Source organism: Melanotaenia boesemani, chromosome 13, assembly GCF_017639745.1.
Source record: "Melanotaenia boesemani isolate fMelBoe1 chromosome 13, fMelBoe1.pri, whole genome shotgun sequence".
Classification (NCBI taxonomy): domain Eukaryota; kingdom Metazoa; phylum Chordata; class Actinopteri; order Atheriniformes; family Melanotaeniidae; genus Melanotaenia; species Melanotaenia boesemani.
Genome location: NC_055694.1, coordinates 6928009 through 7053950, shown reverse-complemented (window position 1 = coordinate 7053950; position 125942 = coordinate 6928009). Strand labels below are relative to the sequence as shown.

The 125942-nt window shown below is 38.9% G+C and overlaps 7 protein-coding genes across 16 annotated transcripts; 3 read left to right on the top strand and 4 right to left on the bottom strand.

Moving 5' to 3' along the window:
- Positions 1–8539: 8539 nt before the first annotated feature.
- Positions 8540–26294, bottom strand: kdm5bb (lysine (K)-specific demethylase 5Bb). 4 transcript variants are annotated; one of them, XM_042003518.1, is made up of 28 exons: positions 25915–26294; positions 24421–24498; positions 23938–24060; positions 23658–23828; positions 23225–23281; positions 22230–22367; positions 22044–22137; positions 21589–21707; positions 21137–21313; positions 19909–20028; positions 19662–19820; positions 19318–19499; positions 19021–19183; positions 18803–18922; positions 18207–18401; positions 17837–18018; positions 17537–17661; positions 15980–16130; positions 15763–15877; positions 15265–15620; positions 14389–14527; positions 14105–14284; positions 13528–13689; positions 11535–12020; positions 11356–11440; positions 11076–11284; positions 10736–11002; positions 8540–9501 (listed from the first exon to the last, which is right to left on the bottom strand). In XM_042003518.1, the coding sequence occupies exons 1-28, from the start codon at positions 26098–26100 to the stop codon at positions 9364–9366; spliced, it is 4677 nt and encodes a 1558-aa protein (XP_041859452.1). In that variant the 5' UTR covers positions 26101–26294; the 3' UTR covers positions 8540–9363. The 4 variants fall into 4 exon arrangements, with proteins under 4 accessions (XP_041859452.1, XP_041859453.1, XP_041859454.1 ...); XM_042003519.1 differs by having other exon boundaries at positions 21155–21313; XM_042003520.1 differs by lacking the exon at positions 23225–23281.
- Positions 26295–28018: 1724 nt separating this feature from the next.
- tuba5 (tubulin alpha 5) lies at positions 28019–34633 on the bottom strand. Its single transcript, XM_042005003.1, has 5 exons — positions 34429–34633; positions 33215–33440; positions 30837–30985; positions 29659–30339; positions 28019–29585 (listed from the first exon to the last, which is right to left on the bottom strand). The coding sequence occupies exons 1-5, from the start codon at positions 34429–34431 to the stop codon at positions 29292–29294; spliced, it is 1353 nt and encodes a 450-aa protein (XP_041860937.1). The 5' UTR covers positions 34432–34633; the 3' UTR covers positions 28019–29291.
- A 2766-nt stretch (positions 34634–37399) lies between these two features.
- LOC121651335 (kelch-like protein 12) lies at positions 37400–53049 on the bottom strand. Of its 3 annotated transcripts, XM_042003445.1 has the most exons (13): positions 52770–53049; positions 52556–52670; positions 51385–51611; positions 49886–50039; positions 48910–49127; positions 46258–46407; positions 46032–46146; positions 45833–45939; positions 45551–45746; positions 45300–45458; positions 41874–41972; positions 41613–41799; positions 37400–38254 (listed from the first exon to the last, which is right to left on the bottom strand). In XM_042003445.1, exons 2-13 carry the CDS (start codon positions 52611–52613, stop codon positions 38128–38130), a joined length of 1797 nt encoding a protein of 598 aa, XP_041859379.1. In that variant the 5' UTR covers positions 52614–52670; positions 52770–53049; the 3' UTR covers positions 37400–38127. The 3 variants fall into 3 exon arrangements, with proteins under 3 accessions (XP_041859379.1, XP_041859380.1, XP_041859381.1); XM_042003446.1 differs by lacking the exon at positions 52556–52670 and having other exon boundaries at positions 52770–53048; XM_042003447.1 differs by lacking the exons at positions 51385–51611; positions 52556–52670.
- Positions 53050–53058: 9 nt separating this feature from the next.
- ptpn1 (protein tyrosine phosphatase non-receptor type 1) lies at positions 53059–61693 on the top strand. The gene is made up of 10 exons (XM_042003451.1): positions 53059–53209; positions 53339–53620; positions 54244–54334; positions 55113–55213; positions 56497–56595; positions 56734–56871; positions 57424–57633; positions 57763–57924; positions 58076–58236; positions 59887–61693. The coding sequence occupies exons 2-10, from the start codon at positions 53564–53566 to the stop codon at positions 60176–60178; spliced, it is 1311 nt and encodes a 436-aa protein (XP_041859385.1). The 5' UTR covers positions 53059–53209; positions 53339–53563; the 3' UTR covers positions 60179–61693.
- Positions 61694–76385: 14692 nt separating this feature from the next.
- Positions 76386–77915, bottom strand: cebpb (CCAAT enhancer binding protein beta). Its single transcript, XM_042003454.1, has one exon. It carries the CDS (start codon positions 77723–77725, stop codon positions 76835–76837), a length of 891 nt encoding a protein of 296 aa, XP_041859388.1. The 5' UTR covers positions 77726–77915; the 3' UTR covers positions 76386–76834.
- Positions 77916–83293: 5378 nt separating this feature from the next.
- peds1 (plasmanylethanolamine desaturase 1) lies at positions 83294–94693 on the top strand. 3 transcript variants are annotated; one of them, XM_042003457.1, is made up of 8 exons: positions 83391–83568; positions 85879–85998; positions 86075–86166; positions 86247–86391; positions 86514–86726; positions 92633–92781; positions 93138–93263; positions 93683–94693. In XM_042003457.1, exons 1-8 carry the CDS (start codon positions 83433–83435, stop codon positions 93827–93829), a joined length of 1128 nt encoding a protein of 375 aa, XP_041859391.1. In that variant the 5' UTR covers positions 83391–83432; the 3' UTR covers positions 93830–94693. The 3 variants fall into 3 exon arrangements, with proteins under 3 accessions (XP_041859389.1, XP_041859391.1, XP_041859390.1); XM_042003455.1 differs by lacking the exons at positions 92633–92781; positions 93138–93263; positions 93683–94693 and adding an exon at positions 86853–90151 and having other exon boundaries at positions 83294–83568; XM_042003456.1 differs by lacking the exons at positions 83391–83568; positions 85879–85998; positions 86075–86166; positions 86247–86391; positions 86514–86726 and adding an exon at positions 91609–91705.
- Positions 94694–98628: 3935 nt separating this feature from the next.
- On the top strand, positions 98629–102615 carry slc52a3 (solute carrier family 52 member 3). Of its 3 annotated transcripts, XM_042003449.1 has the most exons (5): positions 98629–98764; positions 99362–99442; positions 100448–101520; positions 101720–101843; positions 102048–102615. In XM_042003449.1, the coding sequence occupies exons 3-5, from the start codon at positions 100514–100516 to the stop codon at positions 102258–102260; spliced, it is 1344 nt and encodes a 447-aa protein (XP_041859383.1). In that variant the 5' UTR covers positions 98629–98764; positions 99362–99442; positions 100448–100513; the 3' UTR covers positions 102261–102615. The 3 variants fall into 3 exon arrangements, with proteins under 3 accessions (XP_041859383.1, XP_041859382.1, XP_041859384.1); XM_042003448.1 differs by having other exon boundaries at positions 98629–99442; XM_042003450.1 differs by lacking the exons at positions 98629–98764; positions 99362–99442 and having other exon boundaries at positions 99868–101520.
- The last annotated feature ends 23327 nt before the right edge of the window (positions 102616–125942 follow it).

Below are 125942 nucleotides of genomic sequence, written 5' to 3'. Positions count from 1 at the left end.
AAATTTTAAATCAAATCTGGGTCACCACAATGAAAATATAATTATTAGGTTTTGGTTCTGCACTCATAGATAACAATGCATTTAAAAAGATAGTGATTATGGGATAACTTGAACATCTCATGTCAAGAAAAAAAAACACTCATTGAAGTACAAGTACAGACCATAAGCAAAAACTATGAAAATTATTGCTTCAGTAATAAGTCATGATTTTTATGGTGACATTTAGACTTTGTATTTATTTTTTGCAGCATGGGATGATGGTTTGTCTTTACTGCAGAAGGCATGTTTTTTTAATTTCTACCATAGCAGGAAATGATCAGTTAGAAGCTGCTAATGTTTTGTAGAAGACACTTTGACGCCTTCATGCCCCTTGAAGGGCCCTACCATCTCACTCCCCATTATTCCAGGCCAAAACATTACTCCACCACCATCTTGCTGACATCCCAGCCTTGTGGCCATCCACCGACCATCCAGACTACATCTGGACCATCCCTTGTAGCATAGCATTCATCAGTGAATAAAACTGCTTTGGCTGAAATTCAACTTACAGCAGCCTCTGGAGTATCCTGGATGGAGAGGGTGTAGGGATTCCAGAGATACCAGCAGCTTCAAATACCTGCTTTTTAACAGCTGCTCTCTTGATATGATGCATTTTTCTGATGGACACTTTTCTTGATATGCCTTTAACTCTTTGATCAGTTCAATGATCTTAACTGTCTGTGAAAGTTCAATGTTTTCAGTCTTTTTACGAGGCACTGCACTACTTGAACAAAGATCTTGCTTTTTTTCCTGTGCTGCATGGAAACTGTGACTTGCTTAATAATGTGGAAAAACCTCCTTCAGTAGTTTCCCCTTAATTATCAAACCTGTTTGAGATTGTTATCAATGACCTAAACAGACACAAGTTAAATCTTCCGCAGAAAAACTAAAACCCAAATGTTTCATTAACTCAGATCCTACAGGTGTTTGTATTAGTATATTAATTTGGAGCACGGCAGAACGTTGAATCCCGCTTATGGATCATTATGTTTGGATGTCTATGAAACATAATGATGTTATTGTTCGCATGTTTTTCTCATTTCAAGAAGGTTAATTTATTTATTTATTTATAGATTTTTAGTGGCAGAATCTTTTCTCTTATGTCTTTTTTATTTTTGTATGGCAGTCACATGATATTCTTCCCTTTCTCCTGGAAGCATCAGGCTATTTAAAGTGGTATAGTGGTGGTATAATGTGTGATGTAACCTTTTGGTGCCAACTTGCTCCTAAACTGAAATGTGAGCCATTAATCTGATAAGGCAGAACTTTTAGATCACACGGCAGATATTTCTTGCCAATGGGTGAGCGATCACAGCGTCTGATTTTAAAAATCTTTATCATGCTTGTGTTGTCTTTTGCTCCAACAGTTTGATGGATTTTAGAGGAGATTTTCAGATCTTTGTGATTTCAAGAGAATGAAACCTGCTGATTCTGGTGAATACCTTCCTGTAGAGCCATCATCAGGTCAAATTATTTTCCATTTGCTCAGTGAAATACGTCCAGAATTGGGGGACATGACAAAAACCTATGTAAAGAAGCCAGAAAATGCTCATACGGTTGTGATCCAGTGACTAAAGGTGATGAGTTTGTCATGATGATACAGTGACTAAAGTTATATGACTTATTTTTTCTCATTGTACTGGCTAAAAATGGATGTTAAGTTCATGACAGACAGGAGGCTGCTCATCATCAGATGACTTATGACTTTAAATATCATTTGATGTACTGCACACAGAGTGATGTAGCGTTTCCCAAACAGTTTCTGCTTTTATTCAGACTCATTACAAAGTTACTGTAACAGCTTCAGTCACAAAATAGAGATATGGTAGTTAATTTAACTTAATCAAATTTAGATTGTGGGGTAATTTGAAATGAATACCATCATCAGTTTGGTGCTTTGTCGTCCCACGAACAGACCCTGTAAACACAAAAGAATTGTCCTCATAAGTGGACATGAATCACTTCCGTTTTAATGAGGTTTCACTAACAGGAATATTATTTTATCTTCTAGTCATCCCCTTGTTTTTGATGTACTGTTTTATATAGAACTCATTTCATGTCATGGTAACATTTCAGCAGTTTCCTTTGACTACCCTATTACTGAGGTGCAATAACAGTGAAGCATACAAATATATACGCTCACTGGACACTTTTTTAGGTACACCTTGCTAGTACTGAGTTGGACCCCATTTTTCCTTCAGGACTGTCTTAATTCTTGGTGTCACATATTGAACAAGATGTTGGAAACATTCCTCAGAAATTCTGCTCCATTGTGACATGACAGGGAGGTCCAACGAGCCATAAAGACTGCAAAGCTGATACAAAACCAAGGTAGAGCAAAAGTTTACCCAGGGGAACCTCTGCTTAGCTTGGCAGGGCCTAAAAACCATGGCTGCTGTGAACGTCCCTGCCACCAACCACAATATTATCCAAGTGGCAGGCAGCAGCCATGCATCTCTCCCCAATGACCTCAACTCCTTTCATACAAGGTTTGAGAGAGACAAGTCCACCCATTTGGCAGAGACTGTGGCAACACTGAACGCGGGTGACTTCACTCTCACCTTTAAAACAGAGGAGGTGGTGAGAGCCATCAGGAGGACTAGGGAGAACAGTTCTCCTGGTCTGGACAACATCAGTGGAAGAGTCCTGAGGTCCTCTGCTGAACAGCTGGGGGCAGTGTTCCAAGGACTATTTCAGAGATCCATGGATATCAACACAGTCCCGCAGCTGTGGAAACATTCCACAGTCACACCAATACCAAAGAAAAGTGCCATCAATACCCTGAACGACCTCAGGCATGAGGCCCTCACATCCCTTGTGATGAAGGCCATGGAGTGGATCGTTAAACAACACATCCTCACAAAACCCAACACCCTAATGGACCCACTGCAGTACGCTTACCGCAGGCAGAGGTGTGGATGACACAAAAGTATTCATCATCAGCACCATGCATACACATCTGGAGCAGCCTAACACGTCAGCCAGATTATTGTTTGCTGATGTTTCCTCAGCATTCATCACACTGCAGCCTCACATCCTCGCCAACAAACTCACCACCTACTTCCATCTGGATCATCAGCTCACACTGTGGATATTGGACTTCCTAACCAACAGGTCACAAAGAGTTTGGGTCAACAACATCTTCTCCGACCTCCGACACACCTCAACGGGCACGCCTCAAGGCTGTGTGAGCTCACCTCTGCTCTTCATCCTCTACACCGATGACTGCAGATCCACACAGCCTCAGTGTCACCTGGTAAAGTACGCTGACGACACAGTCCTCCTGTCTCTGCTCTCAGTTCCCTCACAACATCACAATGCAGCACTACAGGAGTTTGTGCAGTGGTGCGATAGCGCAGGTCTCGAGCTCAATGTGAGCTAAACCAAAGAGATGGTGGTGACCTTCACTAACAGGCAGAGAGAGCTGGCTGCAGCATCCATTACCACAATCCACGGGAAGCCTGAGGAGCTGGTGGAAAAATACAAATATCTGGACACCATCTTTGACAGCCTGCTGAAATGCTTCTCTAACACAGAGGAGGTTCTTAGGAAATGTCACCAGCAGCAGTATCTCCTAAGAAAACTCAATTCCTTTGCAGTCAATAAAAATATGCTAAATATTTATTACTCTTTCATTGAAAGCATCACCATATTCTCCATTACCTGCTGGTTCCACTCCATCAGCCTCCAAAACAGAAACCGCCTAGAGGGCACAGCCAGAGTCTGCTCTAAGATCATTGGACAGTCGACAAGAACTCTCTCCTGCATCTATAAACAGCAAACTCTCAGGCTGGCCAACAGGATCATGCAGGACTCCTTACACTCTCTCCACCCTGTATTTGAGTGGCTTCCCTCAGGGCGCTGACTGTGCTGCCCTGGCTGCAGGACACAGAGAAGGAAAGCCACCTTTGTCCCAATGGCTGTTCATTCTCTTTAAACTCATCCTAACCCCCCCAACTCTCCACCTTCCCCCTCCACCAATCCTTAGACGGTTACACTATAAACTGTTTTATATATATGAGTATATAACTGCTGTCGACTGCACCTATAGTTAGCACTGCTTCCCTTCATCAACTTTATGTTAATGCAACCACTTACCTTTTTTTATTTATTTAAACGTGTGTGTATGTGTGCTGTTTGTATATATTGTATATGTATCGGAGAGTATATATATATATGTATATATATATACTTACCAAGACCTGCCTTTAGTTGAGGCCCAAAGTGTGTGTCATTACACCAGCAGCAGTCTGAACCGTTTTGGCCCAGACAGCCGCTGCTTACTGGAAATTTCCTCTTTTTAAGACTGTTGTCTATAAACCCCAGAGATGGTTGGGTCAAAACGTGAACGTATTAATTTAGTGTTTAAGTTTTAAAATGTTGCTTAACTTTGCGAGGCTCTCCCTTTTTGATAGTGATCATGACCGACTGCAGCTGGTAGTATTTCTTTGCAAATATGGAAAACAGGTTTGTTTGATCCAAAGGATCTGAGAAAGAGGATTGTAGATTTCAGGGAGTCAGGTATATCCCTTAGTCTTGTCTTCTACATGAATTGTGCTAAAAAAATAAGCCTACCATGTCTTGTAATGTCCATCTTCTTCCATCTTTACATACAAATAGTTTAGCACATTAAAAAATTAAAGCAACATAAGAAAAACAGCATAAAGAGACAGAGTTCACCATTAATACATTCAAAGCTAAGTCAAAGCTCATGTAAATAGAAACATAATTAGTTAAGTACACTGAAAAAAGGAGGTGTTAGGAAATGGTAGTTTGCAATGTGCACATAAAGAAGAAGTGTTACTCAAGTCTGAGCAGACTGTGGTAGCTTGAAAAGAATCAACAACCAAATCACACTGCACAGCACCGCATGTGTGTTTTTCTCTGGTAAAAAGGATTATTTCAGTGGTTTTAATATCTTCATGGCTGTAGTATAGTGGGAATTAATACAACGTAGCTACAAAACTGAACATAAATAAAAATAATAGAACATCATCTCAGGCATAAAGTATCTCCCACAACTCACATCACACCCCGCAAATTTATGGGTTGACAAATGAATTGTTCATATTTCCTCTAAGCTGAGTTTTTTTTAGTATTCTGTAGGTCAGGGTTCACAAGCGGCGTTCTTATCACCCCTCTTCATCCTCTGACAGATACATTCATTTCACAACAGCCGTGAACAGCCAGCAAGCCATTTCAGACTCCTCCTTCTTACTTCTCAGTATATAAGTTAGTTTCACTAAAAATAAAGATATTAACATTTGCCTAATCCACAGTGTTACACTGAGTTTCAGTCCCTTTCCAAAGTAAAGAAATCCCTTTTACAAACATGCAAAACACACATATCCATCATAGCCATCTAAGTCCTTTTAGTGTTTACATAGTTGTGCCCTTTATGGTAAAGCCTCAAAATAAAAAGCAAAACAGAACATGGGGTTCATTGAGATTCCATATAGATAATCTTTTCTACCATTATCTCAGCCTCATCCGAGTAAGTCTGAATTTTACTGCACTGCCAAATACAAAAAAATAAAGAAATGAGTTCAGCTTCAGTTCAGCTCAGTTCCCACTTCTCTGCTGACACACCTGTGTTCAGGTCGTCCCTCCAAGCATTCGGTGTATAATCTGAGTTTTCAGACGACATTATGTTGGGCCCAGCGGTAGACCGACGACCTGTCCAGGGTGTACCTGCCTCTCGCCTGCTAACTGCTGGGATAGGCTCCAGCTTCACTACGACCCTGAATTGGAAAAAGCAGTACAGAAAATGAATGAATGACATTATGTTGTTTGTATTGGGTAAATATAGATCTTGAGGTATTAGTTTCCCCATATAGCACTGCATTAAGACAATAAGTTCTTTCATTAATCATCTTGCTTTGTACCAGATCTTGTTTTTGACAGTAGGATTAAAAGTCTGTTTCAACATGTGTGGTAAGTATAAATATCAGGATAAAGGCAGACTTAGGCACTCTGACTCTTTCCACCCAACATATCCCTTGTTACATCTAAGTTGTACTACCCAGTAGTAAACACAGATGTAGCAGCCAAATTATATGTCTGTTGTTTTTCACTTCATATGGAAATTAATAATTTATTTCAAAGTATTGCACAGATGCCATAACATTAGATTAATCTACTATCATGATGTTTGAACCCTGTATTTTTTTCCTCTGTCTTCATCCAGATGTGCCACAATCAGTGGCAGGTTTGATGTAGAAAGAGGACGAGCATCAGAGAGACGTCATTCAGCTTCTTAAGAGGTCAGAGGACAGAGCAGGTGCTTTATGCTGAGGCCTGAAACATCTGTCACTGTGGGAGTGGAAGGTTTTCTGTTGTAGCATCAGGTTACGTGGCTATCATGACAGTACCAGGAAGAAGGAAAATCATTTACTAATAACTGACACAGAATGAACACTGTATTTCTACAAAGACTACACAGCATGAAGATGGATGATCTGGCAGATTCCTGCATTTTATGAGTCAAACTCTGAATTTCCATCAGAAAGTTGCAGTGTGGAGGCCTCTGCTAGAGGAAAATTACTAAACTTGTCTTTAAATATCAAAGTCACAGGGCTTCTTGTTGACTTTCTTTAATTCTGTACCTTTAAAGCTTGATGTGTTGATTGATTTTCTGTCTGCCTGGTCCCGGTTTGGATCATCTTTAACAAAAACAGAGAAATCTTCAGGCCGAACATGAAGTGACAACCATCCTCAGAACAGGGGAATACTGCTTGTAATTTACTTAAACAAGCCTCCAATGAGTTGATGAAAAATGAAACTTTAAGACTGCCTTGAATTTTGTTTTTTGAAGGGCATCCTTATATTTCACTTCAATAATCTGTCGTTCTCCGTGTTCGTCTTGTTTTGGCTCCCTCTGCTGGTTTTGTCCCCTGTCTGCAGAAGCCAATTAAGAAATGAGCGTCAATCACTTAAAAGAAACCAAACACCTCAGTCTGTACAGTCATATTTCCTCCAGCAGCTTTTGGAGGTGATCACTATGGAAGCCCATTCCCACCACTTGTACATCAAATATATTAATAAAGTATCTAAAATAAATAAGTAAATGAATGAATAAATAAATAAATAAGTCATAATTATGCAATAAAAAGTCATTATTATGAAATAAAGCCATTATTGTGAGATCAAAAGTAATAATTATTAGATTTAAAGTCATAGTTATGCTACAAAGACATTATTATAACAAATTATTATGAAATAAAAAAGTAATTATGCCTCTCTAAAACTTTACACATGGAGAAACTCCGATATACGTCTGGGAAAGCAAAGAGTTTTAAACAGATATGGCAACCCTTTCTAGACTACACTACAGCGCAAGTGGGACCTCAATGACACCTCAGTGACTTTAATTTGCAGCTATATACTTGTTTTGGAGTATCGCTTAAACAATGTATACAATGTAAGAGGATACACACTGATCTTTGTATGGTACGGTACACTTTCTTTGCCTGTTTGCTCATTTGTGTTTGTTTTTGTTTGTTTGGACATTGTTCCTTGGTTTGTTGACCGCCTCAGTGTCTGTTTTCTGTCTAAAAGCTATTTAAAAAAAAGTAATTATGCAAGAGTCATTATTATGAGATTAAAAGTCCCAATTATGCAATTAAAATACATTATTTATAAGATAAATTAATTATTAGATAAGTCATATTATTGAGATAAAATAGTCATAATTATAAGATAAAAAGTCTTATTTTCTAAATAATTAAGAAATAGAAAGTCATTATTATGTGATAGCCATTACTATGAGCTAGTTATACCTTTGAGATAAAAAAATTATAGTAATTATTAGATAAAAGTTATAACAATGAACTTCAAAGTCATTGTTGTTTGATAAAACGTGAAATAAAGTCTGAAGTCTGAGATAGAAAATTATAGTAAAGTAAAAAGGTCATTTATGAAATTCAGTCATCTATCTATCTATCTATCTATCTATCTATCTATCCATCCATCCATCCATCTAAGCCCAGAGGAAATGTTCCCACTTTGCTGTGACATCATCTTATTTCTTCATACTTTGTTTTTTAATTTTGACTTCAAACCTAAACCTAGTTGAGCTACTGGGTGTGTTTGTGTTCATCTTTATAATCTGAGGTTTGAGCCTACATCTAATGAACATGTAGAAGAATCTGTTCTTTTGGCTGGAAATGTTTAAACAATCATTTTGTTAATTTGACTGAAGCCACCTAACAAAGAAAATCTAATTAATCTGAATCATGTTTAGACTAATAAAGGCAACACCGTTTATAGAAAGTTAGCTGAAACGCATTTATATTTTATATGAGAAAATGTTTCCACAGCTTATTCAGGTGGAAAACAAACAGTCGTTAATTTAAAAACACAATAAAAAAAAAAACTCTTAAAAAAGGCATCAGTCATAAAGGATGTGGGTGTTTGTGAAATATAAAAATGCTTTGAAATCCTGTTAAAGAGGACATCATGGGGTTTTCCCTCTACCAAGTGAAAGGACAAGACTTCTACATAGAACAAACAGGCTTTATTCCACAATATAAACTTGTAACATCTTCACCCTTTCCGAGTCTTTCCCTCAGTATTTTATGCTGGGTTCCAGTCTGTGGATCTGCCTGTTAGCAGCATGTTTTTCCTTCAGCCTGCTCAGGTGTGTCTCCACAGCTGTCACCCATCCATCTGTGGAACTTTCTGTACATCACACCACCATCGCTAAAACACAACTCAGCGGAGATCAAGCCATTTAAGTCAATTCAGACAAAAATTATTGCTCAGATAAATAAACCTATTCTACAAAAAAAGAGGAATAATTATATTAAGATGCATGTACTAAACAATGGAATTCAAAGAAAAAAAAAAAACAACAGAAAAAAGAAAAATTGCAATAGTTACTTCTTGAGGGGGTTCAGGGGGTGATTACCTCAACTTCTGTCCCCATAGATCTGGTTAATCATGCAAGGAGGTTCCAAAGAAGATAATTTTAACCTTAACTCTCTTTACTTGGGTATCATGGTGTAAGACTCCTCTGCGCCGATGAAACAGAATCCCATGCAGCACACTTCACATCCTGTTTTTTTTCCCCATTTAAACACCACACAACAATTCATCAGAAGAAAGAAATATATATAATATATATGTAAAAATACAAAAAAATAACTAAACATTATAGTTTCGGACGACAAGTCAAAGAGGAGATAGCACCGTTGTTACAAAAGGGTGGGACAGACGGGCCCGGGGTGGGGTGAGGAAGGGAACGGGATCAGTGACACATCCAGACTCGAGGCTCCAGTAACGGACTGGGGACGCGCAGACTTCCGGGGAAACTCTGGAGTCTCCTCATTTTCTCATGTGTCCATCATTCAGTGTACACGTGACACAAATATAGTCCTCCTTCTCGGCCATCTCCGCCGTAACGCCAACACACACTTGGTGAAACCACTGATTGCAGCTGCCGTCACACTGGACCCAATCCACCTGCACACACACACACACACACACGAAAATGATATAACAAAAAAGCTGCAACGAACAAAGAGACGATTCACAGTAACAGAAGTTTTTCTTTCTGCAATCTTCGCTCTTGTTTTCTTGTCTGCAACCTGAAGGTTGTGCAGCTGGACTGAGCTGGTGGTGGACTGTGGCTTCTCACAGTTTTCAGCACCAAAAATCAGCTGCAGCTGAAAATGAGTCAATGAAGGCAGCGAGATGAAATGAATTAATCTGGTGGCAGCTCAACGTGTGTTGGAATGGGCACCCTGGAGTTTCTGCCTACGAAAACCTAGCTGAGCTGGAACAAGAAACATTTACAAATCAAGTCTGAACAGCTGTAATTAGATTAAACCTTTTCCTGATCAGCAGAAAATAAAACATGTCTACACTCAGTCTTATGGTTTCTGTGGTGTATGTTGCTTCAGCGCATGCATGAACCACATGAGGGGTTCAGTGACGCGAGTTTCAGGCAAGACAGCAAAACAAACTGGACTGTGGCCGAAACAACGTTTCTATTGGAAACGTGAAGAGTAAACAACTATTGGGCAGTTTTAATTATTATTGAGCATTAAAAAATAAACCTTGTTCTTCATCTTCTTCTAAATTAGTGTACATTACGCACCTCAAAAGCATTACGATGGTAAGAAATCTTTTTAAACTCACAACTGATTGGCTCTCTTTATTCAGCATCCATGTAAACATGTCAGCTGGAAACTGATCAGATTTATTTCAATCAGATGGATGAAATATTTGTCCATGTAAACGTAGCTGATCCTGTATGCTTCCTGGCTTAAAATGTGCTTTATGGAAAAAAACATGTTACTATGTGAAAACTATAATTTTTTAAGGTATGTAACAGCTTCACTTCATTGTCCTTGTATAAGGTAAAGAAATGACATGCTTCCTGACAATATCCAGTCAAAACTTATATTTCCTGCTGTCTCCTTCTGCCATCACTTGTTATGACAATATGACATCTTGTTGTGAGAAAACTGACTCTGAGGAATTTTGTTTTATCTTATCAAACATGAATGGAGAGTATCACCTATCACAGTCGAGCCGGAATAAAATGTCTGAGCAGAGAAAATTCCTGCCTTGTATGGGCAGAGTACAAACAGCTCACAGAGCTGAAGGACAGGAAAAAGATTCCTTTTTTTAACATAGTTGCTGTCTGAGCTTTCTTCCACATAATAAATGTTTTTCAGGTTTTTTTTCTCACCTCATCTCCTTCTGGCTGCTGACAGCTCTCTGCTGGACACACGGCCATTTCTTCGTCGGAGTCGTCAGACTGGGAGAAATCAGAGCGAGGTGACGATGAGGTCGAAGCTGCCCGGCGCTGAGCCTTCTTTTTATTGATCTTCTGTCTTTTGTGAGAGTGCTTTTTGTCCTTCCCCTTGCGCTCTGCATCTAAACCTTCCCTCTCCAGATGCCTCTTAGTTTTCCTCTCTGAGCCAGTCATGGTTTCCCTTGTGCTGCTGGTACTATCCTGAAAATAAAATCCTTATCAGAGACAGCTCTGAGGATTTGAACCCGTTCATTCAGATGTGAAGTATTTTTACCTGGTTCAGTGGCATATTTGTTCCCTGAGAGATAAACTGCATGTGTTTGTCAGAGTCGGAGGCCTCCTCCTGCAATGGCGACATGCATCTGTTTGTGTGCTGGCTGCTGGCTCTGTCCAATAAAACGTGGTAAAGGCTCTGGAGCTGTGGCAGAGACACCTGCAGCAGGAGCCCCTCCACTAACAGCTCCTCCAGGTCGTGATTCAACCCTGTGAATCACACAGAATATATAATAAATCATGCCTCATGTTTTATAACAGTGAACGGAGACAACACTGACCCTGCAGTGGGATGCATCTCTGCTCGGTGTAGAAGACAGTCTGAGCATGGCTTGTCCTATTCCACTCTGGAGTCAAACATGGAGCCTGTAAAAACAACATCAAACTCCAAATGAGCATCTGTAAAGCGTTAACTGGTCAACAGAAAACAAAAAAGTTGCACAAAGAGACAAAGACTGACCTGAGCGTTGTTGACCTGAGTGTCGCAGCCTGACACCCAGTGGGTTAGTGTGGGAGGGGTTCCTGGTCTCTCTTCTAGTTCTGGGAAATTGCACGCCTGTGAAATCTGCTGCGCTCGCTGCTGCCAGTTAAGTGTCCTCTCTACCAGATAGTTCAGAGAGTCGCCCTCTGGCAGACGCACCTGGATGTGCTGCAGAGATGCTAGCAGGGAGAGGACTTCATTCAGTGGGGGCTTTTCTGATCGCTGGCAATACGGACAGAGCCACGGCCGGGCCTCGCAGGAGTCTGACAGGTCTCTCACGCACACGCTGTGGAAGGCATCCCTGCAGAGTTCACACTGCAGCATGGCACCCATAGGTGCCTTCTGGCAGAAACACACCTTGAGGTCCATGCAGTCAGCAGTGGGAAGGAGCTTTGACTCGTTTGCTGCCCTGAGATTAGAGAAAGTTTCCATCTCCCTCACACGCAGCTCCTCCAGAGTTGCCGTCTGGTGAATGAAACGAAAACAGAACATTTACTTACTGTCAAAGTTTGGAAGTCACGAAGCATTAGAGAAAGTTAACTGAGGAAGATCTGTTCCTCCATGTTCTACTTTTAGTCCTTATTTAGGATGAAATCAAGCCTCTATTTCTTTTAATATTTGTTTTTCCTATTAAATCAGTTTTATTTTTCTCCCTGAATTGTTAAACTCTGTAGCCTAATTTTTCCAGGGGGGGTATGTCTAATCATGTGGTGGATGTATAAAATTTCAACAGTTCAACAGGAAAATATAATTTTCTTAAAAGGTATTTAGACAAGCTGTCATCTCTGTAGCCTATATGAGCCGTCTGCTTTGCAAGCTGAGCTTAGAGCTACAAACATCTTTTTTTTTTTAATGATTATTTTTATGTTAAATACGCTGCCGTCTCTCCTGCAGACGTTTTGTGGACATGGACTGATAATTTTCCTGCAGCCTTCAGCTGCAGCTTGAACACTTGAGATAAATGAGTTTGATAGAGGCTGCTCTGGTTCTCTGACAAAGCTCTTCCTTGTTTGTAACATCAACAAAAACTGGGGAGAAAGCGAGCCTTAGGGTGGTATTTTTCCATTTCTTGGACAACTTTGGTGTTTCTGTTGGTCTCTTAGCCGATTTTGACTTTCTGGGGGAGATTTGAACTCTTCCAGCGCAGGCGACGCCTTGCAGACAGGAAGCCGCATTGGTTTGAAATCTCATCTTGTCTTCTTGTTCATTTGGCTCAGGCGCGGTGAAAAACATGTAGCAAAAGCAGAAAATTCAGCCTCATATCAGCCAATTCCATGATATGTCGCGTTTTATAACCATTTTTATTGTTAAATTCTGCCATTTTGTCCGCATTTCAGAAATCATAGGGCCCTACTTATGATTGAATATTTGCCATTCCAGCTTCCTCTACTTGTTCTGTCACCTACACATTCCCATGCTACAAAAAATCTCAACATCACCACTCTTTTTGAGCCAGTAACTGTTAACCTTCCAATACGGGACCTTAAAATTCAGGAGACAGTCCACTAAACAAACAGACCAGAAACTAAAAGTGGGACTTAACTTGGAGCCCCTCAGGCATTTTTCAGAGTTTACTATCTTGTGAAAATCAAAGGCGACATTCTCTTCTTTGTTGTGGGAGACTTTTTCAGTGAAAGACTGTGATCTATTTAGTGGAGGATAACCTCAATCTGAACTTCACTGCAGGCACTCACATGCATTAACAGGCATGGTCGAAATGGCTGCCACAACACATGAGCTCAGATTCTGACTACTTCACCCTTTATATCCTCACATAGATAAAGGCTGCTTGCTGTTGCACTGAAGTGAATAAAATATAATCCCGAGCCAACATGCTGCTAAACAAAGTTTCTTATGAGGATCTAATCCTCAAACCTTTTACATTTAGTCATTAAGTAGATAATCGCCCTCTTCTTTCTTATTACTGCAGTAAAAATACCAACACTTCCATTTATTTCTACCAGTTACTCACAGCAGAGGTAGAGTCCTTGCTCTGTGAAAGGACTTTTTCCACATCACAGAGAGTGTTGAGCCGAGCAGTTTTCTTTTTGTTGTTTTTAGGCCATTCTTTCCCTTTCTTGGCCTTCCTCTTTGGAGATGCCACATTTCCAACTTCCAATCTCGGACACAGAACCTGCAATAAAAGAAAAAAGTTGAGATGAGATTTTGGATCTAATGGAGCAGCTCATGGCTGAGACATATAAGGAACGTTTAAATATATGTACTAATAAATGCCTTTATTTACAGACAAATGACTTTAGCTCTCACATCTATTTTTAGTACTGATTAATATAATAACATAATTATATTTTAAATAGTTTATTAATTCAGCTACAATCAAACTTAGATGTCCATTTCACCATAAGATGAAAACATCAAATCCCTACATAATGACTTAAAAACATGAAATATTTGACTTTTTTTTTTTTTTTTTTTAAATCAATAATAGTTTTCTGGTTTATCTTTGTAGATCTACAGTCCAGCAGACATAAATACAAACTTAGCTGAAATAAACTGCTAATGGTCACATTAAATCTGTGAGATTTTACCTCTAGTAAGGTGAGGGTTGAATCTTTTTCAAGGAAAGTTGTTGCTGCAGATTCTTTCCATTTCTGCACATCCAGCAATAAAGACTCGAGCCTCTCTAAAGGCTCCAGGTGGACCTGGATGGCTTGTCCTCGCAACACCATGTCAGAAAGACGGTCCACCATAAGCACACAGCCGCTGGCCTGAAATGAGCAGATTATTTCAGTTATTCTCAAATAAAGTACTTTACAGAGACTCATGTCCAGTCAAAGTTAGTCAGGTTATCAACTATCGTGTTCATCCAAACCTGCAGCTCCTCGTTTTCTTGAAGCCACTCACGAGCTTTTCTGATGGTGTCTTTCAGGAGGAGACAGTTTGGGAGGTAAGCAGGGATCGCAGAGGCCTTCTCAGCAGCCGTGCTGAGAGTTTCTATGGAGTGTGGGGGCCTGGTGGGCAGTAGAGCACACATCGTAAACATAAACTTGGGCCCTGATTTGCATGAATTCTGTGTCATGACAACTCATTCAGAATCTTTCTTAAATATTTATCATATTTGACAAACACAACCAAGACTTTAAGAAAATATAAGATAAAAAAAAAACGAAAAAACTGTAAATCACAGCAAATAATAATGAACATTTTGAGAACAAATCTTTTTTTATGGTACTAATCAAACATTTTAAATTCCCCTTACAATACTTTAAAGTTTTTAAAATCTTAAACTTGAAAAGTCTAATAGTTTGAGTCCTGGCTTGAGATTAATTCATCTGATGATGGAGAGAAGTGAAGCACATTCCTCACAGCCATGCCATTGAAGTATTTACAAAGCACGGATGACCGTTAATACTGAAAAGCACTGAGTACCGATGGAATGAGGGCAGAACTAAATATGATGCTCACTTTTTGTTGATCATGTTGGATATTCTAGCAGCAGCATTTTGTACTAGCTGTAATTAAAATGAAGCAAAATCAAGAGCACTGATGTAATATTACATTATTCAGTTACAATCAGTGCAAATAGTTGGACAGCTTATAAATAACAAGGAGAAAGAAGAAGACATTTCTTTTTTTTTAAATTAAAATCAGAGCGAGACAACATTATGTGCTCTTGTTGACGTTTTTGATTTTTCCCTTACTACGGCTTATATCCAAGCATCATCATGGCTCAGTCCGCTGTCCTCACCTGGCCTTAAGAAGACTGCTCGCCTTGTCCTCCCAGTGCTCGGACAGAGTGAGCTGCTCCTGGAGGCGTGCCATGGCTTTCTCCACAGATGGATGAGGTGCCAGACCAACTCCCTGGTCGATGAGCCTCCTCATGGTCTCCAGAGAGAGGTTGGCGGGCTGGACGCTGGCCTGCTGCACGCCCTCCAGCCACCGCGCTTGTTCCAGCCTCACCCTCAGCCGAGGCAGCTCCGGTAGGTCCACGTCAAAGTCAAAGCTGATATCTAACAGGCTCTGGATCTCAGCCACGCTGGGAGCTTCGTCTGCCAGGACCTTCTCGCTGTGCTGCTGGAAGTCTTCGATGCGATTTAAGAGTTCCTGGAGAAAGACATTCAATGCAAAGCAAATCAAAACTGATGTTTTTGTGGGTCTAGCACTGCAGGTTAAGCTCTTATGGTTGTGGCTGATTTAAAAGTGAGTTTAAACTGAACACAGAACACATCTCTCTTCCTCTGCTTACCTTCAGCATGGGTGCCTGAGGGAGGCTGCAGGAGAGGTTATACAGCTGCCTCACAAACGAGCTGAGCTCCTCTACAGTCAGCTGGCTCCGTGACTTCCCACTACCACACCGATACCTGGTAATGAACACATCCACCCTACTGAGGTGATTCCCTGACACAGTGAAATGTAAGAAAACTTTATTTTAGAAGCTAATGGTTAAACCACGTAAAAGTCACCTGGTCTGCTTCTTGCCGTTCAGCAGCTGCTGCGCCACTGAGGCGCATTTCTCTGCATCTTGTGTGACCAGACGCAGCCGGCGCAGCAGGTCGTTGTCGGGAAACAGCTTGGACTCTGACTCAGCCAGAAGGGAGCGAAAGACCGGCAGGCCTGAGGAGAGCACACCAGTTAGTCACTGACGTGAAATGAAAAGTCACAGTTTAAATAACCTGACACTTTCCTGTGCAGCTGATGACCGACTCCTGTTGAACTTCACTTTGCTTTTACTGATCAATTTAGCTCAACCTTTATCCCTACATGTCATGTAGTAAAGGCCAAATTTAAAAAATCACTAAAAGTATTTGTTTATCTTAAATTACTAGCAATAGAAGAAGACACAACGATGGCACTTTTTGGCACTGCCCACACCTGAAAATATACCACTGAGTTAGCTGTATAGATTTGTAGAACTACCAAATCAGAGTAGAACTGTGCTGAAACATTTCTTTATTTCCACCCAACCTTAAGTTCATGATTAGTTGCTTCTTTAGAAATGGGAAAACTCTTCACAAATAGATACAAGAAACAAGAAAAAATAAAATACAACAACAAAAGCTACCCAAAAGCAAGCTTAAAAAGATGGTTTTTAGCTGCTTTCACTGAGTCCACAGATTTCAGCAGACCCTGATAACATGATCTCATAACCTGATGCTTAACCATCCAATGCTCGATATGTTAAAACCAAAATTTTGACATATACTCTGTAATAGATGGGGAGCCAGTGCAGCTGACATAACACTTTGAATATTTTGTTAGGAGCCTTGCAGCAGCATTCTCTACAACTTTTAGTGATTTTCCTTTTACTCAGACAACTAAATGAATTACAGAAATCTATATGTGATGAAATGAAAGCGTGTGGGATCATTTCCATCTCAGTGTGAGACACAGTAGGACTCAGCTTGGTAATATTTTTTAAATGACAAAAACAAGAACAAACCAGTGATTTAACATGAGCATCCACAGTAGTTGCAAAGTCAAGAGTAACACAGAGGTTTCTAAGTGAGGGTCGAACAGCCAAGAGGCTCTACAATCTTAAGCAGAAATCTATCAGAGGCACAAACATGGACTTCAGTTTTCTCATCATTAAATTAAAGAAAATAGTCAACCAGCCAATTTCTGACTGACTCCAAGCAAGATCTGCACTTTGAAAACTTCATGCTTTCATAGTTCATCTACCAGTAATTTCTCCAATGTTTTACATCCTGGTTTTGTTTTATTTGCTAGAGTGAGAGTATTATCTCTCACAGGATAATAGCATGTTCCTAGAGTTATTCCTCGATGACAAAGAAAAAGCAGAAAAAGGAAAACTGACTGCTATGAAAAGAGCTGTAAACTTAAAGACTGAAAATGGTGCTACTGTACTGTTAACCTATGGTATTTCAAACAAATATATTTCCTTGAGGCCTCAGTAAATTGTAAAAAAATGTAAAAAAAAAAAAAAAAGAAAAAGAAAAAAAAGAGAGAGAAAAGAAAAGTAATAATATGTCTCTTTAGGGTTTGATTTTAATGCTACGCACCTTTTTTCTTTTCCAGTTTAGCCTCTAGAGTCTCTGTCACGCGGCAGGCCCATTGATCGTACAGCTCAGCTCGCTGCTTCACAGCATTCATCATGGGGAGCAGGTCATCCAGTGTGTATCTGTAACTGCAGCAGCAAACAAAACTTAACAAAAACTCAATTTACAGGACAAACATATGATGCTTAAGTCAGGTCCTGCATAACTAGAAGTTTAAATGGTAAAATCTATTTTTAACTAAAATGTTGACCGGCCCCAGCGCTCATGATTAACTGCTTCTGGATCAGTTCTGGCAGGACTTACTTCAGAGTGTAGTTGGTGATGGGGCAGGAGCAGAGGTCGTTGATGTGGTAAAGACAGACCAGGACTCCTGGGCTGCAGGGACAGGTGATAGCAGAAAGGTAGCAGGTGGTCCTGCACTTGGCACACTGCCGCTCATCATCTTGGAGGTGGTCGTATTTTGCCTCCATGCAGTGCAACACACCCTGAGGGCGTGATACAACAACAAACGGTTTAAAAGCAAACTCAAGCAGAGAGCAACAGGTCAAGTTTGTCTGTTTGAGAGAACGGACCTCAATTATCAAAAAGATCCATGACACATCATTAGTTTCTGGTCATCCAGGTCATGTGTAGCATAAAAAAACTGATATAATGAAAACGATGAGTGCTGTACCATTTTCTTCACTTTATCCCTTTGTTCCTTTTCTTCTTGGATCATGAGGACCATGTCCTTGTGGACTGCTGAGGCCAGGACCATGTTGAGTCTGTCTGCTTTTGAGGCCATGTTGCACACCATCTCATCATGGGAGAAGACATTGTACCGGTGCAGCATCCGATAGTGTTCGACACACTGTCTGCCCAGAGGCATCTGGAGGCACAGAGAGGAAATGAAAGGTTCATAAGGACAGTGAAATACAATCCTACAACTTTTTTTCCTGCATTACATTTCATCTGACACCGTTAACAGCTACTGAATCACATGTGATGCATTGTACTCCAATGCATAGATGGTGATGGTGCAGGAGGGAAAGTAATCAACAAAGTCGGGTTATTGAATAAAAATGGTTTAAATAACTCCTTAAACATGTCAGAGGTTTTAGCCTCTCAAATGCGTACACTTTTTAATATGAATAATATTAATTTTAACTTTTATGTGCAAATAAATTTAATATATTTTAACAGAGAGACGACATTCACAAACAAATGATGGGAACCTGTATATGATAAAAAGTCCAATGTTTAGAACAACACATTTTAAGCAACACGTACCCAGTCCACAGTGCAGAAGTTGACTGCCTCGGCAAAGTTAAAGCCCTGATTGAAGCCACTGTGATATGCTCTGGGAAACGTAATGACAAACTCACCAGCACACTGGTTTGTTCTGTAAATCTGAAACAGATGAATTTAGTTAGCATCTGCATAAATTAGCTCCATGCTGCTGTGGATAAGATAGAAGAAATCATGAAAGCAGGCTCTTTAATACGTACTGGGACACCGTAGTCCATCAGGGTGTTGGGGTTCATGATGGTGACCAGCTGGTGTAACAGGTCAGGCTGGGACTCAAACAGCTCTGGAGCCAATTTCTTCATCACCTCCTCCAGCTGCTCTGCAGCAAAACCAGGAGCTCCATACCAGGTTTTGGGTTCTCCCCTTGTAGAGTTTTAAAACACAAAAATCACTTCATGCCAACTGCTTTACATTTCTGATACTATTCATGGTTTCTAGTGGAAGGAAAATTACTTACAAAAAAGACATGTTGGAATTACTTATTTATCAAGTCATACCAGTGTAGGTAGTTGATGGAGTAGCTCCAGTGATCCTCAATGTGCCAGCAGAAGGAGGAGAAGCACATGCCAACATAAAGCCACGGCAGCGTCATCCCACAGATGTCGGCTGTTACGTGAGTCAGCACAGACGGGTTCATCATGGCCAGGTTGTTGAGGTTCCAACCACATTTGAGGTACTTCTGAAGAACGAAAAACATACTCAGATTAATTAAACAAATATTTATTGCACAATAAATCTACCTGCCTGTATTTTGTTTGATTAATCCAAATGCAATTAAACACAAAACAGTCACAACAACATTCCAGTGACAGACAGGGCTTTGACAGTTTTAAGGAGATACCTCATCTGCTGGGGAAACCTTAAACTTTCCATTAGGAATGGGGAATCCACTGCCAAACTCCTTTGAGGCGATATCTGCTCCATATTCTACAGTTACGTCTTCCTCGATGGCGCCAACCAAACGCCAGAATTCCTTCTCTACCAGCTCTGTGGGTACCATCTGTAACAAAGAAAGATATTTACATTTTCATTAAAATACTGAGACAAAGAGGGAGAAAGACATTTAAGGTGAAAGTTATACTACTTACATGAACCGGCATGTTGAAGTAATCTGATTTGAAAGCATCTGCCATTTGGCCAAACGCACGTAGAGAATAATCTCTGTACGCTTGTTCAAACCCGAACGCCTCATGAGGTTTGTTGCATTCCTGTGGGTTACATTAAAAACTGATTTAATGTTATCCCACAACTTGACAGCTTTTGTCAACATTTCAGGTTCAGTATTTTTTTAATTGCATAATTTTGCACAGCTCTTGTAAAGGGGGACATATCATGAGTCGGGTGGGGGTTTGTCATTAAGCTCCCTGGATGTTTAAAGCACAAGCTTTGGTCTGATCAGAGAGCTTTGTTTCAGGGCCACCTTTAGACTATTTGTGGTTTCCCCCTAAGGCTTGTGAAACTTTCACTTATTCTGTCCTGACCAACTTTCTGCGCAGACTTCCTGCCTACATCAGCAGAGCATTAAGGTGTTTATCATGTGGACAGGATTTAACCCTACAAGTCTCGATATAAAGCTCAAACGTGCCTGCATGCACATGTGGAGATGCCTCAAATTTGATAACTTAAACGGCCATTAACGCCAATCAAATGCCAAGCTGAACTTCAGAGCTGTCTTTGCCTGATAACTGCTCATTCCCTTTGTTCTCTTGTGGTGCTGCATGTCTCAAACTGAAACTACCTGCTATGTGTTTTGTTGTCTCACAAAACCTCGTGAGCCTTTCGTTTCTACTTGGAGCAAATTTCTGAATTAATAACTAAAGGTGCCACTAATACAACACTATCAAGAGTTGCAGCTTCATGGCCTCAATGTCATTAGGCTATTTTAAGTCATTTAGCTATTATTTTATATTTTATCTGCACCTACTATCTAACTGACTTGATTTGAATACACCTGCACACATTGATCGTTATCTGATTATGATAATCTCATGAGTGTGACGTGTGAATCAGGTCACACCGAGTAACCTGGCTGACACACATCATTCCTTCAAAGCAGTGCAAGAAAAGAAAAAAGCATTTAAAAAGCTAAAAGCATGTTAGCTCATAAAAAGAGAGAGAGGGTGAACCAAGGAGCTACATTATATTTATGCAACACAAGCCCCCAAGAGAATGAAAAAGTCCTACTGTGTCGCCAGCAACACAAAATATCAATTGCCATTCATACTATGGTATTTACAGCGTTAACCTAGAAATATGTATATGTCCCCTTTAATTCATTGATAATTCAGTAATTAAGTTAAATGGCTTTATTCAGACCTTGCTGTTTATCATCACCTGAGCCAGACACTTAGGACATCTCCAGTCTCCTTTAGGGATGTCGTGCAGAGGAGGGATCAGACAGAAGGTGTGGTAGCTGTCGTCACAGCCATCACACAGCAACAGGCGGTCTTCATCTCCGCCACTGCCACACACCAGACACACAACCAGATCCACCTGGACGACACAGGGACCAGACATTAAATAAATAATATTCATATAAGTATAATAAAACGGTTACCAACAAGAATGTGAAATATATACTCTTCCTGGTATTATTTCATGTCATCTTTTATTTATTATAATAGCTGAAAATATGTTTGGTTTTGTTTATCTGGACACTAATTAAACAATAAATCTAAAATGGACAAAGGACATTGAAGATGTGGGAAAAAGTGTATGTCACACCAGTAATACCAGCCAAGGAGCAGACAGAAGATGTTTCTACTAACCGGACTTGGAGGAAGAGGTGGAATCATCTTTTTGTACCGTGACTTGGGTTTGTCGGCTTCAAATATTGGTTCCTTACTCTCAACTGGTTCCTGTTTCACTGGAATGGGAATCAGCTTTTCTGTAAGAAATCAGGAAACATCACTATTACTAAGAGCAGCACGTATGCTTTAATGCTGTTTAAAAGGTAATTTGGTAAATCTTTATTTCAAATTCCAAATTTACAAGCAGCATATTATAAAATATGTTTGTTCTGGATAGAAGGAAATACTTGTATGTTCATGTATGTGTGGTTCCAGCTGTGTTTTGGCATGAGTTTGATGATTATCTCTCAACTTGTCAGCTCCCATTTCTTCTTACAAGTAGATTATGAAGAGTTATAAACTGTTCGTGTCAGGGCCAGCAGGGTGTTTTACGTTGTAATGCTTTCATTCATGCTGTAGATGAGGAATCTGACCTGGTTCTGGCTTGGCGACAAAAGAGCCCATCCTCCGCCTCAGGTTCGGCCGGTTCTCGCCTGCCTCACCTGGTTCAGTCTTCACGCAAGTGGTCTGATGAAAAATGAGGAGTAAAACTGATGCCAACTTAAATGAAGCTTTAACTGTGTGGTGTGTGTATGGCATCAGGTGTATGTGGCTCCCACCTCACACTTCATGCGCTTGGCTCTGCGAGCACTGGGGCAAGAGTCAGGCGGCGGGGGAGGCTGCCTCTGAGCCTGGTCCTGCAGCTTCTGCTCCTTGTCATCTGCACTCTCCGCCGGCTGGACAGGCTTCTGAACACACTGGAGGAAACAAGGAGCCAGTTACAACCACAAACATAAGCACTGGTGTACCTTACTGGAAATACCTGAAAGCACAGAGGCAGTAATCAGGAAGAACAGACAAGGTCAAATGAAAGTATATAAACAGGAAGTGGGAGAGTAAGGTAGCATTATGCTTTAAAATGGATCCAACAATTACAGTAGCTACAAAATGTGACTAAAAGATGAATATTTACTCAGTTCAACATGTGCACTCAGTACAATATGTGGCATTACAGCCATAAGACGAAAGTTGGCGGGAAGGATGTGGTTAGTTAAAGTTTGTCACCACAAACGAGCAGCTAAGAAACATGCTAAAGGACTTTAACGGAGACAGCATGTATCACCTTTCCTCTCATTTTCTTTACAATTAATAACAATTAATTAAAACTCTAGGGAGGAATGCGCAACTTCATAAGATGTCTAGATTTGTACTAAATTAACAAAAAAGGGCACTTGTAAAGAAGTAGAGTTAGTTTGACAGCTTTACACGCAGACTTTAGTACATAAGTGGATATTTTTGCAACAGATTGACTTTTTATAAAGCAGAACTGAACAGCTTTCATCCCTGCTGTCTGTTAACGTCTCAACTAATTGGTGCTTGACTAAAAATTCAACTTTATTTTTAAATTTTCTTCCAAGATATCTGCTGAATGTAGATGATACAGCTGATAAGAACATTAAAATAAGCCGGTTATGAGATGGGTTAAATTCTCAGTCCCATGTCTGCACCCCATTACCCTGTTAAGCTGGAAATTCAGCCTGATGCCTCGCCACAGATACACATGCATTTAGTTAGTTTAAGGCAGAATGGCTTCATGATCATGACACAAACATACCTTTTCAAGTTCAGGATCAGCCTCCAAACGCATCAGTTTGGAAGCTGGATCTGGTGCCTGAGGCAAGAGAGAGCTTTGGTAATTATTCAATTTAGAGTGACCAATCCAAGAGGCCACACAGAACCAATTCAATAATCTTGGATAAGGTCTCTTGTTAAATGCAAATGCATTTAAATGACACAAGACATCAACTACCCACTCAGTATTTAGACAGACAACAGAACTGACTTAAGAATTAACGCAGAATTCCCACTGATCTCCAGAAAAATAACAGAAAACACATGCAGGAGACTTTCATAGGACTTATTGAAAACACAAATATTTGAGAGGAAATATCCATTTTGCAAACAAGTTAATGAACAGCATTATTAGATTTTTAATTGCAGATAAGCCACACTCATCAAGCACAATATATACTGCCATGCTAACTCACCAGCAAGTTAGTTCCACTCAGAAACAGATTGTAGGGATAGAGGATTCTCTCATAATGCCCTCGCAGGTGCGAGCCGACGGCTTTGCCAGGGGCGAAGCCCATTTGTAGTGCAATCCTGGTCCAACGCCGCTCCTGACAGACAACATCAAATCCACCCTCATCTGCTACCAGCTGAAAAAAAGAGACAGATCTGTTGCATCATATGTTTAAGTGTATTTCTAATCAAGAAAAAAATTAAATAATCTATGTATGAACTAAGCTTCTGTAATTAACAATCAACCTTATTTAGCTTATATAAATCCAAAATCTTCCTCTCCACATGAGGAATCTTCAGGGAACATCCCTGCAAATCCCAGAATTTGGCAATCTGGTCCAAAAAGTTGAGCTTGACTCTGGTCTGAGCCTGAGAAAAGAAACCAACCAAAAGAAGGCATTAGGGGCATTTAGCAGGACTTTCACTAAGAAAAACATAAAAATAAATATTAGATTAAAAGCTTTTTGTTCATTGTTTAAAAAAAGAACATCAGAAGTTCTATTTCACTTTATTTTTATAATAAAAATAAAGAATATTGTATAATCTTGCCCAAATATGCAAATTTTCCATGTTACAAATCATTGTTACAGTGCATTTATAATACTCCTCTTTATTTTGCAATTGAAAAAGGCATAGTGACTACATTTTTTAGATTAAAAACAAAACAGTTTTTAAATACAGATGCATAAATAGATAAAAATCAAGCATGATCTGACTAACAAAACTCACCTCCAGTTCATTGAGCCTCTGAATCCGAGGAACAAAGTGAAGTTTGTCGACATCACACGCAAATGGAGGCTGCCAGTCCTGAAAAGCAACAATAATATACATAATAGAGCAGGAAGATGATCATTTTATGTAGTTTGAGTAGATTTTTATGAAACAAAATAAGTTTTTATGACTTCCATTCTTGCACAGAAATACCCTAGAGCTAACACAGCTATATGTTCCTTTCATGGTATTTCTGCTTGCGGCAATCGAGTTTCAAAACATTTCACCAAAGTAAGAAAGGATTCATTTATCAACCATGATGACTAAACACAGGTGAAAGATTTAAGACGGCAACATGATTGCAGGCTTGTAAACTGATGTTTGACTCAAGTTTGGCTCAAAAGTGAGGCCTGCTGATACTGCAAGAACTCTGTGCTCCTTTCCTGTTTGTAACTTATATCACCAATCAATAAACATGTCATTACAAAACTTGAGCTCACATTCACAGTGAGAGAAAACAAAACATTGAAGGTGCCCAAGATCTTGCTTTAAGTCAGTAGCCAACATCCCCCTTACAGGCACACAAAATGGCCAGATGGAAGTCTCACTCACAAGCCCAGCTTACCACAAAGCCAACATGGAGGACAACACCCTACTCATACATGATCAGTGGGTGATTCTCAAGAAGCTCCCATTGTGATAAAGTGCATTGCAAGTTTAATGTTAGGCTAACGTAATAGATATAACCACAACTTCAACGCCCACATCGACTTATTTCAGATTAGTAATCATTTAATAATTATTTAGTGTAGTTTTTGCTCCATTTATTGGCCAAATTATTTCTCACTCCAATATAATGGAAAAGAAATGTGTAAATTTACTTTGGATCATGAAAAAATTCACTCTGCTTCAAGTGTTCATTTGAAAGTGACCAAAAAGTGATGGTCAACAGACACTGAGTGACCCAATGGCTTCGGGATGTTGTTCAACAACTAGCCTTTAATTTATGTTACTTTCAAGGCTCTCGGGACATTCAGGGACAAACAAGGTAAAAACACCGTTCAGTTAAAGTCAATCATATATTCACTTCGTTGATCATCTTCTACTTGTATGCAGCCGAACGGCTTCCGCATTGCTACTTGTGTCAAAGTGGTGTGCCACATTATGACAGGTTGCTTGGTGAGCTGGTAGCTAGCGTTAGCTTGTTAGCTGAGAGGCTCAATGACCGGACCACCGAGGCTTTGTTGACACACGATGAACGACCACTGTAATCCGTTTGAAACTCACTGACTCGTTTTTTTTGACTGCTTGTGAGCTATAAGTTTACGAAAACTGCGCAATTACATTCGCAGAATTGAGAGGTAGCTAGCGGTGGCAGCACAAAGAATGAACACAACCGTGTATCCGCCATGTTGAACAGTCCCTTTAAATCCAACCGTTCGGTTAATTTACAGCCAAACTAATTCAGCATCCGCGCCTCGGAAACGTTGTAAGACAATTCTTCGCACTCACCGGAGGTGGTCGGACTTTGCAAATTCCCGTTTTCTCCGCGATGGGACGGATTTTATTGATAAAAGCATAAGGATCTCGAAATTCTTCCCAGCTGGGCTCGAAGACCGGGCACTCAGGAGGAGGCTTGAACTCGTCCGGTCGAGGCTGGCTCATCGTTTCGACCCGGTGGAAGCCCGGACTGGTCATGTCAGCGGTCGTGCTGGCGTGTTACAGTTCTACTGGCGTGCGTGTATTTTTTCCCCCCTTTTTTAAAATTTTTTAAAAATTTTTATTTTTATCCTGTCTATTCACCGCCAGAGTCGGTTACTGCAAGTCGACATCAACACGAGTGGAGGCAGATTACACACATATAATCTACACACATACACACACATCCACGCACAGTGAAGAGAATGTTCCAAGGCAGTGAGCACGTCCGCCCGAAAAACTAGACACCGCACGGTCCTTATTAATGATTACGAGATACGTCACTATCCACTGTGTTTGTTGTCAAATTAGCGTATAACACGGTAACTGTTGCTGTATAGGGTTTCCATTTTTTCATGTAATACACCAGCTATTAACGGTTTTTGTTACATAATACTTTTTCTATTTTTAATTTCCATGTATTTATGCTTTGTAACTGTTCTGTATAGTCCTCGTGGAATAGCAAAAAGTCCAATATAGTTAAGCTGTTTAGAAGAGTAGCATCCCTGATGTCTAAGTGTGCAGCCAAAGATTTACCAAGCATTATAGAACAGCCAAACCTGAAATTTTCTGCACCCTAACATATGGTATACAACCATGGATGTCTGATAAATGCAAAAACATTTCCAAAGTTAGGAACCTTTTGTATTAAATTACAGTTCTGTTTTTGCCACATTAAACTTGCTTATGCTCCTCTACTTATCAGAGGTAAGTATTTCCTTACTGTGCAGATATACTAATAACAGAAGTACAAGTTAACTATAAAGACTACAAGGTTTAATTTATAAATAGTAAAACTTTATTAATCCAGTTAAGCTACCAACCCCACCCCTGCATCATTAATCTGGTGCAGGTTGCAGGATGTTAATGTGTCAGTAATGGTAATAAAGTGTATTATCCCTAAAGGCCTGCTAGGTAAAGTGGTAGTAGGCTGTACAATCAATAACTGTGACTGTGATAATAATATAGATCCTTGATTTTTCTTTTATTATAATTGGAAAGTGAGCTTGAAATATGACTTAATTTTTTTGGTTACTGATCAAACCTGATATTGACTACAAATTTAACAACTGTGGAAATTTACATGCCATTGGGTATAATTTTACATCTTACAGGACAAGCTCATGAGGAGAATGGTGATGTTCAAATACGTTTGGGACCTTTCCTAGAATACAATTTATAAAGCTACAGTATTACTTCTATATTACAAGGATCACACAGTCAATAGGAGACAATAATTCCTCCTCAACAGACTGTATTATAAAATCTGTGTAAAATATCACCAACGTTTCTTGACTTTGTCCGGAAGTGGCTCTTGACTGTGTTACGCATCGTGTTACAAAGACTTCGTTTATTATATTTTGTAAATAAATCCCCTTATTATTACTCTTGTTTTATGTTTACACTCGCGCGGATGGATACGTGCAGGTGATTCCTCCATGGCTACCGGATCTTGTTATTTAAATAGCCAGAGTGACAAGTTTGATTGGTTGTTTCTCATAAACGCTTTCTAACATCTGCCACTGAACAACAGTTGATATCTGTGATGTTTGCCACAAATAGATTTTATTATGAAGTTAATTATTATTAGACTCAGAAAACTTGGCCCATTTCTTCAGTGAATTTAGGCCGTCCTGCTCCCAAACCAACACCATGACGTTGAGATCAGAGTTCCATGGGGGCAACGCCATCTGCTACTCATTGTTTTCTTATTATCAGGGGCGGTTCTGGCTTGTTTTACATCATGGGCGAATGCCCTTATTTGGCCCCCTTAAGTCACTTGTTAGATGCCTGGTCAATAGTTTGGTGTGACAAATTAAAATATACATTTACTCAAACTCAAAATTGATGCAGTACCACCACCAGTTTAAGGGAAATTTGATTACATTTTAAAATATTCACCTCAAGCACCACAATGAAATGTATCTAAAGTTTATTATTTCATTCTTGACATGTTGATTCTATCACATAAACAAAACTAAACTAAGATAAAATGTTTTTGTTAAGCCTTACAAAAAGTTTAGTCACAAAATAAGGATGAATGTCAAACAAATTTACATTGAATTTAAGAAAGAAAAGAAAAAAATCTGTTTTCCTTAGTGATCATTCCTCAAACTGTGTTATCTCCTGGCCTCTTCTGAGAGTCTTAACATAGTCTTGATATAACAAAATGTGGTGGTTTTGAAAAGCATACAATCTAAATTTACAGTTCTAGTATATCACCTTCAGAACTTTTCTAAAATTTCTGAATCATCTAATGCAAACTATCCTCCAAAGCCCATTTGTGAAACATGTTAAATAGAATGGATTTTCTTATTTTGTACAACCATTTAATGACAGACTTAACACAATCCCTGTGTTTTAGATAACAACCAAAAATGAGGAATTTCATATGTGGGATGACTGTACATTAAATTTCTGTAAGAGACATAAAAGTAACCGACTCCTACATATCACTACTGAAATTTCTAGTTTAAAAAAAGTGTGTATTTCTTTATACATATAAAACTAACATAAAAAATCCTATAAAACTGCCTCCTTATTTCACATTCATTAAATGTGTAAGACCAGTTTGTGAAGAAGGTTGAGGACAGCGACATATGTACTTGTATATTTATCAGGTTATGAGCTTCAGAGGAAATGCAATGAGGTTTTTTATTATATAAGGCTATGATATTTTCGTGCACATTAAAATGTATGCAAAGGTGGGTTTTGTAATGAGAATGTGGTGTCCACAGCATCACCCTCGAGCAGCAGGTAACTGTGTTTCTATCTAGTTTCACATGCAAAAGATAAAAGTTTATTTCAGAGCACAAATCACATCATGTATAAGTTCTATTTTACAGTCATTAAGCAGACGCTTTTATCCAAATCAACTTACATCTGAGAGTAAGAACAACACAAGCAAGAATTCAAAGATGATTGATCATAATTAAGTGGTAGTCAGACTGCTGTGAGTCCAGTTGGACCCAGGTGCTGTCATGAAGTGCCAGAGGCGGTGCATATAATTTATTTATTTATTTTTTTTTATAGTTTTTTGTAATGTTTTTGTAAGTGTTAGTTTTATAATCTGAAACGGACACTATTTTTAAAAACAAGGCCGTGGCAAAGGCCATCATTTTGGTTAACTCTAGCTTGGAAACAGTGACAAAATAAGTAAACAAAAACTGCTTTGTGATCGCTGCTGAGATTCAGACTTCGTCATCATCGTTTTCTGAATCGGGGCTCATTCGGCCCAGCTCTTCATAATCCCTTTCCAGACAGGCCAGGTCTTCTCTGGCCTCTGCAAACTCGCCTTCCTCCATGCCTTCGCCCACATACCAGTGGACAAATGCACGCTTAGCGTACATGAGATCAAACTTGTGGTCCAGACGAGACCAGGCCTCAGCAATGGCAGTGGTGTTGCTTAACATGCACACGGCCCTCTGGACTTTGGCCAGGTCTCCACCAGGGACTGCAGTCGGAGGCTGGTAATTAATGCCAACCTGTTGAGAAAAAGACAACAATAAGACGGCTAAAGCATCCTAGGCTGCATGTTTTACTTCAGCAGTTACTCACCTTGAAACCAGTGGGGCACCAGTCAACAAACTGGATGGAGCGTCGGGTCTTTATACTCGCTATGGCCGCGTTTACATCCTTAGGGACAACATCTCCTCTGTACAGCATGCAGCACGCCATGTATTTGCCCTGACGAGGGTCACACTTGACCATCTGATTGGTCGGTTCGAAGCAAGCACTGGTGATCTCGGACACAGTCAGCTGCTCATGGTAAGCCTTCTCAGCAGAGATGATGGGTGAGTAGGTAACCAGAGGGAAGTGGATACGTGGAAATGGGACAAGGTTGGTCTGGAACTCCATCAGATCAACATTGAGGGCGCCATCAAAGCGAAGTGAGGCGGTGATTGAGGAGACGATCTGACCGATCAATCTGTTGAGGTTGAGGTAACCCGGCCTCTCGATGTCCATGTTGCGGCGACATATGTCGTAGATGGCCTCGTTATCCACCATGAAGGCACAGTCAGAGTGCTCTAAGGTGGTGTGGGTGGTCAGGATGGCATTGTAGGGCTCCACTACTGCAGTGGACACCTGGGGAGCTGGGTAGATAGCAAACTCCAACTTGGATTTCTTGCCATAGTCTAACGAGAGACGCTCCATCAGAAGAGAGGTGAAGCCAGAGCCAGTGCCTCCTCCAAAGCTGTGGAAGACCAGGAACCCCTGCAGGCCTGTGCATTGATCCGTCTGAGCACAATAACACAAGAGTCCATGAGTTGAAGAAGCTTAAGTCGGTAGTTTTACACTTACTGTGTATCAAATGACAAATTCAGACTGAATAATCTGCATCTTTCTGGTGCTTTACAGCCAATGTCTGCTCATCGTTCATTCCAAGCCAAAAATCTGCATTTTAAAAAGTCCAGCATACACCAGAGCATTTAGCAGAAAAAGATCAAATATTCCTCAGTAGAGACAAATTTTCTGCTGCATTTCACTGATTTCCCCAGTGAACATAGTCGTGAGTTAAACTGAAGGCTGTTTGGGAGTCGTAACTCCGTAAAAGGAGAGAATGCATGCACTAATAATCTTCTAGATGAGGATGATGAGCTGCAGAGTAAAAGTGTGTAATGTCCAGGTCATTAGAGAATTACTTCAACTTCTACAAACATCTATCATAGAGAAGAGTAGCAGAAGTAGTAGTAGTAGTAAAAATGACTTCAAGCAGTGGGCACATGTTTACTGACCATTTTTCGAATCCGCTCCATGACTCCATCAATGATCTCTTTGCCGACAGTGTAATGGCCTCGAGCGTAGTTATTGGCTGCATCCTCCTTTCCAGAGATCAGCTGCTCAGGGTGGAAGAGCTCTTTGTATTTTCCAACTCTCACTTCATCTGGAGGGAAACATTTTTAATTCAGACCAGACCCACCAAATGTAAATCTAAACTTTCTTTTACTCTCTTCTATCAATGTACCAATAAATGTGTGCAGTTTTTCAATCAGGATCGGAAGATTTCCAAAGATAACAAGTACATCACATTTACTTTAAATTTTTTATTTGTAAAAAGATGCTGAAAGAATCAAGGCGTGAAAAAATGTGGAGCCATGACACTGATATAACAGCAAAAAACAAAGAGATTAAAATGAATAAAGCCGCTCATATGACACAAACAATTAATTTCATTCTCATATCAGTAAATAAGAAATGTGCTTAGAAAAATGTGAACTGTGACACAGATTTAATAGTAAACCAAAATCCCCCAAAAAAGGACTAAAAACTTCAGGAACAAAGAAGAGGAGCCCAGTTGTCTTCTCTTCAAGCATTTAGGATTACCATGACCAGGATATCTGATAATATACACCAACATTTTTAATGCAATGCGCCGGAAATTGTTAGAAAAAACCTTTAAATGGGAATCAACTTCTTTTGTTGGTCTAGATCTTATCCAAGATCTAGTAGGTATTAATACAAACTATTTAAGGCTGAAAAAAAGGCAAAGAAAAAAATAAATACCAGTATTTGAAAAATAGTCTGGCTACGTGCCTGTTAGTTGGGTAAATGATATAGTTTAGTGTTGTTAATGCAACCTCTGGTAGAACTGTTCTGTATGTCAGTTTGGTGTGTGACAGTGTGAGTTTTTTAGACTGTATTCACATAATGAACCAGCATAAGAATCCAGAGTCTACAGCTGCGCTCTCTAACCTCTATACGTTTGTGAGGTTTAAATAGTTTTAGATTACAAAAATTATTCTACTGTTCTTTGAGCTACAGCTAGCTTAGCTCCTTCATCATAATTCCTTCTTATTTTTCCAAACTAGGAGCTCTCTGTCTGCTGTCTGCTGCAGGTAAGATACTTTTTACGCATTAGTAACTACTTAAACCAACTCCTCTTCACAAAATGCAGAATACCCTGTTAAGACATGGTTGAGATAAGTGGCAAGGTGCTTTATAGCTGTGTCATATTTTGACCAAAGCAAGTCAAAGACTGGAAATTCTGCAATAAAATAAAATAAAATAAAATAAAATAAAATAGATTTTATTTATGTGTCCTCAAAAATTAGTGTGGCCGAATTGCCGCTAGATGACTACAGGGTAAGCCTACCTAAGCTCAGCTCAAGTCTATATGTACAGCTGAGTGGTGTGAAGTCAGACAGCAAGAAAAAAAACAAACGAAAAAAAAAAAAAAAAAAAAAAAAAGAGAGAGAGAAACTGGCTACTCACTCTAAACTGAGTGTTAAAATCACTGCAACAATAATAAATATACAAAGCCAACCCAGAGAGATAAGTCTGCTAAACCTGACAATATAACAGTGTACAAGCTGTACACCTATACAAAGGCACATACAGAAAAAAAAAGATCAGTTGCTTTCATGAATTACAAAACCGTCATCTTTTAAATCTCATGAGTTACAATGTGATTCCCTTATTCTAAACAATACTCAAGTGGTCCTATAAAACATAATGCAATAATTTAATAATAATTTAACATAGGTATTTTCGTCCAGTTAGGCTTACATATCCAGACAAACAAGCAGAACATCACAGCTGCTGACATGAAAAAATATTAAATGATAAAATATTTTAACAAACATTTAAAGTTAAAAGAAAATTCTAAAAGTTTTTTTTTTAAATTATTTTTTCATCTTATATATTAAAGATTTTATAATATCTTTATAATTTTGAGGGTTAGGTTATACAATTTTGGTATATTATATTATATTATATTATATTATATTATATTATATTATATTATATTATATTATATTATATTAAAATATATTATATTATATTATATTATATTATATTATATTATATTATATTATATTATATTATATTATATTATAGAAAATGTATGTATAGCCCACTTTTTGTCAAATATATGCTTCAGTAATACATGACTCAGCGGTAAAGAATTCACATGTTGTCTAGAGGTGCAGCACAAGTTTCAGTCATAATATTATATTACGCAGAATTATCCATCCATCCACCCATTTATCCACAAATTAAGAAAAAATGATACTTTGTCCTGGTGAAGAGGTGCTTTAGCCAATATATTTGGTACACATTCAAACAAAATGTTTTTTTTTCTGGCTGAAATCCAGTGAAACACAAGACTGCTTACCAATAACCGTGGGCTCCAGGTCTACAAATATTGCCCTGGGAACGTGACGGCCAAAGCTCCCAGTACTGAAAAAAGTGTTGAATGGATCTTCACGGGAATTTGGCTCAGTAGGACCCTCCAGGAAGACGCCATCAGGGCCGACACCATGCTCGAGGCAGAAGAGCTCCCAGCACGCATTTCCAGTCTGGACACCTGCCTGGCCCACATGGATAGAGATGCACTCTCTCTGTGTAGAAAAACATCACGTAGTTGGCATTTCTTTAACAGCCATGCAAGAAATACACTAATAAAATTATTATTATGACTTCACAAAGACCTTCAAGTTTCCAACTACATTTCAAAGAATAACACATGGATAGTAACAGGAAGCTATTGTTTCAAATGATAGATGCACCACACGGAAGCAAGAAAAGCAAGAAATTCAATCTCTTATATAAAGTATTTTCGATTCTGTTTCTTTGGATGTTCTTTTTCCTTTTTAATTGGGTTGCAAAATTAGCTTCATCTGTTGTTTAAAAAATTTAATTATCTAAGTTTCCTAAATTTAGATTTTCAAATTCTATTAAAAAGCTTCAGTCAGATCAAAAAGCTCAAACACAAATGCAAAGAAATACATTTTGGAAATGTGCAATTTACCTGTGTTTGGTAAAAATGAACATATAGATCAATTTAAACTGCAGTTGAAACCAATTCTGCAATAAATTCACTTTAACACTCAGGTTTTATAATTCCTCATACTGCTCTTCAGGGTGAAATTAAATAAAAAATGCTCATAGTTTTTACATTTTTCCTGCTCTTTCTGTTGTTAAATGAACAATGTCAAAACTCAGCTTGCATTTTGCAAGCGGTTCCAGCAGTCAAGTTTCAACATGCTGAGAATTTTATCTTGTTTTCCCAGGGAGGACATCCCCTTAGATGATTTTTCATTGTTGAACGGCATTTGGAAGACATACATGATTACTAAACAGAACATGAATAAATTAAAAAAATAAAAACTTGGAGCTTGGTCACAAGCTGAAGATGCTGGCTTGCTGAGTTTAAGTCACATACAAGTGTACCAAGCACAGTACAGATCATTTCTGTGCAGTCTCGGAGATGTTTTGTAGATGGATAGAAATCTACACATGCAGGCAACACAGGCAAATGATAAAGAAAGTTTAGTCATATCATTAATGGAGATAACGAACAACATTACATTTTCAGAACATTCTTACCATGTTGATCCAGATGCTAAAAGCAGGATGTTTTGTTGCAGACTATTTAAAGTGTATTGTCTGTCAGCAAGGCTCAGGTAGACGTTGTAATTCCCCTGCAGAGTCCTGGGACGCGTCTGCACCAACACCACGGTGCTTTGTGTGCTTCTCTTTATATGTACGTCTATCTGACGATGCTGATTCAGGACTTCAGAAGGAGGGAGCTGATAGATGAAGGGGGAGGAAGGATGGTAACTTTCCCTCTGCATAAAGCCAGTCCTCACTAAAAATGTTGTTTTAAACATGTTTTAGACCTGCTGTCACTTGCATGCATTAGAGGAACGAACATCTGGACAGTTTTCTGTCAGCATTGTCATTTTTCATGCTTTTGTTTATATTTTGTAGGCTGCACAGAGGAGTGTGACTGCACCTTGGATTTTTCTAATCTCTTCTTTTTTCTATAAAAGCACACACAGCTTTTGTTGAGATAAAAACACAGTTTACAAAATACTCTATTACAAAACCTCTCACTTAAGATAAACAGAAGTACAAGGAAATAAAGGTACTTGCAATGCAAGAATAGTCGGAGTTGCTATTTTAAGGATATTATATTAACTAAAGTTTATTTTTGCAGTCCAGAACTTAATGTTTGCTCATTCAAGGCAAATCTGTTGATTTAAAGCCAAAGAAACAAAGTCGGTACTACACATCCCTGCAGGGTTTCATCTCCTAGTGTCTCCTGGTACAGAACAGAAAATGATAACATCTCTTTTTTGCTGAATAAACAAACTTAGAGCAGATTTCCTGTTCTTTAGATAGGATGACATACACTTTTTTTTTCAAATGGTATTTTCTCCACTATTTCACTGTATTTTTCCTATGTAAATTACTTTTTAAAATACTATTAACTGTATACATGTTTTGTATTGTTTTCTGTGCGTAATGCAGTTCTGTGTCTCAGAGGCTGCAGATGGAAAGGAGTTCTGAGAGATACAATCTGGTACAAAACACATTTTCTTCTGTGATTAATGCTGCTGCACATAGTCCCTGTTCAATAAATTAAATAAACTAAACCTCTTTGGATTATTAAAGCATCTTTTTGGTGTTATCTGAAACCCTCCCTCAGCATTCAGCAAGTAAGAGTTGCAGTAAGTAGCTTTTAAGGTGGGTGATGGATCCTCATCTTGTGATTAATACTCATTGATTCCTGTTGCTGCCACCAACTTTGCTAGTTTATTTTTGGTTTAATTTGGCTAAACAAACAAACAAACAAACAAAAAAAGCCAAAATGGTTGAATTTAGTGGAGATAGAAGATATATAATTGGGGAAATGGAAAGAAAATAGACCTCATGGAGATGATTTGAATTGTACTGCCAGAAGAAGAAAGAAAGATTAAAATCGCAAATATGCTATTACACTATTAATATTAGACTACTAATACACTATTAATTGATTCCTGACACCAGCTCACAACCTCAGCTCAAACTCGTGTACATTGTGAACTCTGCTGAGTGGATGTAGTTTGCATTACTCTGAAAGCTACAAATCTAAGAAAGCTCGTAAATAAATTTTCAGCGACTGAGGAATGCTGTCACAGTATGACAAAAACATGACTGTGAAGGTTATTAGTGTATGGAAAAGATGGCCATGGCATGTAAATGAACATAAATAACCCAAAATACAATGTGGTATTATGTCATCTCTACCAACATATTAACATAAAAACAATATTGCCGTTGTCATTTTTTAAGAAGCAATTTAGACAAACAGGTTTTTTCCTCTGGGACGCCCTTCATGCATATACTAAATTGCCATAGACCCCCTGCTCCACCCTGTGCTGAAACCATGCTTGGTTTTAGGCTTACAAAAGTAAGATTCTCACCATAAATAATGTATTCTGGCTGAGTCCTGTCCTTTGATACAGCCTTACTTTTATTCATTAAAATAGGGACAATTTGAGGACAATCACAATGTCTCTAATGTTCAAAGCCTCAGGGACCCCCTGTGCTCTTTGGGGGAACCCCTTTGAGGGTCTTGGACCCCAGGTTGGGAACCACTGGTGTGGAAGATAAAAGTGTTAGCACACTATGGACACTTTAGTATTAGCTGGGCATCATTTAACCAGCACAGCCTACCTGAGTATTGTTGCTGACCATGTCCATCCCTTTATGACCACAGTGTAGCATCTTTTGATGCTACTTCCAGCAGGATAGTGCACCAGGTCACAAAGCTCAGATCATCTCCAACTGCTTTCTAGAACATAACAATGAGTTCTCTGGACTCCAACAGCCTCCACAGTCACCAGATCTCAATCCAGCTGAGCAGCTTTTGGAGATTCTCATCATGGATGTACAACTGTGACGATGTCACATCATTATGGAGGAAAATCGCTGATCAATGTTTCCAACACCTTGTTGAATCTATAACACCAAGACTTAAGGCAGTTCTGGAATAAAAATGGGGATCCAACCTGATACTAGGAAGGTGGACCTAATAATAGTGAGGGATTTTATAAAAGGGATTCAACTTGATCTTGCCTCCTCTAGTGACCAATACTGTAGCCAGTAAGAAAACTAGAATTGCTACATATTTGAAAGAAATGGGGAAATCAGAGGATGTAATTATAATTTTTGCAGGAAACACTGTTTGTACAATTTGACTATTAAAACTTAAGACATCAAGGTGCACTTTACAACAATGACAATGATGAATCATCCGTGTAGTTTGGTGTACGAGACATGAAACTACTGACTGGATGTTTTGTTGTGAATTGTTGTGACTTTACTCACCTGTGATGCCACTGACCCAGCCGATCTTCTGTCTCAGGTATTTGACGCACCACAGATAAAGTCATTTCTCAGTGTTTTTATTTACTTCCCAAGCAACAGTAAATGTTAAGACTTTGTATCCTACATATACATGTCCACATCTATGTGCTGAGGAGGAAAAAAACAAAAACAAAAACAAAAAAACAAAAAAAAAAAAAACAAAACACATGCACCTTTTATTTTATACTTTCATTTCTCAATTTTGCCAAACTGAAGAACAAAAGAATCAAGTGGTACAATTCAGTCATTTTCTAAAACAATATTTATCTTTACATACATATTCTGAGAAAACCAATAAGTATTAAACCGTTTGTGATTTGAATATAAAAACACAGAAAGGTGTCAAATTATTGACACTTTTACAACCTCATAGATGCCAAATGAGTTCACTTGATAATAAGCAAATATCGTTTAACTATCAGTGAAATGGGAGGCAACAAGTTCACTGTTTGATTTAGGCTGACGTGATAAGGCAAATAGCAGCAAGTGGAGTCTCAACCAGCTCCATTCTTTACTTCTGATGAATAAAAATATATTGCACTTTTAAGACAAACTGAAAAAATAATCTCACAGGTAACGACAGACACAAGAACCACCGAAGAGTCATGCAAGAGGTGATGGGCTCCTTGGAGGTGAAGTGAAGTCTACCATGGCAAGGCTGAATCTCTGTAGTACAGTCTGACTGGCGGCGGATGAACCATCCAATAGAGAAGGAAGCCCAACTGCTGAGCCTACTTTTTTTTCATCTTCCCCTATTTCCAGAGTATTTATTTGCATACTGGCAAACAAACATCTCCCTTTATGGTTCTGCTTTAGTGGCATATTAGCATAGTCTAGCTGCCTGTCCTGCTTGCTTTTCCACTTGTGGTTCTTGTTTTTTTTTTTTTAATATCACTTCTCTCGCAGAACACAGACGCCTGCGTCGCACCGTTGGGTCGCCATGGAAGTGACGACCTCCCAGGAGTCGATAACCGGGTCATAACATTCAATACTGCTGAGGAGAGAGTTCCCGTCGTATCTGGAGAAAAAGACAGAGACAGAGATGTTGGACCACAGCAGTGAACACACCTCTGTGCTAACAGAGCTGAACAAAGGCAGGATTTAAAACTACCATCATATTACTCTGCTGGGATTTGCTTGCTGCAGCATGTGGTACCAGTTTAAACAGTCGCTAGATAAAAATGTATTTGTTGTTTCACACTAAAGCTGTGTGTAGGTTTAGTAAGGGTTTGAAAACCTTCTGTATGCACTGGTTCTAACTTAACAGAAACAAAACCTGTAGTTTAAATGATAAACAATGCTTAAAGCTTGTCCTTTGTTAAACCATTTAGAGGTTTTGTGTTGGCAGAGACGAGTTGATTCATGTACAGGTGAGAAATACAATCTAAAAGCTTTAGTAAAGCAATAGTTCAAGGAGCATAAATGCTTATGGGATGCCGTTATACTAATGTTTATATTACCTGACATGATTCTTCTTTGTGGTGCAGCAAAAGCTGAACTGATGTAAAAGAAATCTGAACACAAGCCACAGCTGAACTCCAGCGGCTGTCATTACCTCCACCAAGGCGGAGGTCATGTATTTGGTGGCGTTGGTTTGTCTGTCTATCTGTTAGCAACGTAACGCGAAAAGTTAGGACGGAATCTGATGAAATTTTCGGGAAATCTCAGAAAAGCAATAAGGAACAAGTGATTTGATTTTGGGGGTGATCTGGATCACCACCTGGATCCTGGATTTTATTTAGAAGATTCTTTACTATGGGGAGATATTTATTTATTTTATTGGTTTAAACTAATTTTAAATGAGAATTTCAGATTATTCTCTTGCTAAATTGGATGTGAGGAGAAGCAGAAAGAAACTTCACACAGGGCAGAGGGTGGGCGATGCGTCGTATATATGCTAATGGTTCTGGGTTATATGTCCTGTAACTAAAATCACAAATTGTTTGGCTTTATCTTGATGTTTTGAAACAACATTATCATGCAAAAAATAAGACTGGTAGAATTAATAATGTCAACTCCGTAAAAGGGGAAATTCAGCAAATTTATAAATTTAAACAAGGGAACAACAGTCATAAGCTTTATTTTTATTTATTTATTTATATTTTACCTTTCTGTGCAGCATCATGACAGCAGAATGATGGCTTGAAATTGACGTGCTCTAACAAATAAATTAGCTTTGCCAACAGGAGCTTTATGGGTATAAGGCTCCTCTTGATACCTAAGTATTCATTATTTATTTAGTTTATTGCTGAATTAACATAACGTTGGATCTGATAGGAGGAACAAAAGAAGGGAGAAAGTAAACAGAAGAGAAACGGAGAAAATGAAGAGAAAGTGAAAAGAAGAAACAACTAAAATTGTTGAGTGAAACCCAAAAAGAAAAAAAAAAAAAACCCAGACAAGCTGCTACACCTGTAAAGAAACTGAAAATGTGTATCTGTCTCTGTAGGAATATATAGCAGACAATCATCAGGAGCACCTGCAGGAAGAAAAATGTTAACAAGCTTGTTTTTTTATGCAAAGTAATGATTCACAAGGTTTCACATTTTCTTCACTGTAGCTGGGAAAGTGGCCATCAGAGTTTGAGCCTTTCATGCTGTAGAGGATGGCATTTTGAGGGGTGAAGCAAATTTGTGGTGCTGGCGCCTTTCACGACATTAGTTTTACAGCATATTTTGCAGATGAATGTGTTTCGTTGAATGTTTTCCATATGATACCTGAACCACTGCTAGCTAAGAGATCCAATGCCATTTTTCTTCTAAGAAAAATCACATTCAGCTTCCATCTCTTAATGCTCGATAACTAGCTTGATGCACACATGTCTGCTGGCCACAGGCGGCTTTCCTGATGCAACAACATGCATGCATGCACGCTTTTCTGGATTGTATCTGCTGTGAACTGAGAAAGACTGAGAGAAGTAGAACTATGAAGAAAATCAAATAACTTCAGTCACATCAAAACTTGGATGTGTCAGAATTTTCTTCAGCTAAATAAAAATAAAAGTGATAACACTACGATGAGCGTCCAAAGGTCAGTGCCCAGCTTTAGTCAGCAATGTTAAAATCTGCAGATCAAGCCAGATGGTGTCATTTTGTTGGACCAGCCATATTTAACCATTAACCAAATCAGCCTTTTACCACCTAAAGAATAAATCTAGAATACAGGGAATGATGGTTTAACAGGTTTTAGAAAAACCTCTTCAAGCATTTGCTTTCAGCAGGCTTGAGTAGTGCAATGGAGTTTTTACAGCTCTCTCTAAAAACAAACAAAATCACTCAGAAAACTGCAACTAAGCCAGAATGCTGCTGCTCGTGTCCTCACAGACCAAAGAAAAAAGGGAAAAGATCACTTTTAAACTGGCTTCCTGTGCACAGAGCAACTGATTTTAAAATGTTGCTGCTGGTGTACAAGGCCCTAAATGGTTCTGGTCCAACATATATAACAAATTTGCTGACACCAGATCAGCCACTGAGGCTTCTAAGATTATTGGGGTCGAGTTTGCTTTCCATCCCAAGAGTTAAAACTAAACAAGCAGAATCAGAATTTGGCTTCATGCTCCTGATGTCTAGAACAAACTACCAGAAAATCTGAGGATGCTTCAAACCTTCTAAACTGGGTCTGAAAAGTCTAAAGGCTCAGTTATACTCGCGCGGGCCAGGTCAGTCGTGCCGTTTACCTCTGCAGGCTCTGCGTAGGTCCGCAGAGGCTCGACGCGGAAAAGAAAAGAAACTGCAACATGACGCAGTTACCCTACACTCGAGTATATATACACATTTCATCTGCGTCAGCTATGCGGACCTCCAGCTTTATGTGCAGGTGTTTTTATGCTTTATGTAAAGCCCTTTGAGTTGTCTTATACATGAAATGTGCTACACAAATAAACCTGCTTTGCCTTGTAGAAAACTTAAAACATTGCCATGACAACTTGTATTTGATGGTCAAGTTTTAGCTACTTAATACATCTGGTAGTGGTTCAGAATTCACAAGAAAGACATGGAAAAAAAACAAAAAACATGATTATCTGCAAAATATGCTATAAAACTATTTCCATAAAAAGTGGTAGCACCTCAAATCTTTTTTTAACTCAGCGTGGCCACATGAAAAACCTGGTTGCCAAAAGACAAAACAGAAAAAGATAACAGCTGCTTGGGTTGACATGAATCAATGCTGGTGTTATTTTATGTGTGATAATTTTCAATTTAACATTTATAGTGTTTAAGAGGAGATATCAGAAGGTTAAGAAGTATATAGTGATACCGGGCCCATTGTTCACCTCGAACACAGGCTGGTATAAAAGATGCAGAAGTAATCAGTCCCTGGAACAGCTGTACATAATGTCACTTTTAAACAAAAGATGGAGGAAAACATTCCCTTACCCGGCAATGGCATACAGTCGCCCTCGGAGGACGGTTGCTCCAACGTAACACCGAGGTGTCGTCATGCTGGCTACAGTTGTCCAATAGTCCGTCCTGATGTTGTACACCTCCACAGAGTCGAGGTGTGAAACACCATCAAATCCTCCCACTACATAAATGTGGTCATTGAGTAAAGCCACGCCAGCCCCTGAAGACAGCGTTGAAGGTTTGAGATAAATGACGTCAAACATGTCTGACATCTTGCTTTGTGGTCTTACCCACCTGACCGCTTCGTAGCCATGGGCGTGACACTGGTCCAGTGTCCTGTGTGTGGGTCGTACCGTTCCACTGAATTCAAGATGTTTAGCCCATCGTATCCACCTACAGTGTGAAGTAGAAAAGGTTAAGATGTGGTGGCTTCACTACAAGAAGACTAAAAAGTTTAAATAATTCTTATTTGTCCAAGATGTCCGAGATTTCTTTAAGTCATAATGTCAAAATGTGAAACATTCCCAGGTCTTAACTTCTTGTTTATCATTATTTAATTTGTCTTTCCAGGTCCTATGGAGTAATAAAGTGGACTTCTTTAAAATGTGGAAAATGATAAAATGCTTGTGTCCTCTGAGTTTTTGGGCAATGTGAATAAATTCATGATGAGCAAACACAAGTTCAGTGTTTTCTGACATCATTGTGCAGAACTGAACTGTGGACCGACTCATCTGTCGAGCAAACAGGAATCACCACTGTGACAGATGATAGGAGGTTTAAGGGCCAATAATGTAGACTCAGAATACGTTCACACTGCAGTTTTTAATGCTCAAATCTGATTTTTTATTTCCAGAAATCCAAGTTGTTTTTTTTTTTTTTAGGTGGTTGCTCACATTATCATTTAAACACAATCTCAAAACCAATGACCAACTGATGAGGGGAAAAAAGGAGACTGCGAAATGGGAGGGAACAAAGCTTATGGTCTTTTATGGATCAGCAGTTGCTACCGCTTTACCACTGTGGATACGGAGTTGGAACATGGCGCAGATTTCTAGCATCTGCCTCACTCCATTGACGTACAAGTTAGATGCGACATGACCGTTCAGACTGACATCTCTTTGAAAAAGATTGGATATGTATCAGATTTAGTACCACATAAGAAGATGGCCTGGGTTGTTTTTGAAAAACATGGATTTGAGCGGATCAGACTGTGAATAAAAGACTGTGATAAACAGATCAGATGTGGGTCACATACTGGCAAAAACTTGGATTTGAGACACATTTGCCTGCAGTAAGAACCAAACCAGAGATCTGGTGACTGGGGAGGCCATTGGAGGACAATGAACTCATTGTCATGTTCAATAAACCAGTTGGAGATTATGTGAGCTTTGTGACATGTTGCATTATCCTCCAGTAGTCATCACAAGATGCTACCTGTGGTCATAAAGGGATGGACATAGTCATTCTTTAAAATATGCATATTCAATAACTTTGTCAAATAAAATCATAAAGGCTTGCTGGTTCCTGAAATTATGTGAATAAATAATTAAACCAGTATTTAGTATGAACAGAGGAAATATGATGATTTCTACCCATTAGGGCTACAGGTTGTCTTTTTGACCACACAGGATTTTGCGCTTTTCTATTTTTAGATGCCTGATGTTCTGGATCAGAATGTGACAGTATTCTGTAAAGGGTGGTATGGAGAGATGGATTAATGCTTGGTTTTACATCATACTAGACCTGGCAAGAATAAATGTCCACACAGGGCTGGGCGATATGGCTTAAAAATAAAATCTTTCTAGCTGAATCTGATTTCCAATTTTAAATCGATTTTTTTTTTTACGTTTTAAAAAAAAACATATTAAACTTATTAAAACATTTATTTACTTATATGAATGAATGCCAGCAAACAGAAAGTAAACGTCATAACTTTTCCACCATATAAATGGCTTCATATCTTGCATAGAAATATGCAACACAAGTGCATCCGTCATCTCTTTCCATCTGGATCCTTATCATAAGGGATCCCCTGTGGAAATAATTCCCCTAATGTTGGTCATCTCTTATTGAGAATTTGTGGGCTTAAGTTGTGTTCTGCATCTCGTAGAGAGCAGCATTTCTTGCTGCGGTTACACGTACAGCTAAATCCCAGGCGTGAGTAACGGCTCACTTCACTGTAAATCTGTCAGTGCTTCTGGTGTGAAGGAACGGCTGAGTCTGCTGCTAACTACCTACCAATTTTTAAATTATATTAATTTTAATAAAAATAAATTGCCAAAAATGGAAAATTCGATATATCGATTTTATCGATTAATCGCCCAGCCCTATGTCCACGTTATCAAGAAGTACACTAAAATACCCACAACTTAAAGGGGTTTTTTCAGAGGAACATCTAGCAGAGTTTATGAAGGGAATCCTGTCAACTGCATGAATGCTAACAGTGCGTGAAGCAGCACATTCACTTGGAAAGAAGGCAATAATATTTATACTGTCATGACAATCTACACTATTAATTATGAGGCTAAAACAACTATTTAGAAGTCCCAGCCAGAGCAGATCAGACCTGCTGCATGTCTTTGCCTCACGTGCTGCCAGCGTCAGAGTTTCCTTTCCCAGCTTTGTGCTGCAGCCCACTTCTATACTTCATAGAACAAAACAAAACTTCTCTGCTCTTTGTATTGCGCGTGGCTTGATGCACACACAGAAAACAAGTTGTAATACACCCCACTGATGGTTTCACCACTTCACTCTCAGAATGAATCTAATTAACAATGTGCCTGACTACAGCCTACTAAAGTCTCCATTAAGCACACATACACGTCTGTGGCTACAGGTGAGCTAACGGCTAATTTAAGGAGCTGCTAACAGCCCTTATCATTATTATATCAGACAGATAAAGCAGGAATATTTTCACCACTAGGAGAAACAATCACTTGGTCAGTGATGAACTCTCAGACATCCACAGAAATTATTCCATTAATCTGCCGACTGGACTGAAAAAAAAAATAGTCTGTAACTCAGGTAGACCTCCAGAGAATACTCTAATCCATTCACGTAAGAAACCCGGAGCAAAAAAAAAAAAAAAAAAAAAAAAGAAACCCGGAGCAGAGTAGTGATTAGGCTGCAGACTATGATCTGTTACTATTATTGGCTATTCAAATACAGACATTAGAGCTTGTGCCGTTGTCATGTTTGTCAGTGAAATGTGGCCATGATCTGGGTCCCCTCTTCTGACAAGAAACAGACACGCTTGGCATGTCTGTCTATTTGTAGTCAGTGAGCTGGCCAGCACCTGTCAACATCGGTAGAGGGCACTGATAATCCCTGTGGCACATAATTCCAGCTTTAGAAAAGTTAGAACCAGTTCCTGAGTGATTCACATCCCTAGGTAGGCTGTGGTGGTTAAACTATGCCATGTTGGTACTAAAGTGCCCTAAAGTCTTGTTTCCACCAACAAGTGCAGGTTGGGACAGGATGGTTAGGGTGCAAATATGGCCTCCAAACTGTAATCTCGTTGTGTTCTCACAACAAAATGCAACCTTACCTGAGAGGAGTATCAGCCGGATAGCGATAGATGCCTCAGCTAACTCTGACCCTACCATCTGCATGTGGCAACTTTGCAATTCATACACAAACCAGTTGGTTGAGACAGTCCCCCGTGATGTTGGAGCCCTAAAAATAATAATCACTTTGCCAACATGTCAACATCTTACGTACCTAGACAGTATATCAGGCCACTTGCCACCACCAGACCAGCTCCCTCTCTAGCTGTCTGCATATCTCCCAGCATGCTCCACTGGTCAATATTGGGATCATATCGCTCCATGCTGGTATGACGCCTGCTTCCATCAAAGCCTCCAGCCACATAGATCATGTCTGTCAAAAGCAAAACATAATCACTGTCTAGTAATTGTGTATTTGTTCTGGAAGAGAAGAAAACATTTACAGAAGATTTCACAGAAACACACCTCCAAGTGTTGTGGCACCAGCAAGGCCACGACGCACATTCATGGTGGCGACGGTGTACCAAACCCCGTCCTCGTCCGCTGTGTAGTCCAGGCACTCCACAGAGCTGAGCCTGGAGCGGCCGTCATAGCCTCCGATTACATAAACTCGATCGTGTAGAGACACTGTAGCCACGTAACGCCTTTTCCGTGCAATATTCTGTTCAGGACATACCAATCTGTATCAGCCAGGTCATCTGAGAAGTTAAAAACTACAAGACTTTATTTAAAAAAATCAATACTCACAGGTAGAAAGGTCCATTCTTGAGTTTTGGGATCATACTTCTCAACTATGTCAATAGGAGACTGCTGGCTGCCAAACCCACCTATAACCAGCAGGACTTCTTTGGCACCTTTAAAAAAAAAAAAAAACAGCTTGGATTACAAGGCTGCTATGTCAGACATACATTTAGCTAAACTGTAGTTGCACACAAGAGTTTTCTACCTAATCTGGCTTGTGTGCGTGGGCCCTGCATCTCACTCCTCAGCTCTGGTCTTAAGTGGAATTTTTTGGCTTCATCAACGAGGTCTCGACATGGCAGACTACACCGAATGAGAGGCTAAAACATGTAAAAACTTGCTTAATTATGGTGTGATAAATACTTCAGAAGAAAATCTGTCATGTGAATCTCAGCGCGTGATTACAACTTGTTGCGCGTCGCCTGGCTCACCTCAGCATCAATGACATCTGTAATGTAGCGGGGGGTAAGGAGTGGCATTCGAACAAACTCCAGCATGTCAGGCAGGTAGGGCTCCCTTTCTTTTCGGTTGTGTTTAACCCAATTTAACACAGCTTCAAATACAGGCTCCTCCGAGTCCACCTGCACACACACAACACACGAGAAGAATTACAACATGACAAATTAATTAAATAAATCGATTAATAAAACTGTCCAGGATAATGAGAAGATGGGAGAAAAACCCTGTGGACAAGTGGCCAAAGAGTATAAATAAATAAACAAAAAATAAAAGAAATCACGAAGTCATAAAACATGTACAAGGTTTGTTGTTTTATAAGCAATGTGCAATCTCACTCTCAGCTTTCTTGAGACTAAAATTATATATACAGCCCTTGTAGTTGTAAAGAAATACCCCGTTTTTTGGGGGTATATGTAATTTCAAAGAAAATGAGTCCCTGTGAATGAGACATTAAATACCGTATTTATTGTAATATACACTGTAAATACAGTATTTTATTTATTATCCACCCAACTAGGCTCTTGAAAACCATCATTTCATTACATATCTGTTCTTCCGGTACATATCTGATCATAGTTTGGACAATTTCCATCTATACAGTTAGTGGTTACACCCATTTACATATTGTATTTTATTTCTTATATTCATCTTGCTGTATGTAGGTACTGAGAGCTTTATGTACACACACACAAAAAAAAACTTGCATGTGGAAACACACTTGGCAATAAAGCTTTCTTTCATGCTGAATAAGCAGCGAACAACTGCAGTGAAAAGTACGCACAATATTTATTAGTGACACACCCAAAAATAGCTGAGCTATAAACCTACAATCCTGTAGATAAAGTGTGTAAAATATAAATAAAATCAGAATTATCTAAAAAGTCTGTTGTATTTGTTGGACCTTCAAATAAAAACTGGATTTAAAAATTACGACAACAAAATGATCTATGATTAAAATCCCTGAAAACATAATAAACAGGGAAACTGTGAAGTTTTGTTTTGACTTAAATGTAAGAAACACAGTTAATACAGAGGATGTAAAATTGGAAAAGGTATGCAGAAAAAAAAACAAAAAACGATGAAACATCAATCTGATTAAGTATATTAGCTGCAGCTCAGTAACATGATGGGATTAACAGGTTTGGGCACACATTTTATCAATAATGTTACTCAGTATCTAACTTAAATATTTTTATATACAACAGAAGATTCAGAGAATCTGGGTAAATCTTTTAGGAATTAAAACAAAGCCCCTCGAGTTCTTTGCCTCGTCTGCATTTAAAAAAACAAATAAAGAAAAAAAAGAATGCAAAAAAGTCACAGATTTAGTTGTGAACAGTGCTTCAGTTTAAACAAACAAAAATAAAAAATGCTTGATAACCGACAGCAGGATGCACATGTTCTAACATGTATGTGCAGCCAGATCATTTAGAATCATGTGAAATTCATGAAATCAGTGTGTTTTCCTTCTTTTATTCTGTCTATTAATAATGACATGGCAAATTAATTGCAGATTGTGTGTATTCAATTTCAAGTCAAGCGGTCTTCACTATGATGCAAGTTAAAAATATCCAGGGCATCTTTAGGTGATTTTCCTTAGCTGCTGGTTATTTCCCATCCCAGGTTTTTTAACTATGGATATGTGCAAATTCATAGATTACCAGTCATAATCACATATTACTTATAGGTTGAAAAGAAACACAGCTGCTGCTGCCAAGACCAAGAAATAAAAATCATAGAAAAAAAACTATGTTTTAAATGTGTGAATGAATCTGATCACGCTTAGCCTAGTTTTAACTCTTTCATGCACAGTGTCCACTACTGTTTTCTAGCATCTGAACGGGTGAGGAGGAAAAGAAAATGATACAACTGTGTTTAATAGAATAAATATATTTTAGACAAAGGATTTTTTTTAACATTCTATGACATAAATTTTTGTTTTATTTTTTTAAAGAAACAGGGTTGTATTCCTTTTAACAAAACAATTTAACCGTTTTTCTAACTGCAAAAACACAAAGTCCAAAGGAAACAGGTCTGCTTTGATGAAACAAGCCCCAAATTCGCACCTAAAAATCCTCAAATGACAGAGAATGCTTTAACTGAGGGCAAATTATGCGTGACTGTGTTTCACATGTATAGTCTAGTTTTATTTTAAAAACAACAAAAATGACAGGAAGAACAATTTGACACAATTGATGATCTATAAATCATCATGTGATAATAACTGTGTTTTCAAAAAGCAAGCATGTGGTTGGGAAACAGGAATTTCCTGAGCACAAAAGCAAACTTAAATCAGGTTCACTTCTCTGCAATTTCATTGTCAGGCCAATCCACAAAAACTGGGGGGAGCTTGGGGGTTGGGAGGGGGTGCACTAGCTGAGATTACAGCAGGCTGGTACTTGCTTTTCTCTTTTCAAGTTCAGGTGTCTGACAGACAATAAGAAAACTGTGAAAGTGAAGCTACATTTACGCTATTTAAGTCCAACCACATAAATTATGCATTCATACTTGTCTCGTATCACCAATTCTTGGTATTAATGGAAGTTTTTTTTTGGTGTAACAAATTCTGCTCTAACACAATAAGAAGCATCTACAACACATTTCCACACACACAGTTTTCCTACCTGTATTTCATCACATTTTATAAGCTTTTCAACTTCTGTCTGGCTCAGCAGCATGAACTCCTCGTGCTGAACCACCTCGGAGAAATGCTTCTGGGAAAAGAGCTCGGCGGCCTGCATCAGGTCAAGGCAATTGTGAGTTTCGGCAAAGTCACGAATACCCAGACAGTTGGAAGGATCAAGCTGGCTTTCCAAAAAATCACAGCATGCTCTCTTCACCCCTGAGGAAAACAGAAATATGTTTGTTTAAACCCAAGCATATGCCAATCAAATTCTGGATAAACAGGACTTACAATCAGTTACTCAGAGCTTTCTGTGGAAGTTTATGTAAAAACTGTCAGTTTATGCGTTAAAGACATAACAATTTCAAGACCAAACAGGTTTAAACCATTAAAGTAGAACTAAAAATGGAGAATGGAACCTGTAGCAACAAATAATGTAATAACTGCCAATAACTGATCTGCAAGATCTAAACTAACGTCAAAGGCTCGAGTTGAACTAGTGGGCTCATTATTCATTAAGTATTAATTACTTACTTAATCATTATTTAGTTTATATTTGTCAACAATCATGAAATTAACTTCCAGACAACGGAAGTTTGCAGTAAAAGAATTTGCTAAAATACATCAATTATATTTGTAGTTTTCAATGATCAGCCACAATATTAAAATCACAGACCAATAAATAAATAACTGTTTAATTTTGTTACAGTGCAGTGTTTATGTGGTAAGTCTTGGATCCTGGCTTTCTTACTGGTGTTCCTTTAACATGTGCCACCCACACACTGCAAACCATGCATTCGTCACCACATGGCAATGGCACTAAAATGGAACTAAAACCAGGATACTGGAAGATCTATTGAGAATGAGCAAGACTTTTTGAGCCTTGCAGACATTTTCTGCTAACACTCCTAAGGCCAGTTAGCTTAAGTGAGCAATTTCTAAATGAAGGTATAACCCCCCACCCTCCCAAATCTTACCTTTAAGCTGCAACAAACAGGCCGCAGGGAGAAGTTCTTGTACATTTTCCACTGTGACAAGCACAGTCTCTGTGTAGACAAAGTCCAATAAGATCTCCATAGTTGATGCAGTGAGTCCCTGAATGTCAACAAAAGATTTCCCCTTTTCTGCAAGCTGTGGGGCCACAACAGAAACATATAATTAGGAAGTCACTTAAAAGCTACAAGTATTATCTTGTCCTTTAGTTCAATCTACCAGTAACTTAAGAAATTAAAGACAGACCAAAAAAGGGAAAAACTATAGTGCCTTGAAAAAGTATCCATCCTCCCTTTGGCATTTCTCCTATTGTGCTGCCTTACAACCTGGACTTAACATATATTTTTGAGTGTTTGGAGTTATTGCTCAACGCAGAAAGCTTTCCACTTTGGAGGTCCAAAATACTGTAAACGGTGGAATTAGCAAGACAAAAACATAAAACTTGAACATGTAAGCTGGTTCTGTAGGAGTACATTCATTTTAAATCATCCCAGATTCTCAGCCACATTTAGAGTTTTCCAAGACATCTAAATTCTTCCCCATAAACCAACTGAGTATGCTTCTGAGCACAGTTGTGCTGAATGGTGAACTTCTGACCAATTCTCTGGAAGATTTTTAACAAGAATTTGCCTTTTTTCTTTCTTTTTAATCACCATCCAATTCTGACAGATTATTTAGACTCTGTTGATGTAAATCATCCCCATAGCATGATGCTACCACCACCATGCTTCACTTTTTTAGTCTCAACTGACTAGAGAACCTTTTCCTATATGTTTAAAGAATCTAACAGATCCTTTTCTTGGTTGTTTTTCCCTTCATAATAAGTGTACATATACTGAGATCACGTGGCATTTCTGCACAATTCATGGTAGCACAGTTGATTTGTCTTTGTTGATTTTGATGCTTTAATTCCTTTTAAAAGCCAGCAACACTAATCCTTCAGGGATACTATTAACTAAAGGTGTAATGCTGACTAGATGAAGGTTTGAGAGGGAAAGGGCCAAAAACAATAGATTTGATCGCAAAGACGATGATACGAGAAAAACAAATAAAAAAGACAGAAGTGAAAATCAAATGCAATAGCAACACTGGACAAAAACTACTTTTTACAGTTAGTCTCACTCCATAACAGCAAATCTTTGCTCACTTTGATAATGTTGGTTGCAGGAAAAAGCTAAAGGAGGAACAACCTACACCTAGCTTGCTCCACTTATTTCTGTGACTGCCCCCAAGTGACAGCAACATGTTACAACATGTAGATGTGCATTGGTGTGAAGTGCAAGTGCAAAGTGTGTAGGAAACCATGTCAGAACCCTGTATCTGAATTTCTGCAAGGGTGACTTACATAACATCCAAAAACATATTAAAATAACAGGTTGTCATCCAACACAACAGAAAAAAGACTAAGGGAAAGGCATCATTCATCAAACATGCAAGTATAACACCTATCTTTTCTGGAGAACAGATAGGGCACATTTTTTACCTCACTGGTGAACATGGCACAAAAATAGTCACTGCAGGCAGCCAAGACAATCCGGTGAGCTGGAAAATCTGTGTTCTCCACCCTCAGAGTGATGTCACAGAGTGTGTTACTTTTGCGAAGTGAGTTCATTGCATTGAGGATGGATTTGGCATGGGAATTGGTCATGATGTCTTTGGGGGCCATGCTGCTTTGAGAGCCCCTGAAGGATCTCAAACTACCACAAGAATCTAAAAATAAAGCAAATTCTGTCAGTCAGGTCTTTATTCACACCACAGCATTTCAAAATTTTTACACACCTAAGAAATGCCAGACTGCTAGGTTTATTATGTTGGAGCTTTAGTAGGTTTTATTCAACCTCATTAGTCGGTAATAAATAAGTATGCATGCATATATCTATGTACTATGAGTATTAAGTGTAGAATTTGAACTGCTGCTAATTTATAAACATATGATAATGTTACATTTGACAGTGTGAAATTAAGTACGTTCACACTTTTAAACAATGTACAAAGAAACTGATTTGTTGAGCTAATAACTTACTTGCAATCTAACAGGTGCTCAACAATTACTCTTCAGGCTATGCCTGATGGCCATTGTTGTTTTGGCTGAGACTAAGCACACAGTTCTGCTGCACTGACACTGTTGTTGTTTACCTGTTTCTATTATTGTCAGTGCGGTTTTTAATGGTGGTTTTGTTGTAGTGTGTTACTGAAGATTGTTAAACTGAAGTGAACTCTAGGGATAAGTAAAGCTGCGTGAACTGAACTCATAATATGTGAAAAATTGCAAAGATTTAGTGGTTTATATAGGGAGTTGTGCAGGAAAATGTATATATTTTACTTGGATAATCATTTAGAATTCCCACATTAAAAGAAAAAAACAAAACAAAACTGAATAACCAAAAAACAGAAACCGATATGCTTAAACACATTACTTCAGTGGAGGTTCAAAGTGCAGTACTTTGAGTACCCTCAATTTGTGAGTTTCATCGTGTTGTTTTTAGTATATTTTCTCCCAACTGAGTTTATGTTTATGATGGTTGTGGTGATGAACCAAATAGTTTCCATGTTACAAACGTAATTAAGATATTACGAAAGAAGGAAATCACTTTTTACTTTAACTTATGGATGAAGTTTTTGTTTTACACTGTGATATTGCTAAAGCAACTTACCGTTAAAAGATCTGAATACTTTTTCCACCACTGGGAGGCAATAACTGTAGCTACACATGAGCTAACAGCAGCAGCCACACGACAGCTGACGGCTAACGCCGACGCCAGACAACAACTTAAGAAAACACAGCTATATTACGTGGACTGATGGCCAGAGGAAGACAACACATGAAGCGACACACACAGAAGAACTTGGGAAGAATTTGCATAATACCTGTCGCAGCAGTAAGGTCGACTCAAAACGTTTAGCTAAGTTGTTGTGCTAGCTAACGTTAGAAGCACCAAAGTCCCTCGTACCAGTTCTTGGTGTCAGTCACACACTGTCTGAAGAATATCACTCAGCTAATGCTAATTCATCATAACCTCTGTCAGGTCAGACTTTACTCGGGTTCTGTTAGGACATAAAGGTCTTAAATGTCAAAGAAACGTCATAATATCTCTCGAAACGATCTTTATCCAGCACTAGTATTTCGTTGACTAAACTGCAGCAGGTCAGAGCAGCAGCAGTAGCACCAACTCCTCGGATTGGACGTAAACAAACCGTTACGTGAGTGTACGTGCGCGCTCCCTGACAAGCCGGGCGCGTTTCTTTCCAGAAACAAGATGACTCCCGCGCGCCCTCGCCCGTCTGTATCTGTTTCTGCTCTAGGAGTGGTAAAGTGAATATTTTATACTAACAGAGTTATATTTTCAATCTGACAAGGACTTATAAAAATCAATTTCATACTCAGAAAAACAGCAGCAACGTGTTATCGCTCAAACATACACTCTTCTCTTTTTTAGCCACTCAAGGACGGCACCCACAGCGCGTAGGAGGAGCTAGCGGCGTGTTTCCGCTAAGAGCAGGCCGAGACGGTAACCTATGCAGCCGTACTGAGAATTACAGCAGCCGAGCAGTTGGCAGCTACTACAGGAAATTGTTTAACTACAATTTGTTTAATCACCGGGGAGCTGTGGTTGTCCGTATCGGGTTGGGGAGAAGGAAGAGTAACAGCGGGACTGTAAGCAATGGAAGCCGAGTTTTTGGAAATCGATGAAAACGGGAGTTGGAACGCCATTTATCAGGTAGGAACTCTCGGTAGATCAAGGTGGAAATTAACAGTGGATGAAGCTGTAATCTTTTAAGTAAAAAATAAATAAATAAATAAAAAAAAGATAATATACAATTAGCTGCCAGCAACATAGACAGAAGCGTTAAAAAAAGCATCAGCTTTCTTCTTGATCGATTTGATCTATATTCTTGCTGCTCGGATCTATTCGATGATTCATGTGTCCGGGTCTTAAGCCTGCAGCATGTCCCATCACCGAGCTGTTAAATTTCATTAGTCTGATACAACATAGACTTCTGCACAGTGTGCCCATATTTGCTGCCTGCTTTAAGCTTATTTCCTTACCAACATTTAGTCTAATCTTAGATATAATAATTAATTACTGACCGGCTTATATTTTTATGATTTATTATCATCATTTACAGTTTTATTTGTATAAATGTGTGCTGCTAACATATTTACCCCTCACCCATACCCATCAATAAAAGGAGGAGACAGATGTTTTATTGTTTTTCTGCAGAATTCAGATTAGGAAGTAAGATCTCTTCCTCTCTGGAGTCTTTGCAATCACACAACACACACATAATGTTGCAAATATGATCCCAATATAAAGCATATTTTTCTTTATTTTTGTCACAGGATATTCGCCAGCAGTCATGTGAACTCCCTTGCAAGTTTGCCAAAAGACCCGAAAACAAGACTCGGAACCGTTATCGAGATGTCAGCCCATGTAAGTTACTCTTTGCCCGTAGTCTTAACCCTAAAAGTTACATAAAATTCACAACATTTTGGAGACCTTTCATGCAACTTCACTCACATGATTGTTGGGTCTCTAACCTTGTGTTTATGCATTAACATCATCCAGTTAAAAGTCACAGAAGAATCATGTTCGTTAAACCATAGCTGAATGCACACTTTCTATTTCTAAAGCATTTCATAAGCACTAAGACAAATATAATTGCTTGCAAAAACACTGCATTCAACCACTATCTTATATACCCATGTAGAAGTAATTATACACATTACATCTCAGTCATCAAGCAGACTTATTATTTAATCATAAAAAAAAACCTTCAACAGCTGAACCTTGACGAAGGGGAGGAGGGGGTTTCCTCATTTTACACCAAAAAGGGTATGCAAATCATGCAGCCTGGGTGTGCAAATACTTAGTTTTTCTTATTCACATGTAACAAGATGTGAAAACAAGGAACCTGAAACTTGTTCACACTGAAAGCTTAATGTAATGCATTTCAACTCTTATTGTTCAAGCCAACTCATAACACCTTTAGCTTGTTCAGAAACTCTTGTTCTCAGCAACTGTGTTTGAAAGTCTGAAAGTTGCATTTGTATTCTATCTATTTATTTATCTATTTATTTATTCATTTATGTATTTATTTTGACGGGGGTCACTGCACATTGAAACATACAAACACATCTACCCATTTATTTTGAATGAACAGATGTGTCCAGACTTCTGAGTGTTACTGTCTTGTTTCCTCTCTCCACAGTTGATCACAGCAGAATATGCCTGCAGCTGGGTACGAACGATTACATTAATGCCAGTCTAATAACCGTAGAAGAGGCCCAGAGGAACTATATTCTCACTCAGGTAAGAATGAGAGAAGATCCCTTCAGATGCACTCAGGCAGTGAGAGGCCTTCCTTTAACAAAACAGTTTTTTTTTGTAAGATTTTGGACAATTTTTTTTAATTTTGCACAACCTTGATGGAAGTATGTGGTCAACAAAAATCTAGTTCCTAGGATGGAAATTTTAAAATCATATTCAAAATTATGATAGTGAATGTGGAAACAATTTGTTTCAAAGACTTAAGCAATCTTGCACGTATTAGATGGTAAATAAAGCATTTTTTATACATGACCACCAGGAAATATTTAGAGAATCTGGTCTGGCATCCGGGTAAAGCATAACTCATTTAATATTCATAAATCTGTATTATATATAATTGGATATATTTGGGCTATTGATGAGCAGGTGGAAGGCCACTTACAAGCAAACAGGAGAGAGTATGAAGCAATGATTGTCAACACACATTTACAGTGAACTCTGGAGGATTCCTTGTTGTAATCACACAAGGGCTCACTTTACCATTTTTAGGAATTACAGTAACATAGATGGCAGAGTAAAATTGGCATTATGACCCATGCGTACTTACATGCAGCTCTTCTGGAACATGTTTAGAAAGTTTCAGGGCTGCAGTGCATGAATTAAAGCAGCTCTAGTTTGCATTTGCTGCATGTAGTTGAAATGATGGGAACAGAAACAAAAGGAAGCCTTTTCATGGCTAGTTGACTCGGTCAGAGCATTTCAGAGATGGCAGGACTTGTGGGTTGCTTCATTAACCATGAACTAGAGACAGCGGTGGGGGTTGAGCTGGAGCCAGCCTTGATCCGCGGGATTTAAAGGATCTGCTGCCAGCGTCTTGGTGCCAGATACGACAAAGCACCCTCAGAGGTCTTGTAGTGGACATGCAAGTTTTCTTTAGACAGGGGTGGTCCAACTTTTTGACTCGCTGATGTAGCTATGTCAGCGTTTGCTGCAAGCCATGTACTAATAATGTTAACGTTGTATTTCCTTATTTCTACAAGCAGTGCAGTAATGTGTTTCATATTTGTTTAATGTCCATTTCCAGCTTCTTTTTAGTGGAATCATGTTATGGGAATTGAAATACATTTGGATTCTTTAAACATTTGCAAAAATGTACAACCTGTTAGGACAATATTAGGACTAGAATAAGATTGCACTGCCTCTCTTTATATTTCTAAACATATTGCTTTTGGAGCAGCTCTTAATAAATATACTATTTTTTATTATGCTTTTAATACTAAGAATAAAGTTTTTTTTTAAACAACTAAACTGTCATTCCTTTTAAGGGACCCCTTCCAAGTACATGTGGCCATTTCTGGGAGATGGTGTGGGAGCAGAGAACCCGTGGCGTAGTAATGCTGAACAGAGTCATAGAGAAAGGATCTGTAAGCATTACTCTCCTTCCTGACAGTATAACCTCTTAATGTGTGACCGTGTCATCATGCCTGATTAACCCAGGCATCTAACTGCCCTTTTCTTTTACATTTTGCACTGGAATAACACAAGCCTTCCTTGGGTTTCAGGTCAAATGTGCCCAATACTGGCCACAGAAAGAGGAGAAAGATGCTGTGTTTGAAGATACCAATTTCAAGCTTACGCTTGTCTCAGAGGACATCAAATCCTACTACACAGTCCGTCAGCTGGAGTTGGAAAATCTGTCTGTAAGTTGCTTTGTTTTTCTTTTTTAAAAATATGTAATTGCATTTTTTTTTTTTGTCTTTCTATTTATTTTACCGGGCTGCATGGTTGTGTGGTGGTTGGCACCGCGGTGGTTAGCATCGCTGGTTCGAGCCTTGGCTTGGGGGAGGTTTGAACAGCGGTCTTTCTGTGTGGAGTTTGCATGTTCTCCCCGTGTATGCGTGGGTTCTCTCCGGGTTCTCCGGCTTCCACCCACCGTCCAAAGACATGCACGTTAGGTTAATTGGTCACTCTAAATTCTCCCTGTGTGAACTTTTAAAATGAATAATCTCTACTAGTTTTTATAGTCGTGAATACAGAACTGAGACATCAAATACAACATATTTCATTTCTCATTTCTCCAACCAGGTCATTTCTGTTTCTCAGTTTTTTCCCTTTTAATCTAAAATAAGGACACAAGGAAGTGTTTGCATGTGCACATTTTAATGTTTTTACAAAAATAATTTATTTGTAAAGCTACACAGTTTATGCCTCTTTTATGGCTAATGAATATCTCACTTTCTGTTCTCCTACAGACTCAGGAGACACGTGAAATTTTACATTTCCACTACACCACCTGGCCTGACTTTGGGGTACCGGAGTCTCCTGCCTCTTTCCTTAACTTCCTCTTCAAGGTGCGAGAATCAGGTTGTCTGAATTCAGACCAGGGGCCAGTAGTGGTGCACTGCAGTGCTGGCATCGGACGCTCTGGGACCTTTTGTCTCGTGGACACCTGCCTTTTGCTGGTTTGTACAGAACGCTGCTATCCATGATGTAAATAGAAGAATACTTCCTGTAACATTTACACTGCACAGGAAGCGCAAGTACAAGCAAAAAAATGTGATTATTCAAAGGTAAAACTTTGTCGTATGTAGATGTCACTTCGTAAGGACCCATCTTCTGTATCTATTCGTGATGTTCTGCTGGAGATGAGACGCTATCGAATGGGCTTGATACAGACTGCAGATCAGCTTCGCTTCTCTTACCTGGCTGTCATTGAAGGTGCAAAGTACATCAAGGGAGACACAAGTCTGCAGGTATGTTTTTTTTTTTTTCTCGTTTTTTGATTTGTTTCCTCTTCTCAGATTAAAATGCTACAGACACAGACAAATTTGTGAGATGTTTCATTAAAAAAAAACTATTGCAAAACTGTAGTTCCTTTAATAAAAAGGTGTATATTTTCTTCAGGAGTCATGGAAAGAGCTCTCAAATGAGGAAGATGATCCCCCTGAGTTCACCCCTCCCCCTCCTCTTCCTCCTCCAAGAGACCCTCTCAATGGCAAAGTTGAGCCATCCTTTTTCCCCGATAACGTGGAGCTCATCCAACAGAGGGAGATCTGCAATCTCGGGTAATCCAAATCATGTTTTGTTTGGATGTATTTGGCATCATTAGGCTGCAGAACTATTTGTAAAACCTTTATTAACCGAAGTTGTCAGTTTGCAAAAATAGTTGGAAAATGCACTAATTATAAAGAAGATGACACAAGGCTTCGAATCGATCAGCTGTAAGCTTCTCTCCAGGTTTTCTGGGTTCCTCCTAGAATCCAAAAACAGACAGATTAAGGGTGCATTCACACCAGGATAGTCTGGGGCACTCTGAGTCTGGGGGAAGATTCTGGACATTTTCACGTCATTTTGCTCTCGAGGACGTGAATGGGGAGAGTTCTTGACACATCGGCTGAGCAGAACTTTCTTCTTGTGGGGCTCCAAGAAGTATCGGACATTTGAGGTGGAAAAGTGGAAAAGAATGAAGAGGAAAGCTGCGACTTCTGCATTTCCCCTGATGAGCGGTTTAACGGATAGTTTCAGTGAACAGCTGATTGAGGTGGTGAGAAAGTTCGTAAATGTAAACAATACGTGGGATTTAAAGACACGGACAGCCTACACAACCCCGTCCTGCCATGGACGAAGTTTCTCGTTAAATATGAAATAACCCGGTCAGCAGTTTATTGCACATAAAAACGCAGACATCCCCCCTGCAGTAATCCCGTCCCATCATGGATGAAGCTTCTCTGACCGAAACAATACAAACTTTTTTCTTGTTCTTGTGGCCTCGAGAACAAGAACGAACTTCTCATGGTGTATGTAACAATCTTAAGAAGAACGAAGAAGAAAATCTGGCCCTTTGATTGGCCCGTACCGAAACCGGCTTGTTCACCGCAAGCAAGCAATGGAGCAAAAATAAATGTATTTAGTCTGGTGGTTTCTGTTTTTTACTTTGGGTTGTTAAAACTATATTCGATTTTAACACCAATCTGTCCAGCATGCGCAGCCGAAGAGGCAGCGAGATGTCTGACATGTTTTGGTATGATGCGTCATACGTCACGTCCTGTCTTTGGGCCGCTGGATGGTCCTTTGGCTTTCACACTGAGCCCATTTACACAAAAAATCTGATCACTACCTGATTTCTGAAGGAGTCAGATAATTGCAGTGGTCATGTAGACAGAGTAAAAAAGAAGGTGGCTTGACATTATTATTGTAGATTAAAAGGGGGCGCTGTATACAATATCTGGCTCAGTTAAGACATGCACTTATTACACTCACCTGTAATCAGACTAACGGCGTCTGCTTGGTCTCTTTTCTGTAAAAGTGAGATGCCAGTCGGGCATCCTCACTAATGGCACATAACCAAAGAACAAAAACTCTTTGGTTATGTAAATCTTCAACCCAGAACACTCAGCTGGACTTAATTTCAACACAGCACAAGTCTGAACTAGATTAAACTGTATTGGTAAGCACTAGCTGCAGCTGAATTTGGTATAGATCCATGTATATGGAAGTTTTAAACAGCATCTGAGCTGATTAAACAAAAAACTAAATGTGCTACTGAATGTTTTTAGAAAGCTGTGATCATGTCTCTATGCTGTCGTACAGCAAAGAGACGACTGTGGAGACTGAATTACAACCATTACTCTCATGCTCTGTGAAGCATACCAAACTGCTCCAAAGAGACTTTACAGCTTTACTCTTCTTTATTCTGACATCATTTACTCTTTCAGGTCCTCACAAGATACAGATCTGCGAAAGAGGAACATAGCTGCTCACCAGCCTCCACCTGACAGGCCTGATAAGTTTGATGGGAATGTGGAAATCCAAGATCTTACCTCTGAAGCTCCAAACAAATCCCAGCAGCAGCAAGAGATGGAGGAGCTAGAGCTGCCTGGGGCAGCAGAGCAGCCAAAGGAAAGCTCTCCTGTGCCGGGGACCTGGTCCCCCCTACTAACCAACGTGTGCCTGTGCACAGCGCTGGCTCTCAGTGCTTATGTCTGTTATAGAGCCTGTTTCCACTGATGTTTATCCTTCCTCTTCCTTTCTTTTGTTTCTTGTGTCTCCACTGATGTTGCAAAGTGGACTTGGTGGGCCAATCAGCCTGCTTTTGACTCTGTAGTTGAGTGGATTGTTCGTTGTTCGGCAGATTCAGGTTCACTCATTTTGATTTTATGAATGCAGTGTGAGGGGTAGTCGGTTGCCTCTCATTACCCACCCAAACATTTTTTCCGTACGCCATTTTGGATGCTCAGGGCCTCAGTTTTTCAGGTGCCACATCCCAAATATGTGTGTTGACTTCAACAGACTCAACATAAAACGCACATCAGTCTGTAAAGGATAGGGTTTTTATTGGCCCTGCGGGTCTGTGAACCAGTGTGGAAGTCCTCTTTGCCCATTTTTGATGTTGATCCTGTATTTACCAAAATGACACTCGAATGTGTTTTTTTTTTTCTTTTTCTCCATCTGTATGCTTAACTCTCGTGTCCATCAGAATTTCAGATTATCTTAATTTAAATTGGAAATCATGTAAGCAGATTTTTTAGTTTTTTGGACCAGCAGGTCTGAAAACATGATTTTAAGGGAGAAACTTTATGTTCTTCAGTTATGGGGAAATCTTCAACAGTAGTAAAGAAAAGCAACTTTGTGCCCACTAAATGCATGCAGGGGTGGGGATTGTATTGTTATCTGTCCCCACTCCTGCCTTGTGTTCAGCTAGTTAGGCACATAATGGTATGTGTGTTTCAGTGTGTCTGTACCTTTGCTTATCTGCTTGTACGTGAGTTGAATCTGCTCAGTGAGAAATATTAATTGAACATTTACAATAAGTCACATGCAAGTTGTGGAGTAGGTGGCCTGGTAGCTGACAGGTGAAACAAAACGGTGCAGGGATACAGTGTCACGTCTCTTCCTCAAGTCACTTGCTGTTCTCAGATTAACATTTGAGAAAGGTTAGAATACCCGACTTCAGCTCCTGTCCTCAGCCGCAGTAGATAAAATGTCCAACGTAACCTGAAGGCAGCTGATATCTGTTGTATAGCAAGTGAAAGGTGTTCAGTTTGTGCAGTCATGAAACTGAGTGCCAGCAAAATGATCCGAGACACAAAGTAGCTTACACCAAACTCTTTGAAAGCAATAACAAAAAAAAGGATCCAAGAGAGTCACCCTTTACAAGACTTAGTCTCAGCAGGGAAGCAGGGATTTTGAACAAACCAAAACAAAAAAAAATCAAACACCAGCACAGGGATGAAAACAATACACTGTACTGTTTATCCATTAAATCATGGTATGGCCCTGAGCTGGTAGTATTGTTTTGTATGACTGTTTTTTGTTTGTTTTTGTTTTTAGCATGCTGCAGTTGTGAATCAGCAGGTTTATCCTAAGAGATTAGTTGAGCTGCTACCACTCGTTTACCTTTGGAACATGACAAAGTTCATGACTTTGTCTGACAGCTGTACCTTTTCTTTAGAATGTATAAATGTCCTCTCCAGGGACACAACCCTTATTGAATTTATATATAAATATATATATTTCAAATCAGGTTTAAGTGTGCTGAGTTTGTTTTCTGCTCTAGTAACGGATAAAATCTCAGCATGTGTGCAGCAAGTGCACCGGGTTTTCCTGTTTTTCTATGCTGATGCTGAGCGTGAAAAATGTTTTCTTTTTTTAAATTTACTTTTGTTTTCCTTTTTAAATAAAGAAAAAAAATCAGTTTTCTTCTGGTTTCTAGAATAAGTTGAGTATCTAATTCTTTGGTCTGGGTAATCTTAATATAAAGGTCATATTGTATTTTTATCTCATCAGATTAGCCATCCAAGTCAAAGAGCTCTTTATCTTAGACGACACAGGAGAAACTTTTAATAAACTAATCAAATTAGTCAAACTAGTGGTTTCTAAAACTTCCAGCAACTCAGTGTATCTGGATGTGTGGTTGTTTTACAGATATTAACATCTAATACGGACCATATTAACATCTAGACTTCATTAATAAATCCTGCTTATTATAAGCTGGTTTTAGGAAGCTCATTTCTAACTGTTGAATGTATGATCTATATTGGAAACCTATTTTTTGATGCAAGACACCAGCTAGACAACCAGCAAGCTGCTTCCACCCTGAAGCCTGGAAGCAAGTGTTATCAGTTGGGAGTATGTCTGTTTCCTGAATACTCTATGCATGGCAGAGATTAGATCATTTCCACATCCCAGTAAGTTTTTTTTTTTACATAAATAAATATACACTGGTTTCCAGCTGAAGCGATTCTAAGAGTAAATGCATTTTACATTTTCTTTTTTTGTATTCTTTTTGTGTATTAATTAGGAATGTGTGAGATGAGACGAGTTCAGGCTGGTCCTAAGTTTGCTTTAATGAGTTTCTGAGAATTCCCCATCAGGGTGTAATGTTTGGAAAATACCACAAGGTGGCTCTGTGGATCTTTAAATAATTATTCAGCTTCTACATTCTGTAGCAGCCCACTCTTTCCTGTTTTCTCCATTGTACCTAGGTTTATACATCAGTTGTGTTTTGTTTATAGGAGTTGATAAGTTGATAATATTAGCTTTATTAGCTTAACATGCACTATTTTCAGATTTAAAGCTGATCTTGAGACTGCATACTACATATTTACCTTTTTTTGTTCAAATCCACATTGCTGGAAATGCCCTTTGCTCTCTAAATCTGGACTTTAAGTTCCAATATTTATTCTGGCTACTCTTGAAACGGCTATTACTGACTAACACTTTTTTTCTTCCAAAGTTTGTATAACAAACACATGTAGGTTTGATGTCCAAACTTCTGAGTTTATGCTCATTTCAAAGACTTAGCATTGTGGGTCAGTAAGCTCTAAAAGAAGGATGAACATGTCTAGAGACATGCATTACTTAAAAAAAAAAAAAAAAAAAACTCCACCACAGATGATTTGGCAAGAGTCTTGGCTAGGACTTCCTGTTTGGGAAATAAAAAGGAGGCACTGGTACGTGCTGTACAAGAATGTAGCTTAAGCAGAGTGAGTAATAGCACTCCCAACCAACGTTCTGCTGACGTCAAGCCAAGGAGCAAGACAGAACAAGTTGCTGAAAACTACAATCAAGGTGTAACCAGCAGCCGGAAGTCACTTCAAAGCCACAGTTGTTTCTACTGAAACTCCTCAAGTGACGAATGTGTCATGATTAATGTGGCTTGTGGTTAAAGAAAAAAAGATTGTCATTTTGTAAATATGAGCATTTAGGGATAGTAAATGTGAGATTTGTAAGGTCTGAATCTATATATGCCATCTAGCAGGCCTACACATTTAAATGCTTGTGACACTTGAATTCTGACATTTTGGAAAACAAAAAATAGCTTGCATGAATTTCCTATGTGCACTTTGAGTTACTTTAAACTGGCTCCTGACTCAGACTTCATGTGCAGTGCTGAGTTCACATCCATAGTCAGCCAAAAAAAAAAAAAAAAAGAAATGGGACATCTGCCCTGCCCTGCTTACTCCTTCAGCATGTGTCCTCAGTTTAGTTATTAACCTGGAACTTCCCAATAGCTGGCCCAGTGTCTGAGTGGGTGGGGTCATCATTGCCTGTAAGAGTCTTTAGTAGCCTGCAGATGATTTTCACAGGGAGGCCTTCAGGGATCAGGAAATTCCTAAATACGAGGAGAGTCAGGTCTTTCCAAGTGTGACTCTGCAAAATCTGAGTCAACACACGCCGCAGTACTATACAATGGAAACTCAATGAAATAAAGTTTATTGGCATGTTGTCAGGTGCTCCATGTCTCTTCATGCCCTTTTGTTTCAACTCTAAAATGTCAGCGGATGAGACTTGGCTGTCAGTGTCAACCTGTAATAAAACTTAATAAACAAATTTACTTAAATGTGATGCTTGTTTTTTAGGTGTTTCAGAGGCGAATCTGACTGCAAGTGAGACATACATTTCCAACCAGCTGCTGGAGTTGCCTTCATGTTTAATGTGCAGGTCTGTTCCCTTTAAGATTAAGCCCGTGATCCCTGACTTTTTTTGGTTTATCACTTCCTGATAAGAGGTGACTGATAAGCTCTCCTAGTCCAAACGATTCATCGTTGTGCAGAGGAATGTGCTCACAGTAAAGAATAAAAAACGCTGCATGCATGGTGAATAAAGCTTGACCAATGGACTAAATGATTTAAAGTAGCTCTAAGTGTTAAATGCTACCAAACATTTAACTTATCCACTAATAATGTGATGAGCTTTCAGACACAGAGGACTTCTTTTTTAGTATTTTACTAACTCAAATGGAAAAGCACTGTGTTGTTGCTCTCATTAGGCTACGGCCTCCTTGTCAGGGGCTGATGTCTTTGGTTGTGTTTGTTGAGACATTCACTCTTGAGCACTTCCTGTTCCTACCCCCCCACCCCCTCTGGTTGATTCTGTTGAGGACCAACCGTCACACAAACACACAAGCACGCACGCACATAGCTGCGACTTACACCATCGCCTGTCATAAGCTAAGTTCATGCATGTAGGTCAGGATGTAAATACTCAGAGGTTGGAGACGGTGCTTCCCCCTTTCAGAGCTCTCGCATCCTGGCTGCACACCGCATGGACTGATGATGCTGACGTCGATATATGGTCCACATGTAAACAAAACTGGCCTGCCTGCTTTACCACAGATATCAACACTATGTTCTTTTGGTGTATTGACATTGATCTACTCATGATTGCGTATGAAGTGATGATAATCAGTGAAGAAAGCACACTTATTCTGTGTTTCATCCAACCTATGTTGGTATCTAGGTGAAGGGTAAAATTCGCTAAACGTGAGGATGGCCACATAGTTTAACTCGTGTGGGTGTCAACATTTTCACGGTTGCCACCCGCATCAACACACCCTACTTCCTGTTGAGTAATCTGCCAAAAGCCTCCACATCACTAACTACCATCATTCCAAGCTGCTGTCTGTGATTTCATGAGCGTACAGCTGACATTTTACCGTATGTTTTCCTGCAACAGTAAATCAGAGTCAAAGCTCTGTTATCTTAAAAATATTCTCCCACAGGCTGTTGCATACAGTCACAAGATCGGAAACAATCTTCCCACAGTCTCAACCCTCCATCACTGATGCAATTTCATAACTGTGCCCACTTTAATCTACACAAAGTAATTGCCAGCTGCATATTTTGGCCTCAGTAAATAAAAGATGCCCATAATTCCTTTATTAGCTGAATAAAAGTTATAGCAATTTTCTTGACAGTTTTTTAAAAAACAATTTCTTGAAATTATTGAGCAGCATTAGGGTTTCACTTCCATAATATTGATAATATTTTAATGCCTTGTAGTCAACATAAAACGGGATGTTGGTTTAACTGCACAGCAAATCAGAAGTATAGTAATCTAGGAAAGTTTTGGAGCTGAGCTTTGAGGAACGGTGTAGTGAGCTGAACTTTCAGTATTGATACATCTTTGGCACCTCGAAGGACTTGTAGGAAGTCTTCTCTTTTCATGAAATGGGAGTTATATTAAAGGAAAAAGACCTTTTGGAGAGTAGCTTAGGTCAACCTGTCCCATGACCTATTATTTAAATAATAAAAACTACCATAATGAGAAAGGTCTCTTTGTAGGATGAACTAAATATTTATGTGTCTTAATACTTGTGCTCCATCACAGCTTAGAAGCAGCTTTGCTATTTAGGCAAGGCAAGGCAAGGCAGTTTATTTGTATAGCACATTTCATGTACAGGACAATTCAAAGTGCTTTACATAAAACAAAGACATTACAGATATTTAGAAATAGTAAAAAGCATCAACACATAATCAACACATAATCACAATAAAATAATAAATTACATTAAAATGATTAAAAGCAAGATAAGTTAAAAAAGTTACCGTGCAGATTTCATGCATAGGCGCATGAGAAAAGAAATGTTTTTTTTAAAATAAATAAATAAAAAAATAAAGAAAAATAAAAAAAAAAAAAATTAAAAAAGAAAAAAAGAAAAGAAATGTTTTTAACCTGGATTTAAAAATGTCTACATTTGGGGAAAGTTTAATCTCCACTGGCAATTTGTTCCATTTGTTTGCAGTAAAACAGCTAAATGCTGCTTCTCCATGTTTAGTCTGGACTCTGGTCTGGACTAGCTGACCAGAGTCTTTGGATCTAAGAGCTCTGCTAGGTTTATATTCTCTGAACATATCACAGATGTATTCTGGGCCTAAACCATTCTGGGATTTGTAAACAAGCAGAAGGGTTTTAAAATCTATTCTGTGACTGACTGGAAGCCAGTGTAAAGATTTTATAACTGGTGTGATGTGTTCAGATCTCTTAGTCCTGGTTAAAACTCTAGCAGCAGCATTCTGGATGAGCTGCAGATGTTTAATGCTCTTTTTAGGAAGTCCTGTTAAAAGACCATTACAGTAATCCAGCCTACTGGAGATGAATGCATGGATGAGTTTCTCTTTTAATTCTGTTGATGTTTCTGAGCTGGTAAAAAGCTGTCTCAGTGACAGCTTTGATGTGGCTGCTGAAAGTCAGGTCTGAGTCTATCAACACTCCCAGGTTACGAACTTGGTTGGTGATTTTAAGAGCCCGAGTCTCCAGGTGTTTACCGGTGCTGACCCTCTTCTCTTTGCTACCAAACAGAATAATCTCAGTTTTATCTTCATTTAATTGTAGTAAATTCTCCTTCATCCAGGTGTTTATTTGCTCCAGACACTGACACGTTAAGTCTATTGGGCTGCAGTCATCTGGTGACAGAGACACATAAAGTTGTGTATCATCTGCATAACTTTGATAATTAATGCTATAGTTCTGTAATATTTTACCCAAAGGTAATTGAACAGAAGAGGTCCAAGGACTGACCCCTGGGGGACTCCACAAGTCATGGCCACTCGCTCGGATTCATAGCTGCCGATCGTAACAAAATAACTCCGGCCTTTTAAACAGGACCTGAACCAGTTAAGAACCGCTCCAGAAAGTCCAACCCAGTTTTCCAGCCTGTGCAACAGGATTCTGTGATCTACAGTATCAAATGCAGTTTGACTAGAGCTTGACTTACTTTAAACACAGTGGAAATGATCCTTCAGGAAAACTTTAAAATAATTCATAATAACAATAATTTTTTCTTTATTCATACCAGTTGTTGGTGTGTTATTGTCCTTACTGTGGTTCACTATTTGTTGCCAGCCTTGATGTATAAGTATTTATTACTATTTATTAAGTATTTATCATTAACAAACTATTCATGTATAGATTCTCAGTCTGTCTTTAAGTGCTCCTGATGATTGTTTTTTTTTTTTTTTCACACAGATGATTTAGGATGTTTTCTGTTTCTTTACAGGTAAAGCAGCTGGTTGTCTTGTTTCTTTGTTTCAGTTGTTGCTGTTACTTTCACACTGTTTTATCTTTCTCTCCTCTTTCTTCTCTTGACTCCACCTTCCTTTGTTTCCGCTTGTCAGATTCATCAAACATTTATGTAAGTCAACATTGCAATAACCAAACAAGGAGGGATTTAAATCCATAAACGCTCTGTAAAACAAGTTTTGTTTGGCACAACGCAGCAGCCAGACCATCATTCTGCTTGCTGTGATGCTTGACAGGACAAGTTAAAAAAATATAGATAAATAAATTTAGAAAATAAAAAGAAAGAGAAAGAGATTAAACTACTCAAACATTTTTGGTAGACAGCAACAAAATACATTAACAAAATGACAAATCCTACTCAGATGTACCCTAGCTATAAATTTAATCATCCAACAGACACAGTCTGACACTGTTAACCCTTTAACTGCCTCTTCTACGTTTTGGAAGAGACAATTTTTCACATAGTAAATGGTATTAAAAATTTGTGTAGCAAAACCTGCCTGAGTCAGCTCTTATACTTGGTTTTGGTATTTTATCCCATAACTGTTTCAAGTTTTGGCCATTTAATGGTTGTTAGCATATTATTACTGGTAACTATTATCTCAACCATTTGTTTACCCCTTAACCCTTTAAGGCCCCACCCATGAAAAAATGGTAAGAAAAGTCCATTTTTTTTAATATGAGGTCTTTATTTGGCCCTTTAACAAAATGTAACAAAAAATTTACATTTTTTTGGGAGGGATATCTACCATTTATTACTCTGTCATATATTAAAAATATTATAATGTGGTTTTCTGCTTCTGGGCATCTGTTAGAGGACAGAAGACGAGTATCAGATTATGTTCATCAGGATTTTGAGCAAAGTTTATAACATAAATTGAAGCAAAATGTCTCAGAAACAGTATGTAACAAATATGTCACATCGGGTTCTTACGGGTTAATGTCTGGTGTTGCAAAGTTGCTTCAAACTACTTGTGGCCTTTGTTAATTTTATTTCTTTATATCTAATTATTCAGTTTATTTATATATTTATTTTTACTCACTATTATATATATATATATGTGTGTGTGTGTGTGTGTGTGTGTATTGTATTGTAAATTAATTCTGGCATTAAGGTGTTAAAAACCACTGATTCTTACTATTGTTGCGCCAAGGAAATGAAAATGGTTTAACGTAGACGTTTCTCATATTGTATTTGTAGGTTGTCACCTACCACTCTAAAGTCATTTATGTGATTGATAAATGTCTGTCATAATTTCGTCAAATTAGAACAGAAAGTGGTTGAAAATGTGAATTTATTGTTTTTAATAAAATCAGAGGATCATGAGGAGTAATTTAAAAAAAAAAAAAAAACGAAGAGGATTTTATTTTCTAACTGCGATTAAGTATGTTATTGTTTTAACACAACATGCAGCTACACCAGCATAGGTGTCAATATTGCAATGAACATGTTGGATACAGCTTTCATGAACATTTTTACCTTTAGAAAGTCCCTTCCATCAGACTTCATTTATATATTTGTGCTACATTAAGGTGTTCTGCTGCATCCTCTCACCTTGCGAATGCTCTGAAATGAGCTCCACTCTGACACAAATGATGCTCTGCTAATTAACTCAACATTCGTTGTGCAAGGATGGTTTGCTGTTACACAAGATCTGGGCAGTGATACTTGCTATATAGTGACCGCAAGTCACTTTTGCACGTCAGTTTTGTGTTTTCACAGTCATCTGCAGCAAAATAGCAGAAGTGAACCAAGATGTTGAAATCTTGGTTCACTTCAAGACAGATCATGTTCTAGTTCGTTTACCGTATCTCAGGCGGTCTGGCTTCCCGTTACAACTCATACCCCGGATATCCGGGGTGCCTTTCACTTGGCAAGGGAACTGGAATAAACAAGAACAATCAGAGTGTTAAAATCATCTGTACTTAGATTTTACTTAAACTTCTCTGTTTTGAATGGAGCTAAAAGATGACAAGGGTGTGACTTCCTCCGATCAACCGTTTGAGTAACTGGGGAGCAGCTCGAACTCTGAACTGCAATAAATGTGGGAAATTCACCATTTACAATACAAATTTTCATTTAAATAGAATTTAAAAAGAAAAATGTAGTTAAGGAACAAGACCAGATAAATAAATAAATTGTTATGATATTCAGGCTATCAGGGCCTTAAACTGACCACAGAATCAAGTTAAAAAGTTTTTAGGTAATTATGAAGCCTTTAAGTTAAAGCATCAGGCCTCCTATAAATTCACAATTCAAAAGTCCTCATCTGTGATGGTATGAGGGAACTTTAGTGTGCATGGCATTAGTAACTTACACTACTAATACTAATTATATAAGTTATAGTGCTGCTATCCAGGTGATGTCTTTTAAAGAAAATCTTATTTATTTCAGCCACACACAGTGCCAAACATTCGGCCTGCAGTCCAGACCAGTCATAGATTCTTAAAAAAAGAGTAAAACTTTATAAATTAAAATTCAGCAAAGTGATTAAATCTGAATTTCAGCAGAAATCACATTTCTCTCTCCAGAACTACAACAGTTAGTTTTACCTCACAAACGTCCCCGACGACTAAAGAGGTCATGCAACCCAGAACTTTTAAAACTTTTTTTTATTTTTTAAACTCAAAACCATCAATTTTTGTTGAAAAATTATTAAATATTTCAGTTTCAGTATTTTATGTTTTCCTATTTTCCAATTAAAACATATTCACAGGCCACTTTATTAGGTATATGTGTTGAATTGCTTGTTAACCCAAATATCTAATCAGTCAATCACATGGCAGCAACTCTATGTATTTAGTCATGTGGAGATGGTGAAGACGACTTGATGAAGTTCAATCTGAGCATCAGAAAGAGGAAAAAGAGGATTTAAGTGAATTTGAATGTTGCATGGTTGTTGGTCTGACTAATCCAGAAATTGCTGATCTACTGGGATTTTCACACACCACCATCTCTAGGGTTTACAGAGAAAATTTTCAAGAATATATCCAGTGAGGTGTCAGAGGAGAATGGGCAGACTGGTTGGAGATTATAAAAAGCCAACAGGAAGTCAAATAAGCCCTGGTTCCAACCAAGGAATGCAGAACAGCGTCTCTGAACACACAACACATCCAGCCTTGAAGCAGATGGCCTACAGCAGCAGAAGACCCCACTGGGTGCCTCCTGTCAGAAACTAACTGGGGCTACAAAACTGGACAGTAGAAGATGAAAAAAGGTTACCTGGTCTAATTAGTCTCAATTTCAGCTGCACTATTCAGATGCTAAGATCAGAATTAGGTGGAAACAGCATGAAAACATGGATCAATCCTGCCTTTTATCAAGGGTTCAGGCTACTGGTGGTGTAATGCTGTGGGGGATATTTTCCTGGCCCACTTTGATCCCCTTAGTCCCAACGTGGCCTGGTTTAACCACCACAGCCTACCTGAGTATTGTTGCTGACCATGTCCAGCCCTTTATGACCACAGTGTAGCATCTTCTGATGCTACTTCCAGCAGGATAATGCAACATGTCCCAAAGCTCAGATCATCTCCCTCTGCTTTCTAGAACATGAAAATGAGTTCTCTGGACTCCAACGGCCTCCACAGTCACCAGATCTCAGTACAATAGAGCAGCTTTGGGATGTGGTGGAACGGGAGATTCTCATCATGGATGTGCAGCAACTGTGTGATGCTGTCATGTCAGTATGGAGCAAAATCTCTGAGGAATGTTTCCAACACCTTGTAAACCCTACACCATGAAAAATTTAAACAGTTCTGAGAGGAAAAGGGGGTCCAAACTAGTTTTAGTAAGGTTGAAGTTGTGAGAGTTCAACCCCAATTTCAAATTCAGCATGCTTTTTAAAATGTAATAAAAACAGAAGTAATGGTCTGTAAATCTCATAAACAATATTTTGTTGACAACAGAACACAGAAAACATTAAATATTTGAAAGTGAGACATTTGACTATTTCATGAACACTATTAGCTCAGCTTGAATTTGGCAGAATGTCTCATAAAAACTGAGATGGTGTCATGTTTACTATTGTGCAGCATGTCTTCTTCATTTTACATCAATCTGTCTAGGAATTGAGGAAACTAATGTCTGGATCTTTGCCGGAAGAATTTTGCCCCATTGTTGTGTGATTCTAATTGCTCAATAGTCCACAGTCTTCCTTGCATTTTGCTTCACATGATGGGTCAAATATTTTTGAATGCAGCAGGTCAGTACTGCACCCAGACGTCTCTGCTACAAAGACATGCTGTTGGAATTGATGCAGTAAGCAGCTGAACATTGTCTTGCAGAAATATCCCAAGTCTTGTCTGGAAAAGATGCCATCTAAATGGGAGCATGTGATGTGCAAGTGCATTTCTTTGTATTTTATTATTTTTTTTATCATGTTCGCATGTGGCTTCTTTCGTAGCCCGTACTTATGGTGTTCACCAACAATGATTTATGGATATGTTCCTGAGCCTATGTCGTAGCTTCCATGACAGAATCATGTCTGTTTTTAATGCGGTGCTCTCTGACGGCCCTTAACATCATGAGCATCCCAGTTCTGATTTTAGTCCCTTGCACAAAGGGATGTTTCAAGTTTCTCTGAATCTGTCACAGTGAATGAAGTGAGATAAGAAGTTGGGCTCAAATGGAGGACTGAAAGATGGGAGGCAGGCAGGTGAACTTAACAAAAGGTTTTATTGTAAATCATAAAGCGCTGCACAGCCAGGGTGAATAAGGAAGAAAGCAATGAAAGCAAAACCCTCAGAAGAACTTAAGACTGACTGACTAATAATGACTGAAGCAGCCATGACGCACAAGACAACGCAATACAAGAATAATATGGCACTGAACAAGGAAAACCAGGGTGCATAATAACTGGGGAAAAAACAATGAATAAGAAGAAGCTGTGACAATTAGCAACTGAGAGCTAGGTGCGGTGGGACCAGAAAATGAAAGCTAACTAGAAAATAAAAGGGATAAACTGAGAAAGAGAAACCAAACAAGAACTAAGAATAAAAAAACAGAACTAAAAACTAAAAATCATGAGATATTTGACGATATTATGTACTGTAGAAATTAAAACATTAAAAATCATTGTTCTGAACAGATCAACACAGTTTTTCCAGATTCCTGAAGAGGCTCTGTCTCTTTAAGATGCTCATTGTATTCTTAAGTCATGTCACTAATTTGCTGCTTGCTAGTTTCATTAACTGTAGCATGTTTCTGCTGCTGCTTCTTTATAGCACCCACTTTTCCAGCCTTTTGTAACCCCATCCAGGAGGCTGGGCCCCCACGTTTGGCAACCAAATATTTTTTCATGAAATGTTTTTTTTGTCTCACTTTCAGCATTTATTTTTTATATATTTATTTTTTATGCTTTATTGTGAAAAGAATATGGGTTTGTGACATTTGCAAATCATTGCATTTTTGTCATTCACATCTTACAAAATGTCCCAACTTTTCCAGGGGGGTTAAATATAAGTTATTTGGAAATCCTTGCTCTCTGTTTAAATGAAATGAATAAATGGTTTTCAGAATCATGTTAAACTACAAGCAAGACTGCAGGAAGGAATAATTTAAAAATAAACTACATTTTAGCTCAGTGTCTGACAATCCAGCAGGACATTAAAATGACTCAGTTTCTCAGCTGCAAGTGAAGGAAAGTTAACTAAAGAGGAAGTTATGATCATTAACTTTAGCTAAGTCATTGAAACGAAATTATAATATTTTTTAACAACCCATACTGCTTCAAAGATAAAGTGGAACAAACAACACACTTTAAACTAGATGATTTACCTTAACTTTTCACACTTTATGCCTTTGTGTTGGCGTTTGCTAAAACCTGCAGCACCCTGCTGTGTTAGGACATTAGGTGGGTCTTTAGCATAAAAAAATAAAAAGAAAGAAGAAACGGTGTGTTTGGGAGATCCACGAACGGTAGCAATGTGACCCTGCAGGAGACCGTCGTCGTCAGAAAAATGCCTTCCATCGTAGCAGAGGGATCCTCTAACCCAAACTTTTCATCAACAACCCCATCCCACCACCACTACCTGTTCACCCCAACACTTACAATTAAACGTTCGAAGAAATGTGCCGTAAAATGTTCATTGGCTGCTAACTCATTAATTATAGTTACAACAATATCAGTAGTGAAGGGAATTATCACTTCTACTGCTAGTGTGAGGCTTTTTAGACTCTACTTTATGAGGTAAGTTGAGCATTTGATGAGACAGATGCTGTTTTAGTAGAACAACTAACAAACAAACAAATCAATCAGAGGTCTTTTCTTTGTGTTCAGAGTAAGACCTCCCCAACTTGTTGTAACTTGTTTGGTTTCAAACTGTCAGGTACTAATATTTTGACACATGCAACCGACCGTGGTCTCTCCTCATTACCCATCGTATACTGTTACCATTACCTGGTTTAGACCAGGGGAAGATATGCCTTCTTGTGTCTTTTTCTCTTCGTTTTGAAATTTGGGAACCACTGATCTAGCTGTAGGGGTCAAAGGTTCAGGTTCTTTTGTTAATCTGTCCTCTATTTGTAGTTTTACTGCAGATATTCAAAGTGATAAAAAAAAAAAGTACATGTCATCATTGTTACATGCTGGGATGTGTTTTGTAACTTAATAATAAAGCCGTTCATGGTGGCTGATATGAGGCAACTGCTCTTACCACGTCTGTTAAAACAACAGCTACATATTGCTAAGCACTATCCTACAGCTGCACATAAACACTGTGTTTTTCCAAAGGTTTGGGATAAATAGAGTTTTGCTTGGTTAATCCCAAAGCTTTGAGTTTCTATTCAGTGTAACAGCACTAAATCCTCCTATTAATGAAGTTAGTGTTAGATATTTCTCTTTAAAATGACAAGAAATGCATCTCCAACCAAAGTTTGTTGAAGGTTATTTGGGATTTATTTGGACATTCAGATGCTAAATTACCACAACAGACAACAAAGTATGAAGAATTTTATGAGGAACAGCTCCTAACATTAGCCTGACTCATAGGGGGAAAAGTTTCTTCAGTTTCACAACTGACACAAAGTGGACAATGGGAAGACAGGTATATGTGTGTGTGTGGGTGTGTGTGTGTTTGTACTGCTTTATCAGAGGAGTTTTTAGCAAACCAGTTGGAGGGGCTGTGATGCAACAAGGAGTTTACCGACAGACACTGCCCATTGCCGGTAAAATGAGGAAAAGGGGCCGGGCTAAATTTTGACAAAAAAAAAAAAAAAAAAAAAAAGGAGAAGAAGAAAAAAAAAAGAGAGGTCATCCTGTGTGGGAATTTCCCTCTGGCCTGTCAGCATGTGAGCCAGGAGCAGAGAAGGACCACATGTGGCTCCGACAGGACACCGGGGGTCATCGAAGAAGGAATTTGCAGAATGTTTGAATGAATCTGAGCCAACTCTGACTGCGTCTGGGGGGGAAACTTCAAGAGCTGAACACTAAACAATGAAATGCCTCTCGGACACGCTGTGATTGTGCCAGTTTTAGATATCTATTTCTGAAGACAGATTAATGTTATTTTACCCCACTCATTTTGCTTCAATTAAGCTTAAAGCCAAACCACAACTTCATGCATTTATTGTCATGCACACAGAGGATAACAATGTCTTATTTAAAATGTGGGAGTAGCATTCTTCTGGTGGTGATGTGTTGGAAAGGGAGGATGTTGTGCAACTGTTAAAAGCTAAACAGTTCATCATTGAGTGTGTTGAAACATCCAAAATGTCATTCCTTAGAGCACAAACAGCACAACAGCTTTTATGCCCTATTAAAGGAGCATAACATGACTTTTCACAGGCAGTGTGGCAAACCTGACTTCCACACCCTGGGTTGTAATCATCACCTGCAAATCACACCATGCTCTTTTTGTTTATCTGCTCCGTCTGGGTTTTGCTTGCTTGTGACAGATATGATTCATGCTGCGAACGCAGTGCAATGCAGTCCGAGGGCTTGGTAAATTCCTCTGCTAAACCATTTGTCAACTTATCTAGCCTGTCTGGTGTAACACACTTTTCGTCACTCCTGTTCTTAAGTTGTGAATTTTCTGCTAAATGTTATCCTACTTGAAGGCTAAAGGTTTGCTCAGGATAAACACGTCTCACCTGTGCTCATTGCACTGCCAGGACTCGGCTGTTCAAGGGTGACCTGAGGTGGTGTGACTAGGTTAGTTGCTGATTAATTTCTGTGCAACCTTGAACCCCTCTCTGGGCCAGTGGACCCAGCAGACTATTGACAGAGCTGTGTGCTAAAGATAAAACTAACATTTCTGTGCTGCGTGCAGACTGACCGAGTCTTTTTTTTTTCTGCTGCTCTCAGCAGTATCATTTCAGCATAAATTGGCTTGATTTATTTCAGGACCAGAGTCACATTATTAAGTAAACAGAAATGTTAAACGAGGCTGCGGTTAAGACCTACTTAGCAGTCATGTGAAGAATGTTTTTTTTTGCTTTTATGTACCACAATTTAAACATGATTTAAGAGGAATTCTCCCACTTTTAAGTGACCAAATTGACATGTCACTCCCCAGTTAGTATTCATTTATCTTATAAGACTGCATTGTTCAAATCACTTGACTCTGTTTTCTGTTTCACGGAGACATTAATTACATTATAATAAATAAATCATAATAATCTGTGATTTGAGTCTGGCCTTAGTAGTCATTTAAGGGATTTTAAAACACACCACGAGATTAAATTCCTGCAGTGTTTTTAATTAATTTGATAATAGCCTGAATTTAAAAACCGCACATTTGTCTTATTGCTGTGCTGATTTCATGTCTGCAACATGTTGTAACCAAAGAAGAAAAATATGGAATAACACAGTCAGGGATGAGTGTGAATATTGGGCAAGAATAACGCCCATGTCTGCCTGTCTGTGCTTGCACCTGCTGGAAAAGGACAGAAAAGAAAGAAAAACAAGTGAAATTGTTTAAACAAAGTATAAATCTATTTAATTCAATAAAATATCAAGTACAATTAAAACATTTCACTTTTGAATATTAAATTATTAGACATATTTCATTCATTGCAAACACTATTACAAAGAGTTGCATCATTTCACTGCAGCACAACTCTTCCCTTGACAGCCATTGCTGCAGATACACAAAATGTAGAAATTCACTGGTATGTATGTAAAACCTGCACAGAAATACTGCGTACACCAACATAACATCAGAGAATAAAGCTAAGGTGACATGTGAAAAGTCGTGAATGGTTGCGCAATCCATGCACCCACTTGTTTCAATCTCATTCAGTGTCCTTGTAAACTGGTGGTCGCCGTCTTCACCTGCAGCGTCCCATTTTCAGCACAGTGAAATCACCTCCTGCTCTAAAGTCCATCAGCAGCCCAGAGGGGTCTCCTGGTGGAGGTGTATTTAACATTGTCCGGTGGCAGAGAGCAGGTTGCGCAGGGTGGCCAGCTCTCTGGACAGCTGCTCCACGCGCTTTTGTAAACGATCGTTCTCTGCCGCCAGTTCCAGCACTTTGTGTTGAGTCTCCAAGTTGCGCATTTTGGCTTTGTCCCTGCTCTTCCTCACCGCGAGGTTGTTCCTCTCCCTCCTCTGCCTGTACTCTTCACTGTCCTTGTCTAGGCGCTTCTTTGATTTCCCGCTGGACGTTTTGCCTCCGTGTGACGGTGATCTGCCTTTACCTGACGGAGCAGGTGTGCCAGGCGGACTGGAGCAAGTCGAGGACGCTGTGGAAATGTTCCCCAAACTGCCACTGGTGGACTGATAGTGAAGGTAAGACCTCATGTCAAACCCTGAAGACCCGTTCTCCATCTTTGAGTCTTCCTGGCTGTCGTCTCTGTCGGCTGCGTCGTGGGCGGCGGCGGCGGCGGCTCTGTAGCGGATCCCCACGAGTTCAGGACTGAGCACGCTGTCCACGCGGGTCTCCTGCAGCTCAGCGTAACCCAGCGCGTAGGGCTCCCTGGGGTCCCTCAAGTTGTCGCACTGACTCGACTCCAGCTCGTTCAACAGCCCGTAGTTCCTGTAGTTTTGCAAAGCCGTGACTCTTTTGATCTTGTTTTCCGCCAGGAAATCTGAGAAAACGTCCCCCTGGTGCTGCGTGTGCGCCGCCAGCTGCGGGCAGTGCAAAGCGGAATCCAGGTAAACACTGAAGTCGATCGCTCTCTCCCGCTCTTCGATGCCCAGCTCCGTCATCGAGTCACCGAGCTTCCAGTACGAGCTGCCGACGATGGGACTGATAATGCTGTCTCTACCGTGGATAGCAAAGCTGCCCTCCTCGTACAAGCCGGCCACTTCCATGGATCTTAACACCCGCCGGATTGCAGGAGGATGTAGGGCTGAGGTGAGACGCCCTGAGTGGTGTAGGTCCCGCTGCCTCAGAGGAGAAATGTTCGGAATGTGGTAATTTTAAATCTCCCGTGCCACTGCTGTCAGAAGCTGGCAGCAACTACTTCACTGGGGTTCATAGGTTGGGAGGAATTGACAGATCTTCCTGTCTCGTGGGGTTTTATTCAGATTTCGGGGGCGGGGTTTAGCCAGGTGTGTCACGCGCAGCGCCGTGGCAAACGAACGACCTGTGCTGCTTTAAAACGTTTCCTCATTCAGCTGTTTGTTTTTGAGCAAGAATTTAGTTTTTTTCTCCTTTTTTTTCTTTTCTACATGTTAATAAAGCAGAATTCAGAGTCACGTATAATCACAGTGACTTTTTGTTGACTTATTCTGAAATGAAACGGAACTAAAACACGAATAAAAAGTAAAAATACAAACCAAAAACCGTCATTTCACACATCCAGTCATTAAACATGGGCAGAGAAGTTCTTTTTTCTTCACCAGCTTTTGTTGACAGTACGCCACCTGCTGTTCAGCCAACTCTCATAAACTCCACAGCAACGGAAAAATTCCATCATAACATGTTTACATTTTTCTAAGTTCATACGTAATTACCTTACAACAGCAGCCACGAGCTCATCTCGAGACAGCTGGATCCCCACAGCCTCCATACGCAACGTGAAACTAGAACATTTACGCATTGTGTGAATGAGTGTGTGTGTGTATGTGTGCGCGTGTGTGTGTGCGTGTTTGTGGTGGTCCTATATAAGATGATGCATGTACTCCAATACTGTATAAAGGTCAGAGTGGGTGTTTTTCAGTCTGTCTGGTTTATGTCTGAAATAATTAAATGAGTGTTTATAGATTTTTGTGATTGTCAGTTTCTTCCACAACATGACATTTAAATTAAATAGCTTCACAACAAATGTAGGACACAACGACCTGCATCAAGCAATGCAGGCTTTTGTTTCATATGTATCTGGTCAAAAAGTCTTATGAACAAATCTGCACAGGCTATTAATAAACTGACCACCAGCTTTTCTGTCAAGCAACCAAACAAAAACCTTTAGATCTAATGATGTCCCTTATATTGGTATTTATAACAAATTAGCACTTACAATGTGCTTTACAATTTCTAGATTTATATCTGCCTTAAGTCAGTGGCTCAGATGAACGAGAACGTTCTAGAAATAAAGAAAACAAAAATGCAAATAAAGCAGCGTATCAAATGTTCCGCTATAATGAAAGAAAGAAGCTATACTGCCACCTTGTGGTGAGCTGTAATACTCCATCTAGTCATACTTTTGGACTGCTTCACCTCTGGTCAACACCTTTCTGTTTGATAATCCAGATATTTTCTGCTTTTCCAGTACACACTTATATTCAACCTACACTCTTCTTCTCAATTTTGTGTCTTTATGGGGAAATTTCGATGCATTTGTTTGCATATGTATGTGCTGCAACCAAGACTAGCAACTGTAAGACAACCACACACAAAGGCTTGATATATGGATTTTGCTGACAGACTGCTTCTATAAAATAACTCCAACTGTGCCATTGTTTTTTTTTTCTTCTCAATATTAACCTCTTAAGTCCTATTTTTTCTGCCTTCTGTCTGAAATGACATACCCTAAATAAATTATGAATATCTTTACAACTACATGAGCTAAATGTAAAATCTTGGTTTCAAAAGAAAGCTGAGACATGTGAGATTACTTTAGAAATGTCAGAATCAAGATCTGGAGAAAAGCGTCTGCTAAATGACTGTAGTAGTACAATGACTGTAGTAGTAGAATTAAGATCTGTGTTACTGTGTCAGAGTAAATATACCTGGAACATGTACATATAAATGCTTATATCCTGCTAAAAGTAAACCACATTCTTAAAACTATAAAACCAGTGGATAGTAGCCCAGTTCATCTTTAGTGAAATCATGTTTGATGAGGAACTGTGCAAAAATAGAAGCTACAAAAGTTAACCTAAGCTGTTTAACAGATGTTTTAATAAAGGTGTTACACAGGTAAATATCTCATGAACCCATCAGCCAATGTTAGACACTTTTGTCAATCCTAGTCAGGAGTCAGGAGAATTGAGGGATAGCCCCCAAATTCAGCTTAGAAACACCGTGTGGATCCAGAAAGAAGTGAGAATACTTCATTATAAAACCCCGGATTCATTTCAAAGGTAGAGTCATAGGAGAACACATTAGCATAGTGTCAAGATGTAGTAAAACGTGACCACAAAACAGCAAAAGTAAAACGTTGATTTTTCTGTTTGCTACTCTTTGGCCGCTCGTTCACAGAGTTTTGTCCCACGGTGAGACAGACATCTTTGTAACCAGCAGAGCTTTAACAAGTTTGTGTTGTTTTGGTTGAAGTGGAGAAGTTTGCAGAAGCTTTAAAGTGGACAGTTTCTCATTTTGTTAAATTCCCATATAATTGCTTAGGGGTTGATCTGTGTTTTGTTTGGATGCTGATGCTTGGTAGAGTCTTTTAGCTGGGTTTGTCCCTGTGATTTTGGCATGCTACATGTTAGGATTGGTGTTTTATACTAATGCAAATCTTCTCTACTGCACGTCTCTCATGCTGTATCCTGTACAAGGGCCTCCAGTCAAGATGAGGTTAAATGTTTTTAATCCAGATTGGAAAGTTTCCCTTTAAGACAAGACAAAGTTATCTTAACTGTAACATACTGGTTCAAACTGACAAATAAATATGAAATTAATCCAATTAGCTAAACTTAACAAGCTCATAATGAATGTGGGACTTTGACTGTTAATCCAACCCTGGCCACACAATTTGGTATCTTCAGATGAGAAAAAGTAACTTTATCACACTACTGCAAAAACAAGCAGCCCCTCTCCCACTTTTACAGAAAATTGTTTTTGTAATTTAACTTTTTATTATTTTATGCTTAACAACACAAAACAGACAGTACCGCAACACATTCTTACATGTTCACCGTCCAGTGATTAGTATACATGTGAATCATTACAAACTGAAAATAAGTGAATTGAGTTGAATTTCAAATAAACTCAAATTAAATCAAATTAGCAGCCACAGCAGTACATCAGCAATGGTTCATAACACACCCATTAAGCCTCATGTATTTACAAGGAGGTCATTCCAACACTTTTTAATATATATATATATATATATATATATATATATAAATATATATATATATATATATATATATATATATATATATATATATATATATATGTATATGTGTGTGTGTGTGTGTTGTACAAGTGTTGTACAAGGTGATTCCAAAAAGTCCAAAACTGGTTTCTGGGGCACAGTAAACTGTTGTTTACTAATACAGTCTCTGATTTGTAGGTATTTCCAAAAGATGTCTTTACTCTCTAAAACATATTTAGAAAATTCTCTATTTTTATCATTACTGATACATTAACACTTACATGAGAAAAGTTCTAAAATATTTCATTTGTCGGTTGAGATCAGGGCTAAAAAATTCGGTCCCATGAGAGCTTTAGTCCTGCTGGTTTTCAATGTTTCCCTGCTCCAACACACCTGACTTAAATTAAATGGATCCCACAGCCTACAAAGTTCTAAACAATGACTCATTGATTTGAGTCAGGTGTGTTGGAGCAGGGAAACACTGAAAAGCTGCAGCCGTCGTGGAGTTGACTGGTGTAGATTATTGGCTCATTCATTTGTGAACTGAAGAAGCCTGTCAGATGTGAGGTGAAATGTCTTTAAAAAACTGGACTTCTATCCAGTTACCTTTATTTAAGCTTTTATGATAAGATATGTCATCATGCATTAAATCACATAAGATAGTCACATATCCTGCACATCAAAAAGAAGTTGAGGTTTAGGATGTCACAGAACAGAAATGCTGAATTCATGTCCAGTATAGTATCTGCTCAGCAACAGTTTTATGTGAACTAAAATATGTACTTGATTACAGTCTTGAGGCGTTTGTCCTTCCAATAAATATTTGACATTTTCATCACTTCATTCTGTTTCAAAGGAAACAAATTTTAATAACTGTGATTGTTACTTTCAAATTTGTGTTTTGCATACAACCCTCACTTGAAAAATGCAAACACTTGCCTGTAAAAAGAAAATGGGTTGTTAAAATCTGGGGAGTGCATTTAGTACCAGCCCATGGTTGAATGTTTATACTGTCATATTATGCAAAGTTTCAGTCCTTCTGCAGAGAAAACACTGGACTATATTTTATAAAATGAGATAGTGGTGAGAGTGGACTACCTGTGGCAGCAGTATTTTTATTGTGTAATTTTCATTACAATTTTTAATTAACCAGCCTTTAAAATGAAAGAAATATTTACTTTTATGTCTTATTTTTTATTAGCCTGTTTGTAATTTATATTTAAATACACTTAACATATTGGGTCTAGTACATTCAAGGCTTTTTCACTAGAATATACCCACTTCACAGCTTCATGTAAGTGTAGTTGTATACTTAAAAGCACCATGATTATCTTTTTCAAAATCTTTATTAATTACTCCAATATTTTCTTAATGTCACAGGAAGAGACAAAAAGAGGTAATATGTAAAATAACTGTCCTCCATCCTGAAGGTTGGTGGTAAAATGCTTAGTGATTTCTTTCAGATATATATTCATCAGTGTGTGAAAGAAAATAGAAAAAACTGTATTACTATTATCAGTACACCATTTCTTTACTTTTCCCACAGTAAAATGACAAGAATTCTGAGTTTCCAGTTGCCTTCAAAGGCAGCCCAAAATATGTTGGTGCTTCAGTGTGCCGGGGTGCCCCTTTGTTGCCTCCTGTTACTAAACGTATCAAAGGAGTGATGAAATCTTAAGATAAGCTAGTTCTTTTACAGAGGCAGAATCTGTCAGGCGGCTACAGGAAGCATCTGTAATTCATATTTCACTTTTATACCTTTTTTCTTGCTTAGCAACTATTCAACTCATGATTTTATATATATATATATGTTTTTAAATGGAAAGTACATTTGTTCATTTGCATTTATACACAATACCTATGTGTCTGCTGATAAGAACCTTTAGCCCTCTAGGAGCAATTTCATATTGAGGTTTTTGGTATTTTTGTAGTTAATTCTGTTTACAGCTGCAGAAACAACTTGGGGGTGGGGTTGGGGTGGTTAAAAAATTGATGATAGAAAAAATAGCAGCAAATTGTCCACAGAAATGTTTGTTAAGCTCAGTTATCATTAGCATTAGTCACACTCCACAAGAATTGTTCTTTCTTAAGAAATAAACCTTTACTGTGCTTTGGGAAATATGGAATTTCTTATTTTTAAAAACAAACTTTTTGGTTTTTAGTACTCATCTGTCACAGCTGGGGGGTGTAGCAACACAAAATGTAATGCGTGACAGATGTCGCTATTGCACCTGTTCCTTTGTCTAAGCATTCCACGTCCTTACAGCTTCATCTAGTGTTCAGAAGAAGGTTGAGGGCAGCAAACTGGACGGGTAGGGCCAGGAAATGCAAGCTACCCGCTCACAATCCTCCTTACTATTGGCCACTCCGCTCGACAGGGAGCATTATTCCGCGCGTTGATTGGCTACCGTGCTCAACAACTTGTATTTGATTGGTGGAAAACGCAACGCCTTCTGTGGGCTGAGAAGTTGATGATTTCGTTGGTTCCTGGCTGTGTGTAGAAAGATTGAAGGGGCCGGGCCCACAGAGGAGAAATGGCGAGTGCAGGTAGCGAGAACGGGTGTGGACTGGCAACAGAAACCGCAGAGCCACAGGGACCGGACCGGGGCACAGCCAGATGGGGTCCACAACACGCCGGTGCCCGAGAACTGGCCAGTTTGTACTCGCCAGGTGAGCCGATCGTCTCTGTTGCTCTTCTTTTTGGGTTTGGTCCTACCGGCTCAAGTGGCCACGAGTGGCGTGACATAGCGACTGGTATTAGTTAGTTAAAAGAAAAGAAATGGAACAAGCTGCTGAAAAGGGCCCAAAAATGTCGTCAACTGTGAGGATTTATCGTTATCGAACCGTCGGCAGCTGTTCTGGGCTTGTTACTATGCGGTTGTTACACAATAGGAATCATGTGAGACTGGCTGAATTTGTGTTGGAGTTGCTGCTCTGACATTTCGAGCATCGGGCGGAGGTTAGAAGAATCCACTGTTTGAGCTTCAGGCTCACAAGCCTCTGCTGGTCATTGTACTGGTGTGACCTTTTCTTAGCAGGAACTGTTGTGACCTAACAGGGTTGCTCCTCCGGCTCTGTTTACACGACAACGTTTCCATGCAAACCCCCCAAATCTTTCCCTTTGCGTATTCGAAAAAAGTTGATTCATCTAATAAATTAGTGATTTTGTTTTAGGGCTGTCAAAATAAACGCGTTAATGCAAAGAAATGACTGTTAAATTAACACGTTAATTAAAAGAAAACTTATCAATGCATAAACAACTAAGTTATTACTCGTGCCATAATAAAAATCCCAATTTGGCCCTAAATTGGCGAGAGAAACAGATTTTCAGCATATGAGTGTTTTTGTCACAGCTGATCACATAATCCACCGTTTTATCCTTCACATTTCTGAAGAATCTGACAGTTTTCAAGCTTTACAATCAGAGGATGGTTGCAGGATGACCCACTCTGGACGGGGGTCGCAATCAGCATCAAATGTTATCTTGGGGGTCATGAGTCAAAACGTTTGGGGACCAGGGATAAATTATACAAAAAATCTTTCCTGTCCATACGGTGCCATTAGTTTATGTTAGTTTTTCCACTGATACCAAGACTTTTTGCCCTTTAAAGGAAAATTACGATTGTACAGTGTGCATTAATATCTGTATTGCAAGGGCAGTCTGAAATATAAATAAAACTCAAGAACATAAATACTTGGAAAAATACTTTAACTTATGAGTAAATTAAACAAAACTACGAAAAAAAATTTTTTTTTTAAAAATGACAAAATAATTAAACTACAAATTAATATAAGATTATTCACATTTATTAATTGGAAAATAAAAAATAAAATTTAATAGTAATATGATAACTATAATAAAACTTAAAGCTCAATAACCTGCATTAAACCTGTAAACTATCAAAACAAAACCATATCCATGACAGCAGCAGCATCGTGACATCTGATTGGCTACCATAATCATGTGACACAGAAGGAAAACACCGTGGGGCTTTGCATGCAGTGTTATTACCTAAAACTTTAAGAAATGAAAACAAACGGCATGTTTTGTATCAGCAGAATGGTATCTCATTATTTAAAAAAAAGTACTGAATCCAATATCAATACTGACTGGCTGATATCGAGGTATTGACTCCAGAGTATCAATTTGCCCATCCCTAATGGAAACCGCTGATCTAGCATAATTTTATATATTCATCTTTGCGGATGCCATTATTTTTTACAAAAAAAAAAAAAAAAAGCAGGTTTTGCTTTAAGAGACCAAAATAACTTTAAAAGATTCAGTAGTACAAACAGAACACAGTGGCCACCATTGTTGTTTTGTCGTGCTTTTTGTGGATGTAAACCAACCCCGACGTGCAAGACGTCATCGTCACCAAAAAATTCCTGTTTGTGTTTGCATGGAACGGATTCGCCTTGCCTTTTCAGAACATTTCACTCTGAGCCCATTTTCAAACCTGTGTGGTTTTATCCATCCAAAACTCTGTTATTGTGTAAACAAGAGGTCACAACTTTTGCATTTTACTATCTTAGCGTCTCATTTAATGGGACCTAAATCAGCCCGAAGACTGCAACTACATTATTAATGAACACAGAACTTGCGTTTCCACAGTAAATCATCCCTTTATACAAATTCCTCCTATCAGCTTGCTAGCTAACTGGTTTGACTGCCAGCTAGAGGTGAGAAGTACTTTTCCTTTCACACTTTAAGTGGTAAAAATCGTAGGTTTATTTGAGTATAAAGATGCAGACAGAAATTTCAAGTCCAGCTGCTCTTCACTGTCATGTAACTTGCATGGAGCAGAGGAATGTTAGAGTATGTGTTTTGATAATTAAATGTGATAAGTTGATTAACCTTTGGACTTTTTATTTTTGGATGTTCAAGTGATGGTGACTGAACTGTTGACACGACGCAGCTGATCATCTTATCAGAAATATTTCCAAATCCTCCTTTCCTCCCACCCATTTTTTTCCTTTTAGGCAAAAGATGTCAGGAATGGATCAGTGTCATCTTCTGCTTCTCTCTCATGGCCTTCAACTTCATTCACCTGCTTGCCAATTTCCATTTTGGACATTTGTGGTCCATCCTGTTAGGCATTGGTAAGCACTGAATCTGAAATCTTCTAATGTCTTGATGTTAAATTGTCTTATTGGTGACACTTAAACTCTTTTTCAGTGGCGGGAATACTCACCGCAGATTTTGCGTCAGGACTTGTTCACTGGGGGGCTGATACGTGGGGATCAGTGGATCTACCCATTGTTGGAAAAGTATGTCTTTTATCTAAAGCTATTGTGTTTTTAACAGAGAATATTTTTTACTAATTTGTTATATATTTTCCATCCTGCAGGCCTTTATCCGTCCATTCAGAGAACACCATATTGACCCCACAGCCATCACCCGTCACGACTTCATCGAGACCAACGGTGACAACTGCATGCTGACCATAGTCCCTCTGGCAAACATGGCCTTTAACTTTCTCACCTTCTCTCCTGGTGAGCTTTTTTTCTACAGAAATGCCAAAATCTGATCTAACCTGTTTATTTGATATAATCCTTCAGAGACAAGAAAAAAAACAACAAATGCATAATGTTTTTTTTTCTCTCTTTAATTGCAGTGGAGATTTACCATATTTACTCCTGGTACTGCTACTTGTTTGCACTGGCCATATTTGTGACTCTCACCAACCAGATTCACAAGTGGTCGCACACGTACTTCGGCCTTCCTCGCTGGGTGGTGTTACTGCAAGACTGCCACATCATCCTCCCTCGCAAACACCACCGCATCCATCACGTCTCGCCACATGAAACGTACTTCTGCATCACCACGGGTTTGTTTCTTGATTCCTCAGGGGGATTACAGATAAAAATACAGCCTTTTGACAACGACGTCTAAGCGTTTTTAGTGTGAAAGTGGAGCAAATTTAATACTGAGCTATTTTTTTCTCTCTCTCCAGGTTGGCTGAACTACCCTCTGGAGAAGCTGGGTTTCTGGAGGAACTTGGAGGATCTCATCCAGGGTGTGACGGGAGAGAAGCCGAGGGCGGACGACCTGAAATGGGCTAAAAAAGTGAATTAGCACTGCTAGCTAACTTCACCCTACCTCAGAAAACTCTGCCTGGGCTTCTAATCCCCCTTGTTTTTCTTTTGTTTTTCGCCTCACTTAAACTCTTATCTACAGGATGAAAAACTAAAAGTTTCTGATGCCATAGCTTTAAGTCTTGCACATTTTTCTTTTCTTTTTCTCAAACGGAGGGCTTTGTCGATGGAATTTTTCATTACTCATGGAGATAAGGTTTCCAAATTGCAGTATATCTTTTGTATTGTCAACACAACTCATTACTTTTTAACATTTTTGCTAAAACACTTGAAATCAATTTTAAACAAACACAAGAAAAAGCACTTGGAAGAATCAGCACTCGCTTTTTTTTCTTTTCCTTCTCGAAAGCCGCTGATTAGGAGAACTGATAATTCTCATTACGCTGAGCTTTGCTTAATTTTCTGTGGATCAGTCTTTGCATCTCCATCTTCTCAAGGGTTTTACTTTGGAATTAGATCATGGTTAGTTGTAAGGTTATAATGATGTATGGATGCTTTACCAATTTTGATAGCTGAAGATCAAACTGATTACTGTTACATTTATTGTCTACTTGCACATTTGGGTTCGTCTCTGCACACTTTTGATACTTTTTTAAACTAGGCAATGACATTCTGTGTTTAAAAATATAGATATTTTCCCATTGTTGTTTCTAAAACAGCCATATTTAATAGTTGCAGAGGAAGAATGAATGCTAACACAAAGATGCTAAAAAAGTCATCATCTCCCAACATGGATTTGGTTTAGTGATATTGGCTTCATTGCTGTCACCAGCGTTGATCTTGGCCATTACAACATCTGGGTGAAAACCATCCTGCTGTTGTATCTGCTGGGTCGCTCTGTCTTTTTGTAAGTAGTGTCTTTGGACGATCACACACCTGCAGTGAAAAATCCCTTGTAGGTTATATCTGACTGACTTTAACGTGCAGTTTAGTTAAGCTGCCTTACACTCCACAGATGCAGTACTTGTGTGTCTCTTGCTTCTTTTGCAGCACTTTTGTGGTGCTGCGGTGGTAATTCTGTCACTCTGGGCTGTGTGTCGCAGATAATAAGACACTGGTGCTCCAAAGTTATGTGCCAGCCATGTGTAACATTGCTATTTTTCTTTATCCTGGGAAGAGACTGTCAGTTTCAGAGCGCAACATTCCCAATCATTAATCTTGCCACTGTGTGTACCCTCTTGGTATCTGTGACAAGCAGACTTAATGATATTTTAAGGGCTGCGGTCATAGAAATCTCCTCACTTCTTTAGGTAAGATTAAGTAGTTAAAATTTTTAAAAAATGCTTTAGCCAGTTATTTGTAAATGTATTGTACAGCTAGTAACTATGCAGTGTAATAAGAGGCCCTTAAGTATATGTCTTAACTAATCTGGTTAGGGTAAATGCCTTTGTTTTTTCTAATATTTTACATTTATTTACTAAGTTGGATAACTGGAGCAAAAGAAAAAAAGAAAGAAAAGATAGCTGCTTAATAAACCGCATGTTAAAATTAATTTTACTTGTTAAGATGTCATTTGCTCAGATGTAAGATGCCCTAGGCATGTCGGCTTGTGAAAAAGATAACCCAGGTCACCAGTGTTTCTTTGTGGAAAGCAGACACTGAACAGAGAGCACTTCGCTCCGCTAAAGATGGAACTGCTTTCGACAAAGAACCCAAACTTTGCCCATATGGTCCCAAGTTGGAGCCACTAAGATCTTACCTTCATTCCAAGGAAATCCTGGTTTCCGGTTTAAATAGGAGGAGCTAACCTTGCTGTTAAGTTTGGTTGGCCAAGTTAAAGGCTTCTGATGTTATAAAGTAGACAGTCTAATAATAGTAATGGTTCATTTTACAACCAAAGTTTTATGTTAGGTAATATTCTCGTTTATTTAATCCTTCATACTTGATCACATATGATTATTCACAATAGGTCAACAGCAGGAGTACGCTGCAGGTAGTGCTTGTAGAATATTGTGAGAGGCAGTTTTTTGTGCGCTTCATGGTGTAATAAAAGCTGGTAAATGGATGGCGTTGCGTGTTACTGCGTTACGGCCTGCAGAGGTTCTTTATGTAGCTCTTCTTGTTCAGTGTTTGGTAAAATGATGTTTAGACTCATTTGGACTTTGACAGACAAGTTACTGGAAAAAAAAATAGAGAATTTTGGCTCTGCTAGATGTTTTGGCGCTTCAGGGAATCGTGTTGTGCTTTCTTACAAAGATGAGGCAATTTAAGGATGTTGGTGTTTTTGTTATCAGCAAGATGGTTGAAAATACTGTATGTGACATAAATTAGTTGGCGAGATTCAGACCTAAAGCTTCAGAACAAATAACTTTGCACTGAAGCTATTTGGTGAGTTCAGAGAGAATCTAAACCATCATTAACTCTTGCTTAGTGACAGGCTTGCTGTTTGTGGCTGTTGTAATTGGTATTCTGGTTATGGATCTAACACAGAGAAATTTATCCTCCAGATGATCTCAGGACTGTGGTTATGATGGTTTAGGTCATTTAACGGGAATTTGTGTGGAAAAGAAACAGTCCATTTATGATGGTTAAGGCTGTTAATATGAAAGTTGTTTAATTTGCTTGACTTACCAGATTTGGTTAGTCAAAGCAGTCAAATGACTTCTGTATCCTAAGTTGTAGCCATAAACCAGTATGGTTATGTTTGCCTCTTGTTACTAAGGTAGAATTTGTGATTTGAGCTGTGTTCGGTTTTCCTGCTTCGATGTGCTGAGCTTTCATTGGTGGATTTGAAGACTAATTTATGAGGGTATATAGTTAACTAAACATTTTTCCACATTTTTGCAAAGGCAAATGATTTTGTTGAGAAGTGGGACGGCCAGTTGTTGGTATGTTTGCTGTAGAAGATAAAAAAAAAACACACTTAATGACCCTTGGACTTTGAATTGCCTTATGCCTGCACAATTGATTTGTCAATCTTGTCAATCTTGCCAAAGATGTGGGGAAACAGTTTATTGATTATTGACTTAAAATTGCCCTTCATGTACCCACTTTTTATGAGGCAAGACTCACATGGATGTTGTTGGTTATTTATGCTGGTGGTGATGGAGTTTAGATATCAGAATAATGCCTTGATGCCTTTTTGTTGTCTTCCATTTGGGAGGCTTACAATGTATATAATAAACTGTATTTATAAATAAACTAATAAATAGCTGTCTTTGTGTGTGTGTTTTTTTATTCTTTGTTTTAAAAATGACTTCCATCAGCCTGAACTACCACAGTTATGACTTTTATGACAAAGTGGGTTCACACTTGTGCTGAATTGAAAGTGAAATGTATACCTTTTTATATCTCCATCTCAAAGTGTTGCAGAAAGCAGCAGACGGGTTATTCTCACATGACACAGACATGTTCAGTTTATTGGCAAGCAGGGCATGTGTGAAGTAGCTTAAGTCCAGATGCCCCACCCCCCACCCTAATTAACACTTTCATGTTAAATCTCACAAATCTATCAACTTTGCAGCCATTAGTTGAAGCAGCAGTATCAAAGACTGAAAGAAGATAGACAGACAGAGCTGGGAAATTAGGGGTTGCAGCAGCACACATTAGCACAAAAGACTCAGATAAACAAAATAAAGCAAAGTAAAAAAAAACAATGTGTAAACCAAAATAGAATTTAAGAAGTACAATAAAATAGCAAGTGGATAAAAACCGCAGGTAAAGCAGCTCTTCCCTGTCTGTCAGAGGTGACTTATTGAACAGTGATGCAATGTGGCAGGAAAGAGTTTCTGTATCTGTCCGTATGACAGAGTCAGTTAAAAGAGCTCCGCTGTCTGACCAGTGTGTGGTGGAGAGGATGGTCAGCGTTATTCATTATGGAAACTGATTTGTTAAGTGACCTCCTCTCCACCACAGTGTTAAAATTTTCCAGTTTGTACCCAACAGAGACAGCCTTTATATGTTTGTTCAGTCTGTAGATGTTGCCGGCTCAGATGCTGCTTCCCCAGCACACAGCAGCAAAGAAAAGCACACTGGAGATGACATATTGATCTCCAACATTTGCCTCAGACAATGAAAGATCTGAGCTGTCTCTAGAAGTAGAGTCCGCTCATCCCCTTCCTGTACACAGCATATGCTGGATTTCCAGTGCAGTCTGTGGTTGATAGTCACTCCCAGGTACTTAAGAATGGCGCATAACTTCCTTAATATAATGGACAATAATTCTTCAGTCAGAGGCTTCTTCAGCTCCACATTAACAGTATAGAACATATAGTAACACTGCTGCCAGCAGTTATAGTCCTACTCAAATGATGACAATGACTAATGCCAAATTTTCTTTTAACCTGTACTGAATTGAGTGTTATATTTAATTCACTTAGTAAAAAACTTAATTGAAATTTATTTAAGCTATTCCTTAATGTAGATTCTCAAGTCGTCCATGGTAATCCTATGAGTTTGGAGCAACTGGACTGTTTTTTTCTTGGTTCTGAAAACCAATAAAACAATTAAAATAAGTCTAGTTGTCTTTTATTCAAACTCGTGTGAGTTTCTAGGCAACTTAACATGTTTATGAAAGCAACCAACATATAAAATGTTACATGGTACGTATTTTCTCTCAGTTCCGTTGTAAATAACAGCATTTTTCTGGTTGGAGACAACAAAGACAGCGATGATTTCCGCCCCCTCCGCGCACGCACAGTTCCCTACAACGGCAAAAGCACGTGCGCGCTCCCGTTGTGTAGCGACAAGATGGCGGTCGCCGCCGGATCAGGTAAATGATTGAGGCATATTAATCTTCAGGCGAACCCGTCATTGATTAAGCGAATTGGTGAATTTTCAAGATACAATTGTAAAGTATAACAGGAGAGCGACACGGTGTGAGCGAGAAAAGGTTAAAACAAAAGCAAGCAGGAGAGAATTAATAGGAAGCGATGCCAACAGCTAAGCTAACGTACGTTAAGTTAGAAATAAAGCACGGAATGCTGCACAAACGGCCAAACAATTTAACACATTTAAAAGCTGCGAAATCATTTAATTGTTGTCACTTGTACGTATAGTTCCGTTGAAGTTGTCTGCTCTCATTTTAGCATTTAAATGATGATGGTGTACGCTTGCGAACCACTACACCACCACCCTGTTCTAACGTTAGCTTATTTATAACATTAGTTCATTCACTGATGCTGGAAAAGGGGGAAAGAAGAAGAAAAACAACGTTTGTTGCATTTTTCAGGTGTCACGGTGCGTCCGCGTTCAGACTTTCTGCATAGATGCTTAACGTCAACCATGACTGTACGTTTTCTGCGATGCTGATTCTCAGTTAATGGAGAAAACATGACAGGGAGGTGTGGACATGCCAGGGAGATGAGCTGGATCGCTGCGCCAGCTGAAAGTGTGGCTGTGTTTTGTTTAGATGGCTTTGTTAACAGCGCAGTCTCGACGTATCTCACTGCAGAGGCCAGATGATGCAGCATCGCCGCAGCCAGAGGACACGAGTAACATCTGCCATTAGCTGCTAAAAAAAGCCGCTCGACAAAAGGCGTTCCTGAACGACCCATAGCTTTATCTCTGCGAATCACCGCTCTGGAGGAGGCTTTTGCAAACTTTTGTTTAGCTTGGAGGGACCCGTTTAAACCTGTAATGTCGGAAGTGTGCATGTCTGAATGTGAGCGCTTTGCTGTGTGTTTTTGTCCACAAACAGGCGTTAAAGTCCCACGCAATTTCCGGCTCCTGGAGGAGCTGGAGGAAGGTCAGAAAGGTGTTGGAGATGGGACAGTGAGCTGGGGTTTGGAGGATGACGAGGACATGACCTTAACACGATGGAGAGGGGTGATTCTTGGTCCTCCGAGGGTTAGTGATGCAATTTTAACACAATCAGGACTGTGCTGTAAGCCTTTTAAAGTTAAGTTAAACTGTTATGTGACTGAGAGAGCACACATTTGTACATGCATTCTGTCCGTGATCAGATATGTCCTACATGTGATGAAAAGGAACACATGGAAGTTGTAATTGACACTGCCTCACCTCATTTTCTGTGTCATTGCTGCTGTGGTCATTTATTGCTTTAGTTTAATGACCATTTTTACCTCTTTTCTTTAACTGAATTAAAAACACCTGCAGTTTGGGGTATCGTGGTGCTGTTGTATATAATGAAAATCATGTGCTATTTGTTTAATGTTTCCATTTTCACACTTCTCTGCCCACAGACGAGCTATGAAAACAGGATGTACAATCTGAAGGTTGAATGTGGGCCAGGTTATCCCGAGTCACCACCGTTTGTCAGATTTGTGACAAAGATAAACTTGAATGGTGTGCACACTTCCAGCGGTGTGGTATGTAACTACTGAAGCATTTCCTGTTTAACTGGATTTAAATTTCTTGTTCTGAAGAGTATTGACATAATTTGTGTGTGTGTCAAATACAAATGACATTTGTATGCATTAAAGTGGCACAAAAAAAGGATAGCACTTTTTGCACAATTATTATGACTGTTTTGTAGTCTGGTTGGTCCAAATTAGCAAGTTCCTGAATAAAAAAGACCAGGTTAAAGATGACAACAATATAACTAAACTCACATATGAGCTATAATGGTTCCCGAATAATAATTTCTCCCAAAATATTAAGATGCTTTTTAAGGGTTAAAACTAGCATTAAAAATATTTTCTAAGTTTTTATGTAAGGAAGTAGCCGAAAAACCTACATGGCAGTTATATGAGCTTTTCAGAGTGTAACCTGTCCTCCTGTCCTGCAGGTTGACATGCATTCAGTGACTGCACTGTCCAAATGGCAGAACTCCTACAGTATCCGGATGGTGCTGCTGGAGCTGCGACGTCTCATGACATGCAAGGAAAACATGAAGCTTCCTCAGCCACCAGAGGGCCAGATCTACACCAACTGAGCTTCTACTACTTCTGCCTCCATTTTTTTCTCCTTCTTCCCCAAATTTCTGCTGTTTTTGTTCAGCTTTCACCCCCAAACCTCTACCATGTGACATTCCACTTCTTGCCAACACACACACACACACACACAGCAGAAAATTTAAAAATACAAACGCATATACCGATTTCAAAGAGATACACAAACACACATATCTCTATACAAACACGCACACAAATACTTTCATGAAAATCATTCCAGCCCCTGACCCTCCTCCCTCTTCCATCACTGGAGCTCTGGGTGGACTTGACTTGTCAGTTCACACCAGAGATGATCATTTGAATACTGTACATCTTATCTTTTTTTTAATTATTATTATTTGTGGAAAAAAATGCAGATTGTACAAAAACATAAATGATCTTATTGAGTGTTTCTCTTCGTGTGCTGCCTTTTTGTATCATAGAAAATACCCACTTTATTTTGCATAGCTCACAAGACGTATGGTTAAAACATAATTCTCTGTCATGGTGTACATGTGAAACCTGTTTCCAAAAGATTTTTAATGATGTGGCAATAAGTATGTCTTGTCATGTGACCAGATGAAAGATTTTCTTCTGTGTGTTGACATGGGCTTGCAATTTTTTTCCCTCCCAAACAATCTCATAAATGAGTAATGGTAATGTGTACAACTATATCTTAAGATGCATATCTACTGTAGGTCTGCATTTATACCTTGCTTGAAAGAGAAGTGAAATCCACTACCTCTTTCAGTCCTGTGTTATACCAGAGCAGCTTCCTGACTTCTGAAACTGTCGTTGCAACTTCATGTGATAAGTCATGAATTGTTTTACTCTCTTCACTTCTTTCATAAATCTTTATTCATGCATTTGTGTTGTAGATCAATTTGTGTTGGTGCTCACAGGTTGCTTGTCAGGCAGGTTTAAAGTGTTTGTATAAACAACTGCAGTTATTCACTGCCCTCAGCAAATATGCGGCACATGTCACGTACACTTTAGTCAGGAAGTTATGATAATGTTAAAATAGGCTCTATGGGTGAATAAGATACAGCATGCTGGAGTGAAATGGTGAAAGCAATATTTCAAGATTATTGGTTAAGGGTTGTTTAAATGGACCCCATCTGTTAAAAAAAATTTAAAAGACAAGTCCACTAATCCTTTAAGTGGCTGTAGAAATTCAGAAATGGTAACTACAGATATGCAAAATTAGTAGAAACTGAAGGAAAAACAGTGACTCAACTATAGATGTATAACAGATTTGAATATATTTATAATACACATGTTATACATCTCAAAAAGGGGAAAAATAGGAACAAGTAAGGGACAGAATTACAGGAAGTCAAATTATGCAGAAAAACTACAAAGTTGTGCAAACTGACTACAATAAATGGCAAAAGCAAACATGAGCTGAACAATGGAAAGATCAACAATTACAAAAATGCATATAACAACAGTAAAGCAACACAAACTGTTCACCAAAAGGTGAAAAACTAAAACAGTCCAAGACTGTACATAGGCTGACAACCAAGGCTGACTACATGAAACACCTGACATCAAAAGTTGGGTCACTTTTGTTTGGTAAAATGGCCAACAAACAAACAACCACAAGACTTTGCTGGAAAAGGTCCTAAAGCAACAAAAAGTGGCAAAACTGCTAAAAGACAGTAACAATACAGAGGTAGGAAATGCTCATAAGGACATCCTTAACTTTGGATGTGTTCCTCTTTTTTAAGAGAAGGTCCACTGTATTGTGTTTCTTAACGATGCCACTATTTACATAGCAACTACATACACCGGTAATCTGAATTCATGGAATTACATTCAAGTCTGAGTAAAAAAGGTTGTAATTCCTAAACCTTTCTTTTAGTTTATAGTCTGCATGTTCTGCTCATTTTCACTGTATAGATGTAACTAGATATTCTAGAAACTAGGTTTGGAGGTTAAAAGCTAACGGGCAGAGTGTTTTATATCAGACTCCGAATCTCTGAACAAACAGGAAGAGGTTGTTTGAGATACTGACATCTTATTTAGTTTATTTAGTTTTAGCTTATTTAGTTACACATTTACAGTTTTTGCTTCTGTTGTTATTTTAATTCCTTTAGCTGCCTGATCTATTATTTGGTAGAGCAGTTTCTTCAGTCACTAAGGAATCTTATGAAAATTTGTGGAAAGAAACTTACCTGAGTTTTATTCACTACTTGGTTTGGGTATGTAGCACTAAAAGTATTTGTTATCACATTACTGTTTTACGTTTTGACCACTTAACTATTGTTTCTGTACCATCACCTGTTAACTCAACCACTTGTTAAAAACACATACTTATGGATATTGTCCAAAGGAAAAAAAAATGCAAATGCAAAATTTTTCTCTTGCTTTTTCCTTATTGTGCATTTTAAAGGATCTTTTTATTAGTATTGCAATTGTAATTGTGTCAGACTAAAATGTTCCTGCTGAAAAATGACCATCTATCCATAATATGTCAACATGTAATGCAGCTCCTCTATAACTTAAAGAACAGAGGCATTAACAGCACTGTGTAAGCTGCCTTGCTTTGCCCGTCTGTCAGCCAGTACACTGCTCTGGTTGAAGTGGATGAAATGCCATCTATTTATACACCCTGTTCAGCAGAGCATGACACCTTGTGGTTTTGCTGTTTTGACTGCAATGTGTGAAATTATAATGTTGTTAACTGGCTTATAGACATTAATGTTCCCTTCAAGATAAATTGTGCTGTTGAACTTTGGTGATTTGTAAACAAACACCATCATCTGGTCTCCGTTGTGCTTCAGTAGAGCTGCAGTCAAAAATATCCCGAGATGAAGAACTGCTGGCGTAGCGCTTTAATGACTGCAGTTAAATTTAGAAAATCAGTTTTCTTTTAACTCAATTATGATTATTTTGTATTAGTCTGTTCTTTTTAAATCTAAGTCATGTGATCCTTTAGAAAACAAGAAAAACCTGACAGCTAAAGATCTTGTAAAATTTCTCATCAGAGCTAAAAGAAGGTTTTTATTATACTTTATTCTTTTGTCCTATGAGCGATTATAAGATTTATTTTTTTTGTGGGAAAATGTGTTTCACTTAAATAATACTAAATGTAATGTTAATAATGCAGACACATGAGAAATTAAAAATGTCATTTAAAGATTTTTTTTGCTTTTTACTGACTGATGTTTAAAATGTAGTGAATACATGTTGACTTTAAGGTCTTTCTGTTTGTGTGAAGTTTCACTTTATTAGATACTTCAGAAAGATGGAAACAATTTAAGATATCTTTTAATTTTTAATATGAAACCAACATTTCTTGCAAGAGAAAAAGTAAAACCCCAATTCCAACAAAGTGGGGATGCTGTGTATAATGTTAACGTTGCTCTTAGCCAGACCATTACAGATGTGGAAGCTGTAATGCAACTTCATATCATTGGAAATGCCGATTTTTAGCCTGTCCGCTGATAACAAGCTGGATGGTCCCTCTCCTCTTTAGTCTGGTTTCTAAATAGTATTTTACATTTTGACCCATCTGACCACAGAACAGTTTTACACTTTGCCTCAGACCATTTTAAATGAGTTAAGACTGCTGTGTTCCTGGATCATGTTTACATACAGCTACTTTTTTGGATGACAGAACTTAAACCTGCATTTGTGGATTGCAGCGTGAACTGTGTTCAGACTGATTTCTGGAAGTGTTCCTGAGCTCATGTGGTGATTTCCAGTAGAGAATCACCCCTGCTTTTAATACAGTGCCACATGAGATCACAAGTATCCAATTTTGACTTTTAATCTTCCCCTTGCGCACAGAGATTCCTTCAGATACTTTGGAACTTTTGACGATATTATACAGCGCAGATGGCAGGATCTTCAAAGTCTTCACAATTTTACATTGAGGAATATTTTTCCAGAAACTGTTCCTTAACTTCGAGACAGTTTGTAACAGATTGGTGAAGTTCTGCCCGGCTTTACATCTGAGAGGCTCTGCCTCTCTGAAATGCTCCTTTGAAGATAAGAGATGAGATACCATTAACTGTCAACTTTATTTGAGAAATTGCAGCAGAAAAACACTGAAGTCATAAAAATATCAAAATAAAATAAAGATAAAATTAGTAAAAAAACAACAACAAAAAAAAAAAAAACCCCAAAAAAACCCAAAAGAATTCTAAAAAAAATGTGTTAAATATTTACAATATGCACAACAATAACTGATAAAGCTTCTTATTGTGTAGATGTGGTTGTGTGGTCATGGGAGCAGTGCTGGTTATACAGTCTAACTGCTGCAGGAGAGGCTGTTAAAGTTTTTCTGGATGGGGTGGGAGCTGTTTTACATTAGGGATTCTCAGTCCTGGTCCTCGAGAGTTGGGCGTGTTGCACCAAGGAAACTTCTAAAACATGCAGGACAACACTTAAGGACCCTTGTCCAACGTGGATGACAGCTTAGTCAACTTCCTCCTCTCCCCCGCCTTCGCACCTGGATCCATAATACATCCTAGTACATAGCTGGCCTTCCTGATCAGTCTATCCAGTCTCTCCTTGTCCACAGTCTCTGCTAGACAGTTCCATAAAAAAAAATGGCTGATGCCACCATAGTGTCATGAAAGGTTTTCATACCGGGCATGTTACTGACCTGCTGCCAGTTAACCTAATTAAATGTCAATTTAATCAGTTAACCAGAGGGTTTAAATGAGGACAAGTTATGTTTATTGCTGAGCAAGAATGACTAAGCAGATTTTCCAGACAGGAAAACTGCATCTTAAATGCCCATGTTCATTGTTTGATGTGTTCAAGCGAAGCTCCTGATGAGGTTTCTGCTGTAGCTTCCCTCTGAGGCCAACAGAGGGCAGTGCAGGTTAAGCACCCACTCAACTGAATCAGCACACTATGAAAGCTGCGACCACAGAGGAAGTGAAATCTCACATCTACATATTCAAAGTGACAGGAACAGGCTGGTAAGTTGCAATTCTCAAACTACATCTTGATAATCACTTATAAACTTTATTTATCCTGCAGTTATATATATTTCCAGCAATTTTACTAAACTCTGATAAGTCTTAGGCAGGTTTTGCCTTAGATTTTGTATTTGGGGTGGGGATTTTTAAGTGAACTTGCTAAATATTGACATGTGATATAATTATGTCTCAGAAAAGTCTAAGTAAACTAAATTTAATGTCACATCTTTTATATCAGCATGTTGCAACTTAGACAAAAGGGAATACACATGAAGTAAGTCCCCAATGAAGAATTGCATCTATAAAGGTGAGGCTTTAGTCTTAATAAATGAACACACCCCCCTACAGAGAATATGAAGTGGTTTTCTGAAGGCTAAAATTAGGTTAGTCAGAAGAAAGTGAACTGTCTGATGCAAGTGAGGAAAAATGTGAAGACCACCGCAAATTGCTTTAAAGTTAGACTTTAAGTAAAATAAGGTTGAAGTGAACAGAGGTGAGCATGTTTAGACGCTGCCCACAGTTATGAAGTGCAGCCGATCACTGGACTCTGACCTGCTCAGCAGTGGCCTTGTGAATCTAATCGTGTTTTTGTAACAGGAGCCAAAGAAGCTCTGTTGCTAATGTGTATGTACGATGACAGGAAATCCTGCTCGGCGCCTTCAGGAATTGAAGAAACTTGTAAGTACTTTTCCACTTCTAATAAGTCATAAGTCACTGTAAACATAACGGTTTCTTCTCCTCTAAAGGGTAAGAAGAAATTTCATTACATGAGCTCACTACGTTGTTATCTAAGCAGCCTTTGTGTCCGTTTCTTGAAGTTTCTATCCACGCATGTATTTGTGGAGAGAGGACAATGTGGAAGGTCATGTGGAGATAGTCACAGATTTGTTAACTGTTGAATTTCCAGAGAAGAAATAAAGGGGATATGAAACCTGCTGAATAATGACTAATGTACAGTGGGTGTGAACTGAAATGATGAGTAAGTAACCCATTTGCTTTGTCATAATGATTATTACTTTAACATATTATGTTAAAGTAATAACCAAATTATGTAAATCCTATGTGTTGTTTTTTTAACAGCTGCTCCCTTTATTTACATAAGTATTTGTTACTTATGTCTTCCAGATATAGGATCAGTTTATAAAGTATCCATCGAGTTAAATTATCATAAAAATGTTAATAACTTCATGTACTTAAGCTACACTTATTAAATGTTTCTCGTATTGCATTGTAGCATGTTTTCCTTTTTCTCCTTGAATTTGTTTTGTTACGTTCCAGTAAAAAGACAGGAATGAGCAACTAACTATCGAGTCAACCCCGATTCAGAAATAATTGCTAAAAACCCTATGACCCCTCAACCAGCTCTATAAAAAAAGTTACTGTGCATGAAAACCTCACAAATCTGCTTCATAATGAGTTTGTGATGATGCCCTGAGGAAAGAGCTTTATATATAATTCCAGATTTAATAAGAACAATAATAGGTTCATTTGTTATTAAAGCACTTCTAGTGGCATTAATACCTCGGCCAATTTATTTCAGAGTAAATTAACAATTGTGATTTTGTGTTGGATGAAGCTAAAAACGTGAGAATAATGAAAGAGCTTGTTCTGTTTTCCCTTTTAGAAATGGACATTTTTAACCCCTCTGGCTTAATTTGACACTTAGCTTGTGTGTTCCTGCAGGTATGACACACAGCAGAGATTTCACTATCCTTTCCGGCTGACCTGCTCCGGCTGACCTGCTGCAGTATGGCTCTGCTCGTGCACGTGCTGGCCTGCGCCTTTGGCCTCGGCTCTTGGGTGGCAGTTAACGGTCTCTGGGTGGAACTTCCACTCATCGTCAACACCCTCCCCGAAAGCTGGGAGTTGCCTTCCTACCTGACAGTCATCATCCAGCTGGCCAACTTGGGACCTCTGATGGTCACCCTCATGCACAAACTGTGTCCAGGTCGTCTCAACGAGCGTGTTGTAATTTACTCCATCCTCTCCATCGGCGTCCTGTCCTGCATCCTCCTCGCCTTCTTCTGGGACAAGACTACCATTGTGGCCGGGGCGCCCCATAGTACGGCCTTCTTCATCATCACTTTCTTCCTCTCCCTGGTGGACTGCACATCTTCAGTTACGTTCCTCCCTTTTATGATGCAACTTCCAGCAAAATACATCACAACCTTTTTCATTGGAGAGGGGCTCAGTGGTTTCATCCCCGGTGTAGTTGCTTTGGGACAAGGTGTCGGCATCGCCAAATGTGTCAACTCTTCTCAGCCTGCAGGAAACCACACCAGCATGGACACGTGGTTCTTACAAACGGAGTATCTTCCTCCAAACTTCTCCACAAAGGTGTTTTTTTTCTTCCTAGCAGCCATGATGTGCATAAGCCTGGCTGCTTTTGTTGCCCTGAACAGACTTCCTCGGACGTTCGAGCTGTCCACAGAAAACCTAATGACGGATGCCACAGCATCAGCCAGCTCTGGGTTAGACAACCCAGGAGTAGAGACTGATGGAGGAGGTCAGAAAAGCCAGGAGGAAGAGGCAGCTAAGAGCGGCCATCTGCTGGCTGGCCCAAAGCACTCCATGTACCAGCTGATCTTCATCTACTTTTTGGTGGTGTGGATTAATGCTGCAACAAACGGCTTGCTGCCCTCTGTGCAGACATACTCCTGCATGCCTTACGGGAACCTTGCCTATCACCTTTCTGCAACTCTGGCCTCTGTGGCCAACCCAGTGGCCTGCACAATTGCAATGTTCTTCCAAAACAGGTAAAGAAATCCTAACTCTTTCCTTAAAGACTGTGTTAAAGTGAAAACAATAAATTAATTAGGTTGAAAATACAGAGCAAATTTTTAAATGACTGTTTTTTCACTGTCATTGCAACCACAGAGCGGTTGACTTTTATCTTTTATTTATTGTACATGTAGCATAAGGAGACTGCAACTAACAGACCTTCTCTGTGTTCAGGTCCCTGATCTTTCTCGGTGTGCTGACTGTATTGGGGATGGGCTTTGGCAGCTACAACATGGCTATGGCAGCTATGAGCCCGTGTCCTTTGCTTCATGGGTCTGCAGCTGGAGAGGCGATTATAGTAAGTGAAACACTAACTGTGTCATGTTATTGCTCAGTGGTTTTATCAGAGATGTATCAAAGTTCAACTTCTGAGTGTTAGCTCTTGTAACTGATAAAGATTTTTATTTTTTTTTTTTAAATCAGACATTAACTATTTCATTATATTCCCAGATTATCAGTGAGATAAGTGTGTGAGTCCATGTTGTTCCTTTCCCCTCACCAGGTGCTCTCATGGCTCTTGTTTACTGGAATGCTGTCATACGTCAAAGTAATGGTAGGTGTTATTCTCAGAGACCGAAGCCACAGCGCTCTGGTCTGGTGTGGAGCCGCCGGGCAGATGGGCTCACTGGTTGGATCGCTTACCATGTTCCCACTGGTTAACATCTACAAGCTGTTTAAGTCAGGAGACTTCTGCAACACCCAGTGTCCATCATGATAGCCGGTATGAGAACTGCATCACTGAAGAGGAGCTGAAGAAACAAGTTTTTACTTTTTGGGTTGTAAGCTTATTTTATTTTGTGAAATTGATATCACCATAAAGTCTGTCTTCAAAAAACTAATCTGAGGGTAGCATAAAGATCAGATATAAAAATAAACAGGCAGTCTGGCTCTGTCCAAAGTACATTTGTCAATAACTAACATCTTTTATTTAACTTGAGTTTGTGTTCAACTTTAAAAGGCACAGCAATGTTTCCCCTGCATTGACTCAGCTGTGGCGAGCAGTTACACCGATATTGTTAGCACCCCGCCTTCAAAATTCTAAGGATTAAATAATTTCACATGGACAATGTCAAAATTTCTTAATTTCACTATTAAACAGCCCTGAGTATTACTTTTGTTATTTTACAATCTAATTTCACCAAACGTTTAAGTGATCACCAGTCACAATAATTTTTTTTCCAACCACACTTCTTCCTGGAAGACGATGGTTCCCCACTAGCCTTCCAGATTTTTATAATGCTTTGCTCAGCTATTAACACAATTTTAGTTGTCTTAGATGTTTTTTTTGCTTGATGCCAATAATTTGACCTGTCGGAAACAGTCTAACATCTTTTCCACGACCAGAAGATAGGTCTTCCCAAATGGCTAATAAATGAGAACCCACCCATTACATCAGTAACTTGTTGCCAGCTTAAACAACCTTCATCATGCAGCACATATCCAGTGGGAGACTATTACCAATTTGCTTAGCTAAATCCAGTTTGTGATTTTTTCTTTGGACAGGCAGTGTATTTTCTCTGCTACTATTACGTCATGATTTGTATAAATCTCCAAAGTGTTTCATCTAATACCTTCTGTTTAAATTTTTTTAATAGTTCATTGTGCCAAATAGATATATTTGTAAACTCATTTGGCCACTAGATGTCACAAGCACACTTCTGAAGCATAAACAAGCTGCGTTTACTGGTATTGCACATGAAATACAGTTATATTGTGCACATTAAAAAAGATGAAAAAAGCAGTGTTCTGACTATATTATTCTTCCAAATTTTTTCCAATGATTTTGAGTCTGAAAAATTTGAATTATTTTATTTTTTTTCTCCAATTAATCATCTCTCCATCCCCCAACTTTGACTTATTACCAGTTGACAGGGCCTCATCCTGAGGCTGGTAGCAGCTGGACAGTAATACCTAAATGTATGAAAAGAGCATGAACTACTTCCACTTGCATTAACTGCAACAGTAATATGCTGCTCAGACAATTAAAAACAAATCAAACGATATTGATAAGTTGCTGAGTACTAAATTACAAACTGGGATGTTCAATATTAAACACTAACCAGTCCCGGAAAGTGGAAATATTGAAGAAAAGATAAAAACAAAGCTTTAAAGGAATAGAAAAGCCACAATGATCCCATGAAATGTCTGTTCAAAGCCCCATCATCCCTATCAAAGATGCTGCTGCACATCCTCTAAGGAGGACAGAGGTCATCTATGGGAACCAGAGAGTGGTTTCCCGTCAGCAGCTGTTCCTCCTCTCTGGCCCCCGTGCCCTTCAGAAGGAGAGGGAGAGGTTCCCTGGCTCAGGTCTGTGGGGAAGCACAGGGAGGAGGAGAAGAGGAGGAGGGCTCTAATTACTTTGGCTCAGCGGGGGCCGATGGCTGTTGCTCCTTCCGCTGGTCACTTGGGAGCTTCCTGACCCCAACACTGAGTAAAAACAAAAAGATAGGGAAGGAAAAATGGGGCCACAATTAGCCCTATGTAGCCTCCAGGGCCCAGGATCAGTGGAGGAGAAGCACAGATGGGACTTTCTCACTTGGATTTGCTGAATCCGCATTGCAATACGTGTAGGTCATGCAGAAATCACTGCACACGTTGCTGATGCAGATTCAAAGGAAGGGGTTTTATCAAACGTATTCATGATTTTTGTTCTGAAATTGGTATCTGAGTGTAAAGTAGCGTTCACCTTAAGACTCTAAGCGTTTCTCTTTGGGAGTGATCATGACCTTGACTACTTGTATGCAATCCGAAGGATTTTCTCCACGCTTGATTAGCTAAATTCCTTGATTGGCTCTGGGCTTTTGTGTCGAGACATAACAAAGCAGCAAAGAAAAGTGTATAATTTTCCTTCGAGTGTCAGATGGTCCCGTCGCTCCTCCAGCTGGTCAGGAGGGGCCATGGCCACCTGGATGCTGTGTCCCGGTCCTGTGAGATCCTGCAGTCTCCTCTGCCATGTGAAGACTTCACTTACTACGGCACTGAGAAGTCCATCTGCTCAGGTCAACACCTCCCAAAGAGCCCCTCCTCACCTCTCCCAAACATCAACACAGCTCCCCCTCCCTTCCCTCCAGCCACTGTGCCTCTCAGCTAAATGAGCAGCGTGTCAAATGGAAGGGGGATTTACCCTTCCTTTAACTGGATAAGCGAATGAATTCACAGCACCGTGATGCAATGAATGGATGAACCCACCTGCACTCCTGCAGCACGGCTGCTGAATCGACAGATAAGTCACCTGTGTCTGACTTTGCACGATTCTCTCTCTCTCTCTCTCTCTCTCTCTCTCTCGCTCTTTCTCTTAAGCATGAATGCAGGTTCACCCAGGAGCATGTTATCCTTTGACACAACAACATATAAAACACAGAGAGTGTAAAGTATTTTTTTTTAGGTGTAAGATAACAAAAAGTAGTCAGGAAGAGTAGAAATTTGCTTGAGGGCCCACAGATTTTGGCAGCTGATGTGCAGGTGAACAGCTTGTGGGTAAACCAACTGCTGATGCATGCAGACAGGCATGGCTCAGACAACATCTCACTGCCTCTCACCCATCAATTTCCACACATACTCGCTTTAATAAATGCCATCCATTTATTTGAAATTAGACCTGACAGCTCTATGTCATTTCACTACAATGGCTCGGAGCCGACAGCGATGCACACAGGCCCACTCCTCGTTTTCTATCAGCAGGTATTGATGTTGCTTTAATGAAGTGCCTAGCACTCCACCCTAGGAAGAGACAAGTCTGTCAGCATATGTAAATGCTTCCTGCCTGTCATTGTTGTGGTGGGTTCAGCATGGGTCAGCATAGATTCTCCCTCTGGGAACCCTTTGTTCTGGGGCCGACAGTGCCACATGAGGGGACCAATTACAGAGCTGCACAGCAGGACGGGGGTGCAAACTTGTTACCCTGCTGCAGTGAGCTAATTATTATTTCAACACTGTGCATATATAGAGCCATCGTGTTAGGCGCTGGGAAACAAAAGCTGGGTCGTCTACATCTAAATAAATACTATGAGAATAAAAAAATATTTCTCTTCTGTTAATCAATTTATACAAAAAGCACCATCATCAAAGCTTAGGAAATGATCTTCCTAATTGAGCTACTTAAATCTCTGCAGTTTTTTTTTTTTTTTTTTTGGCCTGTCACTACAAACAGACTCTACAGGCAACAGACTGCAAACCGCATAACCTTGATGTGGTGTCAAGAAGTGATTTATGAAAATGCATCCTGCTCCCTTGGTGTTGAATGAGACCTGACTGGACTCTGGGTGTTGACACAAAGCCCATATGGTCGGGCAAACAGGCTCTTTGAAGTTTCATCTATATCGTAGCAGCTCAGAGGGCTTTGGTTTCCAGTTGCGGATGAGATTTTGGGAGAATGCTTCTCATCAAGGAGCCCAAGAGATTTTGCCAGGTTTTCCAATGAGCCACAAAAATTCAGCCATCTTGCAAAATAATGCTTTATTTTGATGCCAGTGAGTCAGTTATGTGATAAAAAGCAACAAAGGGTGGGTGAGCCTAAACTGGCCACAACTGGGCATTATCATGAGAGTTTGGGAGAAAAAAGTAAATGGTTTATTTCTGAAAAAAAATGCCAAACACACCTCTTGACGCATATAGATGCCTTTCTTATCTTGTCATTAGCTCCCTCCTCTTACATCAACCTATTCATCTCCTTCTCCCCACCCCCAATGACCAGTCTAGCCCAGCTGCTAGGGGCTACCAGTTCCCCTTCGTGTGTGGGGCCAGTCAAGTGGAAAATGGCTGCCACTGAGAGAGCCCACTTTAGAGAGCCATCATCCTTTGAAGGGGCATGATGGCCTTTGACAGCCACAGTGTTAACACTGAGCCCACACCAACACGGCACTGCTATTATCATGTTTACTAAAGCAAAAGGAGAGGAGTTCAATGGGGGACCCTGTTGGTAGATGTTTGAATCCTAGGGTTGTGGGGATCTCTTTTGAGTCCTGCTGCAGCGGCATTGTGGGGAAACATAACATAGAATCACTCACAGCCAGGTGGAGATTGTATTTCAACACATCAGTTGGGCTTTTACTGAGCAGGTTGTTTTGTGTGTGTGTGTGTGTGTGTGTTGTTTGCCTTGTGCTCTTCTATAGAAGCAATGTGATTACATCAACCCACATTCCAGGTTCAGTCAGATACTGCAGCTAAAACATCCTGCACTTAACAGCTTTTCTCATGTCTTGTGGAAAAAGAGATGAAACTTGTGATCCCTCAAAACACTTTGGGATACTCGTAAACAGTTTATACACCTGTTGTTGCTTTAACATTCAAGTTCAAGAACAAATGCTTCATCTGACACAGATCTACAGATATTTGATTGAACCCAGGAACATTAGAAACTTTCTAGGGAAACATAAGAAAATTTCTTCAACTGGGTTACAGCTGTGATCAGATCTGTGCTGTTATTCCATTCACGATGTGCATTGCATGTTTAAATGGAATAAATCATTTTTGACATGTGCAGAACTGGAGCCTGACTTTTCGGAACTAGCAGTATAAGAAGAACTGCTGATTTCCGGTGTGAACAAAGATCGCTGCACGTGCAGAGTTATTGCCGTCTTACAGATGTTTGCCATCCCCCCTTTTAAATCTCAAGCTATGGATTTGTATCACATCCCGATCAGTTCTGTTTTGGTCTCACCCTACATGCCCATTTTTTCTTTTTCCAATGAACTTTATAGTGTAAAGCAAACAGCCATATGGCTGACGTAACAGGCATGCGCAGTAAGGATCACTTCTACATGACATTTGTAATAAGCATAATACAGTCGGTTTAACTCACCCCTCTCAATCAGATTTGAATTTTGATCTGAATCTTCCAATTTATGTTTACGTGAAGCATTTTTATTTAATCAGGTTTTTGATCTGAATACACGTGTCCATGTAAACATGGCTATGGATATAACTACACACCTGTAACTGATTAATGGTGATTTAGTTGCTTACTGAATCAATCGTGCATCAAACCACCTGCAGTAATGCTATCTTTTAGTTTTGCTTTGGTCTCTAACAACATCTCAGGGAGCTATGTGGCTCCCATTTGTTCCACTACATTGGTGAGCTGGTAGCTGTCTGCTGTTTGATGTGAGCAGGTGGTGTTTTCTAATGATAACAGTGAGTGGACAAAGTACTAAATAGTTGTTAGTGGAACCAAGGATTTAGTGAGGTAATCTATTAATTTTTTTCAAAACCTTTTTTCCCTTTCTTTTCCCTCTTATATGTATTTTTTTATTACTTGTTTCAAGGGGACAACTGTAGTTAAGTGTCTCTATCCAAATATTACTACATTTTTGTAAAACCTGTCATGTTTCCTCAGCGACCTGCTATGACACTCAGCACCCTCACACATCAGTATTCAGTTGCTGTATATCTGCTTTAATCATATTCATTAATGGAGCCTGAATGTAACACATTCAAATCTGGTTATTTAAATCCCCTTTGACAAGATCAACACCAACATCATCGCTGCATGCTGTTGGAGTAGGTGAAGATGATGTTTACAAAAACCAATATTTAATCTGTGACTATTAAGCGAGACAGCATTAGCTAACAGCCAACACTTTTTTTGTTGTTTTAATCTATAGCCATGTTATTATCTTGAATTAGTCACCATTTAGGGACTCAGTTTATCCAGTGCCTTCAAAGAAGGACACTTTTGATTGTGCCATTGTTTGCATGTTGCGCCACTTGTTTACGACACGTGCACAGGAGGACACTATAAAAGCCTGATGGCATCCGTAAAAGCTAGGTTCAAGCAAATGCTCTCATTTGACTATGTAATCACCATCCCAATAGCAATGACATTCCCTAACTGCTGCAGCCCTTCCTTGGACAATGCAAAAAGCCATTGCAAAAATCTGGAAATAAAAGCCCTGTTTTCACCATCGGGTTCGAGTCAGTACAGGACAGTTTGGTTTGGTAAATCCTGATCTCCGTTGCGTGTCCACAGCCATCTGTACCCTTACCTGGTAGGCAGCAAATTGGCCATATAGCAAAAAATACGTCAGCTACATATTAGCCTAATGTCAAAGCATGGAATTAACCCATTGAATTATAATAGCATAACACAGAAACAAAGAACAAGAATGATGGACATCTAGTAGTTTATGTTTTTTCTTCTTCACATGTGGCTTTAAACAACAAAAAAAAATCCACAATATATTAAAACATGGTGCTGTTGCTGCTTTTGTCTTAGTGCCGAGTTGCACAGGAAGTGATGATGCTTGTGATCATTCAAACAGATTGCAGTGAGCCAAGCTCCAACCTTTTGGGTCGGATCAGTAAGATTGTGACCCCAACAGAAGAGTCCCAAAAAAGAAGATTGGGCTGTATCAGACATTAATCTGTAACAGTTTTGCCTGTAGAAATGCAAAAAAATGTGTACTAAATTATCCTGTACCTGCCTGGACACGATGGTGGAAATGGTGCTAAAAGTCCCCACTTGTCCTACGTTCTGTTGCAGGACACCACAAGACACTCAGCGAGGTTCAGTGTCCATGCTCTGAAGCTATTTTTGTGGCATTAATTCGGATGGTTTTAATGTTATGGCAGATTATTGAAAAGAATGAGGATTTTTTTTACAGTGATGCAAACGTAAACACATTTATTAAGATGGTATTTTAATTAGAATTTATGCCTTTTGTAGGAAGAACAGAAGTATAAAATGTGCTGTTTTGAAACCTATAACATTCAGAAAATGAGCAGAAGCTGCTAACATGCTCATTAGGTGATGCTGCATGCTCTAATCTACCTTTGACCTTCTGCAAAGCGTGCTGCCCAGTTTATGGATGCAGCAGATAAAAGCTGAAAGCATTTCATCCGGCTCTGCTCTCTCTGGCTCCCATCCAACATGGGCTGACTGCTGATGTATGGCTGTAACCCGACCAAGCCGCTCACATGACTCCGGCACATGTTGCTGCAGGACACATGTGGAGCTCCAGAATGAGCAACAGTGATTTTAACTGCAACAAATGGTCGAGGTATGTCATTATCCAGATTTTTGGTGAGGGGATCATTACCTGCCACAGATGCCACTGTTGTTTTGTGTCTCTGTTTGTCCCAAGGCAAGCTAACCACGATACTTGAAAAGAGCAGAAGGTGCCTTTGTGTAGATGCACACCTGATCTTAGCAATCAGTTGGCATCTCCGCGCTCACACAAGTCTCCCAGGCTCTGCCTCAAGGCCGTCCATCTGTTGCTGTGAGGAAGTGCGACTGCGGGTGAGTGTGCTTGGTTACAGGTCTGCATCTATTCCTGTGCACGTGTGTGTTGGAAGTGGGAGGCTGCAGAAAATATGTGATTAGCAGCTTTGCGCCTGTTGACACGTCTGTTCCCAGAGGTGTGGGTCTCTCACTTTCTCTGCATCTATGGAACTGATATTTAAAGTAGAAAAAGGTGACAAACAAATGTGATAGGAATCTGGACGTGTAATTAGTGCCACCAGAGGTAGTATTAGAGAACTAAGACGGGGCACCACTTGGATCTGTGTACTCTAAAAAACAATTAGCATGGCTTTGAGCTTCTCTACAAGCAGACGTAGAAATACATATAAAAAAAAGATGTTCTCTCTAACATATTTTAAGATAATGTGTAGATTTTTATTTCTGGCTGAGTCTGCAGAAAATGGCTGTTCCTGACTACCGTGTAGGAAGAACACCCTTTGATGGTTAGCATGCATGCCCCCAGCAATGAATTCATCTGTATGTGTGAAAGTGAAAGATATTTTATTCAGAGTCTTATTACACAGAAATTCAAAGAAGACATCCAAAAGGAAGAATAATGGAAATGAACCTCATAGAAAAATGTAATATACAAGTGTGTGACAGTTTTAAATGCCCCACAGTGAAAAGGGAAAAGTGGATAAGGGGACACATACAAAGGTAAAGTATTTTTATTAATATATATTAGTTACATGCAGGGTGAAGGGGTTGGAAACATATGGATGAAAATTAATGTTTATTCTATTTTTCTTTTTTTAAATTATTTTTTTAGCGCCAGTATTTACAGGGCAGTGTACAGGAGAGAAAGAAGCTAAAGAAAGAGAGAGAGAGACAGAGCGAGAGAGAGAGAGAGAGAAAGAGAGAGAGAGGAAGCCAAAACAACAAAATACAACATTAAAAGAAAAAAAAAAAAGTAAAAAAGAGGAATGATAAAGATTTTGCATATTTGGTAAGTCCTTGGTTGTATGACTGTTAACGTGTTGCTATTTGAGTAGATATTTACTGTATGGGCATTACTTAAATGAAAGGTTAATATTGGTGCAGGCAGGGAAAGTTCATGTTTACATCCACCCCTGGTGTCGCAAATTCACGACAAACCCCCGTCTCAGCTTTGTCTATTCTATTTCCTTTTTTATCAAACTGATTTATCTATTTTCTTTTACTTACTCTTATTTATGTATTAATTTTTATTAGTTATTTATTATTGATCTTTATTAACTGTTATTAATATATTTAATTATATTTTCTTGTTTTCCACTCTTTTTCTGTGTATTATATTTTTATTATATTTACTTTAATTAGATTTCTTTCTGTATTTACTTATGGTTTTATACAATTGTAAATAAATGTAGGCATTAAGGGGTTAATAATAATAATAATAATAATAATAATAATAATAATAATAAGAAGAAGAAGAAGAAGAAGAAGAAGAAGAAAAAGAAGAAGAAGTGGCTTATGCTCCCAAAAATCAGAAGTTGGAATCGGCAATATGTGATTTGTTTTTACAGCAGCATGAAAAAACAACAAATAAAGATGTTTAGCCTCCATTTTCTACCACTTATCTACCACGGTCACAGTAAAATGTTATTATTTTCAGAGCTGCTGTATTATCTTGACATGTTTAGGAGGAGGTGTTGGACCTCTAACAAAACAGACTACAGTTTAACAAACTTGACAACAAATAAAAAAGTTTAATATAATCTGAGAAGAAAAAAAAGGTTTAAAAAAAGCACCAAGTGTTCTATTTTTAAACTAATTTAATAATTTTAGCCTCATTCGAAGGGCAGAAACTTTTCCTTTTATTGGGTGACTTTGATGGGTCATATAATGTATCTGAGCTATGTATTACAGTGAAGAATATCTTCCTCCAAAGAGCTCCTGGGAATGTGTTTTTTGATACCATTGACCTTGCCAATATTGAACCTCACTGATAGATGTGCGATACATAACCCGATCCAGGGTTGTTCTGTGTTGAATCTGTCATATTTGTTGTACATAATAGATAAGGTGCTGATAAATAATTTACTGAAATGGAAAGGAAGCATGTGTCTCACTGTTGCTTTGTTTTGATGCTTTGTATTTTTTAACTTGTGGCGTGTAAAATCAGTATAATGTTTGTATCAAGTGTTTTCTTCTAATTAGTATCAGAGGACCTGCTAGTTGTTTGGTGGTGTTGGGCTTTGACAGTGTATACAGGTGCCCCCCCTCTCTTCTTTGAACGCTCGCAGTTTATCGTGATTTAGTTCATTATAGGGATTCGTTTTCTGGAGGGAATGTCATATGCTAAGTTAACCTCTGCATGCCTCCCTGGCTCGCTGCCATTTATGAAAGGACACCAACATAGACACACTCTCTTCGATGACGACATCTGGCAAAGTCCCCAACCTTTAAAACAACTCGAGCTGCTGCTGGATGTATGCGATGGTGTGAGTGCACTCAATAAATCTGTGCTGGTCTGATTCAGACTCCCACACATCACCATTCAGTGTCCTTGAAAGCAGCTAACGCCATAACTGTTCAGGAAACACAAGATCCATCCGCTGTGCTACAAGTCAATGAGTCACTGAGAGCACTTCTAATTGTGTGGATGGCGGCGGATGTCCATTTCATAAATATATTGAATAAAATACTCACAGATCATTTCAAACTGGAACCTGTCTTTTTATTGTACAGAGTTCTGTGAGGACGGCCAACAACCCCATTGAGAAATTAGCAGGGTCCCCTGTGATTTTCCTCTCCTTTAATGAATAATTCAGCTGTCAGGGTGAAAGCAGGGCGAGGAGACCTTGTCACTGGCGACTGACTCAGCACTCTGTGGCCTGAGGGTGACACTAAACCTGAGAATTGCTTCCCGTACTCTTCACATAGGTTGTGGTACTACAGTATGTCTCCCGTGTTGGTGGCCACATGATCTTCCAAACGCAGGGGGAAATGCAGAGGACAGAAAGCTGCAGATCTACTTATCATCAAGGTCAGAAAAAGTTTGTGCAATGTGACATTTTTTCACTCTGGTGTGGGGATGCAGGAGCTTTTTAAGTACTTATGTCACACTGTAAAAAACATTACGCTAATAGCAATGATGATTTCAGAAAGTGGTGGTGGTGGGGGGGTACTCCTTATTGGTAGCTTATTAACTTATTATTAACCAAATTATGAACTTAGTAACCAAAGTTGACATTTACCCTCCTGCTTTTATCACAATATTATTTTTTATTATTTGCTCATTGCTTTTATAATTGTATTTCTAATCTATATTATCTTTATTTTTATTTTATTCCATTTGTTTTCATTCTTGTATCCTAACATGTTGTTTTTTGGTGTTTAGTCTCGCCCATCCCATTACCACCACCATGTGCATTCCAACACTTGAAATGAAATGCATGAAGAAATGTGCCATGAAATAGTATTGTTTGGCAGAGAAACAGTAGTTTATTGGCTGCTACCTCTTTAATTATAGTTAAAACTATATTAGTGGCAGAAGGAATTATAAATTCCTCTGCTATAGTGTGACGTGATACCTCTCTGTGCTGAAACAGACACTGTATCCTGTATAATAATTAGTCTGTTTTGACTCTGCAGTGCTAGTATCATATGTGTAACTTACAGGCTTAATATACAAGATGTAAATCTCATCAACCTTAAAAGCAGCTCTGATGAATCATGTGTTCATGTAGCTGTAACAGTAGCTGTATCAGTATTATAGTGCAAATAGTGCAAGTATGACCCCTGATAAATAAATAATTTAATCATCATCTGACAGCTACACTCAGCTGTAAATTTACATCGCATTTTCAAACCTCATCACGGAATAAAATGCTGTTACAAAAAACACTCAGGACAGAAAAAAGGTAAATGTTTAAATGTCCTAATGAAACCGTTTCATTCAGTGGAGTTGCAGCAAAAGCCAGATCCTCTCATAGAGAGAGGCGTGGATAAGTACCACTAGGGCTGGGCGATATGAACCAAATCTTATATCTCAATATTTTTACCTGAATCACGATATACGATATATATTTTGATATATATATATATATATATATATATATATATATATATTGTCAAGTAACCAAAGAGACAGCTTTTAATTTACAGCCTTCAGTGCTAAAAACACTTTTATTAAGGATCAGCAGCACATGTGCATTAAAACAGCTGACTGAAATTAAAGTAGCTTTATATTAAATTAAATGCTCCTAAAACAAAATAAATTAAAAAAATACTTTTAAATGACCATAATAAAAATACAGCTATGCAAAATGCAAAAGAAAAGATGCTTTAACTCAAAACAAGCTATCTCGATTTATACGATATTCCCTCCTTCTATATTGCGTCTGATAAAGTCTCGATATATTTGAAAATCTCGATATATTGCCCAGCCCTAGGTACCACTCCTGAACATTTAAAGGTTCAGACACAGAAACAACCCGCTCTCAGTAGAACTCACTAAAGCCACTTTTTGGAATAGCTGAAATTAAGGAACAAGGCTGAATTTGGGATAATACATTTTGAAAACAAAGTTTTTGGACCTCTGACACCCACATGAAATTGTTAAAAAAATGTATAATATGGGACCTTTAAAGTTCAGATCTCAGATAATGTGTTAATGTTAATTAAACCTACAAAAATATTGGATCCATTACTACAATGATGATGACAGCTTGTTTAGCCGGGCACGTTACCCTCATGGGAACGACGTTGTCAGTGTGACACCGAAGCAGGAGAAATACTCCTGCTGCTCACCACTGGAGCTCGAGTGTTTCCATCCACTCATTCCAAGAAGAATGGGTGGGGTGGCCCCAACACAAAAAGGAGTGGAAAAAAAATATCCAAATGTTCTCACACAGGATTCAAAACCACAGAAGAAAAGTGACAAGGCTGAGTCTGCTGTGACCCCTCCAACCTCCTTATGCAGTTGACCATTAATGGGTGTATGTAACACCAAATTTAAATAAACAAGTGTCAAAACAGTTCCTGACCAATAAATTGTCTTATTAGTTATATAAATACAATATAACACAGGGCTACTCAGTTTGGTCCTACAAGGACTCCTATCCAGCAGGTTTTCCATGTATTCCTGCTCCATCACACCTGACTCAAATTAAGGAGTAATTGTGCAGAACTTGACAGGCTGTTAAATTTACATTTAATTTGATTCAGGTGTGTTGAAGCAGGAATACACTGAAAACCTGCTGGATTGCAGCCCTCAGAGGAACTAATTGAGTAGCCCTGATATATTTATTACTGCAAGGCAATATGACATTCATTTATAAAAAGATTCTCAAAGTAATTTAGAAATCAAGTATTCAGATGACTGGCCAAGCAGGTGCTGTGCTTGTATTGTATACATCAGTATAACAGTAAACCTGTAATCGTTACTTTGTATGTTTGGTAATTGTATTTTGTTTGCAAAATTCTCAATGAATAAAGCTAGTAGAGTTAAAAAATGGTAAATATTGCTGAAAATAATATAAAAGAATCAAAGTATGGCTACTAAATTACATTTAAGCACTGCAATTGCAGATAAAGTCTGATGGATGGTCCATCATTACTGCAAGAGTGAAATGTCACAGAATCTACAAGAAACATTGCAGTTAGCACAAGCATTCATGATCCCCTGAGGGTGAATCCAAATGACTTCGGTGTTTCCAACTTCACCTCAAAGGCCATCAGTGGCTCAAATGGTCACATTTCCTGTGAAATATCTCAGCATCATTCAGTTAGTCTTTAGTTGTTACTTGCAGTTTGAATAAACTCTACAGCAACAGGATGGATTATTAAAAAACTCAATCTCATATTTACATTTCCCACAGGTTCATAGTTAAATCTTTTCCATTTTTCCCCTCCCTTATTTTTACATAACTCAGTTCTACCCACATGCCTGAGACCAATCAGCTTGTGCAGGGTGTAGGTGATAAACTTACATCCACACCGTGTTGCACTTCACTACCCACCTAAACCAGGGATAATCTATCTAACACACACTCTGTCTTTCCTGTCTATCTGCTTGTAACCTGCCTTTCTGCTCCAAACACACCATGGTGCACCAACTCAGTTTCTGTCTTCTTGTGTCCTGCTCAGACTCTGTTTCACTGCTGCACACTCTGGAGCCACAACATGAAGCTTTATTTAAGACTCAAAGATCCATTTTTCCCAAACAGTGACTTGTAACTTGGAAAGCAGACTGGCTTTACTTGTTTATAGCACTCTGAAAGCCCAAAGGCTATAATGTAATGACCATGCAGCCGAGGAAAATGGCTGATATTTTTCAGCCTCCAGTGTACCCAGCGGATATCCAGATAATGAATATGTGAGACAGGACTTATATTTCTGTGCACTGGTCATTTTAAGGCTGTTTCGCCTTAAATGCAGTGCACACACTGTGTATGGGGCCTTATGATGTAATGGGAGCCTCATACTGTGCAGAAATGCCACAAGTATGTTTGCTGCAGTGCCAACAGCATAGGCCAACACACGCCCCACATGCACCCATGAGTCAAATTAGTTGAATGAGTTTGAAATTAGAGGAGAAAGAGGTTTCAAATCTTTCATCTATGACACGGCACATGCTGCTGCAATGATTGACAGTCAGCATCTGACTAATCATGCCTCAGAAACGTGCATCACTGCAGGTGAGGAGATGGCAGATGAAAAATGTCTCAAAATAAGAAGACGCTTGTGTTGCAGTCAAAGGTGAGTAAGCCCATGGACTTTTAAGTAAAAATGTAAAAAACCTGACCCAATAATACAGGTAATACACTCAAGCTAAAATACTGTTTAGCTACACAACTACCTGGGGAAGCTTCAGTGATGGGCATCTTCCAGGTCACATCCTTGTAGTTTACACTAATCATAACTTTTTCATGAGATAACACAGAAAAAAATCAATAGAAATGTGTATAATACATAAAAAAATTCAAGAAACAATAAAATTTGAACTTTTATATATATATGTGTTTGATCCTGAATTAGCATTTTTTTCTTGTACTTCTAAATGACTATACATAGCTAATAGTAATAACATCGTTAATTCATTTTACTATGCTAGAGGTAGTATTAACAATATTACTGTTTTCATAGCTAGTGTCTCTATATTCAGTGATACTTTTAGTACCATTAAGACCAACTTGCATTTTAGGGCTGCTAATAAGATGAATTTCTTTTCTGGATTTCTTACTGTAAGAAATGTGCTGAAATGTGTCAGGAAGGCATCATCCTGACTTACCAGGGCCCTTTTTTCTTCAAAGTCTGGATGAAGTTACTTTTTTTAACTTAATAAAAGCATCTTTTGTTAAAATAATTTGTTAGATGATAAGCTATTTTGTAAATATTATATTTAATTACTTTATTAAATTTATGCAAAATGTCATGTTTGTCATATGTATTAAAAATTATGTTAAATGGAAATATGTCAGGTACAGACTTTTTAAATGACTGTTGTCTTTGTATTTATGGGAACAGTCCTGGGTCAGTGCGTGAATGTAAATAAATATCATTCATTATCTATACCGCTTAGTCCAATTCAGGTCGTGGAGTAAATAAATATGAAAACGCTAAATCGTATAATACCTAACTACAAGAATCTACAATGGCCAGTGACTCCTTTTTTTTTCTCCAAACACCTGCTGGCACTCACAGACCCCTCAAACAGTGTTCATCTGCACCACACAGACCGCAAATAAACAACAAATGGAAACCAGAAAGCTTCCAGTACCAAAATATTGTCCTTCCGTGTTTATACAGAAGGCATTGGATCAGAAAGGGTTTGTGCTGCTCTGGACACATTGCTGGATCAATCTAAATTATTTTACATATTTAGTATGAATTAGCACATGTTTGCATGCCAGAAACACATTGAATTATTATTATAGGCATCACACCTGCTAAAAATCAGCATGTTGGCTATGCCATTGTGTTAGCATGTTTTGTTAGCATTGAGCTGAGACTAAGCACATCCTCACAGAATCTTTAGTTAAAGACTTACAATAATCTAAACATGCAGAAAACAGTTAATGGCAAAAGGTATAATTTGCCATACAGATCATTTGAACTCTGTCAGACAAATATTCCCTTTCATCTTTTAACTCTCCTCTAACACCACAGCTTCCATTTGCCTTTTTCATTTAATTTTTCTGTCTGTGCATCATTCCTGTGGCTGTCTCCTGCATTCATCACTAGTAGAGGAAGAAGGCATTTCAGCACAAAGAAGATTCCACATCCAGGGCAAACGAACACCCCTGGGCTTTATGCATTTGCCCCCTGTGGTCCACAGAGCTCTAAGCCGACATCTGTTTTACTCTGGAAACAACCTTTGATCTCAGGATGAAGACTTGCTGTCAAATTAATGAAGAAAGGGATCATTACAAACAAAGACACTGAAACTGTTTTCTTGTTATTGATCAGTCACATAAATGTGAGGTTAAGGATTATTCATTTCTTCAGCCTCTGCTCAGACTAAGTGTCACAGAGGAAATGCTACCTTCTGTGAGTCCATTAAACCTCATCCCATTTGTACACTGCTGACATTTATAAATTGAATGCATGCTCTAGTTAGTAGTTTACAAATATGATTATGGCTATCTGATATTTAGCTGTAATATTTATGGCTAAAAAGCAGCTAATGTGTCTCAGAAAATACTAATTCTTTAGAATATCTTTAGGAAAAATATAAGGAAGCTCCAGAAATGTAAAAGAAAGTGTGTCCTGGATGGTCTTCAGGTCTAAATTTGCAATACAGTCATAACCTTTGAGTTTAAACTCACAGCTAGCGTCTTTTTTTATTTACTAAAAGATGTTTATGGCCCTAATTGTGTCCAGAGATGTTAAGTAGGAAAGCATGATGTAATCACCTTAGACTAAAAATCTCCATGCTGATATTGATTATGTACTAATTAAAACCTGTTGTAAAGCCTTCACAGTCTTTGCTGAGTAAGGCAAAACAATCTGTACAGGAGTGACAGTGCTGGCATGAGCTTTAGAATAAACTATTAGTCTGAATCTTCTAACGTTACATTTACTCACTAGAAGTAAAATTCTTTTTAAAATGGCATTATTTCTTTTTATTAAAGGTGATTACAATATAAGCCTGTTTTTAATTAAAAACCCATCACTGGATGTGATTACCAGCCAAAGTTAATCTTCCATCTGCCCATCCATCCAGTTCATGTACCTGCTTATCATATGTAGAGATTACACCCTGAACAAAGCCCCAGCTTTCATAGGTGGGATATTATGGCACAATAAATATAATCTAATGTTACACTGACACTTATTTGGTCACTTAGAGGAGATTTACTACTGTGTTTATATAACTGGGAAGTTCTGATACAAGCAAGGAACTTCCCTTCTGTTTACCCAGTTTGTTGGAATATTCTTCAGAAATTAGGTGCGTAGTATCAAAAGAAGATGACATATTGGACCGGACTGCTGATTCCCCCACTGTTCTCACTGAAAGATAGATTTGAGTTGGGTTGTTTGTATGAAAAGGGGAAACAAAGTGCTGCTTTAATTCATGTCCAGATGCACATGGATGCTTCGACGATTCTCTGATTCTTTGACTTTTGATAGATGACTTGACAGTCGTTGTGAGCACAAATTGTCATCAGCAAAAACAAACACATTGCTGTCAGTCACAGGAAAGGCACGGTGCCAATCATTGGTGATGTACAGAGAAAGATTAAGCGACAACAGCCTTCTACCGAAATAAAAAAAGCCTTTTATTGAGAATTCAAACAGGTGTCATACTGGTTTCTGAGAGGCAAAGCAAATGACAGACTACTGAGCCGTAAATAGCACAGCAGACGATGGGAGATTGGCCATATGTCCACTGTGGGAGTGTGTGTGTGTGAGTGTGTGTGAGTGCCAGCTACACTGGCTTGGTTTGAGATTGGATTCTTTTGGGAACGTCCCAGTAAAAGCTCCTCTGGGATGAAGGGAGATTCAACTGCAACATCCATTCACTCAATTTTGGTCGAATGAAATGCTGAAACTGCGTGGGTTTCTCCTCTGAGGCTAGCTGAGTGTTATCTGTCACCACAAAGTAATGAATAAAAACATTGTTAGAAACTATTTTTAAACTCAATGCATTAATTACCAAAAAGGGATATCAAATCCATCTTCTGCACCTTGTTAGCCATCATCATGTTCCTGCTACATTTAGTACCAAGAGAGTGAAGGTTCTCTGCGTGCATGTGCATGGGTGTACGCCAAGGATAGGGTGTTCTCCGAGGAGCACACAGCTCCATCTGGGCCAGAGTAATTGGTCTGCTATTCATATTCAGCAGTGTAATAGCCTCTAGCTATTCATACAGTCACACATGAACTAGTTACACTGAGAACAATCAAAAGATGGTTTGACCTGAGTGTCAGTTTTTCAGGAGGGGTTACCGAGACAACACGGTGAGAGAATCTAAACCTGGTTTGATTGGATGCATAAAGAAAATAAATCCCTCTCTGATTGAATCTGTAAACCATTATCCACAGGATTCCAGTCTGCAGCATTTAGCAGATTTATGCAGAAACAGTGTTGAAATGTACAAGATTTATTAATATGAAGGTGAAAAACTGTGGTGAATCTCCTCCAGTCAGGGGGATCTTGCATCATGATGAACTGCCATTAACAGAGCCTACTGCAGCTAGAATAAAAAGAAAATCTGCCCTCCTTTCCCTGAGAAGGGCCTGCAGCAACCCTACACTCTGAAATGCATGCAGTGAATCATCAATTACAGTGGCAGATTCTGTAGAAGTGGTATTATGTAGAATAAATAAATATGTAAAAGTACCAAACAGCTGAGTGCATTTTTGCTGTATCTGTGAATAAGCTTCTCCTAGTAAGCCACACAACAGGAGCATACTGGATCTATCTCACCTTTACAACCATTATTCACCAGCAGCATGATGAACTGTAAAACCCCCTGCTGTAAAGGTAAGTAGTGACTGGTGTTTTTTCCCCCATGTAAAAACACCTATAATTACCTGTGTAATGGAAGGAAACACCCTTCATCATCTGATCATTCCTCAACAAGATAAATACGGTGGTCAAGGCATTTAGAGACAAATGCCATCCTCTTGGTGACAAGGGTTTTGAGTGGTGTATTTATCATGGTTTGAAGTGGTGTCTGCGTCTAACCAAAGTACTGATTATTCAGAGTGAAGAGCAGCAGCCAGCCCATTACCTCCCAGAAAATAACAATGTGAACACCCGCCTCCCCGGCCTTTCCCAATGTAGTCTGTCAGAGCGTGTCAGCTGCAGCACCATTCATTCAATCTCAACAAGTACCGAGCTCCAGGATTCATTCCTTGTCCTGCACTATCTCTCCCTCCTCTTAGCCTCCATCTCCCTACGCTGCCTCACATTACCTCCCAGTGTCTTGCAGGTTGTTTGCTCCCCCCTCGGCCCCTGCTTCAGCTCCACCCACCCGCTCACTTCCTCCCATTCTGCAAGCCTCCCATTCTGCTCCACCCCTCCACCCTACTTGGTCCTGATGAGCCATTGTGAGATTCAAGCAGATGGATGGGGAACAAAGGGGTGAAAGGGGGCCCCCTCTGCCTGTCCCCCTTGTATCACTGCCAACCAGGCTCTGGGTAATCTTCTCAAGCTTTCACGGCAAAGCAATGAATAACCTCAGCCTCCACTCTGAGACCCAGGCTCCACCACAGCCACCCCCCTCTTATCTCACCCTCTGCAGACTCGCCAGGGCCGGCTGCTCCTCGGATAGCATCTCTCACCCTCGCTTTCTACTCACTGTCTCTGCCCTCCACACCCAATCAGTTTTTTTTTTGTTTCTTAGGGCGTGTTACAAGGCCCAGAGATTAATTGGGGCTGTGGCTGGATGACATCTGGTCTCAGCTTCATAAAAGTCTGGGTCCTTGAGGTCTGCTGGGTTTATAATGAAGTGTATATAAGTTCATTTTCACATCAACAGAGCGTTAATCAGGGCTTCTTAAATGGCCATTTCGACGCTTATTCCGGGAGCAGCTTCAGTGAATTTGATTAAAAGAACCCCAGGCATCAACTGTACTTTCTAAAAAATCTATTAACTTATATAGTCTTTGATTTTAGGGCTACGTATTCAGATGTTTAGAGAAATGTAATGATTTTATACTGTCAACAACTCCTATGATAAGACCGAAAGTGACAATGAACCTATCCTCCCAAAAGCTGTCTGGCTTATTAAACAGACGACCTGATTTATTACTCTCTGCCACATGGATTGATTGATTATATTTAGTTCATATGCACTGTTGTCTTTTTTAAAGGCATATCTTTTACCTAAATTACTAACAACATGCAAGGGAATAAACAGCCTGATGAAGTTGTGAAAGTACTTTTCAACATCACATACAATAGTTCCTTTGTCTAGTTTGATCTTTTTCCTTTATCTATTAAAGAAGATCAGAATAGAAGGCAAATCATAAACTCATAAGCTCAGTGTTTATTTGGCACATCCAGCTAAATCCCACAGATTTAGTTTAAGAGGATCTGTGTTTTTACAATGTTTGGTATCTTTATATGTTAATTTTTTTTTATCTCTATTGGTGCCTCTTGGCCTCTCAAAAATTTTACCTAGAAAAAGAAGCTAAAATAAAAAATTATCCTGCAATAATTCCTTAATTTTCTGTTTCAGCTCATTTGTCCATCCTATTTATATCAAGGCAAGGCAGTGAAAGTATGTTACAAAACATAAATATAGCTTATAATATACCAAACTTCATTCTTCACAACAACAATGAAGATGAATCAATAGTTCCCATAGACAGGTAAATAAAAATGGAGTATAATAACCTTTATGAAGGTATAAAGTACTGTATTAAACTGCTGTTGCACATAATAAACTACCAACTGACAGTAGACACAGTGCTAGTATACACATGTTGGAACAAAGTGAATATTTTCCTTTTATTTAACTCTAAAAGTAATTACTTTTTCTTCTTTTCCTGAGACAAACTGACAAAAAGAAAAATCTAAACAGCTAAATGTCCTATTCTTTAAAATCCCATGAATTTCAGACTGTAATTATATAACAATCACTTCCTATTCTCATTAGACCTGGCGGAGAAGCTCCTTGATCACTAATAGGGGCTCTGTGTTTGTGCTTCCTCAGTAAAAAATATCCACCTGTTCTGAACAGCTCAGCCACTCCACAGCTTCCTTGCATGACCCTGTTAAAATATTGAGCATGTACTTAAGTGCTATTTGGCCAAGTGTCATTTAGGCTGAGGGGCTCTCCATCCACAAAAGATGTCTTGAAGTGACTGGATCAGAGCTGGTAGAGAACCACAGTGGAATACACAGGTGTTGAATTATTTAATTGCAATGAAATATTTACACTTTTGTCCCACAAACTACTAACTACAATTATAAAGAAGGGCTGTGGCCATATGGAGAACAAAACACATTTTTTTTTACTTTTGTTTCAACAGCATAATTTAGCATCACTGTTAAGATCATTGAACCTTATTTCAGTAAAAATAGCTCTACAGATGGAACAGATCTAAAGTTTGTTTTGAGGAATTTATAACGAGAATATAATCAAAGCATCAGTGACATTTATTAATAATACAGCATTTATATAGTAGCTTCAGAACTGATTACTTAATAAAAACTGGTTATCAGTTATGATAAAAAGAAGGTGCAGTTTGGGTGATTTTTTTTGACCAAGGCAGGCAGATTACCATCTCTGAATGCACAACATGCTCAGCCTTGAAGCAGATGGGCTACAGCAGCAGAAGACCACACCGGGTGCCTCCTGTCAGCTAAGAACAGAAAACTCAGGCTACAATTCACACAGACTCACCAAAACTGGACAATAGAAGATGGAAAAATGTTTCCTGGTCTGATGAATCTCCATTTCAGCTCCACATTCAGACGGTAGGCTGAGAATTTGGTGGAAACATCATGAAAACATGGATCCATCCTGCCTTGTTTCAATAGCTACATGAGTATTGTCAGTGACCATGTCCATCCTTTTATGACCACAATGTAGCATCTTCTGATGCTACTTCCAGCAGCATAATTCACCATGTCACAAAGCTCAGATCATCTCCAACAGGTTTCCTGATCATAACAATGAGTTCACTGGACTCCAATGGCCTTCACAGTCACCAGAATGGAATAGAATAAGCTTTATTCCCACTATACAGTTACAAGTGCAATGAAATTGTGGATGCACCACCCAGCAACTGTGCACATTGGTGTAAGAAAGAAAATATAAAAATATAAAAAAATTAAACAAGGTATCAACACACATGAAACAGAATAAAATTGGAGGCATATAAAATACAGTACAGTATGAAATGGAGATAAATGTGTTAATGCACTAAAACAGCAAGTACAGAGACAGGTCAGGGTTTTTACTTCAGAGAGGGTGTGTAATCATAGATGTGCAGCCGACAAATCTGCAGCAACTGTCTGATGCTATCATGTCAATATGGAGCAAAATCTCTCAGGAATGTTTCCAACACCCTGTTGAATCTTTGACACCAAGAATTAAGGAACTTCTAAAGGCAAAAGCTAATCCAACCTGGTCCTGGCAATTCGTACCTAGTATAGTGGCTGGGAAGTGTACATTCACATTATACGTTATATATTTATTCCATAGTACATTATATGCTGGTTTAAGAAAAATGGAGCCAAAATGGATGAGAGGTCACACAGTTTAGAAAAATTATTTTTCTGCCTTTTTTTGCATCATTTTTTGTCCAATTAAAACAAGTTAATTCCACCAAAAAAATCAAAGAAAACATTATTGAGTTCAGCCTGCTGCACAGAGGTGATCAGCAGAAAGCAATCTGTCCATTTTGCTCCACAAACATGACATGACATTCCCTGATTAAATTACAGCTTTATTGACTTTTGGGAACCACTTGCCTAAATCTACAAGATTAGCCTACGATTAATGTTGGACACTTAATCCTTTAGTCAAATTGAACTGTTAGAAACGATTGTAGGGTAAGAAAACAGAGCATTCGCTTTCCCCTCCTCCAGCACCTGCCACCTGCCGTTGTATTAGAGCCACACGGTGGATAAACAGCTTGTGGACGGCATAACTAATATATGTATGTTTGTGTCATTTGTCCTTTCAGAAATGCCACACAGTGCAGGTTTAACACTTTCACACAGATAAGCTGATGGCAGCATGTAAAATAAAAAGATCTGGGTTGCTACTGTGCACTCAGAGCTTAACATACAAGTGGGAAGATAAGATCAACTGACAGGAAATGTACCGACAGAACAAGAAAATGAGTCATGTTAAATACAAGAAGTGGAGGTTTACAGTGGGGCTGTGTTCAAACTCAAAATGGATAGTTTGGCATTTTGCTTTAAAGCAACAAGTGTCCTTTCTGTGTGTTGTTTTGTTATTTGAATCTAACCAGCCTAGTAGGGCCTGTTTATGCAACTCTATTTTACACCTCAAGACTATTTTCTGTGATTGTTTCAATGTAAGAGAAGTGATTGTATATTGAACTGTGAGGGCTTCCAAACTGGAGTAACCAACAACTCTGTACTATGCTTGAACGCCTCCTGTGCGACACAGATGGCATACCGGCGCTGCTGCTGCTGCTGCTAGCAGGCTGTTCAGCCTCCACCCTCTGTGTGGCTTCATGGAGATTTCAAAGACTGTTTCTGTAATGGCTCTGTGTGATATGGTAGAGCATCAGGCCACTAGAACACACTCATTTACCGCAATTCAGATGTGTTAAAAAAAATCAGCCAGTTAGCTAGAGAATGTTTCACTGGGTGTAAATTAGTCTGAAACATACAAGAAATAAAACAATATCACTGTTCACTTTGGATATGTTCACACTGCAGGTTTCAATGCTCAATTTCTATTTTTTTCCTGAGATATGATTTTTTTTCTTTTATGGTTGTTCACATTAGAATTTAATGCAACCTCCATCTGACTGCAGTGGGAGCAGTTTATGGTCCTTAAGTGACCCGCATGCGCATAAGAAAACGTGACTTCACACTGTGTTTATGGAGGTAAATATGGATGCCACACATGTGTGTGTGTTAGGTTTGAAGTTGTGCAGTCGGAGCCGACAAAATATATTGTATTATTCACTGTTTACATTCAGTCTTGTCCCACCTTCTGCAGCGCAAAATTGTGATGTCTGTCTCACTTCAATGACTTCAGAGTTAGATGAAATGTGTCATAACCGTTCAGA

What these genes read in the sequence shown, in the direction of transcription:
- kdm5bb (XM_042003518.1), bottom strand. Translation starts at nt 26,100, where the DNA reads ATGACCAGTCCGGGCTTCCACCGGGTCGAAACGATGAGCCAGCCTCGA. An exon ending in AGAGGCTCAATGAACTGGAG is followed by an intron (nt 24,061 to 24,420) that starts GTGAGTTTTGTT and finishes TTCTTTTCTCAG; the next exon opens with GCTCAGACCAGAGTCAAGCT. An exon ending in ACTTCAACATGCCGGTTCAT is followed by an intron (nt 19,821 to 19,908) that starts GTAAGTAGTATA and finishes TCTTTGTTACAG; the next exon opens with ATGGTACCCACAGAGCTGGT.
- peds1 (XM_042003457.1), top strand. Translation starts at nt 83,433, where the DNA reads ATGGCGAGTGCAGGTAGCGAGAACGGGTGTGGACTGGCAACAGAAACC. An exon ending in GTCCATCCTGTTAGGCATTG is followed by an intron (nt 85,999 to 86,074) that starts GTAAGCACTGAA and finishes ACTCTTTTTCAG; the next exon opens with TGGCGGGAATACTCACCGCA. An exon ending in CTTTCTCACCTTCTCTCCTG is followed by an intron (nt 86,392 to 86,513) that starts GTGAGCTTTTTT and finishes CTTTAATTGCAG; the next exon opens with TGGAGATTTACCATATTTAC.
- ptpn1 (XM_042003451.1), top strand. Translation starts at nt 53,564, where the DNA reads ATGGAAGCCGAGTTTTTGGAAATCGATGAAAACGGGAGTTGGAACGCC. An exon ending in TTATCGAGATGTCAGCCCAT is followed by an intron (nt 54,335 to 55,112) that starts GTAAGTTACTCT and finishes CTCTCTCCACAG; the next exon opens with TTGATCACAGCAGAATATGC. An exon ending in AGGGAGACACAAGTCTGCAG is followed by an intron (nt 57,925 to 58,075) that starts GTATGTTTTTTT and finishes TATTTTCTTCAG; the next exon opens with GAGTCATGGAAAGAGCTCTC.
- LOC121651335 (XM_042003445.1), bottom strand. Translation starts at nt 52,613, where the DNA reads ATGTGTAGCTACAGTTATTGCCTCCCAGTGGTGGAAAAAGTATTCAGA. An exon ending in ACGCACACAAGCCAGATTAG is followed by an intron (nt 45,940 to 46,031) that starts GTAGAAAACTCT and finishes TTTTTTTTAAAG; the next exon opens with GTGCCAAAGAAGTCCTGCTG. An exon ending in TGGCCTGATATACTGTCTAG is followed by an intron (nt 41,973 to 45,299) that starts GTACGTAAGATG and finishes TTCACACTGTAG; the next exon opens with GTGGATACGATGGGCTAAAC.
- slc52a3 (XM_042003449.1), top strand. Translation starts at nt 100,514, where the DNA reads ATGGCTCTGCTCGTGCACGTGCTGGCCTGCGCCTTTGGCCTCGGCTCT. An exon ending in GCAATGTTCTTCCAAAACAG is followed by an intron (nt 101,521 to 101,719) that starts GTAAAGAAATCC and finishes CTCTGTGTTCAG; the next exon opens with GTCCCTGATCTTTCTCGGTG. An exon ending in CAGCTGGAGAGGCGATTATA is followed by an intron (nt 101,844 to 102,047) that starts GTAAGTGAAACA and finishes TCCCCTCACCAG; the next exon opens with GTGCTCTCATGGCTCTTGTT.
- tuba5 (XM_042005003.1), bottom strand. An exon ending in TGGAGCGGATTCGAAAAATG is followed by an intron (nt 30,340 to 30,836) that starts GTCAGTAAACAT and finishes TATTGTGCTCAG; the next exon opens with ACGGATCAATGCACAGGCCT. An exon ending in GGTGCCCCACTGGTTTCAAG is followed by an intron (nt 29,586 to 29,658) that starts GTGAGTAACTGC and finishes TTTTCTCAACAG; the next exon opens with GTTGGCATTAATTACCAGCC.
- cebpb (XM_042003454.1), bottom strand. Translation starts at nt 77,725, where the DNA reads ATGGAAGTGGCCGGCTTGTACGAGGAGGGCAGCTTTGCTATCCACGGT.